This window comes from Pongo pygmaeus, chromosome 8, assembly GCF_028885625.2.
Source record: "Pongo pygmaeus isolate AG05252 chromosome 8, NHGRI_mPonPyg2-v2.0_pri, whole genome shotgun sequence".
NCBI classification, from domain to species: Eukaryota; Metazoa; Chordata; class Mammalia; order Primates; family Hominidae; genus Pongo; species Pongo pygmaeus.
This window is the reverse complement of record NC_072381.2, coordinates 124045861-124190039: the sequence shown is the minus strand read 5'-3', so window position 1 is coordinate 124190039 and position 144179 is coordinate 124045861. Positions and strand designations below refer to the sequence as shown.

Genomic DNA, 144179 nt, shown 5'->3' with positions numbered 1-144179 from the left:
GCCTGTAATCCCAGCACTTTGGGAGGCCGAGGCAGGTGGATCACCTGAGGTCAGGAGTTCAAGACCAACCTGACCAACATGGTGAAACCCTGTCTCTTCTAAAAATACAAAAACTTAGCTGGGCGTGGTGGTGGGCATCTATAATCCCAGCTATTGGGAGGCTGAGGCAGGAGAATCACTTGAACCTGGGAGGTGGAGTTTGCAGTGAGCCGAGATCACGCCACTGCACTCCAGCCTGGGCAACAAGAGGGAAACTCCATCTCAAAAAATAAATAATAAATAAAAAATAAAAATAAAAAAATAAAATTAAGTGTAACTTTAAATATCCTTTTTTTTTTTTTTTAAAAAAACTGTACTTTAAAGATTTAAAATCTTTCTTTAGAGTACAAAAGAATTAGAGGATGTTCAGGTGTATATAAACATTAAAAAATTCTGTGTGGGTATGTGTGTATAGATAGCAAAGGGTCTCAAAAGCAGATTTTTCTAGCTCTGAATGCCACCACTATCTATTGTTCTATTAGCACTATATATTAGGGTATCAGTTTCACAGAGCTAACTACTCCCATTGCTCCCTCTTCCCCTCTTCAAAAGCAATCTGTACAGTCTATATTGAGGAAATAAATGAAAACCACTGAAATGAGAACAAACAAGGCTGTTTATTTAGAACGGAAACTCAAAGGCAGGCAGGGGAATGGGGAAGCTTTATGGTGAAGAAAAAGGAAGATTTTGCGTGTACTTTGATTGGAGGTTGTTGGCCTAGGGAAGCTGGAGGCAGACTAATTAGAAACAGGGCGTTTTATGTGATTGGTCCTGAGTTGGTTGGAAGCAGGGGCAAAAAATAGGGAAGCTGGCAGTTGTTGCCCAAGGCCTGACTTTTCTGGCTGATTGCTGCAGAGGCTGTGGTTTGGCTTCTGGGCAAGTGACTGCTAAGTTTGTGGATCAGAGGTCTACAGTCATCTAAGGTCTGGCCCCTGGCCATTTGTATATTCAGTCTCTCAAGACACATCAGAGAAAGCTCCAACTCCTCAGCATGGAATAAAGAGCCCTTCACACTTGACTCCAAGCAAGGCGGAGTTTCTGATCCCCTCTCCCGACATCAGAGCCACCTCTATCCACAGACACATCCAGATCCCACCTCACCAAACCAACCGTGGCAGATCTTCCATGTCCCCCGTACAGAGTGTGTCCTTCTCATGCCATACCTTTTCCTGAACTTGCCTTTGGCCTGAATACCTCTCCATTGCTTTACACCTGTCCATCAAGAATGGGCCAAGAGCCTGCACCCTGCACCTTTTCTCAATCTCTTTTCCTCCACCCTACCCAGTTCTACCCCAAACAGAATTAATTGCTTTTTTCTCTGTGGTCCCTGAACTACTTATATGTACATTTATTGGAGTAGAGGAATCGCATTGTGCTAAAGGCATTTGCTACCGCTTTTTCCCTTCCCCTATGCTGTGAATACCCTGAAGAAGAACATTATGCTTTATTTGTTTCTAGTATAGGACTCTGCAGATAGTAGTCTCACAACAAAGGCTTTTTTGAAGGAAGAACAGAGGAAGGAAAGAAGGAAGCAAAGAAGAGGGAAGGAAAGGAAGGTCATAGGTAGGGTTGACAGATAAAATACGGGATACGCAGTTAAACTTGAATTTCAGATGAATAACGAATAATTTTTAGTATAAATATGTTTCATATATTGCATTTGTAGTTTTTTTTTTTTTTTGAGACGGAGTCTCGCTCCGTTGCCCAGGCTGGAGTGCAGTGGCGTAATCTCAGCTCACTGCAAGCTCCACCTCCCGGGTTTTCGCCATTCTCCTGCCTCAGCCTCCTGAGTAGCTGGGACTATAGGCGCCCACCACCACGCCCAGCTAATTTTTTTTTTTTTTTGTATTTTTATAGAGATGGAGTTTCACCATGTTAGCCAGGATGGTCTCGATCTCCTGACCTCGTGATCTGCCCGCCTTGGCCTTCTAAAGTGCTGGGATTACAGGCGTAAGCCACCGTGCCCGGCTACATTTGTAAATTTTTAAATATTCCATGGGACATACTCATACTAAAATACCACTTGTCCCCTATACAAAACAAATTCAACTGGGCCTCCTGCATTCTTATTTGCTAAATACGGCAACTCTGGTCAAAGGGCAAACACCTAATTAAACATTATTATTACTATTATTTGGGGGATTGTTTTCTTTTTTTAAATGTCAGTCGTTTTTGGGAAACAGGTGGTTTTCTGTTACATGGACAAATACTTCAGTGGCAATTTCTGAGATTTTGGTTCACCCATCACACAAGCAATGTACACTGTACCCAGTGCACAGTCTTTTGTTCCTCACTCCCCTCCCACCCTTCTTCTTGAGTCCCCAAAGTCCATTATGTCATCTTTTTTTTTTTGAGACGGGGTCTTGCTCTGCCGCCCAGGCTGGAGTGCAGTGGCGTGATCTCGGCTCATGGCAAGCTCTGCTTCCTGGGTTCACGCGCCCGCCACCATGCCTGGCTAATTTTTTTGTATTTTTAGTAGAGACGGGGTTTTACCGTGTTAGCCAGGATGGTCTTGATCTCCTGACCTCGTGATCCGCCCGCCTCGGCCTCCCAAAGTGCTGGGATTACAGGTGCGAGCTACCATGCCCGGCCCCCCATTATGTCATTCTTATGCCTTTGCGTCCTCATAGCTTAGCTCCCACTTGTAAGTGAGAACATAAGATATTTGGTTTTCCATTCCTGAGTTACTTCACTTAGAATAATGGCCTCCAACTCCATCCAGGTTGCTATGAATGTTATTCACATGAGTAGTATTCCATGGTGTACATATAACACATTTTCTTTATCCACTCATTGGTCAATAGGCATTTAGGCTGGTTCCATATTTTTGCAATTGTGAATTGTGCTGCTATAAACATGTGGGTGCAAATGTCTTTTTCATATAAAGACTTATTTTCCTCTGGGTAGATACCCAGTAGTGGGATTATTGGATCAAATGGTAGATCTACTTTCAGTTCTTTAAGGAATCTCCATTCTGTTTTACATATTTGTTGTACAAGTTTACATTCCCACCAGCAGTGTAAAAGTGTTCTTTTGTCACCAAATCCATGCCAACATCTATTATTTTTTAATTTTTGATTTATGACCATTCTTGCAGAGTAAGGTGGTTTCTCATTGTGGTTTTAATTTGCATTTCCCTGATAATTAGTGATGTTTAACATTTTTTCATGTTTGTTGGGCATTTGTATATCTTATTTTGAAGAACTGTCTATCCATGTCCTTTGGCCACTTTTTGATGAGGTTATTTGTTTTCTCTTGCTGATTTGTTTCAGTTCCTTGTAGATTCTGGATATTAGTCCTTTGTCAGATGCATAGTTTGCGGATCTTTCCTCCCATTCTGTGGGTTTTCTGTTTGCTCTTCTGGTTATTTGTTTTGCTCTGCAGAAGCTTTTTAGCTTAATTAGGCCCCATCTATTTATTTTGTTTTGTTGCATTTGCTTTCGGGTTCTTGGTCATGCATTCTTTGCCTAAGCCAACCTCTAGAAGAGTTTTACCAAAGTTATCTTCTACAATGTTTATGATTTCATGTCTTAGATTTAGGTCTTTGATCCATCTTGAGTTGATTTTTGTATAAGGTGAGAGATGAGGATCCAGTTTCATTCTCCTACATGTGACTTGCCAATTATCCCAGCACCATTTGTTGAATAGGATGTCCTTTCCCCACTTTATGTTTTTGTTTGCTCGGTCGAAGATCAGTTGGCTGTAAGTATTTGGCTTTATTTCTGGGTTCTCTATTCTGTTCCATTGGTCTACATGCCTATTTTTATGCCAGTACCATGCTGTTTTGGTGACTATGGCCTTATAGTATAGCTTGAAGTCAGGTAATGTGATGCCTCCAGATTTGTTCTTTTTGCTGAGTCTTGCTTTGGCTATGTGTGCTCCTTTTTGGTTCCATATGAATTTTAGGATTGTTTTTTCTAGTTCTTTGAAGAATGATGGTGGTATTTTGATGGGAGTTACACTGAATTTGTAGATTGCCTTTGGCAGTATGGTCATTTTCACAATATTGATTCTACCCATCCATGAGCATGGGACGTGTTTCCATTTGTTTGTGTTGTCTATGATTTCTTTCAGCAGTGTTTTGTAGCTTTCCTTGTAGAAGTCTTTCACCTCCTTGGTTGTGTATGTTTCTAAGTATTTTATTTTATTTTATTTTTTGCAGCTGTTGTAAAATGGATTGAGTTCTTGATTTATTTCTCAGCTTGGTCGCTGTTAGTGTATAGCAATGCTACTGATTTGTGTACATTGATTTTGCCTCCTGAATTGATTTTGAAACTACTGAATTCATTTATCAGATCTAGGAGCTTTTAGGATGAGTCTTTAGGGTTTTATAGGTATATGATCATATCATCGGCAAACAGCGACAGTTTGACTTCCTCTTTACCGATTTGGATGCCCTTTATTTCTTTCTCTTGTCTGATTGCTCTGGCTAGTGAGAGGTGACAGCGTGCTGGCAGTCCTCATAGCCCTAGCTCTCTCTCGGGGCCTCCTCTGCCTGGACTCCCACTTTGGCAGCACTTGAGGAGCCCTTCAGCCCACCGCTGCACTGTGGGAGCCCCTTCCTGGGCTGGCCCAGGCGGGAGCCGGCTCCCTCAGCTTGAGGGGAGGTGTGGAGGGAGAGGCACGGGCGGGAACCCGGGCTGCTCCCAGTGCTTGCAGGCCAGCATGAGTTCCGGGTGAGTGTGGGCTCCGCAGTCCCCGCACTAGGAGCGGCTGGCCGGCCCTGCCACCCCGGGCAATGAGGGGCTTAGCACCTGGGCCAGTGGCTGCGGAGGGTGTGCTGGGTCCCCCAGCAGTGCAAGCCCACCGGCGCTTTGCTCCATTTCTCACCAGGCCTTAGCTGCCTTCCTGTGGGGCAGGGCTCGGGACCTGCAGCCCGCCATGCCTGAGCCTCCCCCTCCGCCTCCGTGGGCTCCTGTGCAGCCCGAGCCTCCCCAACAAGCACCGCCCCCTGCTCCACAGTGCCCAGTCCCATCGACCACCCAGGGGCTGAGGAGTGTGGGCGCACCGCGCGGGACTGGTAGGCAGCTCCACCTGCAGCCCCAGTGCGAGATCCACTGGGTGAAGCCAGCTGGGCTCCTGAGCCTAGTGGGAACTTGGAGAACCTTTATGTCTAACTCAGGGATTGTAAATACACCAATCGGCACTCTGTATCTAGCTCAAGGTTTGTAAACACACCAGTCAGCACCCTGTGTCTAGCTCAGAGTTTGTGAATGCACCAATGGACACTCTGTATCTAGTTACTCTGGTGGGGACTTGGAGAACCTTTATGTCTGGCTAGGGGATTGTAAATACACCAATGGACACTGTATCTAGCTCAAGGTTTGTAAACACACCAGTCAGCACCCTGTGTCTAGCTCAGGGTTTGTGAATGCACCAATCGACACTCTGTATCTAGCTACTCTGGTAGGGACTTGGAGAACCTTTGTGTCAGCACTCTGTATCTAACTAATCTAGTGGGGATGTGGAGAACCTTTGTGTCTAGCTCAGGGATTGTAAACACACCAATCAGCGCCCTGTCAAAACAGACCACTTGGCTCTCTGTAAAATGGACCAATCAGCAGGATGTGGGTGGGGCCAGATAAGAGAATAAAAGCAGGCTGCCGGAGCCAGCAGTGGCAACCTGCTCGGGTCCCCTTCCACACTGTGGAAGCTTGGTTCTTTCACTCTTTGCAATAAATCTTGCTGCTACTCACTTTTGGGTCCACACTGCCTTTATGAGCTGTAACACTGCGAAGGTCTGCAGCTTCACTCTTGAAGCCAGCGAGACCGCGAACCCACCGGGAGGAACAAACAACTCCAGATGCACCGCCTTAAGAGCTGTAACACTCACCGCGAAGGTCCACAGCTTCCCTCCTGAGCCGGCGAGACCACGAACCCACCAGAAGGAAGAAACTCCGAACACATCCGAACATCAGAAGGAACAAACTCCAGATGCACCACCTTAAGAACTGTAACACTCACCGCAAGGGTCCGTGGCTTCATTCTTGAAGTCAGTGAGACCAAGAACCCACCAATTCCGGACACACTAGGACTTCCAGTCTATATTGAATAGAGGTGGTGAAAGTGGGCCTTCTTGTCTTCCAGTTTTCAGGGGCAATGCTTTCAACTTTTCCCCATTCAGTATAAAGTTGGCTGAGGGTTTGTCATAGATGGCTTTTATTACCTTGAGGCATATCCCTTCTATACCAATTTTGCTGAGAGTTTTAATCATAAAGGGATGCTAGATTTTGCCAAATGCCTTTTCTGCATTTATTGAGATAATCATTTAATTTTTGTTTTTAATTCTGTTTATGTGAAGTATCACATTTATTGACTTATGTATGTTGAACTATCCCTGCTATGAAATCCACTTGATTATGGGTGTGTTATCTTTTTGATATGCTGTTGGATTCAGTTAGCTAGTATTTTTTTGAAGATTTTTGTGTCTATGTTCACCAGGGATGTTGGTCTGTAGTTTTCTTTTTTTGTTATGTCTTTTCCCCGTTTTAGAATTAGGATGATACTTGCTCCATAGAATGATTTAGGGAGGATTTCCTCTCTATCTTTTGGAAGAGTTTCAATAAGATTGGTACCAATTCTTTGAATGCCTGTGAATCCGTCTGGTCCTGGGCTTTATTTTGTTGGCATTTTTTTTTTTTTTTTTACTGTCTTAATCTTGTTGTTGGTCTGTTTAGAGTTTCTATTTCTTACTGATTTAATCTGGGAGGGTTGTATATTTCCAGGAATTTATCCATCTCTAGATTTTCTAGTTTGTGTGCATAAAGGTGTCCACAGTAGCCTTTTGTATTTCAGTGGTATCGGTTGTAGTATCTCCCATTTCATTTTTAATTGAGCTTATTTGGCTCTTCTCTTGTCTTTTCATGGTGAATCTCGCTAATGATCTATCAATTTTGTTTATCTTTTCAAAGAACCAGCTTTTTGTTTCATTTATCTTTTGTATAGGTTTTGTTAGTTTGATTGTTTCAATTTCATTTAGTTCTGCTGTGATCTTGATTGTTTCTTTTCTTCTGCTGGGTTTGGGTTTGGTTTGTTCTTGTTTCTCTAGTTCCTTGAAGTGTGACCTCAAAGCTGGGGCATGTTAGCCCTACCACCACACCCAGCTATTTTTCTGTCTCCTTGTCTGATGTTTTCTCACCCCAAGCCAGCACCACTGCCCTGCCAACTGCCAGGGTATCCTCAGATTCTAGGAGCACTGCCTATTATTATTATTTTTGATTACTATTATTTTTTGAGACTGGGTGTCACTCTGTTGCCCAGACTGGAGTGCAGTGGTGTGATCTTGGCTCACTGCAATCTCTGCCTCCTCAAGCAATCCTCCTGCCTCAGCCTACCAAGTAGTTGGGACTGCAGGTGCACACCACAATCCCTAGCTAATTTTTGTATTTTTTGTAGACATGGAGTTTTGCCATGTTGTCCAGGCTGGTCTTGAACTATTAGACTCAAGCAACCTTCCTGCCTTGGCCTCTCAAAGTGCTTGGATTACAGGCATGAGCCACCACACCCGGCCCCTGATTAGACTTGAAAATAGTCTGACTCTGAGGCCCAGAGAAAGTCTCTTGGGTCCACTTTTCCCTTCCCCATTTGCAAGAACTCTGCCATGGGGCTGGCCAGGCTTTACTGCTGTTGGGCTGACATGATAAACCCACCAAAAGGGTGGCTCCTTTTTTGGAGATCAGAAACTAGGCTGGTGGTTGCCCGGAGAGTGCTTTGAAGCATCACAGAGGAGAAGAAATGCATGGAATGGTTGAGGGAAGAGAGGGAGAAGGAACCATAGGGCCCCTTTTCTAAGTCTCAGGCATCTCCTCCTCATGGAAGATGTGAATTAACTGTAGAGTACAAGGAGGAAGCCTTCCATGATAAAGCATGGTGTTCAGAGGAGCCCTGCAGAGTCAGGAAGGAGGGAAAGACAGAGGCTGGTCCACACAGTGCCCCAACTCTCATTCTGGACCCCAATTCCTCCATTGACATTTCAGGGAGAATGTGTGCAGTGGGTTGAATGATGACCCTAAAAACCTGCGAACGCGACCTTATTTGGAAACGGGGTCTTTGCAGACGTAATTAAAGATTCTGAGATGAAGTGGTCATCCTGATTATCCAAGTGGGCCTGAAATCCAATGACACATGTCCTGATAAAGGACACACAGAGGAAAAGACAGACACATGGATGAAAAGGCAAAGTGAAGACACAGCAAAGCCATCCAAGCCAAGGAATGCTGATGGCACTAGAAGATGGAAGAGGCCAGACAGGAGCCTCTCCTGGGGCCTTCAGAGGGAGCGTGGCCCTGCCGACACCACCGACACCTGGATTTCGACTTCTGGCCTCCAGAACTGTAAGAGAACAAATTTCTGTTGTTTTAAGCCGCTGAATTTGTCGTAATTTGTTATGACAGTTGTAGAAAACTAATGGGATGCAGGACTAGAATCCTAAAGCCCAGTCCGTGGTCAGGGAGGTGGAGCGGGAGCTGAGGATATCCTCCCCAAGGGCCACAAACCCATGTGAATATAAAGCCTGTTTTGGTTTCTTTTGAGTAAATCACTCACAATCCCATAGATTTCTGATTTTTTTTTTTTTTGAGAGAGTCTTGATCTGTTGCAGGCTGGAGCGTAGTGGCCTGATCTCAGCTCTCTGCAACCTCTGCCCCTGGGTTCAAGCAATTCGAGTTCAAGCGATTCTCATGCCTCAGCCTCCTGAGTAGCTGGGACTAGAGGCATACACCACCATGCCCAGCTAATTTTGTATTTTTAGTAGAGACGGGGTTTCACCATGTTGGCCAGGCCGGTGTTGAACTCCTGGCTGCAAGTGACCCACCTGCCTCAACCTCCCAAAGTGTTGGGATTACAGGCATGAGCCACTGTACCCAGCCAGATTTCCAATTTTATATAAGACCAAGCCTTACGTACCAGATACTTTTATATAAACTATTCAGTTGCTACTAACATTGGGCATAAGGCATTGTTTTACATTTTAATATCATGTACAAAATCACATTTTTTTTGATAAAGCAAATCAGTGGTTTCCAAGTGGGGAGCTCAGCACTAGCTGCTGGGTTGTGTGAAAAAATATTGGAACTTTGGGGCTAAAAAAATAAGAAATCAATTATATTTTCCTAATCTTTTAATGTTCAGAAGATGATACTTTCAAGGATCATTTCTATCATTTGTTACTAGAAAAGTTTCTCTGAATGTGTAGAACACCAAAAAGTATTAAACAAAAATGAAAAAACCCCACAAAACACAAAACGGACTCAGCTTGACAGTCATAGCTTTCCTCAGAGGCTCCTTTGTCACCCATGGCACAGGTGCACCCTTGAAGGCTCTGTGATGTGGGGGCTGGTGCTGGTAACCTCACCACCTGCACACCAACACTCAGGGGAATCTGAGATAGTTTGGTCTATTTGCAAGTGGGTAGATGGATTTATAAACTACACAACCTTGGCCATTTTTTGTTTTTGTTTTTAAAGAGACAGGATCTGGCCCTGTCCCCCACACTGGAGTACAGTGGTGCGATCTTAGCTCACTGCAGCCTTGAACTCCTGGGCTCAAGCAGTCCTCCTGTCTCAGCCTCCTGAGTAGCTGTGACTACAGGTGCATGCCACCACATCCAGGTTTTTTTTCCCCCCCCGTAGAGATGAGGTCTCTTTGTGTTGCCTAGGCTGGTCTCAAACCCCTGGCCTCAAAAGATCCACCTGCTTCAGCCTCCCAAATTGCTAGGATTTATAGATGTGAGGCACTGCACCCAGCCCATGATCTAGTTTTACTTAAATTTATCTTTACAAAATTAAAATGTGGTTTTAATAGATTATTATAGATCGAAGATTAAAGATAATACTAATAGTACAAGTCCCAGAAAACCATAAGAAATTGGCAGAGCTTATGTGGCTAGTATCGGCTTTATATCAGCACATTATGAGGTAAAATGAAATCTGCCAAGAAGTCAGCCTCTTTGCCCCCCAAACTAAAATGATCAAGACGGTCCCTTGAAAGATGGATTTATGTCCACTGTCATTCATAATGAGCTCACCCTTAGTGTGTATTGTGCCTTGCAATATTATTTATTAATAAAAATGCCATCAAAATTAACACTAAAATATTACATCTTTAACTCATCTTTAAAAAATTTATATTTAATGAAATGTGTATGTACTGTATACATAAATATGCATGTATTGGAGCTGCAAATGTTTTAAAAAATAGAGATTTCTATGGACTGAACTGTGTTCCAGCAAATACATATGCTGAAGCCCTAATCCCCAATGTGGCTGTATTTGGACATGGGGCTTTTAGGAGGTAATTAAGGTTAAATAAGGTCATAAGGGTGGGGTCCTAATCAATTGAATTGGTGACCTTGTAAGAGGGGGATGAGAGAGATATTGTGCTCTCTCTCCACGTGCATGCACCCAGGAAAGACCATGTAAGAACATAGCCAGAAGACAGCCATCTGCAGGCCAGGAAGAGAGACCTCATCACAACCCAACCATGCCGGCACCCTGATCTTGGGTTTCCATAACTATGAGAAAATAAATTTCTGTTGTTTAAGCTATTCTGTCTGTGTTATTTTGTGATGGCAGCCCGAACAGACTAATACAGGGATATATGATCAAAAACATTTGGAGACCACTGAGGAATGGGTCAGTGTGGTTGGTTGTGGCAGTAACAGCTCCCACTTGTTCCTGGTTCCCTGGTTCCGTGCCCTTGGGTGGTCCCTTCCCATGGACTCTGGCCTTGTGACTTGCTTTGGACAATGTAAAAATAGCTAATGTGTCACAAGCAGAGGAAAGTGCTTGTGAGTTGGTGTTTGTCTTCTTTCTTACTATGGGGCCTTCTGGCACCTACTGAACAAGCCCGTTGTACCCTCCTTGTAGGTTAAGAAACCATGGGGAAGGTGGCTGCAAACATCTCAGCTGGGGCCCAGGACCCATGTATCATCCTGGACCACCCACCTCTGGCTAACCTGGTCCAGAACACAAGAATTGCTCGGATCACCCATAGAGTCATGAGAAAGCAGAAACGTCTGTTGCTTGAAGCCACTAAGTTTCTGGGTGGTTATGGAGAAAAAGCCAAGTCATACAGCAGGGCAGGTACATCACAAGCTCTTTTGCCTGGTTTAAATGACTTGTAGCCTAACAAATGGATGTTCATCAGATATGTGACATTTCCAGAGCCTAGAATAGGGCCTAGCACATATTAGATGCTAAAAAACATTTATTGAGTGAGTGAATGAAGAAGATAAATCATAGCAAACACACACGGAACAGTTCCTAAATATGTTTACATGGATTCTTGCACTTAATCCTTTGCCCAAAATATAAGGTAGGTACTATGATTTTCATGCCCATTTTAAGACGGGGCAACCAAAGCTTAGGGAAGTTAGGTCCCTTGCCTGAGATTAGATCATTGGAAACAGCTGTGTAGGGACTGGGTCTCTCCCATCCTGCCTGTCTGCCCTTATAGTAGCTGCTTAGGTGCTGTGCAATACCACCAATTCTAGACTGCCTGTCCCTCTATATGGAATGAAATTCTGAGAATAAAATCCAGTACCAGAATTTTTAGAGTCCGTCTGTTGCTTAAGTTGTCCTTAGTTCATCGGGCCCCTCGACGCATACAGTGGTGGTTGGAGTCTGATCACTTAGCTCTGAGAACCAGGTTTCTCATCATGGTGGCAGCTGTGTGCCTAGTGGGCCCTGCTTGATTGGGAAGAGGTCACCAATGGAGGTCGTTAGGAGTAAAAGACGCAGACCAGGAGCTGGCTGCTTCCAGCGCCAGTACCTAGGAGGAGAGCCAGGCTGTGCTCCAGCTTGGGCTCAATGAGAACTAATTGATGCCAGTTGCATTCCCTGGGACCCAGGTGGTGCCCATTATGCAAAGGAACAAAGCCAGCTCAGTATAGAGTCTGTGCTAGGCAGGGCTTCTGCAGCCAATAGCTTTCCCTGGTAGCATTCTGTGTGCGGTCTTCTGTCTGTCCGTCCTGACCTGCATCCATCTTCAGATGGACAGAAGCAGCACAGATTGTATTGGCTGCGTAGGGTCTACGCACAGGGTGCATGCTGGGCCACTTGGGCTTTGTTTACGGCAGGCCCCAGTCTGAAGGGAGCAGCAGGTCTGGCAGCTTCTAGAAGAGGACTGTCATGTAACTGGCTAGTGTGCTCAGAGCTTTACATAAGGTTATTCTTTCAGTCCTTGAAGGGAATGAGCTCCCAGTTCTAAGTGTTCCCATGCTCTTATTCTCCATTACAGTATACTATTTGCTGTGATGATTTTGTGTATTTATTTGCTTTCTTTCTCATCTCTTCCCCATTGGGCTTCAAGCTCCATGAAGGTCAAAGTCTTACCTGTCTTTTTCTCCGTATCTTCAGCATAATATCATGCAAATAGCAGATGTATAATAAAAATTTGTTAGGTGTTTTTTGAGATGGAGTCTCATTTTGTCACCCATGCTTGAGTGCAGTGGTACAATCTTGGCTCACTGCAAACTCCACCTCCCAGTTTCAAGTGATTCTTCTGCCTCAGCTCCCAGAGTAGCTGGGATTACAGGCACGTGCCACCAAGCCCCACTAATTTTTGTATTTTTAGTAGAGATGGGGTTTCACCATGTTGGCCAGGCTGGACTCGAACTTCTGTCCTCAAGTGATCTGCCTGCCTCGGTCTCCCAAAGTGCTGAGATTATAGGCTTGAGCCATCATGCCTGGCCTTGTTTGATAAATTCTTGAAGAAAGACATTTTAATTTTTATTTAATAAAGCAAAACTAAAGTTTAGGAATGTTGGGTAACTTACTCATGGCTACACAGCAGTAAATCTTAGAAACTAAATTCTAACTTGGGTTCAACTGACTTTGAAACCTGTGAGGTTTTTCTAAAGCGTGAGGTAGGTACCACCTGTGGTAGGAGAGATAATTTAAGTCATGCACAAGCACATTTAAAAAATATTAAATTATAATGCAAAAGTCATTTCCTTTCCATTTATCTTTCAGCTCTGATTATTTCAAGAAAATAATTTTTCCAAAAAGGAGCAGGCCTCAAGCTCAAGAGCCAGGCTAGCAGATGAGGTTTGGCTGTGAGAGGCAGAAAGCTTGAAAAGAGTGGTATAACAAGGTAAAGTATGTTTCTTTCTTGTGTAAATGAACCAGAGGCAGGCAGCCTAGGGTTGGAAAAGCAGTTCTATGATTGTCAGAAACTCCTTCTACTGCACTGCTCTGGCACCCATATTAGAGTCTACTTTATAGCCCAAGATAGTTGCTGCAGCTCCTGCCATCATGTCTACCTTGTAGCCATAAGGAAGAAGGGGAAATTCCTGCCTTCTTCTTTCAGGACCACTTCCTGGAAGTCATATGCAACAATTCAGTTTATAGTCCTTTAGCCACTAGGAGAATTGAAAAAAGAAGGAATGGAGGGAGGAGGAAGGAATGGAGGGAGGAGGAAACAATAATTATGTTCCTATTGCTGTATTAGGAGCCTGGCTTTCACAAGGCCCATGGGCTCGTTGTACTTGGCAGAGTCTCTAAGCTGGAAGCTTTGATCAGAGGATCAAGAAGTGCTTGGTTGTTGGACCACTTGTACACTGGGACTTGCCCTGTGGTTCTGGGTCCAAGACTGATGAAGAGAGGAAGTCACTGTACTGGGCCTTGTGGGAGAGGGGCAATTTCCTTTTCTCCCCAGGGTGTATATGTGGGAGGAGGGGCTGTTCCCCTCATTATGCCTCTAAGCCCAATGAAGGGGGAAGATTGCAAAAGAATCCCTATAGGGCTCAGGTGTACCCTCAGGAAGCAGAGCCTGGTACTGCATCCCAGTCAGATAATGCCCAGGCCCTGGACGTGCTGATCTCTGGATGCGCCAATCTCTGGATGGGCCTCATTGAGCAGGGGAGAAGAGGGCAGAGAGCAGGCTGGGACAGGCACCTGTCCACCCATGTGTGGCCCTGAACATCCATATGTGTGAGTTTCCGAGGCGTCCAAGGTACATGGTGGAAGGTGGCTGCCTCCAGGCAAGAGGACCCCCCAGCAGCAAGAGGTTGTGGGTGTAACTGCCACTGAAGATAGCTCAGGTGTGTGGTGGAGTGGAGCCAGATTGCTCATGTTAGGGAATTAGGCAATGGAAGGCTCGCCTTGGATCTAGCTGAGCTCATGTCTGCATCCCGCAAGGCACCAGCCTCTGGAAGCTGCCCCCAGTAAGGGTTAGCCCTGCAAGCAGCAGCCACCAACCCCGAGAAGACTGCAATGTGACAGCTACACTAGGAGACTGCTGTGCTTTATCCTGAATTTCTAGCTCCCAGCTCCTACTTCTAAGAAGCTGGAGAAGAGAAGGGGAGGGTTGTCCCAGAGACAGACCAAGCTTCCCTCCACCCCTAGGTCAGAGAGGAGGAAGATGGGAAGGCAGATTGCTTGACCTCATGCAAAACCCTGTAGCTGCAAGCCCAACTGTGGTGGGGAGGGGGTCACCTTGGAGTCAGATAAGAGATTAGAGTTCTAAACCAGATGGAGCTTCAATAAGGAAGGGGATCCGAAAGCTCTGAAATCTGCCCAAGATCTTGTGAAGTGATGGGAAAGCAAGGGTTAACAGAAGCTGGTTCATTCTTTTATTTGCCAAATGTACTTGCCACATACTCTGTGTTAGGCACTGCCAGGGGCACAGATCTCTGCCCTCATCGAGCAGTGGGAGAGACAGATGATGAAAAATAAACACACACTCCAGGGTCGGGGAGTGAAAAGTGCAATGAGGGACTAGGAAGGGCATGGAGGGAGACAGCCACCTTCCCAGGAAGCGATAGTGAACAAGGACTTGAGTGAGGGGGGAATTCCTGTGACTGCTTGTGGAAAGACCCAACTGAGGTGGACATCGGCACTTTCTCTCTATTTCCCACTGGCGGTGGCCCACCCAGCCTGGTAGAGTCTCCCTGAGTGTGTCAAAACGGGCTGGTAATGAGGATCTCAGATTCCCAAACCCAACCCTGGGATTCTGACCCAGTTGCAGGTGTCAAAGCTGGCTGATAATTAGAATCTCAGATTCCCAAACCCAACTCTGGGATTCTGACCCAGTTGCATGGGGAAGAGGAAGGAATATTTCCCCAAACTCCTCATCTGAGTCTGATCATCTGAAAGTCTAAGAACCACTGACTGACTCAATCATCACATCTGCTACTCACTAAGCCCCTGCTAGACCGAGGAGGGAGTTGGAACCACTGGCACTGGGAGCTCTTACTGTGTATCAGGTACTCTATAAAGCACTTTACCTGCATTACCTTTAAAAAAAAAAAATCCTTGTGAGAACAGTGAGTACCATTATTCTACCCATTTTATTTTTATTTTTTAAAAACACAATTAGTATATTGATTATTCTATGCATTTTATAGATGAGGAAACCAAGGCTCAGAGATATTAAATAACTTGTTTGAGATCACAAGGTCACATATGGTGGAGCCAGGTTCTGACCTGGGAATCAAACTGTGGCCCTGCCCTGTGCCCTGAGATGAGACAGACATGCACTAAGGAAGGAACCAGCCACACAAGGCAATAAATTCCAGGTGACAAATAGGAGTGGAGCATGCACAACTTAAGATTTCAGAGGACAGAAAGAAGCCGGTGAGGTCTGGATGTTCAGATGTAAGGGCTGGGCCATCTCCAGTGGGGAGCAGAGTGCAGGAAAGGAGAAGCAGGCAGAAGATGATGGTCTAGATCCGGAGTGTGGAACAGTTGCAGGACAGAAGCAGAGACCAGAGACCACATGGGCCCTGGATGGGGAGGTGGAGATAGTGAAACCAACCCAATGTCCCATAGATCATTTTAAAAAAATAAATATATATATACACACATATAAATGGACCCTTCTGGTCTTAAAGCTTGAAACTTACATTTGTTTTATCTGAGTTCCTTCCTCAGGAAATGACCTTCAGGCCTCTCAAAAAAAGTATCAGGCCAGGCGCGGTGGCTCACGCCTATAATCCCCGCCCTTTGGGAGGCCGAGGCAGGTGGATCACTTGAGGTCAGGAATTCAAGACCAGCCTGGCCAACATGGTGAAACCCCGACTCTACTAAAAATACAAAAAAATTAGCCAGGTGTGGTGGCGGGCGCCTGTAATCCAAACTACTCGGGAGGCTGAGGCAGAGGAATAGCTTAAACCCAGAAGGTGGAGGTTGCAGTGAGCCGAGATTGTGCCACTGCACTCCAGCCTGGGAAACAGAGTAAGACTCTGTCTCCAAAAAAAAAAAAAAAGTATCAAAGAACTGAAACTCACCAGATCACCCCACCCAGACAAAAAGACTCCAGGCCCTTCATTCATCATGATTGCTTCCTTCCCCACCTAGTTCCTGTTTTCTTACACATTGTTACATTTATTCCTTGCTGTATAAACCACTAGTTTTGGTTGGTCTGGGAGATGGATTTGAGCCTGAGTTCTTATCTCCTTGGCTGCAGCACCCGATTAAAGCCTTCTTCTGTCATCTCAATGATTGGCTTTCTGTGTGGCAAGCAGCAGGACCTAGACCGAGCCCCTGATGTTTCTGTAACAGTAGTACTTGCTTTGGCTCCCTATGGTAAGAGATAAGGATCCTTGTCCTAGGGTGGAGAGATAAATGGAGTCCAGGGAACAGAATTTTCCTGGAAGCTAATACAAAACACCTAACAAACCAGAGGTTTCATGTTCAACATAGCTAAAGATAGGAACTCAATGCAAAAACCAAAATGGTGAAAGTTTGCTGCCTCTATCTTTGTGGCATCCCCATTGACTGGCACTCAGGGACATGCATCTTCTCTGCCCGTCACCTCCCTTTGCTATGCCTCTGATAGTTTGCAGAAGGCTTGGAGATATTTTATTTTTCTATCTCCAGCATTCATGAGATCTCGGTAGTCTTATAATAAACCCTGCCTTCTGCTTCAATTAGTTTGAATAGTTTCTGATCCTTGCAATCAACATATCCCTGCCTAGAATAGAAATAATGGGGAAGAAAAGAATAGAAATGACAAATATCGTTTCTGATACAGGCAAGTTGAGATGCAGGAATGGACCATATATGTGGAACTCTACCAGGAAGCTGGGAATTGAGTGATGGCACTTGAGTGATGCATTAGTTAAGATAACACGAGGTGCTGTGTCAGAGAAAGCCTGAAAACCTCAGTGGCTTAACACGTTTATTTCTTGTTTGTACCACAAATGTGGCTGTTTGTGTTCAGGAAGCCTTCATCCAGGAAGTACATCCTTCCTTCTTGTGGCTCCTCCCTCCTGTATAACCTTGGAGTCCTCTGCAGTCAACTATGCCTAGGCCAGGCCTGTGGGAAGCATCGTGCCCCAATGTGACAAAGATCCCCTCCGCTCACTCGCTATTGGCAAGAACAGATTTTCAGTCACATGATCCCACCAAAATCCAAGGGAGCTGATGCTGTGGAAAATAGTATGGCTGTTCCTCAAAAAGTTCAACAGAATTACCATCTTGACCCAACAATTCTATTTCTAGGTTTCCATCCTCAAAGAATTGAAGACAGGTGTTCAAACAAGTACTTGTACACAAATATGTGTAACATTATTCACAACAGCTCAAAGATGAAAAGAGCTCAAGTATCAGTCAGTGGATGACTGGATAGACAAATTGTGGTCTAGCCATGCAATGGAATATTATTTAGCCATAAAAAGGAATGAAGTACTGATATATGCTACAACGTGGATAAACCTGGAAAATATGTTAAATGAAAGAAATCAGGCACAAAAGGCCACATATTGAATGATTCCTTTTATAAGAAATATCCAGAATAGGTCAATCCATACAGACAAAGCAGTTTGGTGGTTGTTAGGGGCTGCGGGGAGGGAGGAATAGGGAGTGATTACTTAATAGGTCCAGGCTTTTCAAATCTTGGAATGATGAAAGTGTTTTGGAAGTTGATATAGGGAGTGACTGCACAACACTGTGAATATACTACATGCCACTGGATGGCCCACTTTAAAATGGCTAATTTCATGTTATGTGAGTTTCATCTCAATTTTTTATTTTTTTTTAGTTTTTGAGACGGAGTCTCACTCTGTTGCCAGGCTGCAGTGCAGTGGCGTGATCTCGGCTCACTGCAACCTCTGCCTCCCAGGTTCAAGTGATTCTCCTGCCTCAGTCTCCTGAGTAGCTGGGACTACAAGCGTGTGCCACCACGCCCAGCTAATTTTTGCATTTTTAGGGATGGGGTTTCACCATGTTGGCCAGGATGGTCTTGATCTCTTGATCTCATGATCCCCCCCGCCTCGGCCTCCCAAAGTGCTGGGATTACAGACGTGAGCCATCCACACCCAGCCTTTTTTTTGTTGTTTCTTTTTGAGGTGGAGTTTCACTCTTGTCGTCCAGGCTGGAGTGCAACGGCACGATCTCGGTTCACTGCAACCTCCACCTCCTACGTTCAGGCGATTCTCCTGCCTCAGCCTCCCAAGTGGCTGGGATTACAGGTGCCCGCCACCATGCCTGGCTAATTTGTTGTATTTTTTTTTTCTTTTGAGGCAGAGTTTCACTCTTGTTGCCCAGGCTGGAGTGCAACAGTGCAGTCTCGGCTTACCACAACCTCCGCCTCCCAGGTTCAGGCGATTCTCCTACATTAGCCTCCTGAGTAGCTGGGAATACAGGCATGTGCCACCATGCTTGGCTAATTTTGCATTTTTAGAAGAGACGGGGTTTCTCCATGTTGGTCAGGCTGGTCTCGCACTCCCGACCTCAGGTGATCTGCCCTCCTCAGCCTCCCAAAGTGCTAGGATTACAGGTGTGAGCCACCACGCCTGGCAATTTTTTGTATTTTTAGTGGAGACGGGGTTCTGCCATGTTGGCCGGGCTGGTCTCGAACTCCTGACCTCAGGTGATCCACCTGCCTTGGCATCCCAAAGTGCTGGGATTACAGGCATGAGCCACTGTGCCCGGCCAATCTGAATTTTTAAAAAGGTAGCAAGGGGGCTGGAAAATGTTATCCGTGGCTGGACAGCTGCTGCTTCCTAATGATAACCCCACAATCCAGAAGGGGGTCATGTATCTTTGGTGACCAGCTAAATATCTGTGTGCACATATCTGCCTCACACTGTCTCCAGAATACAAACCTCCCCAAAGGAAATATCTCAAAGACCTCTTAGGTCATATCCAGCTCAAAGCTGAGGATATGCAGTCCTCTGTTGAGTTTGGATGCGGCTTCTCTTGCTTTGGTGACACATAAACTAAAAGCACAAGTTATCCAAATGACTCCCCACTGCCCCCACCTCCACACCCAGCATACAGTGGCAGAGTAGAAACAGCATGATGGCCCGGCACGGTGGCTCACGCCTGTAATCCCTAAACTTTGGGAGGCCGAGGCAGGCGGGTCACCTGAGGTCAGGAGTTTGAGACCAACCTGGCCAACATGAGGAAACACTGTCTCTACTAAAAATTCCAAAAATTAGTTGGGCGTGGTGGTGGGCACCTGTAATCCCAGCTACTCGGAAGGCTGAGGCAGAAGAGTTGCTTGAACCTGGGAGGCAGAAGTTGCAGTGAGCCGAGACCATGCCACTGCACTCCAGCCTGGGCAACATGAGCAAAACTCTGTCTCAAAAAAAAAAAAAAAAAAAAAAAAGGAAAGGAAGGAAGGAAGGAACAACGTGACTACAGGATGGACGCAGTGGCTCACGCCTGTAATCCCAACACTTGGGGAGGCTGAGGCAGATGGATCACTTGAAGTCAGGAGTTCAAGACCAGCCTGGCCAACATGAAGAAACCCTGTCTCTACTAAAAATACAAAAATTAGCTGGGTATGGTGGTGCACACCTGTAGTCCCAGCTACTCGGGAGGCTGAGGCACAAGAATCACTTGAATGGGAGATGGAGTTTGCAGTGAGCCAAGATCGTGCCACTGCACTCCAACTTCAGCCTGGGGGACAGAGTGAGACTCCATCTCAAAAAAAAAAAAAAAAAGGAAGAGCATGACTACAATAATACACACTTGAATTCAGAAAGAGAAGAATGGCAGACTGACAGCAGCCCCTGGCTATGGCAATTGTGAGATCCTGCAAGGGCAGGCACTGGGGAGGTGAGACCACTGATGGAGTCCCTCCATTAGACCCCATTCTGATTCCTAGGAGGAGCACCCTGATCCATTGTTCTTGGTGGCACTGACCCCACCCTTTGGGAGATTCCTCCTTGATCATTATTTCTTGGGCCACATCTAAAGTGAGTGCTGGGGAGTTTGCCCCACTTAGAGAGAGCCAACTTCAAGCCTGTGAAATCCATGGAGCCCAAAGATTGTTTAATGCTTGAACAGTCAAAACCTTTCCTAGTTTTGGCTTGTCTTTTCTTTGGCAATGAAATGCCCTAAAAAATGTAGTGGGCTTCTTATCACACACAAAAAGTACATACTGTATTATTTTAGTTATGTTCAAGAATGAGCAAAATTAATCAATGGTGACATTTTGTGCAATGCCAAGCACTTTCCCAGAAAGAATCCCTTTGATAGGAATCTTATAGATAAGAAGAGAGAGGCCGGGCATGGTGGCTTATGCCTGTAATCTCAGCACTTCGGGAGGCCAAGGTGGGTGGATCACCTGAGGTCAGGAGTTCGAGACCAGCCTCACCAAAATGGTGAAATCCCATCTCTACTAAAAAATACAAAAGATTAGCCTGGCGTGGTGGTGGGTGCCTGTAATCCTAGCTACTCAGGAGGCTGAGGCAGGAGAATTGCTTGAACCTGGGAGGTGGATGTTGCAGTGAACCGAGGTTGCACCATTGCACTCCAGCCTGGGCAACAAGAGTAAAACTCTGTCTCAAAAAAAAAAAAAGAGATTCAGAGGGACTAAGTGACTTGCCTGAAGTCACATAGCCAGTTTGAGCAGAGGCAGAACTGGAACTTACATCTCCACATTTACAGCCCAGGGAGTTCTTTCACTCTTGACTGTAGCAGGGAGTGTATAGACACAGGAGTCACCAAATGCAGCTTTTTCTTTTGGTGCTTTTAATTAGCACATATGAAATACACTGCCAATCTAATTTAATTATAATTAGGTAACCAGAAGGCTGATTATGTTGTAAATTTAGATTAAAGAGCTGTTGTTTTCAATTAGGCTTGATTGTAAAGTGCTTTGACACTTTTCCCAGCCTCAAGGAAAGTTCATAATTTCCCACTTATTCACTTTGATTTTGCCCAGGTCTGGGGTGGTAATAACGGGACTCAAGTTCCCAGGGCATCCCTAGTGTGGTACAGATTGAGACCTGGTACATATCTTGGTGGCAGGGGTCCCCAGATGCTGCTGGGCTGTTTGGTCAGGTGTTTTCAGCTGCCTGTAATGGAGGATCCAACTGAAAATGGCTCAGTCCTCAAGAGGACTTAACATCTAACATAATAAGAAGCATGGAGATAAGGGAGTTCCAGGGTTGGTTAATCTGCATTCATAATGTCCTTAAGGACCTGGACTCATTCCATCTTCCTGCTCTGCCAACTTCGGCATGTTGGCTTCTATCCTCACGCTAGTCGCTGACTGGTTGTATGATGGTTCTTGCAGCTCCAAGCTTTCCCGTCCCCCCAAGAAGAGAACATTCCTTCTTGTATCCCTTCAGCTTCTGGTAGACTTCTCATGACTCTTTGGCCACGATTGCAGCACAGACCTGTTCTTAAGTCAATCACTCTGCCTAAGGAATCACCATGATTGGCTTCAGCAAATCAAGATTCATCTTGTAGAGTCTTTCCTGGAGATCATGGTTGCCTGATGCCTGCCAACAAATCCACAGAGGCCATAGGGACAGGGAGTAGCTGTTGCTAGGCTGCCAACTGTCCACACCTGGAACTAGTGTGGCCACATCCTCAGCAGGTCTGGGTGAACCAAGCCCAAGTCTGCAATATAATCAGAGAAATCCAGCTGCAAATAATTGCTTCTTGACTCTCCATCGGATATCTGCCATCTCTATGTTTCATAGGGCTATTGGCAAAGAAGCCAAACTCTGTAAAATATTTGAAGAGATTTATTCTGAGCCAGGTGTAAGGCCCATGACTCATAACACAGTCTTACAGGTCCTGAGAACATGTGTCCAAAGCGGTTAGGTTATAGCTTGGTTTTATACCTTTTAGGGAGACATAAGACATCATCAATCAATACATGTAAGATATACATTGGTTCTGCCCAGAAAGGTGGGACAACTCAAAGTTGGGGGCTTACAGGTGGATTCAAAGATTTTCTGATTGGCTTGAGAGAGCTATGCTATTATCTAAAGACTTGGAATCAGTAGAAAGTAGTGTCTGGGTTAAGATAAAGGGTTGTGGAGACCAAGGTTCTTATTATGTAGATGAAGTCTCATAGGTGGCAGCCCTTAGAGGGAATAGATGGCAAGTGTTTTCTATTCAGACCCTTAAAAGGTGCTGGCCTCTCAGCCAGTCTCTTCGGGATCAGAAGAAGACCTGAAAAGGGAAAGAGATTCTCTATAGAAAGTAAATTTTTCTCACAAGAGAGATATTTGCCAGGCCATATCAGATTATGTCAAATAAATATGTTTCGGGGTAAAATACTTTGAGTTTTCTCAGGGCCTGCTATCTGTCATGTGATGCTGTACTAGAGTCAGGTGGGGATTCGGTATCTTGTTGCTACAGTCTGTTCTGACTGTCTTCAGATCTCTGTTTTAATGTTAATGCTGGTCAGTTGTGCCTGATATGCCAAGGGGAGGAGAGTGTAATGTGGCATGTTCAACGCCCTCTTCCCATCATGGCCTGAACTAGTTTTTCAGGTTTCTTTGAAATTCTCTTGGCTGAGAGGAGGGGTCCATTCAATTTGGTTGTGGGGCTTAGAATTTTATTTTTGGTTTACAGGGATAAGCTTTAGCATTGCTTTTAGGTAGTGTTGGCAGTATAAGCCATAGTTAGGTGGGGAAAAATGATGGTAAAAGAGGAGAAAGAGAGGACCTTCTAAAGATAAAGAAGGAGGTTAGCTGATGGGAAGAAGAGAGAAGTACAAATGGCTAGGGAGTGGCCAAGCCCTCCCACACCCACCTCCATTGTCTCTGGGGAATATTGAGAGAGGTGCCTCTTGGAAAGAGGGTATCAGGAAGAAGGAGACTGGCCCTCAGCACCTCAGGGAACTCTCCCAGCAGTTCTCAGAGGTAAGTGTTATCTGTCTGACCTAAATGCTATTGTCCTATTGCCCCAGGCTGGCTCTGGAACTGACCATCCTCCTGCTGGCCAGCCATCTTCATTTCTCCAGGGCATGTGCATCCCTCTGGGCCATCTGTGGACACCTCCAGAATGCAGTGTGGGGGACACCTACTTACATTCCAGCTCCTCCTACCTCTCACTGTGGGACTTTCCTTATGCTGTCTTAGCCTCAGCTTCCTCAGCTGTAAAAACTCTACCTCATAGGGTTCTAGTGAGGATTAAATAAGATAATCCATAGAAAATGCTTAGCGCAGTGTCTCCCATGCAGTTGTTAGAAATAAATTTTTGGTGCCACCAAAGAAATAGTGCTCAAAAATAAATTTAATTTTCTTAGCAAGGCAATTTTTACTTCTATAGAAAGGTGCGACTTGTGGATGGAGCAATGGCGAGAGCATGCCTGAACAAGGGAGGGGAAGGGGTTCTTATTCCTAATGCAGGTAGCCCTTACTGCTGTGTTGTTCCCCTCTTGGCTAGGGTTGGACCACACAGTCTAAGCTAATTCTGATTGGCTATTTTAAAGAGAGTAGGGGTACAAGTCTGAGTGATGGGGTGAGTAGCTTTGGTGGGAAAGACAGTTAGGGAACAGGTAACTAAAGGTGACTTAGGTCAGAGCTGGTGACCAGGGGTGACTCAGGTGAAAGCAGGTGACCAGGCTGGGCGCAGTGGCTCACGCCTGTAATCCCAGCACTTTGGGAGGCCAAGGCAGGCAGATAGTGAGGTCAGGAGATGGAGACCATCCTGGCTAACATGGTGAAACCCCGTCTCTACTAAAAATACAAAAAATTAGCTGGGCGTGGTAGCGGGTGCCTGTAGTCCCAGCTACCTAGGAGGCTGAGGCAGGAGAATGCTGTGAACCCAGGAGTCGGAGCTTGCAGTGAGCTGAGATGGGGCCACTGCACTCCAGCCTGGGTGACAGAGTGAGACTCTGTCTCAAAAAAAAAAAAAAAAAAAAAAAAGCAGGTGACCAGGATGAGTCAGGACGGAGCAGGTGACCAGGGGAACAGATGTGAACTACTGATTAAAACTGGTGGAAAAGATTGTTTACTGAAACTATGAGGAAGTTAAACTTTAAAATGAAGGACAAAGAACAGGGGAGCTGAACATACTGATACATTAGTTCCTTGGAGAGGATCTCAGAACTCATTGTACTTAACAATTTACAGGCTAAACCCTTTGAAGAGGAATTTATTATATCCTACACAGTTAACATGCAGTGAATGTTTGCCACTATTATCACTGTTAGTAATAGCGTTAATATTACTGATACAGTCATGCACCACATAAAGGATGTTTTGGTCCGCGATGGACCACATGCGTGATGCGAGTCCCAAAAGATTATAATGGAGCTGAAAAATTCCTGTCACCTAGTGATGTCTTAATGATCCTGACCCTGTGTAGGCCCAGCTAATGTGTGTTTGTGTCTTAGTTTTTAACAAAAAAGTTTAAAAAGTAAAAAATAAATAATTTTCAAAATAGAAAAAAGCTTTCTTATAGGATATAAGGAAAGAAAATATTTTTGTATAGCTGGACAACGTGTGTTTTAAGCTGAGTGTTATTACAAAACAGTCAAAAAGTTAAAAAATTAAAAAGCTTAGAAAGTAGAAAAGTTAAAGTAAGCTAAGGTTAACTTATTGGAGAAAGAAATGTTTAAAAATGAATTTAGTGTAAGTGTACTGTGTTTGTAAAGTCTACAGTAGTGCACAGCAGTGTCCTAGGCCTTCACAGTCAGTCACCACTCACTCACCGACTCACCCAGAGCAACTTCCAGCCCTGTAAGCTCCATTCATGGTAAGTGCCCTATGCAAGTATACCATTTTTATCTTTTATACCATATTTTTTTTGCTGTACCTTTTCAATGTTTAGGTATGTTTAGATCCACAACATGTTCCAGTTGCCTACAGTACTCAGTACAGTCACGTGCTGTACAGGTTTGTTGGCTGGGAGCAACAGGCTATGCCATATAGCCTAGGTGTGTAGTAGGCTGTGCCATTGAGGTTTGTATAAATATACTCTATGATGTTCCCACAACAACAAAATTGCCTAACAACCCGTTTCTCAGAATGCATTACCATCATTAAGCAACGCATGACTGTGTTATTAGGCATGGTGCTCTTTTCCACATGGAAAAGCTGTATAACGCTGTGGCCGTCCTCACCCTCAGGCCCCTCAGCACTGGTTTTAAGGGGAGTTCTAGTCTAGAGGAAAGGCAGCCCAGGCTGGAAAAGCCCCTGGTATGGGCCAGGCACCCAGTAGCTTTACAACAGCTATCAGATGCCTTCCCTGACTTAGAATTATACAACCACGTCAATGACCTTCCCATTTTCAAACTTTGAGGATGATGCTTAAACTCTCACCTCAGAGATATTGAATCTCTGATGACTGCACAGGAAGGCCTCTGTTTCCTTACAAAACACGCCTCTCAAAATGTTGGGACAACTGAACAGTTCTCATAAAGCTAAAAATATTATAAAATCCTCAATTACAATTGTCCTTTCCAACAGTCCTTGATAGTACTTTGTTGCCTTTTGAACTTAATTTTGTTCTTTACTTTGCAATTAAACACATGAATGACTGGCTGAAGTCCCATGAATGACGGATAGAGATTTGAATGCCTGCTTGCCTCCTCCTAATGGTTTCTATCTCTGTCTAAATTGGATTAACTTTACAGCTTTTTTTCTTAATCACTGGTATCAGATCATCCAGTTTTCCATTTTCTACTCATTTTTATAAAGTAATGAGGCAAAACATGCAATTTTTATAAACATATAATATTGACCAGATACATAGAGGGTTGCTGCCAAAACTGATATGTGGACTAGCAGGAGGCACCCCCGTGCCAAAGCTGATGTTTTGGTTTAGAGTATGAAAGGCAATTTGAGGTATGATGTATGAAAGAGCTGATTGTGTGTGAAACAAGTGGAGACTCATTTGTATCTGCTGCCTCTTAAATATGACAAGATAGATGCCAACTCCTCCTGGATGATTATTGTGGCCTTCAAAAGGCACCCTGACCTCTACCCAGGGTTAATCCATTGAGAGTGCTGGTGCCAAGATCGAAGAACCAGGTGTCTTGTTGCTCACAGCTGCCAACCTCAGATCTGCCTATGGTACCTGGCAGTGATGGCTGACAGTGGAGAGCTAGTCCTATATTTCAGTGCCAGGAAGGGCCTCCCTTGCAGGCCACAGCTAAACTGTGTTAGGCCCAGGTACCCTCTTCGTCTAAGACTCCATTGGGATTGGACACCCTGGACCACTCAATGTTGTTTCATCACCCAAAGTACAAGCAATGACTTTTAATACATTTCTGAGTTTTTTTTTTTTTTTTTTTTTTCTGAGATGAACTTTCCCTCTTGTTGCCCAGCCTAGAGTGCAATGGCGCGATCTCGGCTCATTGCAACCTCTGCCTCCCGGGTTCAAGCATTCTCCTGCCTCAGCTTCCCGAGTAGCTGGGATTACAGGCATTTGCCACCACACCCAGCTAATTTTTGTATGTTTGGTAGAGACAGGGTTTCACCATGTTGGTCAGGCTGGTCTTGAACTCCTGACCTCAGGTGATCCACCTGCCTCGGCCTCGCAAAGTGCTGGAATTACAGGCATGAGCCACTGCGCCCGGCAGCACATTCTTTGATGTATTTTTTGCTTGAAATATTCCCTGCAGGTTCTTGCCTTAACCTGAGCTATTCTCTGAGCACTGCGTCCCTTTTGACCTCTGAAGGGCACATTGTTTTCTCATGTCCCATATTCCTCTGATAGGGAGGTGGTGTTGGTGTCTTCCTTGTTCCCACACTGCTTCCATTTCAATCCTTCCTTTCCCTTTCCGTTGAGGCTCCCACCATTGAAGTTTTCCACCTCACCTCCTCATAGAAACAATCTCCTGGTCATTATCAACTCCCCCCCCTCTTTTTTTTTCAGATAGAGTCCCACTCCGTCTCCTGGGCTAGAGTGCAGTGGTGCGATGTCAGCCCACTGCAACCTCTGCCTCCAGGATTCAAACAATTCTCCTGCTTCAGCCTCACGAGTAGCTGGGATTACAGGCGCGTGCCATTGCGCCCGGCTAGTTTTTGTATTTTTTGGTAGGCATGGGGTTTTGCCATCTTGGCCAGGCTGGTCTTGAACTCCTGATCTCAAGTAATCTGCTCACCTTGGCCTCCCAAAGTGCGGGATTACAGGCATGAGCCACCACGCCCAGCCAACCTCCTCTTTTTTTGTTCCTGGATGGCCTTAATCTCCATGCCAACTCCTGCCATCATTCATTCTCTTGAGGGAAACATTAACATCCCCACGGATGGCCCTTCCAGTCCTCTGGCCTCTTACCTCCCTGGCCTCCTCACCAGGCCTAATTCTAACATTTGCAGCAAGAGTGCAAAATGACTCATTTGTATGTCTAAATATTTAAATGTTATACAAACAGCTAACTGCTAAGTAACACACTTCCTATCCTCCTTCCTTGACAAACATACCTTCAGATGATAACAAAATAAAAAATGTATGTACAGCTATGGTAAAATAACAAGGATGACTGAATGGAACTATTATTGTGTATGTCTGGGTGTTCTTTTGATGGACTGGCAACATGTGGATGAGTAATAAAAAACATACATAATTCATAAATTATATGTATTTTATGAAAGTTAATTTTCTTGCCTTCTTTTAAGTAAATTACCAATTATGTTGTTATAATGAAGACTTTTACATAATTTGTGTTCTATTGAGAGTAATGACAAATTAGGCAACCTTTCTGGGGACATTATGGTTCTTAGGGTGTTTTTCATTAATTTGAAAATGCAGAAACTATGTTTTGCTGAGGTCAGAGCAACTGGAATTGTCAATTAAGTTCTTAAAGCCATACTTAGATGGGAAATGAACTATATATTTAATATATCATGCTCAAACATTTTAATGGGGTTAGGCTGTATATAATCAATCACGGTCACAGAAAATAGTACAAAATATTTTAATTTCATTATATAAATTTCTTCTTTTTTTTTTTTTTTTTGAGACGAAGTCTCACTCTGTTGCCCAGGCTGGAGTGCAGTGGTGCAATCTTGGCTCACTGCAAGCTCCGCCTCCCGGGTTCACGCCATTCTCCTGCCTCAGCCTCCCAAGTAGCTGGGACTACAGGTGCCCGCCACCACGCCCAGCTAATTTTTTGTATTTTTAGTAGAGACGGGGTTTCACTGTGTTAGCCAGGATGGTCTCGATCTCCTGACCTTGTGATCCACCCGCCTTGGCCTCCCAAAGTGCTGGGATTACAGGCATGAGCCACCGTGCCCGGCCTCATTATATAAATTTCTATCACTAACATGAGTTTCACTATCTCCAAGCAACATCAATATCAATACGGTACTTTTAAGTATTTTCCTTTCAAATTCTTTAATGCTGGGATGTAATAAGAAAATTGACAACAGCAGCATGTTATTCAATTTATTAAAGTCTTTTTCCAGATTGTATCCTGATCTGAAATGGCCAAAAATAATTTCCAAAGAAATTAAAGGAAATTTTTGGAAAATCATACATTAATTTTCTTCATGATCATACAAACATGTTTGTTTCCTTTTAAATTTTCTTTAAAAATTAAAAAAATTAATCATTCAAAAAATAAAATAGACAAACTTAACTCTAGTTTTCTCTAGTAAGTGACAGTTCACACCAAGTAACTGTGGATAGTGCAAATACGAAAGTAATTTCATTTTCCACTAAAGACCACAATTCACTCATATTTGAACATCATTTATTGTTTCACTGAACTCTTTCAGTACGTCTCATCTATCTCGTCTAAATTAAATTGCTTTAACGCAGCAAGTAGCTCCAGGACCCTGCATGAGAACACAAAAATGGTCACTTGGTGCAACTGGGAAATGATATTTTGCTGTGTAAGAATCTATTGCATCAAGGCCAACTGGAAAGGATTTGGGAAGTTAATTAGTTCTGTCTCTCAGTTAAGTGCTTCTGTTGTTCAGATCCTCTCTGCACTCTGAAGCAGTTTCTCTCATTTGTATGACACCACCCAGAAACCTTCATGGCCTCCAGATGTTGTTGCTTTCTGATCTGAGGACCAAGAGTGCAGAGAAGCACTTAATGGGAGTTGCGTGTTGTGAGGCACAAGAGTGAATGTGCAGGGTGTGGTTATGCTGCGCCAGCTCTGAGCACAGAATACCAATGCCTGTATGCCCTTGGTAAATTTACTGTGTGTAGCATACAAAGAGGACATACAGAGCCCTTTAAAATGTGGGGCCCATGGCAGTGGCCCCTTTTGAGGTGAGGTCTCCTCCTACCCAGGGACTTTAGCTTCCACTGCATCTTGGCCAACCACTCCCGAGGTCCCACTATACCTGTCTATGTTTCTGGTTGCAAACAACAGAAACCAATGCCAGTTAACTAAAGTAGGAGAGGAATTTATTGGAAGGATGTCGACTAGCTCACAGAATGAACAAGAAGTTTGAGGAAACTGGCCTAGAACACAGACAGAAAGCAAGGAAAGCTGGGCAGTTGAGAATACAGCTGAGGTCACGCCAGAGGGGCAGCTTGGTTAACACATTGCCTCTAGTCCTGCCGTTACTGTGAAACCTGAACTCTGCAGATGTCATGAATCATTTCCAGTGATTCCCATCGTTTTGTATTACTCTCTTCAGACTCAAATACCTTGGCAGAAAGATCTGGTTGGCTGAGCACAGCATGTGTGCCCTTTCTCTTGATGGTGGCGTATGGGGAGAGGGAATGTCTGGCACCCTTTGGCTTCCTGCACCATAGTAGGTGGGGACTTGCCTCTCACCAAAGCAAACAAATGTGAATGTGTACAAATAGGAAGGAAATTAGGCACTTGACAGCCAAACAAAAACAAAGGTCAATGTCTGCTATTCCCACTGTAGGTCTTGTCACCAGCAGCAACTGCAATACCTTTGAAATCATGAATTCAGCCTACCGTTGGGTTATGACCCATCCTGCTAGTTTCTTGCTTAAGGACAGATGTCCCTTGCAATAGCTCTTCAACCCCCATGGACACCTCTCATCCATGAAAAACTCTACCTTCTCTCTACCCATCTGCTCCATCTGTCTTTACTTTCTTATTCAGCTTGGAGTCCATGGCTGATTCATCATTTCCATTGCTCACTGAACTTTCCTTCCCTTACATGCATCTGATAAATTCCCAGCTTTGAATAGAATGTGATGCTCTATCCCGGTGTATACCAGAGTGAGGCATCTTTGAAACCTTTCTTTCCCTGGTCCTCAATGTCGAATCCACCATCAAGAACTGTCCATTCTAATGTCAAAATCTGTAGCCTACCGGTTCTCTCTATATCCACTGCCATCCTTCTAGTCCAAGCCACCATCATCTCTTGCCTGAAGTATTGCCACAATTCCCCAGTTAGTCTCTGTTTTCACTCTTTCCTTTCCTACAGGCCACTCCCCTCAAGGCAGTTAGATGTCCTTATCAAATGTAAGTCACATCCTATGCCACTTCTCTACCTCTTTTCCATTCAAACAGAAACACTAAATTCTCAACAGGCCTTACGGGGACCTGCATAACCCAGCTGTGTCCTGCCTTTCTGCGTATGCCATTCCCATTCACTCCCCTTCACGCTACTGCGGTCTCATTGCCTTTCTTTCAGTTTAGAGATGATGTCAAACATCTTCTTTGTGTCCTCCCTTCTGCCTGGAATGTTCTCTTCCTAACTTGTCTGGCTTTCTTCTACCCATCCTTTCATCTTAGCAGAAATATTCTTTTTCGGAGAGGTTCTCTTTGATCCCCCAAAGTAAAAGAATTCTCTCTGTAATGCCCAGTCATGGCATTCTTTCCTAGTGCTTGTCATGCTTTGGCTCATGTGGTTGTTTAGTGCTTGATACCCCCATGGAATGGAAACTCCATGAGGAGCAGAGTGCTTTTTGTCTGTTTACATTTTTTTTTTTGAGACAGGTCTCACTCTGTCACCCAGGCTGGAGTGTAGTGGTGTGATTTTGGCTCACTGCAGCCTCCCCCTCTGAACTCAACTGATCCTCCAACCTCAGTCTCCTGAGTAGCTGGGACTACAGGAGCACTCCACCATGCCCAGCTAATTTTTGTATTTTTCACAGAGGCAGGGTTTCACCATGTTGCCCAAGCTGGTCTTGAACTCCTGGGCTCAAGTGATCCTCCTGCCTCAGGCTCTCAAAGTGTTGGGTTTACAGGCATGAGCCATGCACCCAGCTATCTGTTTACTCTTATAGCCCCTGCACAGTACCTGAACACAGAAATATTGGTGAATGACTGAGTGAAAGGGACAGGCCTGCAATGAGGTGTCGACATAACTCCCCGTCTCTTGCCTGCTTGTTTTCCCCTAACCTCCTTCAGCCTCAAATCATTTCCTTCAGCTCCTAAATTCATCAGGTTTATGAGAGAATTTGCATCGTTTCTTCTGTTTCCCTGCTAGAATGGAATTTAGAATTCAGATATTAAGACGTAAAAGGAAGGAATAAAATCGAACATGGAAAGAAATACTGAATACAGAATACTCCCCCGAGTGGCTACCCATCTTCACTGTAATCAGTAATCTCAGTGTGCAGCTGTTGAGGCTTGAGTTTACACGGCAATAATCCTCTTACCTTCTAATCAAGATCATTCCAATAGCTTTGCAGTTAGACTTCCAACTGCATTATGCATTCACAAATTATTTGTCAATGCTGTATTGGTACAATTCTAATCTCTTAGGGATTAAACACAAGTATTCATTCTTCTTTATCCTAATATAGTTTATCTCCATCAAAGTTGAGTTTTTATGTTTTCCATGCTAATTCCTTTGTGTAATTAAGTCCATTTAAAATGAATAGCAATTAAGAGAAAACACCTATATGTCTGTATGTTGTCTACTACAGTCTTTTCTGATTCAATGAGTTCTTGACTACTTAGAAGAGGCATGTATAATTTTTGGATTTTTCTCATATATTTTTTTCTCCTCTTCTTTCCTCTTATTCACTTCTGAGCAATTTCATCCTTCACTAACAATGCCACAAATGCCAGGTTGGTATGATAGATGAAAAGATGTAAAAACTGCAATAATACTTTCTCTTAGGGACAAATGTATCGCATAGTACATGCTATGCTGTCAGAGTTGACTAAAGAAAAAAAGTCTTTTCAGCCAGGCACCATGGGCCACACCTGTAATACCAGCACTTTGAGAGGACAAGATGAGCCGAGGAGTTTGAGACCAGCCTGGGCAACGTGGTGAAACTTCATCTCTACAAAAATTACAAAACTCAGCTGGGCATGGTGGTGCACACCTGTAGTCCCAGCTACTAGAGAGGATGAGGTGGGAGGATCGCTTGAGCCTGGTGGGGGGTCAAAACTGCAGTGAGCCATGATCATGCCACTGCACTCCAGCCTGGGCAACAGAGCAAGACGTTATCTCAAAAAGAAAAACGTCTTTTGATATAAAATAGGATTTCAAGTAGATTTAAACTAGTCATACACTTATTCATTAAAAAGTATTGAACAATTACCAATAAATACTGTTTGGGAAAGTGACAATGTATTTAAAGCCATACAAAGACTAAGTGATCAAGTCTCTGTAGCCCCCACCCATGTTTTAACTATTTTAGACAATTGGCCACATGGCATTTCATAATTAAACATATGTTTTTCCTTTTTATTTTTATTTTTTTTAAGATGGAGTGTCACTCTGTCTCCCAGGCTGGAGTGCAGCAGCACGATCTCGGCTTACTGCAACCTCCCTCTCCCAGGTTCAAGTGATTCTTCTGCCTCAACCTCCCAAGTAGCTGGTGAGAGGTGACAGCGTGCTGGCAGTCCTCACAGCCCTCGCTCGCTCTGGGCGCATCCTCTGCCTGGGCTCCCACTTTGGTGGCACTTGAGGAGCCCTTTAGCCGGCCGCTGCACTGTGGGAGCCCCTTCCTGGACTGGCCGAGGCCGGAGCCAGCGTCGTCAGCTTGCGGGAGGTGTGGAGGGAAAGGCGCGGGCGGGAACCGGGGCAGCCCGCGGTGCTTGTGGGCCAGCGCGAGTTCCGGGTAGGCCTGGGCTTGGCGGGCCGCACTTGGAGCGGCCAGCCGGCCCCGCCGGCCCCAGGCAGTGAGGGGCTTAGCACCTGGGCTAGCGGTGGCGGAGGGTGTGCTGGGTCCCCCAGCAGTGCCCGCCCATCGGCGCTGTGCTGGATTTCTCGCCGGGCCTTAGCTGCCTTCTCGCGTGGCAGGGCTCAGGACCTGCAGCCCATCATGCCTGAGCCTCCCCCGGCTTCCATAGGCTCCTATGCAGCCCCAGCCTCCCCGACGAGCGCCGCCCCCTGCTCCACGGCGCCCAGTCCCATCGACCACCCAAGGGCTGAGGAGTGTGGGCACAGGGCACGAGACTGGCAGGCAGCTCCACCTGCAGCCCCCTTGCGGGATCCACTGGGTGAAGCCAGCTGGGCTCCTGAGTCTGGTGGGGAGGTGGAGAACCTTTATGTCTAGCTAAGGGATTGTAAATACACCAATCAGCACCATGTGTCTAGCTCAGGGTTTGTGAATGCACCAATCCACACTCTGTATCTAGCTAGTCTGGTGGGGACTGGGAGAACCTTTATGTCTAGCTAAGGGATTGTAAATACAGCAATCAGCACCCTGTGTCTAGCTCAAGGTTTGTAAACACACCAATCAGCACCCTGTGTCTAGCTCAGGGTTTGTGAATGCACCAATTGACACTCTGTATTTAGCTAATCTAGTGGGGACATGGAGAACCTTTGTGTCTAGCTCAGGGATTGAAAATGCACCAATCAGCACCCTGACAAAACAGACCACTCTGATCTCTGTAAAATGGACCAATCAGCAAGATGTGGGGGCCGGGGGGAGGGGGGCAGCTAAGAGAATAAAAGCAGGCTGCTGGAGCCAGTAGTGGCAACCCGCTCCGGTCACTTTCCACACTGTGGAAGCTTTGTTCTTTCACTCTTTGCAATATATCTTGCTGCTGCTCACTCTTTGGCTCCACACTGCCTTTATGAGCTGTAACACTCACTGCGAAGGTCTGCAGCTTCACTCCTGAGCCAGTGAGACCACGAACCCACTAGAAGGAAGAAACTCTGAACACATCCGAACATCAGAAGGAACAAACTCCAGATGCGCCACCTTAAGAGCTGCAACACTCACTGCGAGGGTCTGCGGCTTCATTCTTGAAGTCAGTGAGACCAAGAACCCACCAATTCTGGACACACTGGGATTACAGGTGCGTGCTGCCACGTCCAGCTAATTTTTGTATTTTTAGTAAAGACAGGGTTTCACCATGTTGGCCAGGCTGGTTTTGAACTCCTGACCTCAGGTGATCCACCCGCCTCGGCCTCCCAAAGTGCTGGGATTACAGATATGAGACACTGTGCCTGGCTGGTTATGTCTTTCTTGATTCTAATCAGTACATACATAATTTTGTATAGCTATATTGATTAGGGAGGCATTTATGAAGGGCAGGTAGTGGAGAGGCTCGGGTAAGGTTAGGTAATAGGAGTTCTAGGGGATTCCATACTTCAGCCTATAATGGAATTGTAGCCTACCCAGCACTTATTTAAACCTTCCCGATTGACTCCAATATTTGTTCTTCTATCCACTCCTTCCCCTCTAAGCCAATGTACTTAGGGAGAAGCTGATCCCATGCTGAGTTCCAGGAATGGGCCTTATTTTCCAGGAATGAATCCATACCCTTTCCAGTAAAGGGCTCTGGAATCCAGGTCTAAGTGCCATGTGATTGGTTTAGGAATGGACCAATGAGACACTGTGAGGAAGTTTCCTGAGGGCTTCTGGGAATTTTCTCATAATAGAAAGCTACCAGAATTCACAGGCCCTTTTCATCTCGACTTTCTTGTCCATAGACATGAGGCCAGGGTCTGTGACAGGCATTTTGTAGGCAGCCTAAGGGTGAAACATGCACAAGAGAGAACAGGACAAAGAACACCACAGAGAAGCAGAGCTCAGTAATGGCTGAGCCCTGCCTCACCTCCACCATTCCTAGACCTTCTCAGTCTCTTAGCCAATGAACAGCCTTGATTTTAAAGCAATTTTTGAGTTTTTGCTTCTGGAAGCCAAAACAAACATTTTAACCTATGGAATCCCAATGTACACTTCCTTAACGTTTTTGTTTGTTAATCTTTAAGTTTCAGAATTCTTTTCTGATTATAAAAATAATACATACTTATTGTAGAGAACCAAGAAAACATTGAAAGATATAAAGAAGAACATTAAGACCATCCATAATCTCTATCCCTAGATAACTGCTATTGAGTTTGGAGTTAGTTTCCTCTTTATGTATCCAAACTTACACAGAAATTTTACCCATATATTTATCCTGCTTTAATGAAATTCACAGCCTAGTGGGAAATAGAAACAAACAAAAACCGAACAAATAGATGAATATCTGCGACTATGGAAGGTCATAGTAACTACTAACCTGTGTTCACTGTTTTTGGGTAAGTGTTGCTAATAATGTCATACCCCATCTCCACAACCCAGAACAAATCAAAAACTTTATGTTAATAACTGTTAAAATATAATATGCTCTAAAATATAACAATGTCTCATAATGCCACAAAATCAACCAGTTACCAATATGTTCATTTGGTTTCCCTTCAGTAGGATTTCTTATAGAAAATTGTCCCGTCAGTGACTGGTTTCGCTCAACTGTCATTAGGTCTTGTCACAGTAGTTTAATTACGGCAAAAATGAGTGTCTTATATTGATCATTTTGACAACACACACACAAAAGGTTCAGTAGTGTGCTGGGTAAAAACCCTTGGAGCAGGGCCCTCAAGAGGATGGAAGTTATATTGCTATGATAGTACCAAGCCCATCAGTTCTAAATGTTTTCTAATTTCTATTATGATTTTATGACCCATGAGTTAATTGGAATGGTGGAAATAGGGGGCTTACCAGTTACCTTTTGGTTATTGATTTTTAACTTACTTATATAGTGACCAGAAAATGTGGTTACTATGATATAAATCCTTAGATATGTGGAGACTTGCTTTATGACACAGTATGTTCAATTTTTGTAAATGTTTAGCGTATTCTTGAAAGGAATGTGTATTCTATGGTCATTAAGGCAGTATTCTACACGTATATATTAGATTAAGCTTGGTAATTGTGTTATTCAACTCTTCCAGTCCCTTAAAGATTTTTTTGGTCCCCTCGGTCTATGTATTAGTTTCCTGTAATCAGCTGCTTAACAAATTATCACAATAGGTGGCTTAGAAAAACCGACGTGAATTCTGAGTTCTGGAATCTAGAAGTCTGAAATCAAGGTGTTGGCAGGGTCACACTCCCTCCAGAGGCTCAAGAGGAAAATTTGTCTCTTCCAGCTTTGGGTGCTGTCAGCATTCCTTGACTTGTGAATGCCATCACTCCAATCTCTGCTTCTGTGGTTACATTACCTCCTCTTCTTCTCCTCTTCTACCTCTCTTTTATAAGGACATCTGTCATTGGATTGATGGCCCACCTGGATAATCCAGGATGATCTTCTCATCTCAAGAACTTTAATTACATCTGCAAATGCCCTTTTTCCAAATAAGGTCATACTCGCAAGTTCTAGGAATTAGGATATGGACATATTTTGTGGGAGGCCGTATTCAACTCACTGCAATTAGAGAGGGAGTGAAAAATCACCTACTCTGATGGTAGATTTCTCTGTCTTCTTATACTTCTGTTCATTTTTGCTTCATATATTTTGTGGCCATATAGTCGCTATGATATAAATCCTTAGATCTATGTAAAGACTTGCTTTATGACACAGTATGTTAGAGACACTTTTTTGACTCTATCTTCCCTGTATATTGGACTTTTTTTTTTTTTTAATGTAAAGACCCTTCTTTATCTCATCACACTCACCCAGCCATCTACCTAGAGTCTGTTGATGATAAAACAATTAGTTATTTGTCTGAAACAGAATTTGCCTTCCTTCTGCCTCTCTTTTGCCACACATGTAATTCTAAGGTATTATGTTTTCCCCTTCAGCATACCACTTAATTCTCTTTTCCTTTTTTTTTTTGGAGACAGTCTCACTCTGTCACCCAGTCTAGAGTGCAGTGGCGCGATCTTGGCTCACTGCAGCCTTGACCTCCAGGGCTCAAGTGATCCACCTCAGCCTCCAGAGTAGCTGGGACCACAGGCACACACCACCATGCCAGGCTAATTTTGTTTATAGAGGCGTGGTCTTATTATGTTGGTCTGGCTGGTCTCGAATTCCTGGGCCCAAGCGGGCCTCCCGTCTCGGTCTCCTCAAGTGGTTGAATTACAGGCATTAGCCATTGCGCCCAGCTCGCATTTTTTTTTTTTTTTTTTTTTGGGATAGAATCTCGCTCTGTTGACCAGGCTGGAGTGCAGTGGCGCGATTTCGGCTCACTGCAACCTCTGCCTCCCGAGTTCAAGCAATTCTCCTGCCTCAGCCTCCCGAGTAGCTAGCTGGGACAACAGGCACGTGCCACCACGCCCGCCTAACTTTTTTGTATTTTTAGTAGAAACGGGGTTTCCCCTGTTAGCCAGGATAGTGTCGATTTCCTGACCTCGTGATCCGCCCGCCTCGGCCTCCCAAAGTGCTGGGATTACAGGCGTGAGCCACCGCGCCCGGCCTGAGCCGGCATTTTTAAAAGTTGGGTTGCTGGCCTTAGTGCATACAAGCGTAAAGGAATTTTAAAAACACATGAATAACTCACGCATTTCTTTTTTGCGCTATCCTGCTATGTGTGATTCGGTTTTTATTCTCGGTTTTGTGCGTTTGTGTCGCGACGGCTGGGGACCCACCCAAGAGCAGTCGGACCACGGGCCGCCCAGGGCGGTCTCATCCGTTTATAACCTGCGACCCCGGGGCCTCTTGTGGTCCCGTATCTCCGTCCCAAGCAAAAGCCGGGGCTCTCAGGCACTCAGAGATGCGAAGGCCCGGTAGACTTGGAGGACGCGAGGAAAACACCTTCAATGACTCTGGCCAGTCCACAGCTACTGCCAACACTGCTCCGCGCGCGTCCTCAGGAGCCGGCGAGCTCCTCGTTGTCATGGTAACCAGATTGCGAACGCGCGTGCGCAAGACGAACACCTTTGTCACGTGAGACCGGCCGGGGGCGGGGCCGGCGAATGCCCGTCCGGACCCGTCGCGCCTCCCTTGTCGGCTCCCTGCCAGCCGAGGCGGGGCGAACCGCTGCCCTGTTGCGTGGGAGTGACTCACAGCTCCCGCCCCTTTTGGCTCCACTTTCTCGCGGCCAGTCCCTCGCACCACGTGCCCTCCTGGCCGCACCCCCAGCTGCCCTTTCCAACTGCCTGTTGGAAGCCGCTGTAAAATGTCGTGAGGAGCGCCGCTGCTTTACGGCTGCCTCTCCCAGACTAGAGCCCCGGAGCGCCCACCGCCGTCAGCCGCGTCTCCAAGCTAGTCGGCCCCGCGGAGAGCGAGAGACCCTGCGCACCGCAGTCCTCTCCGCTGCGCCCATTGCTGCCCCCGGCGATGTAAGCTCGGGGAGGCAGCGGTGCCCGCTGGCCTGGGGTTGAGACAGGCGGCAGGTGCCTGTGAGGCGGGCGGGTGCCGGGGGCCAGCAGGATGGAGGAAAGCATGGAAGAGGAGGAGGGGGGCAGCTACGAGGCGATGATGGACGACCAGAACCACAACAACTGGGAGGCTGCGGTGGACGGCTTCCGGCAGCCCCTGCCACCTCCCCCGCCCCCCTCGTCGATCCCGGCCCCTGCCCGAGAGCCTCCGGGGGGGCAGCTGCTGGCGGTGCCCGCGGTCTCCGTGGACAGGAAAGTCCCCAAGGAGGGGCTCCCGATGGGGCCGCCGCCACCGCCGGAGGCTAATGGGGTGATCATGATGTTGAAGAGCTGCGACGCGGCCGCCGCCGTGGCCAAGGCGGCCCCCGCCCCCACCGCCAGCTCCACCATCAACATCAACACCTCCACCTCCAAGTTCTGTGAGTCCAGCCTTTCCCTGCAGCCTTGGCTTTTCTCCACCTCACTCGGACGCCGAATCCACCCCCTCTTGGAGAAAGCTCCGCTTCCTTTGTTTCAGGCCTCGGTCTTTCCTCTTCTCCCCGTCCGCCTTCGCCTCCCTGCCTCCCTCCCCCTCACCGTCCCCTCCCCCTCATTTGGTGTCTGCGGCCAGCGCCTGAGCGGCCCTGGCTTCTTGTATTACCTGGCCTAGAGAGGCAGCCTGGGTACACATGGAGCCCCAAGTTCTGTCAAGGCGATTCCTATCACAACTGGCAGTCTCTCAACATTGGGAAGCTCTTTTCGCACCCGTCTTCTCTTGAAGTTTCACCCTCAAAGTGAGGGGAAACTAAGGCTGCCTGAGTCTCCTTAGGGGAAAGGCCTTCAGTCTTTTGCAGCCAGAGAGAGAAAAGAAATCTGGCAACTTGTGTTCTTGTGCTTTTGGCCAGGCTGTGTTAAACAAGTAAGGAATTTGAAAGTTGACCTATATCTACACCTTGTTCCTTCTCTTCTGTGTTACACTTTTGCATCTTGCTAGGGAAATGATGAGTTGCTTTTCGATGCAGTGGCAGCTCCGACATCGTCTTGAAGCTAATAATGCATAAAATCACTTTTCAGAGCTTACATTCATAAGAATAAGCCTTTCAGGATGAGTTATGTCTTGTGTCCAAACCCAAGATTGGGTTGCAAGTTGAACTTTATGTTAGCGGTCTGTCTTAACGCTCAATTGCACGCATTAAGATTTAAGACCAAAATCTGTTTTGCAATCCGAAACTGCTTCTGACCAGGACGTATGTATGCTTCCATAGCTAGGAAAAGAATGTGCTTTTACTTTGGTTTGTGTGTGTGTGGTGGTGGTGGTGGTGATAGGATGTTGAAAATGAACGTGACCATCACAGCCAGGTTTTTCTCTCCTATTATTAACTGCAAGTTTTGAATGGCATCTGGTAAAGCAACTGGAGAGTTCATTTCTAGCTACTAATTTTATCAAGCTGTACTTGTCCAGTTAGCTGTGCAGAGAAAATATTTGCCTTGATGCAGATAGTCGGAATCTTACACACTGTGTGTGGGAACAGCGCGTAATTTTATTTGCCTCAAGATACTGCCTTAGTCAGACATTGATATGTAGGTTTGGTAAGATTATATACGCTTTTTCCCCTTACTCATGATAATCGTGTTTGTATTGGATAGTTTGTGTGTTGAAGGCTGCGTTGTGGAACCAGATCTTCTGTAGAGGGGCAGAATGACTCCATCTGAGTCACGAAGGAAGATTGCCTTAGTGAAGTTCATTCGAAGAGTCCAAAAAAAAGCAGAAAGTTAGGAACAGAAATCAGTAAAATTGAGAACAAAAGGATTTGTCACACCAAAAGATTATTTTTGTGAAAAGATGAGTAAGCTAGGCAGTCCTCTGGTAAAATCGACAAGAAAAAAAGATGCAAATAAATGAAAAATGGAAAATAACTGCAAATATCAGATTGAAAAAAGAACGTTATGAACTTAGGCTGATGAATTTGAAAGCTAAATGAAAAATATAGTTTTTAGAAAACTAGTAAATGTGAAAATTGGTATCAGAAGAAATATCTTGAACTAATAAACTGAAATGGTAAAGATCTCCCTTTTTAGAAGCTCTGGATCCAGATACGCTGATAAGTTCCACCGTACTTTAACACTTAATTCTTTTTGCAAGTTGCCCTGGAAAATAGTGAGAAAAAATACCAAGTTCATTTTATGAGGCTTGTGAAATCTTGATTCTAAAACAGATAAGGACGTGTAAGAAGAGAAAATTATAGGTCTGTTTTACTTAGCATAGAAATGAAAATACTGCAGAAAAAATACTCGCTCATCAAATCCAACAGTGTGTTACAGAGTCCCGATCCATAGAGTTAGTCCTAGAGATGTAAGCATGGTTTAACATCTACTTATCTAATTTAGCTCGTTAATAGACTAAAGGAAAAAAATTAACGATTATCTCAATTGGTGCCATGAAATCATTCAACTAGATCCAGCAGCTATTTATGATAAAAACTCTTAGTAACCTAGGAGTACAAGATAACTAGATAAAGGTCATTACCAAAAACCTTCAGTAGATAATAATACTTAATGGAGAAATTTTAGATACATATACTTTAAGATCCATAACAAGTTAAGGATGCTCCTGTCATCACTACTTTTTAGCATTGTAGGAAGGTCCTGGCTAAAATAAGGAGCAAAAAAATAAGGTATAAAGATTGTAAGGGAAGCAATAAAGGTTATTATTTGCAGATAATATGATCACCTACCTAGATGAACCATTAGAATCCAGAGAAAACTTAGAACTAGTAAGAGTTTAGCAGGATTGCTGGATTTGAGATAAACTTACAAAAATTTGGTAGCATTTACTAAGCTAGTGATAACTAGTAAAGATAATCAAAAGTAAATACTATATGCAATAATAGCAACAAAACTCTAAAGTCTCTAGGAATATGCAAGACCTTTAAAAAGGAAACTTTAAAACTTGAAAAAGAAACTAGAGGATAATCTAAATAAATGGTACAATTTTCCTTGCTCTTGGATCAAATTACTTACAAGAATACTAATTTTCTCCATTTTATAAATTCAGTTTAAATGACGTCAAAATTACATTTGGTCTGACAAACTCAATAGCCTAAGTCTAAAATTTATATGGTGGGTGGGATAAAGTTTGTGAATAACTAAATCAATCTTAAAGATTTGTTTGGGGATGGGAGGCTTGCCTTATTAGAAGTTAAGATGTCAAGGCTGCAGTAAAGTGGTGTAAGTGCAAGAACAGAAAAATAGACCAAGGAAACAAATTGGAGGGCAGAGACTTACCTGGATACGTGTATAAAAGTTGGGAACTTTTTAAGTGGCATCATAAACCACTGGAGAAAGGAGTCATATGTTGTTAGGGAGAGTGACTCACTATATAGAGAAAAAATAAATTTAATATCATAAATAGATAGACTCTAAATGAATTAAAGACCTAAATGTGAAAAGAAAAACCAAAGTTAATATTATTGAAAATGTTAAGCTCTTTCCCTAGGGACAGGGAAGTACTTTTTAAAGCTTCAAAAGCTTGTAAAGGTGAAAAATTAATTATTTTGATTATATGAAAATTATTCATTTGGCAAAAGATGAAAGAATGAGAGAAGATATTTACAGTGCCTAAAATTAACAAGGGATGATGATCTGACTAGACAAGGGACTACTTACTATACATCAACAACAAGAGGACAGCAACTTCTGTAGAAAAATAGGCAAAGGATATTAATAAGTAGCTTATAGAAAGAATAGGAAACCCTAACAAGCATAAGAAGAGATGAATTTATTAATATTCAGAGACATGCATATTAAAATAGTAATGGAAAAGAGTATAATTGGATTGTTTGTAAAACAAAGGATAAATGCTTGAGGTGATGGTACCGCATTTACCCTGATGGGATTATTACACATTGTGTGCCTGTGTCAAAATATCCCATATACCTCATAAAAATATATGCCTACTATATACCCACAAAAATTAAAGAATAAAATAGTAACGGAACGTCTTTTTCCACCTGTTAGGTTGACAAAAATTAGAAAGCTGAATAAATAGTGCCAAGTGCAATGGGGATATGGTAATACAGGAAAACGTATACTTGCTTGTGGGAATAACAGTGTAGTGGACTTGTGAGATGTTGAGATGCCCGAAGTCTCTGTGGACCAGATAATGAAAGCTAGCTGCTGTGTTAATGTATCCCTCAGCTATGGCAGTGAAGGTATACTTAAGACTGTAAGGTGAAAACAGCTTCTGTTGGTTTCTAGTTTTGGGACAGAGATAAAAAGCATTTGTTATCTTGATGGATACATGGTAGGTGCCAGGGATGGTGTTGATTTGTCGCAGTGAGGAGACCATGTCTGGAACAGCAACTAAAATTGGAGTCACTGTGGATTTGATTGATGATAATCCACAGTCATGCTCCAAGACTCATCTCTTTTGCTGTGGCCGAACAGACCCATGAAATCAGAATGTCATAATTACCACCATTCCTTTTTTTTTTTTTTTTCTGAGACAGAGTCTCACTCTGTTGCCAGGCTGGAGTGCCGTGGCACGGTCTCAGCTCACTGCAACCTCCGCCTCCCAGATTCAAGCAATTCTCCTGCCTCAGCCTCCTGAGTAGCTGGGATTACAGGGGCGCGCCACCACACCTGGCTAATTTTTGTATTTTTAGTAGAGATGGGTTTCACCATGTTGGTCAGGCTGGTCTCAAACTCCTGACCTCAGGTCATCCACCCGCCTTGGCCTCCCAAAGTGCTGGGATTACAGGCGTGAGCCACCACGCCCGGCCCTCCATTCTTATTTTTAAAGTCTTTGACATTGATAGTGTTTTCTGTAGTTCCCACAGAGATGTGTTGTTTGTTGCTTCGAGTTTATTACTTTGGTAGGAAAGGGTACATCTAGCCCTTCCTATGTTGATATTTCTGACTTCACAGGTTAGGGAACCATGAACTAGTGTTCAGAACTGGGGGAGTTACAGTGTTACTACGGGTCCACCAGCCCTACTGTGAGATGGATTGAGGCCAAAACACCATTTATGTGACGTCCATAAGCCCCTGATCTGCCTGGTTTACCATAGTGACATTCCTGTCTCTTAGGGTTCGTATTGGCTTAGAGCCAGTGTTTATTAATCTTTGAAAAGTCTCAGTGATTTCCATTTCCCAAATGTACTATCTCTCTAATGAATACCTGCATGTTCTATTGGAAAAGGCTAGGAGAAGACTTTAATTATGTGGGGTTCTTCCTCAGTGGAACTCATCCTCTTCTTTATTCCAGCATTTCTGTGTCTGTGAATAGGCTCATTGTGGGTTTTAGGTGAGGTTACATGGCTTTCCATTATGCCACTTAAGTGAGTCCTCTGTTTAATATACCTAGAGTTTTTCTTTTCTGTCCATTATAACAGATCAAGTAATACTCTAGTATATTGCCTTTGTTTTCCTAAGGATATCATGGTTAGCCACCATGAGGGAGATCCAAGCCACGAGAAATCCAAGCCATTCTGCTTCTCACTCTGGCCCTGCTGCCTCTTTAAATAATCATGCCCATTTTATATCTGGAAGTTATTTCCACTTTGTCACTCTGGAAGTAGAACTATTCCACTGAAATCAGGGAACCTCTTTTAATGGCAATATTGCCCATCTTTAACCCAGAATGACAAGGGACAACCACCACAGCATTTTTTTCAGTAATTATATTTAATTATTTATATATTTCTCAGTTGGTGAAGGACCTTCTCAGAGCACAGTTTAGGGAGTAAGAGTGAGTTAGAACATGACAAATTTATATTCCTTTCTTCATATGTCTGGACTCATTTCTCCACGTACTAAGGAATTTCTGTTCTGACCGCCTCCTCCCTCCTCCTAACTCTTCTTCCTTTTCCTTTCCTCTTTTTCCTCTGTGTCCATTTTCTTCCTCCACACCTCTTCTTCTTCTCCTCCATTCAATATAGTGTACCCATTTTAGGTGTGCAGTTTGATGCATTTTAACCCATGTCACTGTCTGGTGTGGAATTTGATTTTACCCTACTAATAGCTAAAAGGTAGCCTATTACTATTACAGGTTGACTATCCCTCATCCAAAATGCTTGGGACCACACGAGTTCTGGATTTCAGATTTTTTTCGGATTTTGGAATATTTGCATTATACCAAATGATTGAGCATCCCAAATCCAAAAATTCAAAATCCAAAATTTTCCAGTGAACATTTCCTTTAAGCATCATATTGGTGCTCAAAAAGTTTCAGATTTTGGATTTTTGGATTTAGGATTCTCAACTTGTATTACTGGGTGCTGACATAAGCTGGGGGACTCCTGGGTGAGAGATGAAGGAATTTATTTTTCTTGTCATAGCACACAGCATGAGAATTGGTATATTTGCATAGTTTCCCCTTCCCCCAAGTCCCAAGAGGGTGATATACTATGGCCAAGATGGATGCTCTCTCAGTGGTTCTGTGTTGCAGCTGAAGAACATCAAACTTGGGGAATCCACTACTTTTATAGAAAGCAGTGAGCAAGCCTGCTCTTTGTCTAGAGGGAGATGTTATCTCGTCTTTCAAGGTTACCAGGTACAGAATGGCCCAGGTTCAAGAGTGATTGCATTCCTGGCATACTCAGTAAGACATGTTGGAGTGCGTGAGGCCCACGGAGGACTGTCTGTCCAGCAGTAACCACCACAGCAACCAAGAGAACGTTTCTGTCACCCTGAAATACTTCCCTATGTCTCTCTCTCTCTCTCTCTCTTTTTTTTTTGGAGATGGGCTATTACTCTGTCGCCCAGGCTGGAGTGCAGTAGCACGATGTCGGGTCATTGCAACCTCTGGCTCCCAGGTTCAGGTGATTCTCCCACCTCAGCCTCCCGAGCAGCTGGGATTACAGGCACACACCACCACACCTAGCTAATTTTTGTGTTTTTAGTAGGGATGGGGTTTCACCATGTTGGCCAGGCTGGTCTTGAACTCCTGGCCTCAAGTGATCTACCTGCCTCGGACTCCAGAGTGCTGCTATTACAGTTGTAAACTACCATACTCTGCCTTCCCTGTGTCTCTTTGCAGTCAGTTAACCCCGCCTACTTCCCCCAGCCCCAAGCATTCCTACTGATCTGCTTTCTGTCACTGTAGGATTTCATATAAATGAAATCATACAATGTGTATTGTTTTGTGCTTGGCTTGTTTCTTATTCTGTTCTTGAGATTCTTCCATGTTCTCGTGTATGTCAGTTACTTATTCATTTTGCTGGCTGAGTATTTTTTTTTTTTTTCTGGACATCCCAAAGTCTTTTTTTTGTTTTTTTGTTTTTTGATTTACCAAAAAATCATTAATTTGTTGGTCATTAGGTTGATCATTTAGGTGGTCTCCGGTTTTGGCTGTCACGAACACAGCTGCTGTAAACAGCCATGTACAAGGTTTGGTGTGGGTAAAGGTTTCATACAAGTGGAATTCCTTGCTTATATATTATTGATATGTTTAACTTTATGAGAAACTGCCAAACAATTCTTTAGGGTGGTTGCACCATTTTACACTCCCATCAGCTGTATATGACAGCTCCAGTTGCTCCACTTACTTAATTGGCACTTGTACTGGTTAGGCTCTGCATTCTTGGTATTGTCAGTCTTTTAAAGTTTAGCCTTTCTAGAGCATCGGTCCCCACCAGGGACCAGTTGCGTGGAAGAGACAATTTTTCTGTGGACTGGGGGATGGTTTTGGGATGAAATTGTTCCACCTCGGATCATCAGGTCTTAGAGTCTCGTAAGGAGTGCGCAACCTAGATCCCTTGCGTTATAGGGTTGGCGCTCCTTTGAGAATCTAATTCCTGTGCTGATCTGACAGGAGGTGGAGCTCAGGTGGTAATGCTCGCCGGCCCACAGCTCACCTCCTGATGTGTGGCCTGGTTCCTTACAGGCCACTGACCGGTTCCTGTGGCCTGGGGTTGGGGACCCCTGTTCTAGAGGATAAGTAGTAGTAGCTCTTTGTATATTTATTTTGCATTTCTCTTTTACATGTGCCGTTGGCTTTTTCATGTGATCATTTGCTTGCCTTATAATTTTGTTTGTGATAATCTGCTCACATCTTTTGCTAATTTCTTTTGTTGTTTGTCTTAATGTGTTTAAAGAATTCACTATAAATTTTGGATACAAGTTTTGTCAGACAACTATTATTACTGTTTTCTCCCTCTGGCTTGTCTTTTTTTTCCTTAACGGTGTCTTCTGAAGAGTAGATGTTTTTCAGTTTTGATGATGTCTAAATTGTCAATTTTTTCTTCTCTGGCTGTTGTTTTTTATATCCTAAGAAATATTTGCCTATCTCAAAGTCAAGATATTATCTGTATTTTTTTGTAGGAGTTTTATGGTTTTAGCTTTTACGTTTAGGTCTGTGATCTGAATTATGAGTTGATGTCTGTATAGTGGGAGATAAGAATCGAGGCTCCTTTTATTCTATATGGATATCCAATTGTGTTGGCACTGTTTGTTGAAAAGACTATCCTTTTATTACGGAGTTACTTTGGCAACTTTGTCAGAAATAACTGACCATGTATGTATGGGCATCAGTTCTATTTCATTAATCTTATTTAGTCCATCAGATTTAGGATTGTTGCATATCTTCTTGATGAATTGACTGTTTATCATGATGGAATGTCTGTCTTTATCCTTGTTAATATTCCTTACCCTAAAGACTCCTTTTTTTTTTTTTTTCTGAGACAGTGTCTTGCTCTGTTGCCCAGGCTGGAATGCAGTGGCACGATCTTGGCTCACTGCAAGCTCCGCCTCCTGGGTTCACGCCATTCTCTTGCCTCAGCCTCCCAAGTAGCTAGGACTACAGGTGCCCGCCACCACGCCCAGCTAATTTTTTATTTATTTTTTATTTTTTTAGTAGATATGGGGTTTCACCGTATTAGCCAGGATGGTCTCGATCTCCTGACCTTGTGATCCACCCACCTTGGCTTCCCAAAGTGCTGGGATTACAGGCGTGTGCCACCATTCCCAGCCAAGACTACTTTTACTTGTAGGCATTCCAGGTTTTTTTTTTTTTAAGGATTATTGTTTGCATAATGTATCTTTTACCATCATTTTACTTTTAATTTATTTGTGTAAAGTACATTTCTTATAGATAGTATATGGTTGGATCTTGCCTTTTTAAAATCCAGTCTGACAACCTCTGCTACCATTGTATTTAATGTAGTTACCAATATGGTAGGGTTTAAATCATATTGTCTTGCGCTTTTGTTTACTCTTTGTCCGTCTGTTATTTAAAAAATGTTCCTCTTTTCCTGTCTTCTTTTTTTTTTGAGACAGAGTCTTGCTCTGTCGCCCAGGCTGGAGTGCAGTGGCATGATCTCGGCTCACTGCAACCTCCACCTCCCAGGTTCAAGCGATTCCCTTCCTCAGCCTCCCGAGTAGCTGGGATTACGGTCATGTGCCACCACACCCAGCTAATTTTTGTATTTTTAGTAGAGATGAGGTTTCTCCATGTTGGCCAGGCTGGTCTTGAACTCCTGACCTCAGGTGATCTGCCTACCTCGGCCTCCCAAAGTGCTAGGATTACAGGCGTGAGCCACTGGGCCCAGCCGTTTTCCTGTCTTCTTCTTTGTTATTTTTATGATTCAGTTTTGTCTCCAGTTTGGCTTATTAGCATGGTTGTTTTGCTCTTTGGGGGTTACTCTAGGATTTATGATAATGAAAGTTTAACTTATAACAGTCTACCTTCAAATAGTATTAGACTACTTATAATGTAAGAATCTAATAGCAGTATACTTCCATTTATCCACTCCTGTCCTTTATGCTATTGTTTTACATTTTACTTTAACATATGTCATAATTCCCCAAATACACTGTCATTAATTTTGCTCAAAACAGTCACTTATCTTTTTTTAAAAGTTGGAATGAGCCAGGCGTGGTGGCTCATGCCTGTAATCCCAGCACTTTGGGAGGCTGAGGTGGGTGAATCACAAGGTCAGGAGTTTGAGACCAGCCTGGCCAACGTGTTGAAACCCTGTACATACTAAAATACAAAAATTAGCCAGGTGTAGTGGTGTGCACCTATAATCCCAGCTACTCAGGAAGCTGAGGCAGGAGAATTGCTTGAACCCAGGAGGTGGTGGTTGCAGTGAGCTGAGATTGCACCATTGCACTCCAAGCTGGGCGACATGACGAGAATCTGTTCTTGCCCCGGCCCCCCAAAAAAACTTGGAATGAAATTTATGTAACACACAATTAACTATTTTAAAGTGAATAATTCAGTGGCATTGAGTACATGCCCAGTGTTGTGCAACTACCTCTCTCTATCTAGTTCCAAAACATTTTCATCAATCCAAAATAACATTCCATACCCATTAAGCAATTAGTCCCATTTCCTCACTTCTCCCTGCCCCTGGCATCCACCAATTTGCTTTCTGTCTCTATGGGTTTACCTATTCCAGATCTTTGTTTGTTTGTTTGTTTTTGTTTTTGTTTTGAGACGGAGTTTCGCTCTTGTTGCCCAGGCTGGAGTGCAATGGCATAATCTCAGCTCACCGCAACCTCCACCTCCCGGGCTCAAGCGATTCTCCTGCCCCAGCCTCCTGAGTAGCTGGGACTACAAGCATGCGCCACCATGCCCAGCTAACTTTGTATTTTTAGTAGAGACGGGGTTTCTGCCATGTTGGCCAGGGTGGTCTCGAACTCCTGACCTCGGGTGATCCACCCTCCTCCGCCTCCCATAGTGCTAGGATTACAGGCGTGAGCCACCGCGCCCGGCCTCCAGATCTTTCATATGAATGGAATCATACTGAGATTTCTTTGAAATAATAATAAACTGGAATGTAAGTCTTTTGTATTTACCCAGATAGTTACCATTTCTGTCCCTCTTCTTTCCTTTGTGTAAATGGAAGTTTCCACCTCTTGTTTTTCTTCCCTCTTTAGAACTTCCTTTGATATTTCTTATAATGTAGTTCTGTTGGCCTTCAATTTGTTCAGCTTTTGTTTGCAGAAATCTTTATTTTATCTTCACTTTCTAAGGATATTTGCTTGATATAGAATTCTAGATATACAGCCTTTTTTTTCTTCTGTAAACACTTTAAGAGTCTTTCCATTGTCTTCTGACCTGCATTGTTTCTTTTTTCTTTTTTTTGGAGATGGAGTTTCTGTCTTGTTGCCCAGGCTGGAGTGCAGTGGCGCTATCTCAGCTCACTGCAACCTCCACCTCCTGGGTTCAAGCGATTCTCCTGCCTCAGCCTCCCAAATAGCTAGGACTACAGGCACACGCCACCATGGCTGGCTAATTTTTGTATTTTTAGTAGCGACAGGGTTTCACCATGTTGGCCAGGCTGGTCTCGAACTCCTGACCTTAGGTGGGCCACTGCACCTGGCCTCATTGTTTCTTTAATAAATGTCTGTATAGTCTCATCTTTGTTTCCCTCTATATAATAAGTCCCTTTTTTTTCTGGATACTTTAAAAATTTTTACTTTATCTGAAATTTTCAGCAATTTTTTATGTTCTTTTTTAGTGTTTATTTTTTGGATTTGTGGGGTTTTAGAATTTGTCAAATTTGGAAAATTATTCATTATTTTTTGTCAGAATCCCCCGCCACTAGTTACACGTATGTTATAACACTTGTTATTGTACCATGAGTCACTGAGGTTCTGTTCATTTTTTTAAAGTTTTTTTTTTTTTTTTTTAACTCTCTGTGCTTTAGTTTGGGTAAGTTTTAATGCTATGTCTTTACGCTCACTAATGTTTTCTTTTTTAGTATCTAATCTGCTGTTAATCCTGCTCTTAAATCAGTGAGAGTTCCAACTGTTTTTAATGCAGGCTGACAGTCCAGGTTTCAGTTAACCAAGCAAACTGTTAGAACTGTATCCAGTTTCTTGAAGTAGTATAGTGAATAAAGAATCTTTAGTAAGTGCATTCCTTTTAATGACTTGTTGCATCTAAAGTTCTTTCTTCATTATTCAGCACCCTCACAATCCATTCCCACATGTATTCCCAAGTTTCTGTTAGTATAATGTATTAAAGTCTTATAGTTCTTTTGGAATGTAAGCTGTCTCCTATTTATTTAGGTTTGGTACTTGTTCCCTTGAGAAATCTGATTCTAGTTAGAGATCTAGAGACAGTGAGTTCTGCTTAGAATCTTTTTTGTGAGGTTTCAGGTAATATCATGCCAGGGTCTTTAATCAAGTAAAGTTAGTCTCATGTTGGGAGGAGGGGTGTGTCAGCAGGGTTTTGTGAGGTCAGGGTTTTCAGATTGATCATACTCCACCAAACTGGCCCCATTTGTGCTGGGATTACAGGAGTGAGCCACTGTTCCCGGCTGAACTTCAGGATCTTATTGGGGATCTTGTCTTGCTATTTTTTGACCTGCATCATATAAAATGACGTTGATGAAACTGTAAGGGAACAGCATTTTAATGTTTACTTAAGGCCCAGTCCCAAATCTCTAAAGAAAATGAATACTGTTTATTTACTGCAAACTCTGTAAACCGTAGACCATATGTGTTCACACTGTAAACTGTTAAGCACTATATAAAAGTTGATTGTTAATATCCTTTTATGGTATGTCTTGACAGGGCAAACTGGCTTTCCATTTTTCTTCTTGCTTTTGTGGACATTTGGTTATTAACCTCTATAGATAAAGTTGAATAGATCTGTAATATGTAGTTGCAGGTGTGCTGATTCATCATCTGAATGGCATTTTATTAAGTGTTTATTGTATGCCAAAGTAATATTTTAGCCTCTGGTAATGAAGAGACACAGTTGAATGTGGGAGATGATAGAAAGATAATTATGATACATTATGATTAAATGCTATAATAAAGTTATGTATTTGGTAGCATTCAGGAAAGAGAGTCTTTATAAAAATGAATAGAAGTTGGCCAGGAGGATAGGGGGTGGGGATGGGGAAGCTGGACTGGAAGAGACTTCTTGCAGAGGGGCAGCCTGTGCCAAAGACCCAGAATTGAAATTATTTTTGGAATACAGAGTGTGAGGAGAGAGTGGCTCCCATTAAACATGGATGGATAGAAAAGGCTGGATAGTGAAGGACCACGTTAGTGAGGAGAGAGTGGCTCCCATTAAACATGGATGGATAGAAAAGGCTGGATAGTGAAGGACCACGTTAGTGAGGAGAGAGTGGCTCCAATTAAACATGGATGGATAGAAAAGGCTGGATAGTGAAGGACCACGTTAGTGAGGAGAGAGTGGAAAAGGCTGGATAGTGAAGGACCATGTTAGTGAGGAGAGAGTGACTGAAATTAAACATGGATGGATAGAAAAGGCTGGATAGTGAAGGACCACGTTAGTGAGGAGAGAGTGGCTGAAATTAAACATGGATGGATGGAAAAGGCTGGATAGTGAAGGATCACGTTAGTGAGGAGAGAGTGGCTGAAATTAAACATGGATGGATGGAAAAGGCTGGATAGTGAAGGACCACGTTAGTGAGGAGAGAGTGGCTGAAATGAAACATGGATGGATAGAAAAGGCTAGATAGTGAAGGACCACGTTAGTGAGGAGAGAGTGGCTCCAATTAAACATGGATGGATAGAAAAGGCTGGATAGTGAAGGACCACGTTAGTGAGGAGAGAGTGGAAAAGGCTGGATAGTGAAGGACCACGTTAGTGGAAGGATTTTCTTCTGTAGTAATTGGAGGTTTTAAGGGAGACATTTGTCTTAGTGTGTTAATTTAGAGCGGAGAGAGAATGGAGGCCTAGAGGCTAGTTAGGGTGTTACAATTTCTGTAGTCTAGACAAGAGATGGAGACTTGAACAAATAACATTTTAAAAGACAGGGGTTTTCAATTTGGAGATATTTAGGGACTAGAATCTACAAAATTTGGGGGGTGAGGGAAGGAAGATGAAGATTAAAGATTGCTGGTTTGGATGACGGGTAGCTGTCAGTGCCTTTGACCCACATGTGGAAGGAGTAAAGGTGTGAAGTGAGGGGGTGTGTGTGTGTCTCTCTGTCTCTTTTAAGGTGTCTATGGAACAGTCAGGTAGCGAGGTCCAGAGGCAGTTGGTAAATTCTGAATTTTCTCATTTCCTGTGCCTTAGAATATTGGAGATAATTCTGAAACAAAATTTTACCCTGAAACAAAAATTTAATTTCAATAGATTTGCTTTTCCATTTCTGAGGATTTGAGATTCACCAAACTGTACTTAAAAAACAAAAACAGTACTTTGCTCTTATTAAAATAATACAGGTTTATAATTTTAAAACTCTAATTATGCAAAAAGACGCATAATGAAAATCAGTGGTTCCTTTCCCTACCCCTTCTCATTCCTGGACCCATTACTCAAAGTCAGTCATTTAATTACGATTCATTTAGCTGTTTCTTCTGGTATTAGCCACACATTTCAATGTGGTGATATTGTTACTGCTTAATTTATCATTTTCATATTACCTATTGACTTCCAGGATTTAATTCTCTTATACCGCTAACATACCTTACATTTGTAATTCTTTTACTATCACAGTTTTTTTTTTTTTTTTTTTTTTGAGATGGAATCTTGCACTGTCGCCCAGGCTGGAGTGCAGTGGCGTGATCTCGGCTCACTGCAAGCTCTGTCTCCCGGGTTCACGCCATTCTCCTGCCTCAGCCTCCTGAGTAGCTGGGACTACAGGTGCCCGCCACCATGCCTGGCTAATTTTTTGTATTTTTAGTAGAGACGGGGTTTCACCGTGTTAGCCAGGATGGTCTCGATCTCCTGACCTTGTGATCTGCCCGCCTCAGCCTCCCAAAGTGCTGGGATTACAGGCGTGAGCCGCCATGCCTGGCCACTATCACAGTTTTAAAAAATTTTTTAATTTATTTTGAGACAGAGATTCACTCCATCTCCCAGGCTGGAGTGCAGTGGCGCGATCTCGGCTCACTGTAGTCTCTGCCTCCTGGGTTCAAGAAATTCTTGTGGCTCAGCTTCCTAAGTAGCTGGGATTACAGTCATGTGCCACCATGCCCGGCTAATTTTTGTATTTTTAGTAGAGATGGGGTTTTGCCATATTGACCAGGCTGGTCTTGAACTCCTGGCCTCAAGCCATCTGCCTGCGTTGGCCTTCCAAAGTGCTGGGATTACAGGTGTGAGCCACTGCACACGGCCACAATTTGTGGTTTAATCATTAAGCCATATTTACATTATAGCTATGTAAATATTCACTGAAGGGCCTAAAGTGTACTCAGATTACATTTTATTTTACATAGAATGTTGTTGTTAGTTGCCTTGTTTGTATTGGCAGAATTTTTGTTGAACTTACTCTTTTTTTTTGAGACGGAGTCCCGTTCCGTCGCCCAGGCTGGAGTGCAGTGGTGTGATCTCAGATCACTGCAACCTCCACCTCCTGAGTTCAAGCGATCCTCCTACCTCAGTCTCCTGAGTAGCTGGGATTATAGGCACATGCCACCACACCCAGCTAATTTTTTTGTATTTTTAGTAGATAGGGGTTTCACCATGTTGGCCAGGCTGGTCTCTCTGACCTCAGGTGATCCACCTGCCTGGGCTTTCCAAAGCGCTGGGATTATAGGCATGAGCCACCGCACCCAGCCGAACTTATTCTTAAAACTTTTCAACAGCTTTGTTAGATTCGCCATGTACCTGTCACTGGTGTTTTTGAAATGCTCAAACAAATCAGCTTTTGTTTTTGTCTGTCTGTGAAGCTGTTAGTCCTCTTGTTTCTGTTTATTGCTTAGGGCCAGTGCATAGTTGCCACTCAGGGACTTCCCACATACTTGGAATGATTGCTTCTTTGTCTTCCTTTCTAATGATGAATTTCCGAGTATGTATATAGAGCATATCTTCTAGTCATTTCCTGAGAGTGTGTGGATAAAGTTTCAGGTCTTGGCATATCTAAAAATGCTGCTTCCACACTTGATTGATAGTTTGGGTATAGAATTCTTAACGGAAAATGACTTTTCCTTGGCATTTTAAAAGTATTGCTTCATTAACTTTAAGCACGCATATTACAGTGGATAATGTCAGGTACCATTCGTTTTTTCCCCTTGAGAAAATTTCTTAGTTTTTTTTTATATTAATGTGTTAATATTTCTCTCCCTTTACATTTTCTTTATTCTGTTTTCTCTGGAATTATGGTAGTCAAATGTTGAATTTCTGTTTTGATCTTCTAAGTCTGTTAACTGCATTTTGCTACATCCCCTTTCTCATACAGCTCTGGGAGATTTCTTTGATGTTGTATTTTTAACACTGACCTTTTTTTTTTTTTTGAGACGGAGGCTCTGTCACCCAGGCTGGAGTGCAGTGGCGTGATCTCGGCTCACTGCAAGCTCCACCTCCCGGGTTCACACCATTCTCTTGCCTCAGCCTCTCGAGTAACTGGGAATACAGGCGCCCGCCACCATGCCCAGCTAATTTTTTTTTGTATTTTTAGTAAGACCGGGTTTCACCGTGTTATCCAGGATGGTCTCGATCTCCTGACCTCGTGATCCGCCCGCCTTGGCCTCCAAAAGTGCTGGGATTACAGGCATATGAGCCACAGCGCCCAGCCTTTTTTTTTTTTTTTTTTTAGAGCAGTTGGATTGCTTCTTTTTTATGACACTTTTTAATTTTTATCTTACCTTTCTGAAGATAGTAATTATAGTTTTTAAACAAGTTCTATTCTCTGGATTATCTTTGTTTTTAGCTTTTCAAATTTTGTTTTGATCTCTCTTGTCTGAGACTTTCTACAAATCTTTGGTGATTCTTAGTTGTCTATCCATATTTAAAAGTGAAAAAAGGTAATTGCTAGCTCTGTGTTTATAATGGGCCTTGTCAGATTTAAGTATTGGGCTTCATGTTAGGTTGATTGAATGCAGAGCTGCTATTTTGTTGAGGAACTGCCGAATATTAGTATGTGAATGTCTTTTCTCTGGGACTGTTTAGTTTCTCTAGAGAAGGATCTTCCATTCTGAGAGAATGGCAGAATGGATAGGTGGAGGAGGGGGAAGTAAAGCATATTTTTCCTGGCGCATAGCATTCTGGAATGAAAGGAGTGGGGCTAGATGTTTGAGCATTTCTTACGCTGACTTCTGCTTAATCTGCCAGTTCTGTGCTTCTCACTCCCTCACAGTCCTGCCCTGCATGTTTCTAGGTCTCAGAGTCCTAAGCCTTTGTCTCTCAGTTTCTCCACAGAATAATCCTTCTCTTTTCTTTTTACTGTTGAGTCTGCAGACTTTTCTATTGCATCTCCCACCCATTTCCAAAAATGCCTGTTCATAGTATTATGTCCTCAAGTCCTGACCTTCTCAGGGGCCTACAGGGCAAGGTTTGTTTACCCACTATTGGTATCCATCTCAGCACCTGCCTCAAGCTACTGCTTCAAGGTTCAGACTCGACTGGGCATAATGCCAAGGAGAGATTGACTTATTTAAATCTTGGAAGACACCATAAAATTTTAAAACTGTGGTAGACCTGCAATTAGCATAGTTTATACCTGTGTAATCTCAGTTGAGCAAATACTTTTCTGTTTTGAATTTTGAGTACTTCGAATTTTATGAGATTTTGGATTAGGTGGAGTTGGAGCTAAAATGGATGTCTTGATAGCTCTTGAACTTTTTGTATATGTATGTATGTCGTAACATGTCCATTTAGGAACTGAATTTCACAGGCTCCTATGTGATGTTGTAATGGTAGAACAGTATTGTATAGTAACTATTCTAAAGGAACATAGATCTCAATCTGCTGGTAGGCCACTACAGCTAGGTTTTCTTTTTTTTTAAGATAGTGATGAAGGAAGTTTCTACTATTTTATTACATTTCCTCTAATTGAAAAATGTGTAGATTTCTAAGCAGTAAAACAGTAACTGTGTGTTTGCTCTACAGGTTTTACAGTGTTTTGGGGGACGAGGCACTTCATTTGAAGCAAGGCAAAGGAGGTTTTTTTTTTTTTTTTTTTTTGAGACGGAGTCTCGCTCTGTTGCCCAGAGACTGGAGTGCAGTGGTGCGATCTCGGCTCACTGCAAGCTCTGCCTCCCGGGTTCACACCATTCTCCTGCCTCAGCCTCCCGAGTAGCTGGGACTACAGGCGCCCGCCACCACGCCTGGCTATTTTTTTGTATTTTTAGTAGAGATGGGGTTTCAGCGTGTTATCCAGGATGGTCTTGATCTCCTGACCTCGTGATCTGCCTGCCTTGGCCTCCCAAAGTGCTGGGATTACAGGCGTGAGCCACTGCGCCCGGCCTGGCAAAGGAGGTTTTATACAGCTGCTATGTTATAAGGCTTTTCTGGACCAAAATGTTGTCTTGTTATGGGGTGGGGAGCATAGAACCCTTAAAGAGTGTGTTAATGAGAACTTAGATAAAATAAAAATAAGACATCAGTGTCATCTTGTTGTTGTCATCTGAATGTAATGATATACTGAGGAATGACTAATTCATGAATCACAGTAGACATTTTAAATTGTCCTTAGTGTTTAAATTGAATTATGCAAACCATAAACCCTAAAATTTAGAAACTTCCCGAATACCTAAAGCACACAACTTTTAAAAGACTTTAACCTACTTTAGAAATAATTGCTGCCCTCTTTTACTGGCAAATCAAAATATGCCTGAGTAGATGGTACAGGTTTTTTTTTTCCCCTCCTAATAAGGAACAGGATATGTTAAAGTACCATCATACTTTGCTTAACAACAGGGATACATTCTGAGAATTGTTTTGTTAGGCGATTTTGTACACTGTGGGAACATCATAGGGTATACTTACACAAACCTAGGTGGTATAGCCCACTACACACGTAGGCTACATAGGATATAGCCTATTGCTTTTAGGCTACAAACCTGTATGATATGTACAACATGCTACTATACTGAATACTGTATGCATCTGTAACATAATGGTATTTGTATATTTAAACATAGAAAAGGTACAGTAAAAGCATGGTATAAAAGATAAAAAAATGGTATGCTTGTATAGGGCACCTGTCATGATTGGAACTTGCAAGACTGGAAGTTGTGTGGGTGAATGGCATGAGTGAATGTGAAGGCCTTTCTGTATATTGCTCTAGACTTTTAAAAACACTGTACACTTAGGTTTTACTAAATTTATTTAAAAATTGCTTCTGGCCAGATGCTGTGGCTCACGTATGTAATCCCAGCACTTTGGGAGGCCGAGACAGGCAGATCACTTGAGCCCAGGAGTTTAAGACCAGCCTGGGGAACATGGCAAAACCTCATCTGTAGTCCCAGCTACTCTGGAGGTTGAGTTGGGAGGATCACTTGAGCCCAGAGGCAGAGTTTGCAGTGAGCTGAGATTGCGCCACTGTACTCCAGCCTGGGTGACAGAGGGAGAGCCCCTGTCTCAAAAAAAAAAAAAAAAAAAAAAAAAATTATTAAATAATAAATCAACCTTAGCTTCCTGTAACTTTTTTACTTTATAAACTTTTTAAGTTTTAAAAAACTTTTTGGCTTCTCTGTAATAACTCAGCTTAAAACGTAAACACAGTACAACTATACAAAAATATTTTCTTATCCTGATAAAATTTTTTCTGTTTAAAAAAATTTCTGTATGGTTTTTACTTCTTATACTTTCTATGACCATTCCTCCTCTTTATCTACAAGGGCTTCCCTTCCATTCCTCAGGTTATGTTCTTGGCCTTCAGCTGCTCTGAGTCCAACACTTGGAAGAGTTCAGTCGTCCCCCTGTGCTGGAGGGAGCAGAACATTTTGCTGGAACATTCAGCCAGATTTATTAGATTGTTATTGACAGATGACCATACTCTAGTGACAAAAAGTCATAATTTTTCTTTTAGATAGCATACATTAACTAGCTCGAGTTAAATAGGTAACAAAGGGCTCTTTTCTCCTTGTCTGTTCTGATTATCTAGTTGCAATTAATTAAAAAGTCATTCATAATTTAGCCTTTTAAATTTGGCTTAATTATTTATTTTATAATTGCCATTACTACATTCTTAAAGAGTCTATTCTAAATGAAGGTGGCTTTTTTGTTGGGGAGAAGGGATGTGGAAGAGAAGAATTTTAGTGAATCTTTGGTAGGAAGACAGTTCCTAGCTACCTTTTTAACATTTTGTTTGATGTATTCTCACCTTTATTTGACTCTCCAATTGAAGTTGTTGAGAACAGACAAACCACATATTAGCAATTGAGGAAAGAGGAACACCTAAGTGAACCCTGGCTGTCCAGGGCTGCTGAAGCATTAGAGTGGTTTTCAAACTTTTAACAGGCGTAAGAATTATCTGGAGGGCTTGTTAAACGCTTCCTGGGTTCCACCCACCCCCAGAATTTCTGATTCAGCAGATCTGTGTTGGGACCTGATAGTTTGCTTTTGCAACAAGTTTCCAGGTGATGCTGATGCTGCTGCTCTGGATCTCACACTTTTGAAGCACCGATAGAAAGTAATGATCAGTCTCTGCAGTAGAGCAAGTATGAATTCATAATGCTTACTATAATTCCTTAATTTATTCTTCCCTTATAAAACAAAAAAAAACCCTTAAAAGGATTATGTAGTAGGGCTAACCTGGTTTGCTTTAGCCTGTGTGAAATCAAATGTGATTTAAGCTTTAATTCCAAAACAGCTAATAAGTAGTATATCTTTCACTGTTTTTCTGTTCAGCATTTATTTTGACTCACTAAATTAATTCGCTTTACAGATGTTACTGAGTACCTACCATGTGTCATATACTGTTTAGGGTTGAGGCTCTAGCAGTGAATTCCTTCTCCATGGGGCTTACGTCTAGTTTGAGGGAGACTGACAATAAACAAATAATATGTCAAGTTATTTGGATTAAAAAAGTGTGAGAGTTGAACATATTTATTCTTGCCTGGTATGAATTATAGACCTCTAATGGTTTCCTGTTTATCACCAACCTGATATTTCCTGAATGAAGATTCCAGCTATTCCATGTGTTTCAGACTTTGTTTCATTTTATCTTAGTAAAGGTCAGTTAAACTACTTTCTCAGTGGGATTTAGACTGTGTGAGCTTATTATCTTATAAATACGTGTTTCTAGGTTTAAGCCTTGTGGCATGATGTTTTTACATTTTTTTAGTAAGTGCTTTAAAATTTCTTGAACCTCTATGCCTCTAGAGGGCAACACACATTCTGCTGTTCAATAAAGCCCTCACCACTTTTCTTATTCTTGCACCAGGCCTGCTTTACTTAACGTATGTTATTAGCATGGCTCCTGTAGGTATTTGTGCCTGTAGTGCCTTCTTTAAATAGCATAAAAAGTAGTTCATTATTTTCAAGCTGAAAATCTAACCTAGATGAAATTTAGTAATTTAATGGTAACTTAATTTTGTTTAGGTTTCATACTTTAATTTTGGCTCTTACTTGCTGATATTTCTCATTACCTACAGAAAAGGAATTTAGTTAATTATCTAAAAAGTAAAATTCAAGGAATTCTTTGGCTCATTGGAAGTCTGTATATACTTTTTAGCCACATATAATATACATTGAAAAGACTGGCACAGTATACTGGCACAGCCGCAATATACTGGTGGTGAAATTATGAGTGATTTTTATTTCCTCCTTTTGCTTATGCATTTTCTAATGCAGGCTTAATACTGAACTGTAGAAATCAAGAAATAAAAAGTTGAAAAGTACTGTCTAAATAGGCAGCCCTGCAGATCTCCTAAGATCCCATCATGCTGCTCTGATCTTAGCATTCCCATTTTAAAGTAGTAAATCAGCTATCTTCCACACATAGCATGAATTTTGGCTACTCTTTTGTGTTTTGTTTTGTTTTTGAGACAGTCTTGCTTTGTTGTCCAGACTGGAGTACAGGGGTATGAACATGGCTCACTGCAACCTTGACCTTTGGGCTTGAAAGATCCTCCTGCCTCAGCCTCCCGAGTAGCTGAGACCACAGGTGTGCATCACCACACTCGGCTAATTTTTTTTTTAATTAAGTTTTTGTAGAGGTAAGGTCTTACCATGTTGCCCAGTGTAGTCTTGAACTTCTGGGCTCAGGCGGTGCTCTCGCCTCAGTCTCCCAAAGTGCTGGGATTACAGGCATGAGCCAGCGCACCTGGCCTACTCTTTCTTTTGGTGAGTGTAAGCTTTTCTATGGGCAAAGTTGAAAGTGATTACCTATCTTTTAACAGGAGGATCTAGTTTTTAAGTTCAAGATTACACACACACTCTGAGGCTATATGTGTCAGATGTTAAACTGAAAAAATAGCTAGGAGTTTTTGTTTTTTAAACCAAGGATTGCATTGAGATAAGCAAGTAAATAACAAATATCTTAAAGTTTCCTGGATTGTCATTTTAAGTGTTGACTGCAGATGGTTATGAAGAACCTTCCTGGGAAGAAAGTTATGTTAGCTAGCATGTAAGGTTACTGAATTGGCTTTCTATTTACTATTTAGGTAACATAGATGTATATTGTATATAATAAATAATATGTGTGGAAATAGAAACAGCTTTTTTTTCGTATGTGGAAATAGGGTTTAAGATTCTCTACTGTGAACATGCCTTTTTCAATTTGGTTTTTAAGTCTCTTTTCAAAGATATTGAAAAGCATCAGCAGTCACTGTTTCTGTAGTGAGTCCCCATTCTGTACTTAGAACTGCAGGACTTTACATTTTGGTTTCTTTTTCCCCTTCTTCATATCTTTGACTTGGTGATTTGCTAAAGTGCGAAACTTGTGCTTGAGAAGTAGGAGTGCTCCCAGCTGAAGCCATAGCATGTGGTTTATTGAACTAAGCATTTTAGGAGCCCAGAAGATAGGTATGTTAATTACCGGCATTACTACTTGCAGTTTTCTTTTTGAGCGTGTTATCTAACCTTCAACTCTCAACTTTTGGTGTAGAGAGGTATTTCATGTGGTTCAGGTGGTACACTGATAAGGGATTCTATAACTCAGAATAATCACATAGTGAGAATGTAATTTCTTTTTCAGTTTTCTTTGAATCCTAAGGATTACATAAATACAAAGGTCGTATTCTGGAGCTGGTGTGTAACACTTTTCAGTATCAAGTGCAAGAGGGTGACCCTGGGAAGCAGCTGTAGGGGGATTGGGGAAGTGAGGCAGGGAAGATAAGGAAGCCAGTAAGGTAAAGTCACCACTGTAGGCAGCTGGAGCTTAGTACCAGTGGGGAGCTCTGGGAGTCAGTATAGCACAGGGGCCTTAGAGTCATCTCACCCAAAAGGAGAGGGAGCTACTGGTGGTAATGACACTGAATCCTCAGTAGTCATTGGTTGAAGGCTGCTCTGGGGTTGTTAATTCTCCCACAGTTTCTTACCTGCTCCTCCTGCAAGCAGAGCAAGCTCTGGCAGCTGGACAGAACACTGAGAGAAGTAGTCGTAGGGTGTGGATGGGGTAAATGGGTGGGGCACCGACAGTATCTGCTATGCCCGCTGGACAGCTAAGCTTTTTGTGCAGTCTTCCTCATTTTAGTAAACGACAACTCCATCCTTCAGTGCTGAAGCCAAAAACTTTGGAGCCACTCTTGACCTTTCTTTCACATCTCACATCTAATCTATCGGCAAATCTTGTTGACTCTGTTTTTAAAACATCTTCAAAATCTGATCTCTCCTTATTGTCCTCAGTGCCACCATCTGGCCCAACCCCATATCAGCTCACAGCCTCCAAACTTAGTTTACTCTCAGCACAGCTGCTGGAATGATCCATATAAAACCTAAGCCAGATCATGTCACTCCTCTGCTCAAAACCCTCCAGAGAGGCCTCCACCTTAGAGTAAAAGTCAAAGTCTTTACAGTGGCCCATAAGGACCTACATGGTCTGGCCTCTTCCTACTGTTAGTTTGCGCACGTGCATGTACAGTTCTTTTTGTCTTTAGCTTTACATTAGTCAAAACACTCTTTTATTCCCCATTCCCTTCAGTGTGGGTTATGTGATTCATTTGTAATTAGGTTCATTTTTTGTGTTTTGCATTCCATCTTTACCACCACAGCCTTGTTGATTTTTTTAAATTTACAAGTAATTTGATGTACAGTTCTTTTGGTTTTGACAAATGCGTGAAGTGGTGTATCCCCCACCACAGTTTGATGCAAAACAGTTAATTGCCATAAAAATTCCTCCATGCTACTGCTTTATAGATAATCCTTCTCCCCACCTTCCAGCCCCTGTCGACCACTGATCTGTTTTCCTCCCTATAGTTTTGCCTTTATTAGTATCATGTAAATGGGACTCTTAGAATATGTAGCCCTTTGGGTCTGGCTTCTTTCACTTAGCAAAATGCATTTAAGATTATGCCATATTGTTTTGTGAACATTCCTCAGTAGTTCATTCCTCAGATGTCCTGTAAAATAAAATTAAATAACAGAAGTGAATTGATTTAAAGACAGTATTGAACAAAAATGATATAGATGGTACATAGAAAAAAATCTTGAACCTGGATGACTAAGGTATGGAAATCGATAATGTGATAAAAAGATGCTGGGAAGGCTTTGCTTTACCTGGTATCTCTGAAAGTAATGAGCCTTGAGTTCTTGAGGAAGTCACTTAACCACTCTGCTTCCTAGTCTGGTAAAATAAACAGTGAAATCAATGAGATACCATCTCACACCAGTTAGAATGGCAATCATTAAAAAGTCAGGAAACAACAGGTGCTGGAGAGGATGTGGAGAAATAGGAACACTTTTACACTGTTGGTGGGACTGTAAACTAGTTCAACCCTTGTGAAAGTCAGTGTGGCGATTCCTCAGGGATCTAGAACTAGAAATTCCATTCGACCCAGCCATCCCATTACTGGGTATATACCCAAAGGATTATAAATCATGCTGCTATAAAGACACATGCACACGTATGTTTATTGCGGCATTATTCACAATAGCAAAGACTTGGAACCAACCCAAATGTCCAACAGTGATAGACTGGATTAAGAAAATGTGGCACATATACACCATGGAATACTATGCAGCCATAAAAAATGATGAGTTCATGTCCTTTGTAGGGACATGGATGAAATTGGAAATCATCATTCTCAGTAAACTATCGCAAGAACAAAAAACCAAACACCGCATATTCTCACTTATAGGTGGGAATTGAACAATGAGAACACATGGACACAGGAAGGGGAACATCACACTTCGGGGACTGTTGTGGGGTGGGGGGAGGGGGGAGGGATAGCATTGGGAGATATACCTAATGCTAGATAACGAGTTGGTGGGTGCAGCACACCAGCATGGCACATGTATACATATGTAACTTACCTGCACATTGCGCACATGTACCATAAAACCTAAAGTATAATAATAATAATAATAATAATTAAAACAAACAAACAAACAAAATAAACAGTGAAATACCTGGTCTCGTTGTTGTTACTCCTGAGGTAACTGTGGTTCATGACACAGAATATAGGCGGGTTCTTCTGGTAGCTCTTTTCTTAATATTAACATTTCAGTGCCATGAAGCAACTGTTACCTGGATTTCAAAGCTGTTAGGATCCACTGTACAAATGCTTTGTGGAAACCTGTAGTGTGGGAGTAAGAGCCTGTCTGTAGGAATGAAGTAAGCCTCAGTGCAGGGTGCCAGTTCACTGACTTCTTTTCTGTTGGGCTTATCCAGTTTAAGATAGTAGCAGCCTGAGTTGGAACTGTAGTAATGATGAAGAGGTAGGTGCTGGTGGTATTGTAAATCTTGGCAAGTTTTACAGCAACCTCTTTGTGACTGCAGCATTTGGACCTTAATCCTCATAGTCCTGTCCTTAGGTACATTTCCTTGAGGATGTCTACAAAGATTGATTGTTGGTGTTCATGATTTCTCCGAATTTTCCTGTGGTTCATTGATAGGCCATTTTGTCACATAATTTGGCGGTGTGTATTTGAGGGTCAGAGCATGTTTGAGACTGCTCCATTGATGACAGAAGCTTACAGGAAACCCAGAAGGAAGCCAGTGATGATTGCTTGTTGGGTTGTTATTTTTAAAGATGGGCAGGTTCATACTAACTCCTCTTAAACTCATGATTAATGGCTGCTTAACATCCTTGACTAGGTTGCCTTTTTTGTTTTTAATTGAAATAGGATAGTTAGGTGATAGAGTGTCAGTGTAAAATCAGAAGAGTAAGTGAGAGGAATTTGAGAGTGCAAAATGGCTGTGATTTGTGTTTGCTCCACATGTGGCACGTAGTAATATTTATTTTACTTTTTACTTTTAGTAATGAATGTTATAACTATTGAAGATTATAAGAGCACATACTGGCCAAAATTGGATGGTGCCATAGATCAACTTTTAACTCAGAGTCCTGGTGACTATATCCCCATATCCTATGAACAGATATACAGGTAAGTTAAGATTTAATTTGCTTGGGTTTGAAAGGGTATACCGAGGTTCAAGGCACTTGAATTATGCCTTACACAAACATGTAATGTAGAATGCATAAGATGAGGCTCTGTAAGTGTTTTATGTATTCCACACTTACGGATTGGAGGGTTTGGTTTATACTTTTTGATTGAAAAGTGGTTTTCAAATCATGACAACAGAGTAAGCCTGCTACCTCCACCATACATAATGCAGACACTGTGGAAGTCAGCAATAAAAGCAAGAATGACTGAAGTATCTGGTGTAAAAATCATATTTTTAGTCTCAGAGGGAGACCTTAATCTGTTGGTGTTTATTGACACACAATTCTAACTCTCTTCGGTTATTTTGTTTCTCAGCTCCTGTTAATGGAAGCAGCAAATTAGGAAGTGGGGTGGGATATGAGATCAGCACAGTGAATGAGGAAGTGACAAGTATGTTGTTCCACACAGCTGATGTGCAAAGAGGTTGTATTGCAAACACTTCCGTGAGTTAGAAACCTCTCTCTACTGATTATCAATCACTCTCTCTTCCTTATTTTGACGTTCATTTAAAAAGAGAAAGAGAGAGAACCTGGTTTATAAATAGTTATCATATTCAGACCTTAGATTCTCACCTACTGTTAGATTATCTAGTACTGATTAAATGTGTAATACACTACTTAGAAGAGCATATTTACAGCAGATGGTACTATCTTTTCCATCCGAACACCGATGGGGGAGGAGAAATTTTTTATTTAAAAGTTGTGATTGGTTACTTTTTGAAGGTATGAATTATTGGATCAGTGGCTATATATCAAAAGTGTGCTTTAACCTTGGACTGAGTTAAGTGCTTTATGATTAACTTGGTTTGTGGGGGTTTTTGTTTGTTTGTTTTACAGTTGTGTGTATAAATGTGTATGCCAGCAGCACTCGGAACAGATGTATAGTGATCTGATTAAAAAGATAACTAATCACTTAGAGAGAGTCTCGAAGGAGCTGCAGGTAAAGAACTGATTGTATTGATTCTTGCTTCCTTGGGTTTTCCTGACTGGTTGCAGTTAGCTTTTCTAGTACACATTTGGAAGCTTGTTAATTTGATTATGATATAAATCTATAAATGTTTTCCAGGTGAATGTTGATCAAATCACGTAATTTTGGAATAGATTATTAATTTGAAAATTTGGTATAAATTGTGGAATTTTTGGATTAAATATATTTCAGACCTTAACTGATTCCATTGATTACCATGTCAACATTTCTTTTATTTAAAACCTTATTTTTTTCTGTCAATGTCAATATTTGGTGACTTTTATGATACAAAAATATGTGTATATTTTAACTTGTTTTGGAACTTGTATTATCATCTTTGAAGAGTGGTTTGCCTACTAATTTATAATACCTTTCAATATAAACAACTGAAGTAAACACTTTATTGATAAACCTCCTGTAAATAGGCATCATCTCAGCTCTAAAGTCTGGGGCAGGTTGCAGAAAACCTGCTGTTTAAGGGAGCACTTAGCTTGATCCTCCACCTGCCCACTTCAGTAAACCTTCAGTGTTTGAAGATCAGGTGTTGTATTAAGTTGGTGCAAAAGGAATTGTGGTTTTTGCCATTGAAAATAATGACAGAAACCTCCGTTACTTTTGCACCAACCAAATAATGTTTATACCAGGGCTTGATCCCACTTTGCTTTTGGTATAGAAGTAGAACAATGTCTAGAAAAATCACTCAGCAATCCCAGCACTTTGAGAGGCCGAGACAGGCGGATCACGAAGTCAGGAGATCTAGACCATCCTGGCCAACATGGTGAAACCCCATCTCTACTAAAATACAAAAAAATTAGCCGGGCGTGGTTGCACACTCCTGTAGTCTCAGCTACTCAGGAGACTGAGGCAGGGAAATCGCTTGAACCTGGGAGGCGGAGGTTGCAGTTAGCTGAGATTGCGTCGCTGCACTCCAGCCTGGCGACAGAGTGAGGCTCTGTCTCAAAAAAAAAAAAAAAAAAAGAAAAGTCACTCCGCGATAGATTACCAAGGTCTATACCACAATTAGGAAGCATCCCAGCAGTTTTGAAATAACCGCAGTTTATAGCGCATGCTGGGGTGTGCTTTGGGCTTGGATATTGTTCTTCACAACTTGTGGTCTGAGATAGCTTAGTTTTTTTTGTCTTTTTTTCCCCAAACAGTTGTTGTACTAAGTAGCATTTTGTTTTGTTTTTCAAATGATGGAGCTGTTTTGTCATAGTCAAATATATACTTTTCTTGTTGTTAGTATAAATTTCTTTCTTCATCTTTTTGCCGCTAACTATAAAATCTTTATTCATTTAACACGTATATTTAGTGCTTAGGCATTGTGTATAAATTGTTGATGAAACCCTAGATCTATGCTTTATAGCTTTTGAGTGATTTGCTTTCTAATTCTTCACTCCACCATCTACCTGAATTCCTACCTGAATCCAGTTTATGGACTTCGGGTCTCGCTGTGGACCCTGTCACACACTTCTGTTCATTTGCCAGTACCCTAGTCAGGTTCATCATCATTTCCCAACTGTTTTACTGAAATGCTTATCTCAACTGCCTTACTTTATTGATATACCTTAATTTAACCAGTTTTTGATTGATGAATATTTAGGTTACTTCCAGTCTTTGGCTATTACTAACAGTGCTGAAGTGAATAGTCAGTCTTGTAAGTAATGTCGTTTACTAAGTCCATATTGTGGTTCACAGAAGTTGTATCAAGTTGCATTCCCATCAGTTCTGTATATATCACAGTGTCTATTTTCCCTCACCCTACAAATACAGCCTATTATGAAACCAAATAATTTTTCGTTTTATATTAATATTGTAATGATTCTTATTAATGATGAAAACATACATCAGAGTGATATTTCTTTTGATGTTAGTTTTTTTTTTTTTTTAATTTTTTTAAGATGGGGGTGTCGCTCTGTCTCCCAGGCTGGAGTGCAGTGGTACAATCATGGCTTACTGCAGCTTTGACCTCCCTGGGCTCAGGTGATCCTCCCACCCCAGCCTCCCCAGTTGCTGGTGCTACAGGTGCATGCCACCATGCCTGGCAAATGTTTTATGTTTTTTGCTTTAGAGATGGGGTTTTGCCGTGTTGCTCATGCTGGTCTCAAACTCCTGGACTCAAGCGATCTGCCAGCCTCGGCCTCCCAAAGTGCTAGGATTACAGGTGTGAACCACTGTGCCCAGCCTGATGTTAGTATTTTTAAAAGGGGTGATATATGATATAAAACCAGGGAATTTAGTTTGTTTTTAGAATCAATACATGTCCCACTTTGAGTTCAGCAATATGGTCTTATGAAAAGTCTAGCTTCAAAATGATTCCTTTTATAAGATTATAAAGATTGTAACCATTATTAAATAGCAGTGGGGAGTGGTTTAAAACATGGGGATCCAGGGCTCTGTTTTCAGCTCTGTCACTCGGCATTTGTGTGTTTGCCTCTTTATTAAACATGCTAATATATATCATCTTACAAATTTTCTTGACATTAAAATGAAGTAGATTTACTAAAATATCTTGTTGCTTCACACTAAGGTGTAAGGTATTTTCTTGACATTAAAAAGAAGTAGATTTACTAAAATATCTGTAGTTCTTTACACTAAGGTGTAAGGTATTTTTTCTTCTGCTTCCTGCCTGGCAGATGCTTCTTCGTTCTTTTCTTGGGCTTAAACTCATTTGTGTCCATCTGTGTAAAGCCTTCCTGGAACTCCTGCACTCCTCTCAAAACAGAACAGACTATTGGCATTTCTTCTGTGGATCCATAGCATCTCAGCAATAAGAACTCTGTTAGGGCAGTGATTGTGTTATTGTTTCTGCTACTTCACAGGCCCTCCCTTGATGGGGAGGGACTCTGTCGTGTTTGTCTTTTTATCCTTAGTGTCTGCCACAATTACAACTCAGCAAATGTGTTTTGGCTGAATGCTGAGTAACTAAATGTGACCTGTACTAATGGAAAGAGTAGCATAATTAGCTTCAGATGACCACTACTCCTGTGCTCTCTAGATTTGTAGGCATTTTATTTATTTGTTCAGTGTGATGTGTGTGGCCTGATGTAATCTTTATTTTATAGAGACCTTAAGGCAGTTTTCATGGGGACAGATCAAGAGAAGGTGCCAGGCATTATGAGCCAGAAACATTTTATTTGGATGGAGCATTTTGTTTGCAGCTCTGGTTTTCGTAATGAAATATTGTTGTTATGAGCCAAAATAAGAGCGTGGGAGGAGTTGCATTTGGCAGATGATCAGAAATTTAGTGCTGGAGTTGATAAATCAATGATTTGGACCTACAGGGCGTCAGCCTCAGTCAAGGGCATCTTAAAATAGCTGTGGGTTTGTATAGTTTATATGTCAGAGGGACTTACTTATTTTTATCCCAAGGCATATCCTGTTAGGGAGATTAAAGAGTATATAAAATAATGTTCCCATATTCTTCAGTTATTTTTGGTGTTGACTTAAAAACTAGAGAACATGGTTTTTAGAGATTTTAGAATAATTTGTTGAATGTAAATATTTTTTACATGACAGCATAATCTAACTTGCTGCCTCTTTTTTTTTTTTTTAAACACATTTCTTTCATTTTGGAAATAATGACTGTTTTACTTCAGGCATTTTAAAGTTTTTTTTGTTGTGTTGTTAAACTAATAAAACAAATAGCTAAGTCCCCTTAGTGTTCTCCTTACTATTATATTTCACTGCATGTGTATCTATACATTTTTACTTACTGCTGGATTGTTCAAAATTGTGACAGTATATTTTGCCTTGATTTTTTTAAACCAGGCTCTTCTCTCGTCCTTATTAACTCCCCCCTTCTTGTTTATTTATGAGACAGTGTCTCAGTCTGTTACCTAGACTGGAGTGCAGTGGTGTGATCCTGGCTCACTGCAGCCTTGACCTCCTGGGCTCAAATGATCCTCCGGCCTCAGCACCCCCGAGTAGCTGGGACTACAGGTGTGCACCACCATGCCTAGCTAATTTTTGTATTTCTTGTAGAGGTGGGGTTTTTACCATGTTGCCCAGGCTGGTGTTGAACTTCTGGACTCAAGTGATCTTCCTGCCTTGGCCTCCCAAAGTGCTGGTATTACAGACATGGGACACCACCACTCCCTGCTGTTCTTTCTTTAAATGTAATAATGAAATTCTATTTATTTTTATTTTTCTGTATCTCCCAGAGCCTCAAAATGTACATTTCCAATTCTGGTATTTTCCTGTACCAATGAATGGAAATAGATGACTATAGAGAGTAAATTGGTTTACCAGTTCAGTAAATAATATTCTGAATAGTTTTGGAAAATTCTATGGAAACATTTAGAAATTACCATATTTTTTGTGAGAGACCAGGACCCTCAGATTAGGACCTACACTTGCCTGTTGGATTTGAATTTCATCTTATAGATACCTCATACTGAGGTCTAAATCTAAATTCCTCTTCATTCAAATTAGTTTCTTTCTGAGGCTTGGTATTTCATATTCCTTTTAGCTTTTTCTCTCCTATTTCTGGGTGCTAGTTAAGGTGGATGGAATACTGTAATATCTCTTGCTCTGTCCTCTTTGATTCCCATTGTTGTCTTCCTCTTCCATGTCATCATTGGTTCATGCCTGCACTAGTGGAGTATTCTTTTAATTGGTTTGTCTTCCTGCAGTCTCTTCTTTTGGCTGAACAACCTAAAAACCCTAATTTGATGGACATACTTTCTTGTTCAAAAATCTAAAATATTATTTACTGCTTTCCTTAATTAATCACAGCTGATTTTTTGGTCAGTGTAAAAAAAACTGAGTGGTTTTATTGGTTGCAGGGGTTCCTAGTGGGAACCCTAATGTATCCTATTTAAGTATGACTCTATTGGGTCTGGTAGTGGACATATAATTGATAAGACTAGATAGTGTGGACCGCCCCCCCTGCTGAGAGCAATTACAAAAATTAGACCACAGAACTAACAAAGTGAATTATAGGGCCAGGATCTAAGAGAAGAAGGAAACTCAGATAGAGGAACCTAACATTTGAGCCATTTGTCTACTGGGGTCACCTATTTATTCTGGAAAAGGAGGGTAATGAGCTGAGAAATTTAATAGAGCTTTGACACACTTGTGGGGGTTGGGTAGTAAATTGGAGTATAAGGCCCATTAAACCGAAGTACCACATCTCAGGACTAGCAAGAATAAAAAAATAAAGACTAGCCTTCTCAGTTGCTAAAGCCTGATTCCTGATTTGGATTAAGATGGTCTTGATTTGGCCGGGTGCGGTGGCTCATGCCTGTAATCCCAGCACTTTGGGAGGCTGAGGAGGGCGGATCACAAGGTCAGGAGTTCAAGACCAGCCTGGCCAAGATGGTGAAACCCTGTCTCTACTAAAAATACAAAAAAATTAGCTGGGTGTGGTGGTGGGCGCCTGTAATCCCAGCTGCTTAGGAGGCTGAGACAGATAATTGCTTGAACCCGGGAGGTGGAAGTTGCAGTGGTGCCACTGCACTCCAGCCTGGGCGACAGAGCCAGATTCCGTCTCCCAAAAAGAAAAAAAAGGTGGTCTTGATTTGCTAGAGCCTCGATTAAGCTTACTAGTAGCAAAAGTAAATTCTAGAGAGATACCATTATCCTAGGCATCAGATTGTTTGCATAGTTTTTCATGAGCAGTATCTGGCACTTAATCAGAAATAACTAGTCATAGTAGGAAATGAGGCATCAAACCAGGTGAAATTGTGAAGTACATTTTTAGGCAAGAATTGGGAGAATTCATCACCAGTAGTTTCTTAAACAAATAAAAGTGTTTTTCAGATAGAAAGAAAATGTTCCCAGATGAAAACTTGAAGATTCACTTAGGAATGAAGAAGGGAAAAGATAAATATGCAAGTGTGGGTCAATAATAATGATAATGTCTTCTAGGGTATAAGAATATATATATATATATATATATAAAATCAAAACTCGTGACAATAATGTGTAAGGTTGAAGGGGGGAGTGAAGGTTTGAAATGTTCTGAAGCCCTTGCATTGTCCAGGAAATGGTAAAGCACTACTTTATTTTAGACTATGATGTGACAAGGATATAGTCTGTAGTAAAAAAACATAGTTAACAAGACATAGAGGAGAAAAAAATGGAATAATTTTAAAATAAATCAAGAAAGGATTTTTTAAAAGTACAGAGAACAGATGAGATAAATAGAAAAATAGTAGGATAATAAACTTCAACATGTCTGTTATTATATGAAATGTTAAAGACTAAGTGCTACATTAAAAAAAGGAAGACAATTTCAGACTGGTACTGTTCCTTGTGGAGCAGGGCTACCCCATGGGCAGTGTGTCTAGAGTAGCAGCTCAGAGGCAGTTCTGCACTCATACCTACTTTTAATTATATGCAAATTAAGGGCAGTATGCAGAAATTTCTAGAATGAGGGAGAGGATGGTAACTTCTGGGTTATTGGGTTGTTGCCATGGAAAGGGGCAGTAACTTCTGGGTGTTGCCATGGCAATGGTCAACTGACATGGCACACTGGTGGGCATGTCTTATGGGGAGGTGCTTTTGCCCTAACCTGTTTTTAGCTAGTCCTCCATTTGGTTCTGATGTCCAAGCCCCACCTTTGGAGTAGATTTCTTCCTCCTATTATTAAGTTGAGAACTTTCACCTTTTCAATTAAAGGAAGCATTTACGGCTTCTCTTTGGCATATCTGAATTGCCAACATCATTTCTCTTGCTCTTTGGAGCCATTATTAAGTAAAGTAAGGGTTGTTTGAACATGTGCTGTGATGATCGTGACAGTTGAACTGATAACCGAGATGGCTAAGTGACTGACAGATGGATAGTGTCAACAGTGTGCATATGCTGGACAAAGTGCTGATAGATATCTCAGGCGGGATGGAGCTGGATGGTGTTAAGATTTCATCACGTTACTCAGAAGGGCATACAGTTTAAAACTTAAGAATTGTGGCTGGGCGCGGTGGCTCACGCCTGTAATCCCAGCACTTTGGGAGGCTGAGGTGGGCAGATCACCTGAGGTCGGGAGATTGAGACCAGCCTGACCAACATGGAGAGACCCCATCTCTACTAAAAAAAAATACAAAATTAGCCAGGCATGGTGGCATGTCTGTAGTCCCAGCTACTTAGGAGGCTGAGGCAGGAGAATCGCTTGAACCTGTGAGGTGGAGGTTGCAGTGAGCCGAGATCGCGCCATTGCACTCTACCCTGGGTGACAAGAGCGAAACTCCGTCTCAAGAAAAAAAAAAAAGTTTGTTTCTGGAGTTTTCTGTTTAATATTTTCAGACTGTGGTTGACTGGGTAACTTAAATCTCAGGGAAACTGGATAAGGTGGGGGACCACTATAATGGATAGATGGATATAAAATCTTTTAAAACTGTCTTAAATGACACTTCCTCATTTCATTTTTTCTATGTGTATTTCTGAATCCAGAATCCATTGAAACAATTGTGAGGCATTTTCTCCCCAAGTAATGTCGATACATTTATTGTATATGCTAATGCGTTATCTAAAAGAGAGTATATTTTCACCAAATAAAAATATTCTGACGTTTTGATATAGTAGTTTTATAGTCAAGTGACCCATTCACAGTTCTTTTGTCAGTGCTTTGGAACTCACACTGTACGTTAGCCCCAGTAAACAGTGTTGACACAGAGATTTGGTTCCTCGGCCAGGACAGTAACATTTCAAGTGGGAGGATGAGCGCCGGTATTGCTAGCCTGCATTCAGGGTCCTGTTGAGGAGACACCACAGAGACAAAGGTGCTGGAAATGTTGCAATTTTATCTCAAATCAGGCTGAATTTACAGTAGTTTAATTAAAAGGAAGTTAACTGATTACATTTAAACCATATTAATAAAATTAGAGTAATATTGATGTTTAACTGTATCTTGGTTTTAAGCAAAATAAGTTGACTGTCAAATAAATTAATAATGGAAATTAATAGAAACTAAACCGTAATCAGCCAACAGTACTTAACTTTGATTCACTATTTATAGACTCCAATTTGCATATAAAATCTTTACTGCCAGATTGCCAATAAAGTGAGCTAGTCCCTTGGTGGTTAAAATCAGACCAAGGATTGCGTTGCTGTTTATTTTTTGTCCAGTGGGTGGCAGCATAACTCAACTGGTTATCTTGTGTATGGTCATTTGAAATTTTTTATGCGTTTTAAAGGTTTTAATTTCTAATTCTCTTGTACTACAAAGTGTATTCTAAGAAAACTTTCCTCCTCCAAATACTCTGTTTATTCCTTGCTAAAGTGAATAAGATTTTAGATAATAAGAAAATTGCTTGATATCCTTTCTTCATAGGTTTCAAATAAAATAAATATCATTGCAACTGGTAAATAGCCCTTTATATGTGTGTTCTACTGAAAATGTTTCTAAGTTATATGGAGATCTGCTTTTTTCCTCTCTACTAGAACTTAAAGCAGTTGTCATGGCAAATCCAAGAATTTGCCGGGGAGACACCCTAACCCTCGATCATTCAATAGGCTCTCATTCAGACCGTGATTCTAATAAGTTTACTATCTTCCTTTGAAAGAAAGGATTTTGTTTGCATTTTCATGTGCCTTCATAGGACTTAACATAATACCAGGCCCAAAAATAGAGATCCAGTAAAAAGTACTTGGTATAAATTGATTACAAAAACATATGCTGGCTTTACCACTGACATTACCAGAGGCATGTATTTGTTCCAGGTAAAACATCATCCAGAACTTGGGAAATGAGCAGGAGAGTAAAATCACATAAATAATAGCTATTTGCATTTGTACAGAGTACATTTGCATGGTGTACAGATTACAGTTATGAATTGTATTCTTTTTAAGATATACTTTGTTTGAGACCAAACTGTGTAACTTAAGTTAGAAAAGATAGGGAAAAAGGTTTCCTTTCCAAAATAATAGCAAATAGGTATAAGTAGTGTAAGTAAGTTAGTGTTTGCTGTGTTACATAGAGATAAAGTATGTGGGGAAGTGAGAAGTCAGCCTAGCCTATCTGGCTTCTTTGGATATTTCTCCATTTAGTAATCCTTGAACCTTTTATAGCTGCTCAGTGGCACCTAGCTAGTTACTTTAAAAGCTAGTATTAGATTACAGATTATTTCATGTAGATAAGCTAAATGAACCCAGGAACACAGAAGCCAGATTTAACTCAGTTTATTAAGTCCAAATAGTATTTGGAAAATGAAGGAAGTCCTATTTTAGAAATAAATCAAGAAAAAAATTTCATATAATAATAGTAGCTTAAGAAGTAAAAGATCTAAGTGAAAAGAGAAATATCTTCTATCTTAGACTCAATTGACTTTATTGTAGTTTTCAATTGAAAACCATGCTTACAGTTTATATGAGAAGTTTCTAATATGTATGTTATAGCTCTTAAATAGCTCCTGAAGATCAGTTACCTTCTATATCACTATTTTTTTGGATATTATTCTAATATGGAAATAATATCTGCACAGCAAGAATGGGAATGGAATGTCAGATGTATTTGTCTATTTGGAAAGAAATTCCTTTTTTTTTTTTTTTGAGACGGAGTTTAGCTTTTGTTGCCCAGGCTGGAGTGCAATGGTGCCATCTCAGCTCACTGCAACCTCCGCCTCCCGGATTCAAGCGATTCTCCTGCCTTGGCCCCCTGAGTAGCTGGGATTACAGGCATGTGCCACCACACCCGGCTAATTTTATATTTTTAGTAGAGACGGGATTTCTCCATGTTGGTCAGGCTGGTCTTGAACTCCTGACCTCAGGTGATCTGCCCGCCTTGGCTTCCCAAAGTGCTGGGATTACAGGTGTGAGCCACCATGCCCGGCCGAGAAATTCCATTTTTATGAAGCGTCTTTGTCAGCTTCCAGTGCGTAATGGGTGTTGTTTCTAGAGCCTTGACACATCTGTCCGTGGCAGTATGGTATTGCTCTGGAACGTCATGGAATAAGCTGGACTAAAAGCATATTACCCATTAGTAGTTTTTGCTATAGTTAGTCATCTAAAGGCAGATTTTTAGAAAAAGAAATTCCCAATTTGATTGAGAAAATAGTATTAAGGATCCTTGAGATGGTATCCAGGTGCATTTGTATGGGATACAAAAATGCCAACGTTGTACTTATTGTAGGAATAAATGTTAAAGGACTTGGAATAAACTATTTGAGAATTTTTAACATTTCCATTTGACTCTTTTAAAAATAGTTTCCATTTTTCTGCTGAAATTCTCCCATCTTTTTGTGCATATTATCTGCCTTTTCTAGTAGGCTATTGCATATATTAGTCATAGTTATTTTAAAGTGTCTATGATAGCTCCTTCATGTGGGACATCTCTGTGCATGCTGAATGTTTAATTCTTGACATAATTCTTGACAGTGGGCTGTGTTTTTGTTTTTTTGGTCTTAGTTTTTTATTGAGTGTTGGACATTGTATGTAAAAAGAACAGTTTAGCTTAAAAAGAACAGTTTCTGCTTAGAAATGGGCATGCCTCGGCTGGGCGCAGTGGCTCACGCCTGTAATCCCAGCACTTTGGGAGGCTGAGGCAGGTGGATCACAAAGTCAGGAGATCGAGACCATCCTGGCTAACACGGTGAAAACCCGTGTCTACTAAAAATACAAAAAATTAGCCGGGCGTGGTGGTGGGCGCCTATAGGCCCAGGTACTTGGGAGGCTGAGGCAGGAGTAAGGCGTGAACCTGGGAGGTGGAGCTTGCAGTGAGCCGAGATCGCGCCACTGTACTCCAGCCTGGGCGACAGAGCGAGACTCCGTCTCAAAAAAATAATAATAATAAATAAAATAAAAGTAAATATCTTCACGGGCTGTGTGGTCTTTGTCTAGCTCCTGTGCTCAACTCTGCTGGTGCAGGTGAAAGCAGCCACACAGATTACATAAAGAATGGGCATTGCTGTGTTCCAAAACAACTGTACTTAATCAAAACAGGGTGTAGACAAGATTTGGCCCACAGCCTCTAGTTTGCTGATCTCTGGTCTGGTGTGCAGGTGAGTTCCCTCCCCCACTCTCCCCTCCCCTGTCCTGCCCCGCACACACCCTGTGGCAACCAAATTTTACCTTGTATCTTTGGGGAACTTTGGGAGTAAGCAAGTTTCCTGTGCTTCCATCAGCAGCAGTATATTTTTGCTTCATAATAGTGTGGAAACCTGGGCGTGAGTGGATTTTCTACCATCCTGAAAATGGTTGCTGATCTTTGCTTGTCAGGAGGGCGGGAGGATCACCTGCCTGTCTTCCAGTGGTAGACAGTTTTTGCCTAAGGTCAAAGAAGGGTCACCAGGGTGCAGGGTTTCTTACCCCTTCCTTTCAGCAAATGGCTTTTGCTTTGAATCTGGGTAGGTTCTGGGGCACAGGCAGTTTTTGTTCATGTCTTCCATTGGCAGTTAATCCCCACCTTTTTTGTCATGGAGGACCCCATGATGTGTTCATCGGCTTCTTTAGGTATTCCTGCTTCATCCTCAGGTCTTACTAAGCCCGGCACATCTTGCTATGGAGGATGGCCTCTCAGATTTCTTTCACTGCCCCCAGTCCTTCTCTTGATGACCCAGTGGAAACCCACGGAAAATAGTTGGAGAGGAGGCGCTGGCACTGACTGCCCTTGTGTTGAAGCTCCGAGGGATTCTACACTGTTAGTTCACACTTGGCCTTTAATGATTCATTACAGTTTCTGTTGTTTGCTTACCTGCTTTTATGACTACCATCACCAACAGAGAAATAGTCCATGTGTCCTTTATTTTTTTTAGAGGAGCTTGTCGCTCTGAAATTCTTCTCACCTAGTTGGACATTGCAAATGTAAGTTAAAGAAACCTTAGGTGTCTGATGAGCTCAAAAAATTATGATTATTTTGGTTAACCAGCTTTTCCTTACCATAAGAGTGGGAGTGATGTTCTTTCACAGCTTTCCGCATTCTAAGCTGAGGTGGAACTTGAGTTATATTTTGATAACTTTATACTCCCTGAATTTGATACTAGTCAAGAAGCCGTTAACTTTTAAGAGAAAAATTCACCTATGTTAATGTTAAAATGTTAGTGCATCATATTTTTACTGATTTCAGTGCAGTTTGCAGCTAAATTGTCCTGCAGTAAATGCCTGTGTTACATGGGTGATTACTGCTCAGTTTTCTCTTGAATCCTGCAGACTTCCTTACTGTAGAGCTCCTCTCATTTCTTGGAAGAGGCTTAAGGTGTAGGGTTCCTAAATGCTTAACAGGTGGGCCAGCTGTTTACAGACTTCCCTGAAGTTCTCACTAGAAATACACACCTCTGGAAAGTTTCCGAATCAAGACTTTGGAGTGTGGCAAAGGAATCTGTGTCATTACCAGTCGCTTCAGGTGACTGGTATGCTTCAGTCCTAATGCTTCAGGAGAGAAGCATTCTTTGAGGTCCACTGGCCTATGGAAATGTACCATTGTTCCTGAACCTAGTCTCTCTCTTAAGCAGGGAGCGCAGTATAGCTTACGTTTAAGAATAAGATTGTGGGCCGGGCGCGGTAGTTCACGCCTGTAATCCCAGCACTTTGGGAGGCCGAGGCGGATAGATCACGAAGTCAGGAGATCGAGACCATCCTGGCTAACACGGTGAAACCCTGTCTCTACCAAAAATACAAAAATTAGCCAGGCGTGGTGGCGGGCACCTGTAGTCCCAGCTACTCAGGAGGCTGAGGCAGGAGAATGGCGTGAACCTGGGAGGTGGAGCTTGCAGTGAGCCGAGATCGCGCCACTGCACTCCAACCTGGGCGACAGAGGGAGACTGTGTCTCAAAAAAAAAAAAAAAAAGAATAAGGTTGTGTTATTGCTGATGCCACTCAACACATTTGCACAGCTAGAGTGCTAGTCTGAATTAGAAGTATCCGTGCAGACCTGGATAACATAAACAGCAAAGCATAGCCTAAGTATCCAGTGACAAGGGACTGATGATATAGACAATGATGTGTCCAAACGGTTGTTAAAATTAGGTTATGGAAAGAAATTTGACCTGGAAGAGATGGTGATGATCTATAGCTGGGCGATAAAATCAGGTTACAAAATAAGCCATATTTGTTTAGAAACAGACACACGCACACAGAGAAAAAAAAAAAAAGAACAAAAATACCAAAATGGTAATAATTTTCTACCAATGTTGGTAGTGGTTATTTTTTTCTTTTTTTTTTTTTTGAGACGGAGTCTCGCTCTGTTGCCCAGGCTGGAGTGCAGTGGCGCGATCTCGGCTTACTGCAAGCTCCACCTCCCAGGTTCATGCCATTCTCGTGCCTCAGTCTCCCGAGTAGCTGGGACTACAGGCGCCTGCCACCACGCCCGGCTAATTTTTTATATTTTTAGTAGAGACGGGGTTTCACCGTGTTAGGATGGTCTCGACCTCCTGACCTCGTGATCCGCCTGCCTCGGCCTCCCAAAGTGCTGGGATTACAGGGTGTGAGCCACTGCGCCCGGCCGGTAGTGGTTATTTTTCTATAGTTGCATTTTAAATTTTTAAAAATTTCAATGAAGATATATTACTTTTACAAAGATACATGTTTTGTCATGTTTATTAGGTCCTTCTCTTCCATCCCTTCTTCCTGTCTACTTCATTCTAGCATGCAAAAGTCACTTACTTATTTGAAGACAACCAGAATGCTTTTGTGAAGATAAAAGCACATATTCTTAATTTTTTTCGTGTTTCATTTTGGTTGGATGGGGACGAGGATGGGGATTGTTGGAGGAGGGATATAAATATGAAATTGTAGAACTCGTTTGTATTTTACATCTGCATTGTCCAGTTAGTTATGTGTAACCATTACAATTAAAATGAGGTAAATATTTGGTTCCTTAGTTTAATTAATCACATTCCAAGGCTCAATAGCCACACGTGGCCATTGGTTACCACATTGGACAGTGCAGATATAGAGCATTCCCATCACTACAGAAAGTTCCTTTGGGCAGTACTGACCCACATGATAGTATATTTAAGTCTGTTGACTAGTAAAATTATTTGAACAAATAATCCTCTTCTAAAATTATTAATATACATCAAATTAGGGTGACTGACCAATCAACCTTCCTTGTTTAGCTTTGAAAATTAAAGATGACAAGCTTTCTTTCCCCTTCCCTTCTGTGAACGTGTGGTATGTATATCAAATCTCTCTTTTCCTTTCTTGCTGTAAGGCATTTCTCACACTAGGACCATGTATGTATATGTATATATTTTTAGTGATATTTCGCAGATTTCGCTATTTAAACTGGACAACTGAAATTATTTTTTATATAATTATGCATAAGACTATTATTTAGTTCTACCTTTTTTAATTTAAAAGTTGTTTTGAAATTATTGTCTATAACATCTGTATGAAGTTACTCAGTGCAACAGTCTGGTAACAAAGGATTAGCACGAAGCTATCAATATGACATCTGATTAAATAAATAGTACATTCAAGCATCTTACAGAAATAGATATTCTTAAAGTGTGTGTGTTTTGAGGACTTCAGAGGGTATCCAAAAGCCTTTCAGGGCGGGTCTATAAGTAATGATGGTTAGACGCTGGTGCCTTAGCATGAATCTTCGTTTCCATGTGCTTGCGGGGTGAGGAAGCCATTTTCATTAAGAATGTCCCAGATGAAACAGAGAAAATTATTAATTTTATTAAATTGTGACTTTATACTTTAAAAAATATTTTATGTAAAGAAATGGGATACTGCATACCAGAGTACAGTGGCGGTTTTGAGAAAAGGTGCTTATGTGGTTGTATGAATTGAACTAACCCTGCTTTTCCGCATAGAACACTATTTTCACTTGAAAAAATGACTGACAAACTGTGGTTAGACTTTGGTATTTGACAGACATTTTCTCAGAAATTAGTGAACTAAGATTGTCACTTCAAGGAAAATGACTGACAGTATTTATTGCCAATAATGAAACTTCAGCTTTGAAGTGAAAATTAAAATTTTGGAAAATTTGTATCTACCACTGTGACCTTGATAGCTTCCCAATACTTAAAAAGATTTCTGATGAGATAGGTGTTGATACTGTCTCATCAGAGATGTATTTTTTTGATATTGTCTAATGAAATCAACATTGGGAAGCTCTACATAACTCAGAGAATCAGTATTTTCCAAATGACCAATATGTGATGTAATAAAATGTATATGGAAAAGATCCATTCAAAGTAGAAGATAGACCAGTGGTTTTTAATGGAATAGAGTACAAAAAATTCATTGATCCTTTCAGAAAATAACACATCACAACTGATTTCATTGCAGAAGCAGATATGAGAATCCAGCTGTCTTCTATTAAGCTAGGCTCTAAAGAGACTTGCAAAAATGTAAAAACAGTGATACTCCTCTTACTAAATTTTGTTTTGGTAAATAGTTATTTTTCATAAAAATAAGATGGTGATGAGTTTGTTATTGTCATTTTAGAATGAATTAATAAGTATTTTTAGAACCTAGTTTTAATTTTTATTATGGTAAATACTCATAGATACAACCTGCATATAAACAAAAAGCTTTTTGGAATCTTGAGTTGTTTTTAGGAATGTGAAGGTTTCCAGAGACCAAAATGTTAGCGAGAACCACTGGAATAAAACTGACTACAAGATACATTGTTAGGGAAAGTGCAGATGTGTGTGATTATACCTTAGCATTTGTGTATAAAGAGCTATAAATGGGACATTTATTTTCTAGTATAGGCATAAAGTTCTTCTGGAAGGATATAAAAAATATTGGTTGGTTCAGGGAGGAAGGAATGAAAGGAAAACTTACTCTAAACCCATTTGAACTCATTTGAATTTTAAACCAGACGAATGCATTACTCATTATTTAAAAAATGTTGTCACACAGCTATATTACAAAACTCAGGGAATCTAGATCTGTTAAGAAAAATTGGAGCAAGTTTGGAGTAATGGTGACGGCAGTGGCAGCCCATCTGGTGTGGCTACTGCCATCACGCTGCTGTAGCAGGGAGGCATCACGGGTGGGGCTGCATGCTCCATGGAGCCGGCAGGAGCCTCTTCTGAGTTGGGGAGGGAGCACACTGGGTGCTGCTGCAGCCACCCAATCCACTGGAGCTGTGGACTCAGGCATCCCCGCATTCTTGGGGGCCCAGGAAGGACCCCCTGCCCTTGAAGGCTCAGAAGTGTCTGTTCCTACTGCCTGGCTTTTCCAAGCTGTTGGCACCCACTCTGATCTTGGAGCAAAGTTGGGGGCGAGCCCAGGTGCTGTCACAGCCTGGCCAGCTGTGCACACGCTCAGGGCAGTGCTAACACACTAGCCCTCTGCTGCCTCGGCCCCCTCCAGACTTTGGACACCAACAAGCACAGAAAGGAAGCCGAGGGGTGCTGAGGGCAGCTTGGCGCTGGCCTGCAGGTGCCCTTTGGCACCTACAGCCTGGGCACCATGAATGGCAGCAGGAGGCAGACAGGTTCCTGGGTGGAAGAGGGCGGGTCCCCAGTGAGGCCTCCACCTTCAAGCTAAGGAGGGCCTGAAGGCTAGGGGCCAGGCTGCCGGTCCTACAGACTGGAGTGGGAACTTGTGGTGCCTTTTCCAGGCTTGCCTATGGCTGGCTATGGACCAGTGGGCACGTACTTCCTCCCCTCTGGGCTCATAAAAGCCCTGGGCTTACCCAGAGCTGAACAGTTGTTGAGATGACCAGCTGCAGAGAGGAGCCACTCACTTTAGGGCCTGTTTTCTGCTGAGAGCTGTGCAAACAGTGGGACGACCAGCTGCAGAGAGGAGCTACCCTTTCTGCTAGGAGCTGAACACTTGTCCGGACACCTTGGCTGTGGAAAGGAGCTGCTCCCTGTAGGTTTCCTCTGAGCTGTTCTGTGCTCAATGAAGCTCCTCTTCGTCTTGCTCCTCCACTTGTCTGCGTACCTTTCTTCTGGTCACAGGACAAGAACTCAGGACCCACTGAATGGCGAGGCTAAAAGAGTTGTAACACAAACAGAGCTGAGACATGCCACTTGCTCGCCACATTGCGGGCGAAGAGAAGGAAAGAAGAGCTGTGGCCCTTCGGGAAGCCCCGACCTGGGAGCTCCCTGAGCCAGGGCTGTGACTCCCTCTTTGGGGCCCTTTGGTTCTTGGAGTTTCCAGCTTCCAGGCACCACCATATTTCCCAGTGCCATCTGTGGAAGCTGCTTGTGGTGTGCCTGGTCCGACCACAGCCTCTTGGAGAGCCGACACCTGTGCCAGCACCTGGAGCTGCCTGCCCTGCTGCAGCAGCCGGCATGTCTGACTGTGTGCAGTGCCCGGACCCCATGCTCGCTCACACACCCCTTGCCATTCCACACCTGACTTGCCCTTGGCAGGTGTGAGATCTAGGCCAGTAGCGTTGAGCCGAGCGCAGCCTGCCAGGTCGAGTGGGCAAAATGAGCCCAGTGGGCCTGAGCAAAACTCAGGTAAAGGTGCCGCTGGCCACAGGTGTTTCTGGCCAGAAAAACAACACCCCAAAGATCCTGTAACAATGGTTATTATTTTTCTGGCAGTTTTTTTCTTGTTTTCTTTGGGGAAAAAGCAAAGCTTGCTTGTTTAGGGGTAAAAAACTTGAATGTCCAAGCCAAATACTGTCATGTTGAAATAAGGTAAATCAAATAGGTAACAGTTTCCCCAATGGGGCCTAGAGTGTATTGAACTTAAATTTTAAGGAGAAACAATTTGATTAGGTTTTTTTTTTTTTAAATGACATTTATTTCTAGGTTCCTAGGAAGGAGTTTAGGTTTATTTTAGAAGACTGCTAAAATTTATAGTCCTGTCATTTAAAAGGTTTTGAATAAGGGCTACATGAAATGTACTTTTTTACTCTGTAGAAAAAGCTGTGTTCTGACATTTGATTCAGTATAGAAAGCACTTTTTAATACTCATAGTCTTTGAGACTGGGAGTTCTTGAACAAGGAATTCAATTTTATTTATTCTGTCTGCTGTAAATGTACTTTTTGATCAATGTTTATACTTTTAACTTTTGGATAAAGTGATCTTTTGTAAAAAGAGAACATTATTTTAATGCAACAGCTTTTAAGATTTTTTTTTCACGTAATACTTCTAAAATTTATTTCTTTGAATGCCGAAAAACCATTTTTAGAGTTCTTCGAAGCAGTTTAGAAAAAGATGTTACATATGATTCTGTTCATTAGTTATAGTTAAAAGTTTGCCTATAACATGGAACCATTTTCCCTAAGTTCTTTAGTTAACAAAGAATGCTTTTAAAAATGTTATTAGGCCAGGTGCGGTGGCTCACAGCTGTAATCCCAGCACTTTGGGAGGCCAAAGTGGGTGGATCACTTGAGGTCAGGAGTTCTAGACCAGCCTGGCCAACATGGCGAAACCCTGTCTCTCCTAAAAATACAAAAAAATTAGCTGGGTGTGGTTGCCCACACCTGTAATCCCAGCTACTCAGGAGGCTGAGACAGAGCAATCCTTTGAACCTGGGAGATGGAGGTTGCAGTGAGCCGAGATGATGCCATTGCACTCCAGCCTGGGTGACAGAGTAAGACTCCATCTCAAAAACAAAAATGTTGGATTTTTTTTGAAGCATTAGACAAATGGGTAGTTAATTCAGAAAGGAGTTTACTTACTAGTTGCATATACATGTGTAATACTTGACGTTTTCAAAACACACACTATTTTCTTTGATTTCCTTCATGTCTTAGAAGTACCACAGCTAGTATTTTTCCTATTTTGGATATATGGAAATTGAAATTCAGAGGGCAAAATGAATTTCCTAATGTCATACAGCCTTGTTAAGTAGGAATTTAGATTTAAATAATGCTAAATTAGATTTAGAGTCAAAGTTTAGATTTAAACAAGACCCTTTCCTTGCAAAACAATGCATTCTTTATCTACTGTGTTCTAGGCACTGTGGTCAGCACTGGAGATACACAGATAAGACATAAATATTGCCCTCCAGGAGCTTGAAGATAGTGGCAGAGACTACCCAGTGAGGGAAGTGAGTGCAGTGGGGCCCCACTGAAGGGCCATGTAGTTCAGATATTTTTGAAGGAATGACTAGGAGAAGTTAGCCAGCTTAGTGGGTACAGAGAGAGATGGTCAGGTAGAAAGAACAGTCAGGGAGGCCTTATGTCTTTTGGGGAGTGCTAGTATTCCTTTGTCAGTCCTGTTCTTTGCTGTGCAACCAGAGGTAGACAGTTGTGCCCTACATTGAGAAGTTTGTAAAAAGGTTTCAGGGTGCCAAAAGAGAGTGTAAGTAGATGTAGAAGGCCTTGGATTGATCATGCTTTGAGTTGTATGTCTTGGGTTTATTCACTGTAGAATTGTAGACAGGTGACGATTTCTGAGCCCCAATCACCTCATCTGTAAAATGGAAATAACATTCAATTTATAGGCAGTTAGAAGGACTAAGAAAAAGAAATGGGCTGGGTGTGGTGGCTCACACCTATAATCCCAGCCCTTTGGGAGGCTGAGGCAGGAGGGTTGCTTGAGCCCAGGAATTTAAGACCAGTCTGGGCAATATAGCAAGACCCCATCTCTACCAAAAAAAAAAAAAAAATCCCAAACAAATTAGGCAGGCCTAGTGCTGCGTACCTGTAGTCCCAGCTAGTCGGGAGGTGGCTGAGTTGGGAGGATCGATCAATTGAGCCTGGGAGGTGGAGGCCGCAGTGAGCTGTAATCATGGTACTGCACTCCAGCCTGGAAGACAGAGCAAGACCTGTCTCAAAATGTACAAAAAAAATAATAATAATTAAAAAAAAGAAATGTAAATAAAAGCACCTAGCGTGCACCAGACCTGTAAGTACTCAGTAATGGAAGATGAATTAGAAGAAGTAAAGACAATTCTTTACACATATATAAGCTTCTAAGTAGAACTGAAATATGAGTTGAATCTTATTTGAAAATAGTATCAAAATATTTGGACATTTCTGAAAAAGCTTAGCTGAAGTGGTCTTATAATTTCATGTTTTAAAATTTAATATTTAGGAATCCTTCCATATGGCATTTCTTAATATCCTTATTTGAAAGCAAGACTTTATGTGTAAGATGTGATTGATAAGCTGTGGGGCTGCCACAAGTTAGTTATTGTGTAGAATCAGTTTTGTTTGCATTGTGTTTTGTACCATGCTCATCCCCCAACACTCTGACCCAGAAATGAATTTTTAATTGGAAGACCTGGATCTATCATTTGGCTAACGGTCTAATCTTAGACAAATTACTGGCCATTTAGGTGTTTCTTTAGTGTTAAAATGGGACCTAATTAATTTAGATTTAGAGAATAGAATGAAATCATGCATGGATGCACTTCTCTAAAACACAGTGTCTTCGACTGGGCTGCCACAACAAAATACAGTTGACCCTTGAACAACACGGGTTTGACCTGCGTGGGTCCACTTATCCACGGATTTTCTCCCACCCCTGACACAGCAAGGCCAACCCTTTTCCCATTGTTGGAGATAAGGATGAAAATCTTTATGATGATGTACTTCCACTTAATGAATAGATATATTTTTTCTTCTTGATGATTTTAATATTTATTCTCCAGCTTACTTTATTGTAAGAATACAGTATAAATGATACATATAATATACAAAATATGTGTTAATTGATGGTTTATGTTATCAGTGAGACTTCTGGTCAACAGTAGGCGATATTGGTAGTTAAATTTGGGGGGACGTGAAAAGTTATACACAGATTTTTTACTGTGTTTTGGGTGTTGGCTCCCCTAACTCTCTGGTTTTTCAAGGGTCAGCTGTACTATAGACTGGATGACTTAAACAAAGAAATTTGTTTCTCATGGTTCCGGAGGCTAGGAAGTCCAAGACAAAGGTGCTTCCTATTCGGCTCCGTGTGAGGGCCCTCTTCCTGGCTTGTAAATGGCTGTCTTCTCACTGCAGTCCTCACATGGCCTTTTTTCTGAGCCCTGCGGGAGGAGCGAGAACCTGAGCATTCTGGTGTTTCTTCATCTAGGGACACTAATCCTATAGGATCAGGGCTCTGCCATCGTGACTTCATGTAGCCTTAATTGCTTCCTTATTCCTAGTATGGCAGTACTAGGAGTTTAGGGCTTCAACATAGGAATTTTCGAGGAACACAGTCTATATTCAGTCTATAACATATAAAAAAGTTGTAAGTGTTTTTTTTTGATGGTTTTATGATTTGGTATTATGTAAGAGTGAGTTAATAGAGGAATGTATTGTATTTTACTACTCTACAGAGCTGAAGGTGTATATGGGTCATTTGTGTCCATGCTTTCTAACTAATATTTATAATTAGCTACAGAAGTGGTTTACAACCAAGTTAGCATAGAAATCAGAATATTTTTGTGCTTAAGGTAATTATAAATTTCATTAGCCATTCTAATAGTACATTAAGCCTATACCACTTAGTTGAATATCCTCCCAACTCATTCCAGGTTCAAATATAGTTTGGTTCTATATAGAATATCCATGTAATTCAGTAATTTTTAAAAATCATTTATCGTTGAGTGCATCTTTTTTTTTTTTTTGAGACAAAGTTTCGCTCTGTCACCCAGGCTGGAGTACAGTGGTGTGATCTCGGCTCACTGCAACCTCTGCCTCCAGGTTCAAGTGATTCTCCTGCCTGAGTTTCCCAAGTGGCTAGGATTACAGGCACCTGCCACCCCACCTGGCTAATTTTTGTATTTTTAGTAGAGATGGGGTTTCACCATGTTGACTAGGCTGGTCTTGAACTCCTCCTGACCTCAAGTGATCCGCACACCTTGGCCTCCCAAAATGCTGGGATTATAGGTGTTAGCCATCACGCCCAGCCTGAGTGCGCCTTTTTATGCAGTAAAGAAGAAGCCTTTTAATTAACGTGTTGAGGTTACACAGCTTCTAAAGATGGCTAAACCTCAGTTTTACATAGCAGATTTTGGAACAGAGTTAGAAGTCTTACCTTCAGAGTGTACGTGTTTTCCTTTTTTTTTTTTTTTATTGTGAATCTCAGTATGAATTTTGAATTCCTTCTATTTGTGTTTCAAATTGTGGTGGAAGGTCTTTCCCTGGTTTCCCAGATTGATCACACTTCTGTTCTTTCTCACAGGCCAGCCCTCCAGATCTCTATATTGAAAGATTTAATATAGCTCTTGGACAATATATGGGAGCATTGCAGAGCATTGTGCCTCTTTTCATATATATGGTAAGTTAGACCTCCTTCCTCCTTCTCAAATACCTAGGTGTATTGTTCAGAGCACAAATAGATGCAGAGAGTTAAGCATGTTCTGTTTTTCTTTTACTACGTTTGTGTTAGAAATGGAAATTAAATTATTTGAGGAATGTGTGAAATGTGTGATCGTTGTTGACATAGAAGAACTTTAATTATTTCCCCCTTTTCTGCTTTGAAATTCTGTTAACAATTGCTGAATAGACAAGTAGGCATTAAGATTAGCAATCACCCACATGAGTACTTATTTTATTTCTGCTATGTGGAAGGCACTGTTTGGTTCTAGAAATATAAAGACATATAAGATTACTTGTCCTCAAACAGTAAAATGCCAGGTAAGTCATTCCATAAAAAATAGAACAGTAAAACATTGCTGCCATTCTGATGATCTGTTTTATTTGGAGAGTTATGCTATGAGTATAATCTGTAGACTGTGACTTCGTTGATCAGCTTCCTCCCTGTTTTAAATATTGAGAGTCATAGAATCTTAATGTTAGTGCTCCTGTTGAATGGAGGAGCCCTTAGAAACCGTGATCCCCATTCTTCTTTATTAGACTAGTGAATGAGATGTTCAGGTTGATCCTACCTTCTGTAGCATGTAGCTTGCTGTATGTGGATAGCAATCTTAAGAATGTTACTTATTCTCCATAAAATGCACTTAACAAAAACAAAACAAAACTACCCCATCTCTAATTCAGAAGGCACTTTCCAAAAGACCATGTAGTACTTCATGATTTTCATTTACACTTATTTCTTGGTTACTAACAACAATTTTAATGGTACGAGTTTTCTAGTTAATATGCCAATGAAACTGGTTTTTGCCTTTTACCAAGAAAGAAATGTATAAAAAGGCTTTTCTTTTGGTTTAAGTGCCAAAACTCCTTTATGAATCATGAAACTAAGGAAAAATATTGTTGATGACATTAGGAATAAGTGCATCTAGGATAGCAGAATTAACTTATTGGGAAGAGTGTAAGCCTGGGAGGTAGCTATGTTGTATCGTTTTGGTGAAATCCTATCATGGGCTATTGATCAGGAGTGTGTGTTAACTAAATGTCCTGTACTGATAGAGTAAACATTTTATTTCCGTGCTAGCAGACTCCTTATTCTTGCTGTTTTAAAGTTTTCAGTAGAGACCAGGTATGGAAGCAGAGCTGAAAGACAGGGCCTATTTGTGGATAAAGGAGTTAAGGGTGGGTGAATAGGTTTCTTGACTTGCATGTCTGCCATTTTAATGGCATTTACCAGTTAAGCATGTTGGCTAGGTGCATTAGTAATAAAAACAAAAGTCTAATTTATCATAATTTTGAATCAAAAGGTAAATGGCTAGTTTATTATAACAAAAATAGATAAGACAGGAAGGTGATTCACACTTTTCTGTATTGCCATTGTTGCTTTCTTAAACTTTATGGTAGGATCCTGGGGTTTAAGAAGTCTGTGTCAATTAAGAATAAATGAACTTCAAACTTACTCTTTCAGCTGGCAGGATTCAAATAAGGGATCTTAGATTGTAAAGCTTAACTACAGCTTTTCTTATAGATTAGGAGCTTGAATTTGCTTTGTAGTTTTGATATGTAAATAGTTTTTATTGTCCAGAAGATAGAAATTCTTTGAAGTTTGGTACTGCTTTGTTGGAAAAGTATATTAAAGAAAATAGTTTGAAATGTTAACCTACTAGTGCCATAATAAGCAAAGTTTCTTTTGATATCACAGAAACAAATTTTTTAAAACATTTGTCAAAATTAGTGTCTTTGTTAGAAGTCTGTCTATATGAATATTAAGAAATTGTCATTAAACTAGAAAATAAATTGTAACTAAGGTCTTGTTGAAAGTTACAGAGGTCAAATAAAGACATTTATTTTTGCTTACAATTTTGGAATTTAACATTACTGTACCTGAGACAATGTTGAAAAGAGGTGGACTAACTTGAGTTTCTAAGTACTTGTGAAGTTTTCATACTATTTATTTTTAATGGTTTCTAGTTACTTACAAAGAGTAGAAAGGGTACATTAAAATGCTGTGCATTCAGGTCTTAAATGTCAATAGGACAATATACCAGGAGAGAAAAGCAGTATAAATGCAGAAAAATTTATTTTGGGAGTTAAACAGTTATATTATTTTTTATTCTTGAATATAAACTACAGAGTCTCAAAGAGATGGCTAATTTATTTCAAAGACTTTAAGGTATACTGCCAAATCAACTTCTGCTCTAAATTTTGATTTAAAAATTCCAGTTGTGAAAATAGCTTGAAATTTTTATTAATTTAAAAGGGAAAATACTTAGAAATGAAATGTGGAAGACAGCTAACTTAATCTCTTCTGATAAAATTTATGTAGGAAAAAAATAATAACCAGTAAAACTTATAAAAGATAAATAAGAATGAACTTAAGACTTACTCTGAATTTCAACTGTCAGAATTCACGTATGAGGCCCTACTGATGTAGGATTTTTTCTTCTTGGTCACTTTGCAATCTGGGGACCCCTGGCTGGCAATGCCCCACCCGGGCCTTGCTCAGCCACGCTGATGTGCCCCAGCTCACCTGTGTTATAGCTTGTAGCCGCATTTGGCAGTTCCCAAGCTCTTGTACTATGCCCAAGAAGAATGAGGATGTACTGAATATTGGAGGGCGAGGAGGGTGGAGAAGAATTTTATTGAGCAATGAAACAGCTTTCAGCGGAGAGGGGTTGTGGGGGTGGTCCCCCCACCCCCGCCTTGTGGCTGGCTGGGTCTGAGGCCTTTTATGGACTCAGAATGGGGAGTGCATGCTGATTGGTTTGTGAATATGCAAAAAAGGTTAAAGCGAGGACACCACTCAAAGGTGGCCACAACAGTGTAGGAAACCAATTAGGAAAGGGTAGATATATGTAAAATAGGTGAAGGGTCGGGGTCGATCAGAGGGAAGTGTGCCAAACAGGAAGACAAGTTCTCAGTCCCGCCCAAGGATTTAACTTGTAGCTTGGCTTTCAGGCTTTAAACTGTCTTCGGCCTGGAGGTGGGCTTTCACTGTAGAACCACCCGTGTCTGCCTAGGCATTTGACTGCCTCCTGTCTCTATCACTACCTGATACTAAATGAATGAGAAGGCTATGGTAATTAATAATGATTGTCATTGGTGGCAGGGATAGACAGATCAAGGGAACAGAGCCCAGAAATAAGCTGAAGTAAATGTAGAAGTTTAGTAGAAAGGTGACATTTCAGATCAGTAAGGAAGGAGTAGATTTTTCCATACCTAATGTTAGGAATTTTTTTTTTTTTCCCTGTAGAAATGGGATCTTGGTATGTTATCCAGGCTGGTCTCTAACATCCATCCACCTTGGCCTCCTGAAGTGCTGGAATTACAGGCATGAGCCTAAACAGGCATGACCACCTAGCCACTACCTTATTTTTTATTTTTTATATTTTGAGACAGAGTCTTGCTCTGTCACCCAGGCTGGAATGCAGTGGCCCCATCTCAACTCACTGCAAGCCCTACCTCCCAGGTTCACGCCATTCTCCTGCCTCAGCCTCCCGAGTAGCTGGGACTACAGGCACCCGCCACCACGCCCGGCTAAGTTTTGTATTTTTAGTAGAGACGGTTTCACCGTGTTAGCCAGGATGATCTCGATCTCCTGACCTCGTGATAAGCCTGCCTTGGCCTTCCAAAGTGCTGGGATTACAGGCGTGAGCCACCGCTCCCAGCCTACCTTATTCTTTATAAAAAATTCTAAATGGAATACATTTTTAAAAATGAAATGTTAGAGAACTATTATCGAAGAAATCATGCATAGTGTTGAATGAAAAAAGGCCTTTCTAAATGAGACCCAAACCTAGAAGTCATGAAAGAAAATATTAGACTATGACAATACAAAATTTGGAAACCTTTGTATAGTAAAATATCATAAGCCAAAAGTAAGTGGGAAAAAAATGCAAAATTTGAAAAATGTAAGACAAAAGTTTGCTTTCCTTGATAATCAGCTTTCATGAATTGGAAAAAGATAACCCTAAATTTCTGTTGAAAAATGGACAAAGCATATGAACAGATAGTTCACAGAAAAAAAAGATTATAAACATGAAAATATACCCAATATCACAATTTAAGAAATAAAATAACTTTTTTTTCGCTAACTTACTTTAGTTAGTGAAATTGGAAAGGTTTGATCAATATTCACTTCTGGTGAATCTATAAAGAAACAAGCTCCTCACACTTTTCATGGAAATATAAATTGGTAAAGCCTCTTTGGAAGACTATTTAGCATTATTGTTAAGAGTTTAATATGACTCAAGAATTGTACCTCTAGGAATTTATTATACAAATAAACTCATAAATACGTATAAATATATAGAAGAATTACACAGGTTTTAAAAATAGCAGAACATTGAGGAACATTCGTATTATCAGTAGGGACTATTATTTAAATAATTTATAGAAGACAGAAAAATACGCAATTAAAAGTAACACAACTGTGTTTTTTTAGAGAAAAATCTTCCAAGATGCAACATCAAATGAAAAAGCAGTGTTTAATATTTTCACACTAGTATTTTTTTTTTAGGGGGAAAAAAGCATATCCACGTATATGCAAGGAACATCCTAGAAAGAATATACAGAAGTTTTCCCAGTGTAGAATGGGACCTTTTGGGAATGGGTCAGAAGGTCTGCATTGAGAGACTTCTTTTTATTGCATACTCTTTTGTATGTTTTCTATTTTTTAACCATGTGCATCTTATTTTTATATATTTTTTTAAAGAGAGAAAACGTGTGTTAAGAATTCAATGGCTGGGCATAGTGGCTCACATCTGTGATCCCAGCTACTCAGGTGGCTGAAGTGGGAGGCCAGGTGTTTGAGACCAGCCTGGACAATTGAGTGAAACCCTATCTCCAAAAAAATTTTTTTAAATTAAATTAAGAGAGAATCAGCAACTTAACATTCCTCTATGTGTTTTCTACTCTTCTGCATTAACACTTAAATATGAAAAAACTTTTTTTGCCGGGTGTGGTGGCTCACGCCTGTAATCCCAGCACTTTGGGAGGCAGAGGCTGGCGGATCACCTGAGGTCAGGAGTTTGAGATCAGCCTAACCAATATCATGAAACCCCATCTCTACTAAAAATACAAAAATTAGCTGGGTGTGGTGGCATATGCCTGTAATCCAAGCTCGGGAGGCTGAGACAGGAGAATCACTTGAACCCGGGAAGCAGAGGTTGCAGTGAGCGGAGATCGCGCCATTGCACTCCAGCCTGGGCAACAAGAACAAAACTCTGTCTCAAAAAAAAAAAAAGAAAAAAAAAAACTTTGACTTGCCAGTAATTCTAGTCAGGATTTCAGCTGCAAGAAACAGAAAACATGATTTAAAGTGATTTAAGTAAATAATGAAGAGTATTATCTCTTATAATAAAACTCCAGAAATAAAGCTGTGTCCAGGGTTGGTTGAATCTGTGGTTCAATAGTATTACTAAGGACTTGATTTTTGGTCTCTCTGCTGTCCGTGACATCTGTTTTATCCTGTTCCCTGTCACGGGCGTCTTTGTGAAGAGACCACCAATAGGCTTTTGTGTGAGCAATAAAGCTTTTTAATCACCTGGGTGCAGGTGGGCTGACTCCGAAAAGAGTCAGCAAAGGGAGATGAGCTGGGGCAGTTTTATAGGATTTGTGTAGATAGTGGAAAATTACAGTCAAAGGGGTTGTTCTGTGGTGGGCAGGGGTCACAAGGTGCTCGGACCAGGAGCTCCGCAGGGAGCTTCTGAGACTCATTGTCCAGGAGAAGGAATTTCACAAGATAATGTCTTCAGTTAAGGCAGAAACCGGCCATTTTCACTTCTTTTGTGATTCTTCAGTTGCGTCAGGCCATCTGGATGTATACGTGCAGGCTTGGGCTCAGAGGCCTGACATTCCCCTCATGGTAATAAGATGACTGCGGGAGATTTTTCCCTCACGCCACAATTTCTCTAAGTCTGCTTGGGCTGCCTTGAGTGTCTGCTTCTGAACCAAAGGTGGTCCCCAGGGAATGCTAGAAGCTGAATGACTTAATCAGTGAAATTGAGTGTGTGCTGGGGAGTCAGCCAGTACATGTCCACAGCCTGCTTTCAACCCAGATCATTGATAAATGGGATACTTTTCATTAGTGTTTCTCCATGTTGTCTTTTGGTGATGTATTTTTAAAGGGTGTTCCACACAGTGTGGTTCTACAGTGTTTGTACATCCCTGTCTAGTTAATGTTGGATATCTGCCATTGTTCTTTTGGAGATGTATGGTTCAAAACTTTTTTTTATGCTTTCAACCCCGTGCCAGAAAGACAAGTAACTAATAGTTGCATGGCGTTTGTTGTTGGATGTTGAGTTTTTCTCCTTTAATTGATGCCTTTATGCATTATTTCTAAAATATTTAGTGTTCCAGTTCATTAGACTAATCATTTCCCCAATTAATACACAAAAAAGATTTTATTTTATTTTTCAGAATAAGTTTTACATCGAAACCAAGCTTAACAGAGACTTAAAAGATGACCTTATAAAGCTGTTTACGGAACATGTTGCAGAAAAGCACATTTACAGCCTAATGCGTAAGTAATTCAGCTTATAGGGGTGAGATAACACTAGCAATGATCTTTCCTTTTTCTTTTTTTTTTTGGTCTGAGAGCATTGTCATGTAAACCCCCATGTTAACATCTTCTGAACCAGATAGCAGGAAGTGTTGAAGCCTACCTGAGACACTGCGGAATTAAAAATGGGACTTGAAGGTCACCCGTTGAGCTGTGAGCACCTTGACCAGGTCATTGGACAGTGCCCTTGTGTCTGCCCTGAGACCTTGTTGCCACCCCCCCACCCCCCGCCCCTTTTTCCTGACAATAGGGAAAGTATTATTAGGAAGTTCACTTCCAACTTTACTACCAGTAACTCTAGAAGGAATACAGTGTTATTTCTTTGAAATGGTAGTACAGAATCCTCTGATTTTTACTCTAGTGCAGAAACTCTTCTCTAGTCTGGTTCTGTCATTTATTCTCTATTTTAGGCAAACTTCTTTGCCTCTTGTGGCCCTGAGTTTTCTCTCCTGTGAATTAGGATTTGTAAAATATTTCATGTGCCTGTGTAGATTATTAAGAACATTAAGCTCAGTTCGTTTCTCCTCTTACCATGCATTTTTTTTTTCTTTTTTTTTTTGAGATGGAGTCTCGCTCTGTCACCCAGACTGGAGTGCAGTGGTGCGATCTTGGCTCACTACAAGCTCGCCAGGTTCACGCCATTCTCCTGCCTCAGCCTCCCGAGTAGCTGGGACTACAGGCGCCCGCAGCCATGCCCGGCTAATTTTTTTTATTTTTAATAGAGACGGGGTTTCACCATGTTAGCCAGGATGGTCTCAATCTTTTGACCTTGTGATCCACCCGCCTCGGCCTCCCAAAGTGCTGAGATTAACAGGCGTGAGCCACCGCACCTGGCCTCTCCTCTTCCCATTCTTGAGTCCTCTTCACCCTCGCAGTAGGTAGCATCTCATTCTACCTTTCCTGAAAGAATATACTTCTCCAGGTGGAGTTAGGAAGTCCCTGTAACCTAATGTCTCAGTGTCCTCAGCGTCCTTTTAAAGCTCATATCTTATGTGACACATCAAGTCATTTTTTTCGAATGTGGCACATATTTGGGTTGGCAGTATGTATTTTTGCTTTCCTTTGAGCCATAATTAGCGTCCACCACAATGAACTTTTACCAGAATTTACAAAAGAATTGTTCGAAGCTTGACCATAAACTTTTTTTTTTTCATTTTTGATGTTAAATTAAGTGAAGGAATTATCAAGCATGGGGCTAGTTTAGAAGGGCAGGGTTTTTTTTTCAAAGAATAGTGTAGTTGAAGATAATATACGTTTCATTATTATGTTCCCATTTTTTTTTGTAAGGCTGGGAGATGTTTATAAACATCTTTAAACATTGTCTTGGCTGGGCGCAGTGGCTCATGTCTGTAATCCCAGCACTTTGGGAGACTGAGGCCGGCGGATCACGAGGTCAGGAGATCGAGACCATCCTGGCTAACACAGTGAAACCCCGTCTCTACTGAAAATACAAAAAAAAATTAGCTGGGCGTGGTGGCGGGCGCCTGTAGTCCCAGCTACTTGGGAGGCTGAGGCAGGAGAATGGCGTGAACCCGGGATGCGGAGCTTGCAGTGAGCCGAGATTGCGTCACTGCACTCCAGCCTGGGCGACAGAGCAAGACTCCGTCTCAAAAAAAAAAAAAAAAAATTGTTTCATGAGGTATTCCAGATATTATAACCACTTAAGTATTTCCTGATACTGACATTGTCTTTTTGCTTTCATGACAAGATAGAGCATTTTGAAATCTTGGTAAAATTCTGTAGAGAAATGCTGCCATTTGGTAGAAAAAGCCGGTCTAGTGTGTAAATATATTTTTATATTTGCCAGTAATTTGTAAACTAATTTTATTGGACGTATGCAAAGAGAATATTCAAGAGAGAATATAGTAGTCCAGAGCTGGTGAGAGAAAACATAATCATAATCATGTTGTACGGTTTTCAATAAAAATTACACTTAAAGGTGGATATATGTTTTTTATTTCCAAGTAAACAGAAAAGGTCCTTAAGCTTTGGTAAATTGGAAAAAACTGAGTTTATCAGATACTTATTGAGCAGTTGTTAGGCATTGTATTTAGAGAAGTGATGACTGGCCTCATTGGTTTGGGCTTCAGAACAACAAGGGACAATGTTTAACTGTATTATGTGGGTGATCATCAAAAGGTTTTTAAACACACATGCACTGCTTGTATGTGGTAGGACCTATATTTTACAAATATTTAATTCTCCTAACCCTATAAGATAGGTATAGTCATTACCTCCATTTTATAGATGGAGAAACGGAGACAAGGAAAGGTTAAAGTTTAAACCAGAATAGCACAGCTATTAATGCCATTTCTACTTACACATTTTTATATTACTTACCCCTTTACTGCAGCAAAACAAATAACTACATTCAATTTCTGTAACTTTCTACAATCTGATCAGTAATTTCCTTCCCGTGGCTTCAGATAGATCTGGAAAGCCAGTGTTCCGTTTATTATTGGTGTATAACAAATCATCCAAGAATACAGTGGCTTAAAACAGCAGTCTTTTATTTTGCTCTGCAGTTTGGGAGGGCTTGGGGTGGGGTAGCTTATCTCTGCTCTGCTCAGCATTGTCTGATGTGGCTCAGCTGGGGGCTGGGGCTTTCAGTGTGACTCATTCACATGGCTGGTAAGTTGGTGCCAGCTTTTGGTTCCTCTGTGTTTCCTTCATGAGTGAGTATCTCAAGATACAGGAAATGGAAACTGCTGGTATCTTAGGTCCTCGGCTCAGAAACTGGCACAGTGCCACTTTTGCTGTATTCTGTTGGGCGAGGGTCACAGAGCCCAAATTCCAGGAGAGAGGAATGTATCCCACCTCTTGATAAAAGGCATGTCGGCTGGGCACGATGGCTCACACCTGTAATCCCAGCATTTTGGGAGGCCGAGGCAGGCAGATCACTTGAGGTCAGGAGATCAAGACCAGCCTGGTCAACATGGTGAAACCCCGTCTCTACTAAAAATACAAAAATTAGCCGGGTGTGGTGGCATGCGCCTGTAATCCCAGCTACTTGGGAGGCTGAGGCAGGAGAATTGCTTGAACCCAGGAGTCAGAGGTTGCAGTGAGCTGAGATCGCCACTGCGCTCCAGCCTGGCTACAGAGCGAGACTCCGTCTCAAAAAAAAAAAAAAAGGCTTGTCAGAAGAATTTGGAGCCATGTCTTAAAAACACCACAAAAATGTGAAATGAATACTGTCTGTTAATAAAGAATCAGTTCTTGATTGCCCGTATTATTCATTATTAGTATGTTTCATGAATGAAGACAGTGACTTCTTACTGGGAATAAAACTAGTTTTCTATTGGCTCCATGGTATAATCATTTTTATACATATTTGCTTATAAAATAAGGTGGCTTTTATTTTTGGCTGAAAGTAAACTACTAGGATCTATTTGTTAATCAAGGTATTTACGTCGTATGTTGGTGATTCTGAGCAAATGTAACAATAAATGTGTAGCATCGGGTTAATTAATGGTAGAAAATTTCCTGGGAAAATATAGTGTGTTGACTTTTGCAGCAGCAGATTTATAGTTCAGTTTGCACAGTGTTCTAAACGTTTTAGTTAATTTTGTTAGGCAGTTCTGCCTTTTAGATCAAACCATTGTAGTTTGAAATTTTTTGAAGCCAAGAGTATTTTCAGTTTTATGCATTGCTTTTCAAATTAATAAAGGAGAGAGTCTCCTGAGCAAGTGTGTAGCACTGAGGAATACTTGAAAGGGCAGAGGAGCTTGGTTCTGGTCCCAATTCAGGTATCAAAAGGTGTGTGACTCTTAGCAAGACACTTAACCTGTCTAGATTTTAGGATTAGAAGTTATCTATTCTAGTGTTTAAACTGTATGGCTTATTGATATCTGTGGGATGACTGTTGTGTATAAGCAAGCATTTCGGTGTTGGTATGGTGAAGAAGAGTACAGAATTTAGAGTGAAACACAAGTTCTCAAACTTCTTCCACCTCTAGCTAGCTCTGTGACTTCAGATGAATTATTCAGTGATGAGTTTTTATTTTGGCCTCAGTTTCCTCACTTGTTAAAAAGGTAGATGATAAAGCTTGTGATAATTAAATATATGTGAAGTACCTAGCACTTGCTAAATGCTCAGTACTCTTTCCTTTCTCAAGTTACCACCCCCAAATTCCCATTTCTTTTTCCTTAAAAGGGGAGATTAACTAGAAAATCTTTTAAATTTTAAACAGTTTTCCTAAAATCATTTTAAATTTATTTCAAATTAATTTATGTACATTTTATGTATATATCCTTGTATTATATTTATCATTTCTTTATAGCTATCAAATTTGACATAGGTGATTTCAGTTACGGTAGGAGTTGTTTGCAAATGTATATACTTGACCACATAATGAACATGTGGTTGAATATGAAGAGTTAGTGGGAGCAAGGCTAATTGGAGGCCAAAATGGTGAAAAGGTTAGGAAGATGGATTAATAAAGAGAGAGAGAACTTTGAAAACCTAACACTTAGAATTTGAATTTTTAAACACTGCATTTTAAAGCAACATGATTTTCTGAAATGCTTAGCATTTGTCTATGCCAAGCTTGTTCAACCCATGGCCTGTGGGCCACATGCGGCCCAGTACGGCTTTGAGCGCTGCCCAACACAAATTCGTAAACTTTTTTTTTTTTTAGACGGTGTATTGCTGTGTTACCCAAGCTAGAGTGCAGTAGTGCGATCTCGGCTCACTGCAGCCTCCGCCTCCCAGGGTCAAGCAATTCTCTGCCTCAGCCTCCTGAGTAGCTGGGATTACAGGCGCCTGCTGCCACGCCCAGCCAATTTTTTTTGTATTTTTAATAGAGATGGGGGTTTCACCAAGTTGGCCAGGCTGGTCTTGAACTCCTGACCTTGTGTTCCACCTGCCTCAGCCTCCCAAAGTGTTGGGATTACAGGCGTGAGCCACCGTGCCCAGCCTGTAAATTTTCTTAAAACGAATTTTTTTGCAATTTTTTTTAAGCTCATCAGCTGTCGTTAGTGTATTTTATGTGTGGCCCAAGACAGTTGTTCTTCTAGTGTGGGCCAGGGGAGCCAAAAGATTGGACACCCTTGGTGGTCTATGCCATTCAAAATTGTAACTATCTACTGATGATAAAATTGGAAGGATAGACTTGAACAGTGCTTCTCTGATGGCCTTCATCATATATATTCAAACATAACTCAAATTGTACGTTTGAGACTGTAAAATCCTTATTGGCCTAGTAAGATGGCATTTCTCTTTTTAGAAAGGCATGAACAGAACAAAATCAGTTTATATGTGATGTTACAAGCCTGGCTGAGGGTAAAATCCTACTAAGTTTTTTGTTGTTATTAGCAAATGCAGGTCTTTGAGAAATTAAAATCGAATCATTTTAGGTCAGTGGTATCTGTTGTGTTCACTCATCAATGGAATTCACTTGTATGTGTTAGTGATCTAATCTAGAGGAATTATTCTTACTCATTAAAAACTTTTTAAAAATGTTTGTGTGGCAGCAGATAACCTAAAAGAAAACTGTCCCTGTTGTCATGTTCAGAGTCAGGGTCACCAAAGACATGAAAATGAGAAAGATGAGCCATTATCATCCCTTGCCCTTAGCTCTTGTAAGAAAATAGTAGATGTAGCTATAGCATTTGGGGAAATGAATTTCTGTCTCTGATCACAGTTACCAAATAATTACTAATGGTGTTTTGGGGGAAGGAGAAATGATTGAGGGAGATTATCATATGATACTTTATTCTCCAAATGTAATGGAAGCACTTTCAACTCACGTATAATGTATCATTCATGATACATTATACTAGTGCTTTTAGAAAGCTTTACTTACTTTTCAGAACCTTCATGAATTGATTCATTTCCATTAGTGGCCAGCAGACCTTCATGTATTTTAGCTACTGCAGTGGATTAAAAAAATAAAATCCTTAGTATATAAACGTTTGATTGGCTTATTGGACTGTTCCTTTCTTACAGTAGTTTATGTTTTGGGAGTCTTTGGGAGAAACAGTAATAGAGAAATCTTGACAGTCAATATGTGTTACATTCTTTTTAACCTGTTTTCTTATTTCAGCTTTACTTTTAGAAGCCCAGTCAACACCATTTCAGGTCACACCTTCAACTATGGCAAATATTGTGAAAGGCCTGTATACCCTCAGACCAGGTAAACATTTCTCATTTCTGTTGGGATTGGAACTGTTTGTTACAGCCTTTTCCAAGAGGGCAGTGGTTCTGTATGTGTTTTGTGAGGCTTAATGGTACTTGGATTTGCTGGAGCAAAAAAATTGAGTAGATACTCATCATTGTGAAATGTAAACTCAGAGCTCAGTTGGAATGTTCTCTGCTAGTGGAAACCAACTAGTTTGGTTTTTGCAGAACCTGTGAGGGAAATACGAAAAATAAATTGTAGGATACACTTTGGATAAAATTGAATCTCATGTTTGGTCTTAGTTTCTCCTTTACTTCCTGCTTCACGCTGCACATACTCACAGACATCCACATTCACAACCCCATCTTCTTAGGCCTGTTAAGTAACTTGCAAAGACTCTAGAAGTGTTGGTAAAGTTACAGTCATTTTGTAAGGATGTTCTGGGGAGAGATACAATCACAAGAACCAAAGCAAATACCAAAGATCACTGTAGTCAAAAGCATGGTTTTTAAATTATCTTAATGTGTCTATCTTAGAATAAAACATTATAAATTTAAAGGAATCCCAAGGAGCTTTTGTATATATCTTTCTATAAGCCAGAACCTCAAACTTGTCATAGAGTTGTCTAGCAACTTATAAATGTCCATGGGAGAGAGATTACAAAAGTTATCAGGGTAGAACGTTGTTCTACAATCTATAAATACAAGGGATGCTTTTTAGATAGTAATTACCTTTTTGTGAAATTCTTTTGTTGTTTGAGGATTAAACGAAATAAAATATGATATAAAGAGCTTAACGTACAGTACCTGATAACATAATAAGCATGCAAACATTCACTGCTGTTACTACTATCCATTTGAGTTTAATGGTTATTTTAATTAACTGATAGCTTGTTTGCTTAATTAATTTAAACGACCTGTCAGAATTTAGCAAGCTAAAATGGAAACCAAGTGAAAACTGGTACTGGTAGACTAATTTTAGAAATAGCTTCTTAGGCCGGGTGCGGTGGCTCACACCTGTAATCCCCAGCACTTTGGGAGGCCGAGGCGGGCAGATCATGAGGTCAGGAGATCCAGACCATCCTGGCTAACACGGTGAAACCTCGTCTCTACTAAAAATACAAAAAAATTAGCCTGGCATGGTGGCGGGCACCTGTAGTCCCAGCTACTCCCCGAGCTGATCGTACCACTGCACTCCAGCCTGGGCGATAGAGTGAGATTCCGTCCAAAAAAAAAAAAACCCTTAGGCAACTTTAAATGATGAATGACATCTAGAGTATTCAAATTTATTGTTAAATTTGGATCTAGGTTTTGAGCTTTACTTTCTGTGATTTTTAACAGAAATTACTTGTATAAAGTAGTAAAGATATTTTATTGCATATGTCCAATAAACTGATACTTTTCTGTATCTAGTTTCTCAGAATTTTACAGCAGTGTGATGAAGATGGCTCCTGAAATAGTGTGTGTGTGTACCAGGTTATGAATGATTTTTTTTTCCTCTGAAAGCATCTAAGTGCAGTATGACAAATTCTGCCTCCCAAGTAGGCAGCTTTATAAGCACTGGCTTTTATCATATGTAACAAAATTGCAAAATAAAGTTTATCACTAAAGGTAGAAAAGTATTGTGGGTACATGTTTATCTAAATGCTATTTTATCCAGGTTCAAGCTCTTGTAATAGGATTTATACTACTTGTAAGGAGAATTCTATATTTGAGAATTGTCCTTTTGAAAAGGTAAATTTTATCACATACTAACCTTTTGCTACCCTGCGCATTTTCTGAGATACTTGAAAACATATTTTGACATTTACATGTTTTGCCAGTACCCATTATGTTCCTGCTTTATTAAAGCCATTTTATTCACCTGACAGATTAAGATTAGAATATTTTAAAAGTTGAATTTTTGAAAGCAAAAGTTTGTTCCACTGCAGTAGTTCTCAAGTGCTGGTCTTTGTATGACTGCATCTGAGTCACTTAAGAAGGCTTTTTAAACTCTAGATTCCTGGGCTGTAATCTGTGGAGATTCTGATGACTTACCATTTTTGGCATCCATTCTTTAGAAATAGTTCCAGCAATCCTATTCTGCCCGTTTTCATTTAATACACACACTTTGTTTCTTCATCTTTATTTTGTGGTAGATGGGTTTGACTTTGCCAGCTCTGACTGATTAGTGGTTCTCTGTAGCACTGTATTGAGACTGTTAGTGAAGCCATATTTGAGCTGGACTGGAAGGAGGGAAACATTTTGCCACGAGTTTCTCCCAAGGGGTGACTGAATGGATTGGTCCTTGTATCATTTGCAGTGCTTATTTGCCAACTTTAATTAGCTATTCTCCTGTTAGACGTTTTATTAACTTCTACTTTTTTAGTTACCACAGACCAAATGTTCCACAGCATCAAGCGTGGCATTTTCTGATTTATAATCATTTACTCAGATTATCGTTTTTAAAGTGATTCAAGAGCATTAATATTTTTGTAGTTTTTGACATGTATAGCCAAAATGTTTTCCAAGAGGAAAAATGTGAAAGGGCTAGATTAAAACAATTCAAAATGAATAATAGTGTTAATTGAGGAGCACCACCAAGGAAGGGAAATACTGGTTTCCCCATGCCCTTGATACAGGTGGGTGTTAATTCTCTTTAATGTTCACTGAATAAAAAGGAGAGAGTATATTTATTTTAGCTTGAATTTTTTTTAATATTAACAGGACTATTCTGTTTCTATTATTATAGGTTCTTTCACTCATTTATCTGGTCTTACTGATCTATACATATTCGTTATAATAAAGATACTAATTCATCTTTGTCATATCTGGTGCAAGTGTTTTCTGGTGATTTCTTTGCCTCATTTTCTGTAGTCTCCTGAGCTTTTGAAAAATGATTTGATAACCACTTTTTTTTTTTTTAACTGTTGTTTATATATATTTGCTGTAATTGAACATGGCTCAAAAAATATTTTCAAAGTACTAACCAGTTACCTCCAGCCCACTTATTAAACGTTCAGTCCCTCCTACCTTTTGTGCTGCCTCTTTTTTTAAATATGTCTACTTATTATTTGTACTGTTCTATTCTTGGGCTATATATTGTTTTAATTAATGGCTAATAAGGCTGTTATTTCCACCAAGTCCCCTCCCACTCAGAATTGTTTGGTAATCACATTCATGTTTTCCTCCATACTTACAATTTTCTGTAAGATTTGGTCAAAAATTCCCTAGGGATTTTCACTAAATTCTGTTAAATCAGTAAAATAAAAATGGCTTTCTTCATACTATAAAATTCTTTTTTTTTTTTTTTTTGAGATGGAGTCTTGCTCTGTTGCCCAGGCTGGAGTACAGTGGCGCGATCTCAGCTCACTGCAAGCTCTGCCTCCTGGGTTCACGCCATTCTCCTGCCTCAGCCTCCTGAGTAGCTGGGACTACAGGTGCCCGCCACCGTGTCCGGCTAATTTTTTGTATTTTTAGTAGAGATGGGGTTTCACCATGTTAGCCAGGATGGTCTCGATCTCCTGACCTCGTGATCCACCTGCCTCGGCCTCCCAAAGTGCTGGGATTACAGGTGTGAGCCACCGCACCTGGCCTGTAAAATTCTTTTTAGAAGGGAAATTTAACTTTGTATGTTCTTTACCAGAATGGGATTGCACTGATTTTTTCCCTTGCTTTAAATTTGGCTTACTCTATATTTTAAAAGAAAACTTTCCCTTTTCCATTTAATTTGATATGTTTATATGATTTCCTTAATGAATTCTTTCCTTTCCTCACAGAGTGGGTTCAGATGGCTCCAACTCTATTTTCTAAATTTATTCCAAACATTCTTCCTCCGGCGGTGGAATCTGAACTTTCTGAATATGCTGCTCAAGATCAGAAATTTCAAAGAGAACTTATACAGAATGGTTTTACAAGGCAAGTTGTCTTTTCCTTTAGTGGTCGAATATGTCCATTTACCTATAGGCTAGTTTGGCTTGACATGGGACAAATGGTAAGGTTCTGAGAAAGGGAGGCAACTGGCCAAGAGTCTGGCCGCTGCAAGAAGATATTAGCTCCTTGTCTGTAGAAATGTTGAAGCTAGGTTTTGATTTTGTGGAAGCTGCTCTTCATTACATACGTTTTGTTTTTGAGATGGAGTCTTGCTCTGTTGTCCAGGCTGGAATGCAGTGGCACAATCTCGGCTTACCACAACCTCCACCTCCTGGGTTCAAGCAGTTCTCCTGCCTTAGCCTCCCAAGTAGCCGGGATTACAGGTGTGTGCCACCACCATGCCTGGCTAATTGTTTTGTATTTTTAGTAGAGATGGGGTTTCACCATGTTGGCCAGGCTGGTTTCAAACTCCTGACCTCAAGTGATCCACCTGCCTAGGCCTCCCAAAGTGCTGGGATTATAGGCATGAGCCACCATGCCCGGCCCATACATTTTGAAGAAGGGATTTCTCACTGGGTGAGCAGTTAGGTGGGCAAGCGCCAGGAGCTCTTTTAACTTTGATTTTCTTGTATTAGTCCTGTGCATATGGAAAAACGTTATAGAACTTTTATGACTAACCTAGCATAGAGGCTTTAAATTCTGTATTTCATACTTTCCCTTTTGCCCTAAATTCTAGTGGTTTCTTCATAAGTAGGGCATCTCTTTATTTACCTTTCTTGGTTTTGATAATTTTTCTAAAGTTTTTGCGCTTAATTATCGTGGTCATATCCCAGAAAATCTTGCAGAGTGCATTTTTCAACTAAAATACATTTTTATAAAATTTTTGTGATTCCCCATGAGAAAATAGCCGATATCAGCAAATCATTTAAGGGCACAGTAATATCTTGCATTTTTATAATCCTTACTCTTAGCACTTCTATGTATCTTCTCTCATTTGGCTTCCTGACAGGAAGAAAGTTGTGGAAAGGAACACGCTTGAGGTATCTTAGGCATAGTCATATCTACAAATAGTAGGTTGAGTGTTGACTCACTTATCTGGCTAGAGCTGGGGCTGGGCATTTTTTCAAAGGGTCTGAGGCCAAACTGAATTTCAGAAAAACAAGCCTTAACTAAGGTCACTGTTATGAAGTCTCAGATTAGGGACAAAAGCAGGTAATTTGTTGGTTCCTGGACTGGTATTTCCTTTTTCTGTCCTGGTGACATCTGTACTGTTGTGGTAGTGGGGGCAGTGAGTAATCCACTGGTCATTTACCCCATCACTGACAGCTTAACACTGGAAGGGATCAGTGAAGCTGTGGAGATGGGCCTGGGAGACCTGGGGCTTTCTGTGGCTAGGGGAAGGAAGGGCCAGTGGGAAATGCTGGAATGTAAATAGTTTTTCTCTTTGGTGTCAAGGGATCAGGTATTTCCTCACATTAATTGTAATAAGTTCCAGCAAAAAGAGAGTGGTATTATTTTCATACACAGAATGAGGCCATTTATAAAAAGTACATATTGAGAAGTTTTGCTCCCAGCTGTCTCCCTACGTATCCCACCCCATCAAGTAACTATTTTTGTGATTCCTTCATTTTTTTAATATAAATACAAGCAAACACAATATATGTCCATATTTGTGTTTCTTATACATTTCATCATGTGTATAGACTAAAACTTAACCAGTCCCCAGTAGATGGCCACGTGAGTTATTTCTAGTCTTTCGTTATAATGGACAGTGCTACAGCGAATCACCTTGTATATGCCTGTACTTGTTACAGGTATTATTTGGAGGGTGAATTCTCAGAAGTGGGATGGCTAGGTTAAGAATAAATGCAGTTGTAATTTTGATTAATATTGCCAAATTGCCCTCCACAGGGAATTTATGTCATTTTGCATATCCACCAGCAAAGGTGGAAAGTTCCTATTCTTCATGGCCTTGCATGTACAGTATATTGTTATGCATTTGTATTTTTGCCAACCTAGTAGGTGAAAAATAATTACTCAAAATTGGTTTAATTTGCATTTCTCTTATATGAGTAAGGTTGAGCATATTTTCATATGTTTGCATTTCTTTTTCTGCAAACTACCTGTCTAAAGTCCTTTGCTTTTCTCTTAGTCTTCTTGATTTCTAGGAAATCTCTATAGTGAAGATTCTTTGTCCAAGATATGACATATATTTCTCAGTTTGCTTTTGCTTATGGTGGTTTTGTTGTTGTTGTTTTGCTATGCAGAAGTCATGCAGAAGTATTTGATTTTCAGGAGTTTTTTTGGCCATATATGTATTTTGAATTATAGCTAATAGTTTTTCCTTAAAATTTTTTGAGTAGCTAGGTCTACAGGCACACCACCCCCCTTGGCTAACTGTTTTAATTTTTTGTAGAGACAGGATCTTCCTGTGTTGCCCAGGCTAATCTCGAACTCCTCGGCTCAAGGGTTCCTCTCGCCTCAGCCTCCGAAAGCACTGGGATTACAGGCATGAGCCACCGTGCCTGGCCAATTTTTTTTCAGTTTGTTTGTTTTGAGGTGGTGTCTCACTGTGTTGCCCAGGCTGGAGTGCAATGGCGTGATCTCGGCTTACTGCAACCTCTGCTTCCTGGGTTCAAGTGATTCTCCTGCCTCAGCCTCCCGAGTAGCTGGGATTACAGGTATGCACCACCACACCCAGCTAATTTTTGTATTTTTAGTAGAGACGGGGTTTCACCATAATGGCCAGGCTGGTCTCAAACTCCTGACCTCAAGTGATACACTTGGCCTCCCAAAGTGCTGGGGTTACAGGTGTGAGTCACTGCACCCGGCCCAATATTCTTAAATAAATGCAAAATAATCTGAGTATGATGTTTAGGTTTTTTTCTAGGCTTACCATAATTCTGAAGTCTTTATACTTTCATACATTCATGTTTTATTTAAACATTTGCTCTTAATTTAGGATGAGTTTATACCTTTAAAAAGACAGCCTTCTGAAAACTTTTTTGTGAAGCAGTATAGGAATATAGCGCTTGTGAGTTTTGAGCATATTGAGTTTGCCTTCCAGAGCAATGCGTGGAATTGCTTAAATGTGCCCATTTTTCTAATCCTAATTTCGGTACTGGAATAAGAGAACAGGGTGCAGGACTGCTTGGTTTATAGTAGCTCTTATGTCAGATTTGCTTGGGATGAGATGAGTAACTGCCTCTGTAAATAACCTCAGGTTGCGTTGCGTCTGCACATGAAGGACTAACATGGCACTATTCAGCCACTGGCCAGTTTGGTTATATTCAGGGAAATGTCTTGGATTTTTGGTATAAATAGGAATTTTTGTTTCTCAGTGGAATTATTTTATAAAACTTCTGGCTGAATTTAAATACTAGGCAGTATTCCAAGGGATGATAAAATGTTTTTACAAACTTAATTGGACCATTTTTATAATTAAACTTTATTATACATGTGCTATGAGGATTAAACTTTGCCTCATAAAATTATTCTGACAGGTGCTTTGCACAGAGTAAGCCCGCCAAAGTGGACGTTCTCATATCTAATTCTGAGCTTACTCATACTGGCCAGGAAGGACGTGCACATGCCACCTTTGGCAGCTCTGCTGGAGAGCCTGCCTCTGCTCTTGTGCATGGATCTTCCACATTCTGTCCTGTCCAACTTAATGCCTTAATTAGGAATAATATTTTGGAAGAAGTGGTGTCCACTGAAGCCCCCAGAAAAGGAGAACATAGTACAGCCTGTCTTAAGAATTCTGTTTCTGCCACTTCTTATCTGAGCAGTCATTTTATGGTTTATGCCTAACCAACCACGTGATTCCTGTTCATTGTTATGGGCACTTTTTCATGTAAGATGAACTTAAGTGATGTAGTGATCCTGAGTAGGCAACAAACAGCTTTAATGTGGATGGCACAGAGTAAGTCTTTGAATTGTTTTAAAATAACGTGAATGTTGTCAGATACATCCTTTTTTGCAGTTAGTGGATTCTCATTTGAGCTGGAATTTTTGTGTATTGTAATTGTTAGGTGCATGGAAATATAGGGTAGGCTAGAATTAACATAAAAGCTAAAAGCAACAGCTTTTTATCTGTTACCTACATAATTGAATTGATTGGCGAGGGGTGGAAGTTTGGTATCTGTTGTCAAAGGTAACACTACAGAAGATAACTACTAGATCTAAGTAACCAAGGTAAGAACATAGGTCTTTTAGCTGAGCAGGTGACGCCGAAATTTGGGCTTTTTTATTTTGTAGTAAGGGTTTTGAGACAGCGTTCCGGACTTAATCTCTTCAGCAGCCTCTTGCATAAATCACATTGATACTCCTTTTCCTGCCTCCAGTTGTTTTCACGTCTGTATTTTTCTCCTGTTATATTTACATGTTCAGTTTTCATTTAACCTTTGAGGAATGGAAATGAAGGTTGTGTCTAAAAGTCGAGGTTCCAGATATAAAATTCTGTCTTCCTTTTTGATCATTAACTTGTTTCAGAATATTTGGTGAATGCAGCTGTGATGATACTAGCGTGAATAACAACAGAAGACACTCACTCGGCTTTGGCTAGGTGTAGTATTAACTACAGAGGTGTTTAAAAAGTGGCCTGAGGGCCGGCCTGTTAGAGCTCGTTTGGCTGTGGAAGCTAATTTGTGCTGAATGTGGTGCCTACAGAAAAACCCTTTAGAGGTCATACGGTGTGTACTCTTTCTGCCAGTCAGTTGAGGCTCCTTACCCAGCTTAGCAAGAGGTTTCTGCCCTGGTCCTAAACATAACCAGAGAAAGTAAATGGGAAACTTTATCTGGAAAATTACTCAAAAGCAGGAAATAAATCACCTTGGTTAGCATTTTAATAATTTATCCATGAGACTATTTACAAGTTACTACTTTGTCAATTCAACAAATATTTATTGTCTATACTCTTCCAGGCAGTGGGGTAAACAACACAGGCCAAGTTCTTGTTTTCATGGAACTTATGTTCTGATGTTGGGAGGCAAATAAAAAACATGTAAAAAAAAAAAAAATATTGAGTAATAAGTCCTATGAGTGGACAGTAAGTAGTAAAGTGCTGACGTGCAAGGGACAGCCAGTGAGCCAGGATGGCTGACATATGGTGAACAGAAGCCGAGAGTGGAGGAAAGTGAGGTGGGGGAGAGTAGGCTGGAGAATGAGTTGGAATTAATTTTTAACTGTAGTGGAAAACCACTGAAGGGCTTTCAGGAGAGGCGTGAACTAATCTGTCTTCTACATGAGATCACTCTGGCTCTCGTCTAGGTTGATAAAAAAGGCTCGTGTACTTGTGTAGGGAAGAGAAGACTGTGGCTTGGCTTGGGATCGTAGCAATGGAGTTGAGGAGTGATTGGTTTTGGGACAGAATGCCCTAGAGTGAGGGAAAGAGAGGATGACCAAGGATTTTGGGTTGAGTGATCAAGCTGGAAGATTGAAGAAGGAATGGGGTTGGATTGGAGTCAGCATTGTATTCTGGTCATGGTAAACTTGCCAGTGTATATAAATCATCCAAATGGACATGGTGATGAGGCATTTGGACCTGTAGATCTGAAGGGTAGAGAGGAAGGCAGAGTTGGAGATGTAGATATGGGAGCCTCTGGCCTGTGGAGGGAGTGTGTGATCACCATCCTGGACTACATGTGGAGAAGAAAAGATGATCAGTGACAGAGTGCTGGGCAGAGCCAGCAAAGGAGACCTGAAAAGGATGGCAGACAGGGTAAAGTAAGGTCAGGAATGTGTGCTGTGGCATTACTGAAACCTAAAGAGAAAAAAATCGTGTTTCAGGAAGAAATCAACTTACAAATGCTGAGGAAGAAAGGCTAATAGTGATTATTATTACTCATTACCTAAGCATTTGGGTCATTTCTGTTATTGTCTGAGAAGCTGGAGACACAAAAATAGGATTTGTGGGTAGCTTAGGGCCTAGTCAGAACCTCTATTTTAACTCTAAAGTGGAATTAGAACTTTCATAGGTGTTTGAGGATGAGCTGGTTAATACAGGTAAAGGCTCATGTTCTTCCATCTGCAGAAAGCATAGTGAGGTACATCAGGATTCTAAGATGTTTAATATGTATTTTTAAATAGGTTTAGTTAGAACTGAAATGTCTGCTATACTTTTATTATCAAATATGTTGATCCTTTCCTCCTGTTTTGATGTGAAGTCAGTTTTGTTGACTGCCTCTTCTTTTCTTATCCCCAGGGGTGACCAGTCCCGGAAGAGAGCTGGGGATGAGTTGGCTTATAGTAAGTAATGATGTTCCTTCCCATCTTGATGGTTCTGTGATGTAAAGCAGCCATATTAGTGCACTGTGATAACAGTGCATTGAATTTGATAATACCCATGTTGTTCTCATAAGTCACTGCTTGTAATCAAGGTCAGGATGCTTTGCATGCTGTGGCAGCTCCAGCTGGTAGTGATGGTTCTCAGGGAGTTGGAAAGAGGCCACCAGGTTCTTTAGTTTCTACTGGGATGACATCATAGCCCAGTCCCAGTTCCCTAGGATCTCAGTCCCCTTTTACTTCCCTCCACCCCACATGGTTTTGAGGATTTTTTTTTAAGCCTTTTTTGGGGAGTTGGGAGAGGAGTGAGAAATGTGTGTTGAATAAACAGATTCCTGCCATTATCAAATGCTGTCTGCTCTTCACACTTTTTCCTGTTCTGATGTTTTTTTCAGACAGCTCGTCAGCATGTGCAAGTTCCAGGGGGTACAGATAGTGAATGTATAGCTTTCCTTCCTGAAAAGAGGACACACTGGAGCTGCAGAGACTGTATTCAGAGCACAGTGGGGGCTGCACACACTCAGGAGCTCTGTCACAAAGCTGTTCGTGGAAGAGGATGTTGGACTTCTTACTTGGTTTGTAATTTAAAACAAAAACTAAAAAAAAATACAAAAACAAAAAAAACGTTGCTGCTAGACTTGGGGGTGATTTTGAAATGGGACAATCTTTTAATGAGTTTATCTACAGATTCTGTGAGGAAAAAGCATCTCAGAAAGTGACCATTTCTAAGTGAAATCTGACAGCCAAAATCAGCAGCTTCCTCCAAAAATATAAGAGCAGAAGAATTTTTTTTTTTTTTAAGCACTTGTTTTGTTCATTTGTGGACTTGGCATTTTGGTGTATTGGTTTCACATGTCAGGATCTCTTTTGCTTTAAAACCAAGCAGATCGTTACAATACAGTACTTTTCACCCACAACCAAAACAACCCCTTTTAAAAGAGTTGGTCTTTGTTTAGCATTAGAAAGTCTTGTTAAAGGAAAATGCTAACTCTGCTTTTGCTAGAACTTTCGCCCATCAGTTCACAACTTTTTTCTACTCTGTGCCTTGAGCTTTGTGCACTTTGCAACTGTGTGACCATGTTGTCAAACTCCTCGTGGAGAAGTGTATCGTATCTAAACTCACCCACCAAGATGGCAGGTGTGGCCCTGTAGCAGGATGCTAATTAGGTGGGAAAATAGAAACCTGTTGCACATTGGTCAGATTTTCCCCTGGTTCACCAGAGCATATTCATGTTAATGTTGGGGACCAACTCTCATAGAGCATTTCCATTCCCTGTGCCACTTAACACGATGTCTGTCACCACCTGCTATAGTATTGGCAGTACTCTAGTTTAGGGATGGGCGGTACTTTAGCACTGAAGCTTCCCTTAGTATTATTGAGAGCTACTTCCTGTGATGCTCTAGGAAGCAGATACAGTTATTAAGTCCAAATACACTCAGTGGTGTGGGGTTCCTGATCATTTTAAATGAATGAGATAATTACTTAAAAAAGTCTGTCATTTGAACATTATATTTGAGTGTGATAGGGAAGAAGTAGTACTGCTGTCTTAAGGCTCCCTTCCAGCTGTGGCAAAGCTATATTTCTGTTTCTCCACATCCACAGTGCTTTTTAGTCCTTCATAAAAGTCTCTGAAGCTTATTCTAGCTGTAGTTGAAAGCCCAAGAAAAATAGATGTGGCAAGAGAAAAATACTTTTCTTCTCAATTTTGCTTGAATCTTAATTGAGCATAGGCTTCTCTACTAGGCGACATCAGACTAATAGTAGTTACCTCTTCAGAGAACTTGAGGGGAAAAGAAACATCCCAGGGTTGCTGTCGCATGTCTGCTCTGCAGGTTTTTCATACAGCTGCCTCTGCCAATTCAGTTTGTTATTTTTTGGGGGGAGTGGTATGGGTGGGAGAGTTAGAAGTGGGATATTGGGAGCAAAAGTAAGTCACCCAATAATTAAAGTCCTTGATTTGTAAAACTGTTATACAGAGAAGTAAAGATAAAGGTTGTCAGATTTATTTTTTAAAGTACTTTAATTGGACTCAGTTCACTCTGTGAGCATCCTGGATTGCATCGATGAACACTGAATTACTGTAAGAACATAGACAGGCTCTCACTATGACCTGGACAGTTTAAGTTGCTACACTGGTAACATTCTAGTATCAAGGAGAATTCCATTCATCATGACATTCACATTTTACTTTTCTCAATGGAATGCTTGCTTCAGGCTTACAAATCACAGCTAGAACTGAAGTCTGAGTGGTATTAATAATTTTTCTGAAAGGAATAAAATTGGAATGTTTCTTTAAATGTGGACAAATTCTTCAGTATCCTAATAATATACCCAAATGCTTTTTCTGGGAGAGAGCATTCTTTTTTTTTACAAAAGAACTTTCCCTATAAAAGCATCACAGTATAATGTGAATTGGCATTAAAATCTTTGGATGCTTTTGCATTATTAAGTTCATGGAGAAATATTTTATATTCTTTTTACTATGTATGTATTAATAAAAAGTCGGCAAAGTAAAGTTTGCAAAATTTAGTTTCTCTAAATTTTTGCACAGTGACTGCAGCTGGCTATGGGTCAGGGCTTAATACAACAAAACCTTGACTGGAAGGCACTATAGAAAGGTTGTACAGTCTCCCAGTCTACATGTCCTGGCTGTTAATCATCTTGGCCCCTTGAGGCACATCACAGTATGAAGGACCTGTTTAAGTTGAAATAGACTTTGCTTACTTATTGGGATTCTAAAAAATTCTGAGTTTCCAATATGAGAGGAAATAAGATTTCCTCCACCTTCCTCTCATTTTATATTGACTCTTTGCCAGAAACTAAACTATTTTCTTCTGTTTTCTTGTATTTTGTTTTTGAGATGGAGTCTCACTCTGTCACCCAGGCTGGAGTGCAGTGGTGCGATCTCAGCTCACTGCAACCTCTGCCTCCTGGGTTCAAGTGATTCTCCTTCCTTGGCCTCCTGAGTAGCTGGGATTACAGGCACGTGCCACTACGCCCGGCTACTTTTTGTATTTTGTTTTTAGTAGAGACGGGGTTTCACCATGTTGGTCAGGCTGGTCTTGAACTCCTGACCTCAAGTGATCCACCTGCCTCGGCCTCCCAAAGTGCTGGGATTACAGGTGTGAGCCACTGCACCTGGCCTTTTTTTTTTTTTTTTTGTATTCTTAGTATACGGTTTTTCTACCCCAGTTACATACTGCCTTTTGTACCACATCACTAAAGGCCCAAATCATTGAAGACAGAAAACTGTACATGCAAGCTGATTGGTTAGTCAATGGCTGATTTGCTTAAACTGTCTAGTATGTATGTGCAGCCTGAAACTGGCTCCTTAAAAGGAAAGCCGGGTCAGTCATCTTGAAAAAATGACATGTAAAAGTAAATAGATAATTGTTTTGAGAGACGGTACATGTTTTAAAGGTTGGCCTTAAGCTTCAGTAACATTGTCATTTTGTGACCTTTTGTTGTCACACCTGTACCCTAACCTGACAGGAATTAACTACTGTTTTTTTTGTGGGGCAGAAAGCAAAACCTGGTATTGTGACTTTTATCCTAATAGTTCTTAGGCAAGGTTAGTGAGAAGAAACACAAACCCAGATGCAAGCATTGTGCATTATTTTGTAGACAAGCTACTTTTCTTCTGTCCCTTTAATAAATTTGCAGCAATTACCCTCCCTTTGGGTTCTAGAGTGAAAGCTAATTTGTGGGTAGATGAGATTGCAGAAGAATGGATGTCCATGGCTGTGAACACTGCACACTGCACATCCATCTCCAGTGCTCACACCTGTGCAGCTACCACTCCCTGGCTGCGTGCCATGCTGTCGGGTTGCAGATTTGCACACATAAATTCCTCAGGAAGAGTTTGCATGAACATCACCTTGCAATATTCTGTACTGACCAAACAAGGGATTTGAACGTTTTTCAGCACAAAAGGATAACTTCCAAGTGGTGGTCTGTACTCATACTAGCAAAGGTAATGGTGATCTAGCAAACAAAATTGATTTCTGCAGTTGGAAGTGAGCAGGAGCACTTGTATTATAGTATTTAAATAATCCTGGTTAATCTCTTTTTAAGCCGAGTAACCCTTCCAGATTTTGTCTTTTTATTATTGAGGCTGGCTTTATTTTCTTGTACTTTTTTCCCGTTTTATAGCAGTTAATTATTTCTGTGATTATTATGCAAGAAGCATTGCCCTTGAGTTAAAATGTTATTGTTTCATAAGTAGCTATTAAAATAACTGAGCATTGTTTTATGAACATACACTAATTTGAGATACTGAAAAGCTTTGCAACTAAAAAGCAAAACAACCTACATTAGTCATCTAGCCATTGTTTGGATGTTTTGAGTTGATTTTTTATGGTGCCTCTTTTAGCTTGGAATATTATGTTTACTTTAATCCAAGTCTAGGCCTTTTAAAGGGTCCTTAAAATTAAAGTTCAGAATGTGAATCCCTTTGACACCTATTACAGGTTTATAGGCCCTTTTTGTGGTTGTGATTACTGTTTTCAATATGATTGTATAAATGAAGTTAACTTTTCGTATTGAAAACAGTAAACTTTTGTCAGAAGTTAAAATGGAGGTCATAGGAGTTCCTGGAGAAATGGCTCTCCTGTTTCTTTCATTTACCCCATTGAAGTTCACCCTAGTTTCTGGCCACAAGAATATAAGAAAGGAACCCTGTTCTTTTCCAAGGGAAATTATTCCTCTCTGTCCCCACTGTTGATTAACTAAAGTCCCAGACACCTTCCTTCCTCCACTGGCCAAGACCCACCTTGACCCACCTGGAACCTCTTTTCAGAGCCGAGTGGCATGAATACGTGTACTGTTTCTGCTTCTGTTGATGGAGTGGCTGTGGGAGAATTAAAGGAAATGCTAATTTGAGCTTCATTCATAGGGGAACCTACTATATATTGCATCCCTGCTGGTTGGAAATTATCTTCATCTCTGGACTGCATTGTTTAGAAAAATGTTAATGGCTTACAATTCTGAGAACTTTATCGTGTGGCTCTGGGGTTAAGAATTCTGTGGTTTGAAAAAAAATAAATATTTTGTATTGATTCTCACGTCATTTCAATGTTGTGACTATGTACTAAATGCAGTAAGACTGGGTATTCTCTTAGAAGAGTGCGTTTTGTTAAACAGATGGCAGTTCTCTCTCATTAGTTCTATTTGTCAATATTACAGCCACGCACTTCAGGATAACTTACTCAAATATGAAGTCATGGGAAGCTATGGCTAGTAACAGGAATGCTTATGAAAAATTTGGAGGGCAAGCACAGGCAAGAGGCTTTTGCCACTCACTAGCACAGCCAGAGCAAGGATGAAGCAGTGAAGTCTTGTTCCTAGTGGTGCTTGTTTGTCAGAAGCCATAGTGAGCTCGGCACAGGGCGTTCTGTACATCATCTCTTTAATCCAAGAAAAAAACAAAATGGCGGATGAAACTCCTATTGACCTGGGATGCAAAGCCACTGACTTTGGCTCTTGATCTTTTGGTGGGTTCTGAATCACTCCTTCTGTATTAGGGCATATACTATCACTCTAAAACATTGTGGTAAATGAAATAAATCTTGTACAGATGTCCTTGGCCTTGTTATGTTATAAATCCTGTACAGATGTCCTTGGCCTTAATACCTGGTTCACTGGAACTTTGTTATAATGTAGAACATTTGATTTTGCTTATAGCATATTAATATTGCCTCCTATGTGACAGCCACACTGAGCACACGTCTGTTACCACAGTTACTTAGCCTGCAGGGTGAGTGTTGATCTTGACTTCTGTAACCAGTGCTAAAAAAACAGTGTGTAACAATAGACATATGGTCATATCTATTCTATATTCATATATGGTATGGATACGGATATCAGTATATTTGTAGTTTTTGTTTTTTAAACACTGTACAGTTTCTTCTGTGGACCTTTAATCAACTTTTGGACTTCGGTTTTTTTTTGTTTGCATTTATTGGTACTATGCTTTTTTATAACCCTTTGTGTTTTCTTGCTATGAAATTAGTGTCATCCCCTAGGTTATTTGTAACCTTACTTTAAGGTTTTAGTTTCTCTTGCTATCTCTGTAGAGGTGTCCTTTCCTACAGTATTGTCAGAATGCCAGTTCTCATCCCTCCCATTTTTTTGACCTTAGCTCTTTTGTGATGTTATCTACTTTTTGGTTATCACATATGGCAGAATTCAGTGACTCTGACAATTTCCATTTTCACTCCCCTGCCCCACAGTTAAGTAGGGTGTCATTTAAACTCTCTCCCTTTTAGCAGGTTTTTTACTAAGTACAAACCTTTTCTACTAGAACCAGCTGTGTGTGTGTGTGTGTGTGTGTGTGTGTGTGTGTATGTGTGTGGATTTTATTTCTCCGATTGGCCTGTTTCTCAATTATCTAAAATTCTAAAATACCTTGAATGTCAAAAAGCATGCTAGTAGAATGAATATCACACATATTAATAGAATCTGAGAGCAACTAGTTTAACTAGTTGTAGTGTTGAGTAGGTTTTTTTAAAATCTGTTTTCCTTTATTAAGCCCTCTCCCTCCCTAAATTGTTAAGCCAGAAGGGCATAACAATTTAAAACTTTCTAGTAATGTACCTACATGTCTAATAGTATACCTCAAAATATGTAAAGAAAAAGTGTCTCACACCTGTAATCCCAACACTTGGAGAGGCTGAGGTGGGAAGATTGCTTGAAGCCAGGATTTGAGACCAGCCTGGACAACACAGACCCCATCTCTACAAAAAAATTTTTTAAATTAGGGCCAGGTATGGTGGCTCATGCCTGTAATCCCAGCACTTTGGGAGGCTGAAGTGGGCATATCATTTGAGGTTAGGAGTTCAAGACCAGCCTGGCCAACATGGTGAAACTCCGTGTGTACTGAAAATACAAAAATTAGCTGGGTGTGGGGGTGCACGACTGTAATCCCAGCTACTTGGGAGGCTGAGGCAGGAAAATCGCCTGAACCCAGGAGGCAGAGGTTTCAGTGAACCGAGATCGCGCCATTGCACTCCAGCCTGGGCGACAAGAGTGAAACTATCTCAAGCAAAAAAAAAAAAAAAAAAAAAAAAAAGTTGGGCCTGGCACAGTGGCTCTCGCCTGTAATCTCAATACTTTGGGAGGCTGAGGCAGGTGGATCACTTGAGGCCAGGAGCTCGAGACCAGCCTGGCTAACATGGTGAAACCCTGTCTCTACAAAAAATAAAAAATAAAAATAAATTAAAAAATTAGGCGTGGTGGCATACACCTGTAATCCCAGCTGCTCGAGTGGCTCAGGCACAAGAATCACTTGAACCCAGGAAGTGGAGGTTACAATGGGCTAAGATCACACCACTGGACTCCAGCCTGGGAAACAGAGTGAGACTCTGTCTCAAAAAAAAAAAAAAAGTTGGGCGTGGTGGTACCTGCTTTTAGTCCTAGCTACTTGGGAGGCTAAGGTGTGAGGCAGGAGGATTGCTTGAGCCCAGGAGTTTGAGGCTGCATTGAGCTATGATGATACCACTGCATTTCAGCTAGGATAACAGGTGAGACCCTGTCGAGAAAAAAATTTAAAAAGTTAAAACTACAAAAAGGAAAAATGAACACACTACAAAGAGAAATAGGTCAGTCTACCAACATAATGGGCATTTTCAACATACCCCTCTCAGTAATTAATAGATCTTGCAGAGACTAAATTATGAAGATTATTAAGGACAGATTTAAAAATAGTACAGCTAATCAATTTGATCTGACAGATACATACACACACATACATAGAACACATTGTACCCTTCAGTAGGAAAATAAGTTTTTGCAAACCTAACAGTGTATTCAAAATGTAACAAATGATGACCGAAATGGATTGGTCTCAGGAATACATGATTGGTTTTTTAATGTAATTAAGAAATGCTGTTTACAATAGGAACAAGAAAAAGTACCTAAGAATAAATTTTAAAATGAGAAAGTGATTAAAAAAAAAAAACTTAATGGACCTAAATAAATGTAGAGAATATAAGGGATAACACTCAATATTATCTAAATCTCAACTTTTTCTCCAAATTGCAATTCAAAAAAAATTCCCAATGATTTTCACTGTGGAACCTGACAAGCTAATTCTTCGATATAAATGGAAGAGCAAAGGGCCAAGGATATCCAAGACCTTTCTGAATGGATTGTGAGGGGAACTAGCACTACAAGATTCTAACACTGCCAAAGGTAGTGATTAAAACAATGACTTTGGAGTAGGGAAGAATTTCATCAACAAGATAGAAAATGCAGACTATCAATTAATAGATAAGTAATTTGGCTACATTGATCATAAGTACTTATTACCAAACATGCTGTAGAGTGAAAAGAGAAGCCAAATCTGGAATAAGATACAAATATTCATAATATATACATAACTGCTAAAGAGCACCTGAATGCAAGTCAACAATGAAAACAACTCAGGAGAGACGGACTCCAAACACTAGCAGGCATTTCACAGAAGAAACAGAAATGGCCCATAAATGTAAAGAGATGTTCAGCCTCATTAGTCATCAGGTAATGCACATTAAAAGCATAGATACCATTTCCTTGCTGACAACTTGGCAGAAATTATGAGAAGTCTGAAAATAACAATCTGAGAGATTATGACAACAAACCTTCACCTGTTGGCATGTAAATCTGTACTTCTACTTTGGAGAACAGTATTATCTAATGAAATTGAACATAGGCACCTCTTATGGCCCACTATTTATACTTAGAAAAACTCATGTGCATGTGTACCAAGAAACGTATACAGGGATGTTTATAACAGCATTATGTGTGATTACTACAAAGAATGAAGGAGGGAGCCAAATGCCCATCTAGCGTACAGTGAATAAATGAAGTGTATGCTGTGGAATTCTCTAGAGTGGTCAAGGCATCATACCACTGTGGGCTTCAACATGGATGCATCTCAGAAATCATCGAGTGAAAGAGGTCAGAATAGAGCCAGCATGGGTACCTTTATGTAAAGTTCAAAATCAGGAAAAACTAAGTATATTGTTTAGGGACTCATACACAAGTAGTAAAGCTATAAAGTAAAGACAGTTTTTAACATTCAGGAACATAGTTTCCTCAGGAGAGGGTGGTGGAGGGGAATGAGAACAGAGGGGAGAACAGGGACTTGGAAGCACTTCATAATATGAACATTTGGACCATTCTAAACATGCCAGTTCTCTGAGTTAATGTATATTCAGTGTAAAGCCAATTCAGATAACCAACAGTATTTATTTGTATAATCTAAAAAACTCATGGAAGTATAAACAGATGAAAATAGGAAAATCCCCATTGAAAGTGAAAAAAATGGAACTTGCTGTACCAAAAAATATATCACTTTCTAAGTGCAATTAAATTTAAGAGTTATGCCAGTGTAAACAGACAAGTCAATGGAAAGTAATTTAGAAAATAGAAAACAACTCAAATTTAGAATTTAGAGTACACTAAAGGCGGCTTTTTGAAATCATGCTGTCCATGGTCAATTATTTAATGAAAGGTGCTGGTATAATTAGAGAACATTAAACTGATTCCTATCATACCTTCACCAAGAGAAATTCCAGATCGTGAACTAAAACAAAAAAATGTAAAAACTAGAAACCAATATTTTTTCTTGGGATTGGAGAAGTTTTTTCTAAGGATACAAGCAATGAAATAGAAAACCCTATGTAAACTCACTCACCTGCCTTTAATGCCGTAGTGTGCACACCCCAGCGTGTGTGTTTGTGTGTGTGTATACATAGACGTATATATTTTAAAATGTTTAAATTTGAACATATGTTACTAATACATATAAAGCAAAAGTAGAAAATCAAAAAGATGAAGTAAAAATGTTTTAAAATATTGTTTGTGGTTTTTGTGGTTAATAAACCTTTGCTCTTTCTAAAAAAAATTTTCTTTTAGAGAGAGTCATGATTAAAAATGCTTGTTATTTTTGAAACTCCTAGTTTTAACACTTTATAAAAACAACTTAATGTTCTTAAATTTATTTTCATGCTTGGTTTTAATGACTGTTGTAGCTGAATAAGTCACTTCATTAATTAAGATCTGTGGATCCAATATGGCTGTGCTTACTGAAAACATTTTTGAGTTCCATCCACCAATTTTGCGAAAGTGTTTGTTGAAATTTTTATAATAAATTTTCATCTTTTCCAATGTCAGTAACTTGTTTTTGCTGAATAATTAGGAGCATTGCATTTTTATTTTTGCTAACAGATGGGTTCAAAACCTGCTGCAACTTATTTTTGAATTTCATTTCCCAAGTTTAAGTGTACACTTTGAAGAGTTTTTATAGGTGATAATTTTTGGCAACACATTTTCATGAATTCTTGCTTGGTCATCGTTAGTATTAAATGTTTGCTTTACCTTGAAGGGTCAGGTTAAATCTGTCCATTTAAAAAAATACTTCCTAGATTGCATATTGATTACAGACACTTGTCACCACAGGAAAGATTGGCACATTCAAGCCTTTTTATCAATTAAAAAAAATACCATATTTAAGTTAAGAATTTTGCTATGAGATAACCGGCGAATTTGAGGATTTAATTTCCTCATCTCATTATAAACTGTTGTCAAGATGCTCTTGTGTAAGATAATAAAAATCTAAGTCCAGTTGGCTTATGGGGCACACAGACGACAATATTCTGGAAGAGAGTGGTGCCGCTGTTGCTCTCTCTGCAATATGGAGCTCAGCACTCCTTGAGGATTTCTCAGACTGGCATGTGCTGCCTGACCACTTACCATGCAGCCTGTGTGTCTGTTACGTATTGGTAAGGCTTCTTTACTCTTAAAAACATAACTTATGTTTTCTACCTGTACCTCAGTGGATCACCTTGTTCACTTTGGAGATCACTGGCTTAAACAATGAGGGAGACTTACCACTTCACAGAAGTCTCAAGGTTGGGCAGTTCCAGGGGGCTGATGAATACAACAGCTAATTGATGTCCAGGACCTGGATTTCTTCCTGCTTTCTGCTCTGCCAGCCTCATTATGTTCACTTTGTCCTCAGTGTTGCTTCCTTCAAGGTCTTTACTTGACTGCTGCAGTTGTCAGAATGAGAACAACCAGTTGAAGCAGAGGGCCTCTGTTCCCCAGCATGTCTCTTTTAAGAGCAGTGAAACTTCCCTGAAGCTACACCAGCCCAGTTCCCTTCAGTTTTCATTGAGGGGCATTGGGATAACTGAGGAGGAGAATGGGACCACCATGGTAGACTTAGACCAAACAGATCTACCCCTCCTGGGGCTGGGACCTGGCTCAAGCTCACATTGGGTGAAGGAGGTGGGGCTGTCTGGAAAAAGCTGGGTCTCAGGACAGTGAAAGGCTGCTAGTGACTCTTGGTTACATGAGTCCACTACATGGGTCTATGACAGCTGCCCATTGGGAGCCTTTGGGAGATGGGAAAACCAAACTTTGACTCCACATCAACTTTGTTTTTACACAACACCAGTCTTTCCATCTGCTCTTCAGGATGAACCAATGTGCTTTGCTTTGACAGTCATGGTAGACGATTTCTCCTAGAATCTATAAACAACACAGAATAGTCACCCTCCTGACTAGAATAGCCAGGGAGCTATGATTAAAGAAGACAAAGAGCTTATGTTAGCATAGGCAAAAGAAAAAGTCCCTGTCTGAAAAGGAAAATTTTTTCTTGGGTATGTCCAGATTCACCCATAACAAAGCTAAGCAGGATGGTGGTATGTAACAAGGTGTTAGGAAGGAAAAATAGGGCCTTGCTTGTTGAGATAGTGTTTGGTGAACAATCTTGTCCCTAAGACAGCTCAGACAGCATTGGGGAAAGGAAATAGATGTCATCTGAGCACATGTGACACAGTGACAACTGCTCTTCACTGGATACCTGTCTGCATGGGACGTGCTTCACGCACATCTTAGGAGCAATCCAGTGAGGCAGTGACTCGCACCACTCTACAGATGTATGGTGAGCAGTTCTGACACGACCCCAGTGACTGTCACTCCCGAATTCACACCCTTAATGTAATCCCCTCACCTTGAGTGTGGCCTGGACCCAGCAACTTGCTTCTAATGAAAAGAATATGGCCCAAGTGATGGGCTGTCAATTCTGTGATTAGGTTACAGAAGACTCGTCATTTTCCCAGTGTTCTCTACTCAGCTTTCACTTGACAGGGCTGCTGGGCAAGGAACTGAGGGTGGCATCCAGCCAACAGCTACCAAGGAACTGAGGCCTTCAATCTAACAGCCCGAGGGGATCTACATCCTGCTGACAGTCTGAGTGAACTTGGAATGGATGTTGGTCCAGTTGAGTCTTAAGATGATTGTGACCCTGGCTGACACCTTGATCATAGCCTAGCAGCAAACCCTGAAACAGAGAATTTAGCTAAGCTGTGCCCAGATTCCTGACCCAGGGAAACTCTGAAATAATTGTGTGGTGTTTTAAGCCACTAAATTTTGTGGGTAATTTGTTACACAGCAATATAACTACTACAAGATGAAACAGCCCAGATGTCAGATTTAAATAACCTGCCCCCCAAATCATACAATGGAAGATTTGAACCCCCATCTACAAGGTGATTTGTTTTACTGCTCAGTCCTCTTGGCAGCCTCCAGTACAGGTGAACACTGGACCGTGGGCCTCTGTCAGACCTAGCAGGGCTGTTCTTAAGACCCCACTAATCATACCTCCCCTGGCAGTGGTGGTGAAGCCATCCATGACCATAGTAACCTCAGAGAGAGCCTTTTCAGCTGGGGCTCCATAAAGAAAGCTCTGCAGAAAAGGGTGTTTGAATAATTTTTGTCACTTTTCCCAAGGATGGTAAACAGCTTTTAGATGCACAGGAGCGGAATTACATATAATGGATGCCTTAGGGTACCAGGGCCGTTTAACTGGGCAGGGCACCTCAGGCCAGGGCCCAGGAGAGTCCTCATGGGCAGGAGACATGAAGGTACGTGGAGATGCAGAGGTGAAGGGAACAAGCAAGTGGCGGAGCTGGGATATTGATCAGGACTTTGGAGGTAGCACAGTGCAATTGAAAGAACAGATGCTTCAGACCTGATACCTTTGGGGCCAGCTGGCTCCAGGCCCTGTTGAGCTGTCTGGCCCTGGGCAGGTCACTCAGCTCTCTGAGCTTCAGTTTACTCCGCTGTGAAACCGTAGTACTCACGCTTTCACGTGTGCTTTCAGTTTTTCCCTGGCTAGATGTTTCCCAGCCTTCAGATCTCAGAATAACAGTAGCTACCACTACTGTAACTACTCCCACAGAGTAGTTACCAAGTGCTTACTGTGCACCTGGCACTGTACAAAGCACTCTATGCCTATCGTCTCAACTCACAACAGCCTCATTTTCCATTGAGAAAGCTGGAACTCACAGATATGAACAATCACTGGTCCTGAACAATTGCTCACTGTCAGTAGTTGATGTAAGGGCTTCAAGATGTAACCATGACACATGGCCTGGCACAGAGCATGTGCCCAGTGAGTGCCCAATTCCTCCCTATGGCAGCAGATCACAGTCTGCTACACTGTGGCTCAGCTCCCTGGATGGCAGAAGAGTCCAAGGGCCATAACTTGGCCTCCTTATGCCCAAACAGGGTCATTCTCAACAGAGCTTGAGGACTGTATGAGGGTCTCTGCTGAGGGTGGCTGTGGGCTGTTAGCAGCATTATCTGTTGGACAGGGCTCCCTAAGCTCTGGGTAGCCTCTGGGCCTGCAGACAGAGCCCAGTCTAGTGCCCCAGCATTTGGGAAGTGCAAGGCCAGGCTTTTGGGACACACTGTGGGGAGAGGGACCCAACAGGGCTGTCAAGAGCAAGATCTCTCAGCAGGACCACTGACTCCCTAAGCTAAAATAATGATCCAGAAGACACAGTTGAGTGGTGCATTAGTCCATTTTCACACTGCGGCCCAAGACTGGGCAATTTACAAAAGAAAGAAGTTTAATTGGACTACAGTTCCATGTGGCTGGGGAAGTCTCACAATCATGGTGGAAGGCAAGGAGGAGCACGTCAACGTCTTACATGGATGGCAGCAGGCAAAGAGTTTGTGCAGGGAAACTCCCATTTTTAAAACCATCAGATCTCGGGAGACTCATTCACTATCAGAAGAACAGTGCAGGAAAGACCCACTCCCCTAATTCAGTCACCTTCCACTGGTCCCTCCCAAAACACGGGGGGATTCAAGATTAGATTTGGGTGGGGACACAGCCAGACCATATCAAGTGACTAATCATCATATGCTGTTCAGAGAGAAGGAGACTCAGGCCAAGGTCAAATATACTCGAGGAGGCCGAATGCTATTGCAGGGAGAGCTCATCCTGGAATCGGATCACACAGAATTTTGGCTCCACCATTATTAAGTCACTGAGCCACTCTGACTTCCAGTCTCATCTATAAAACAAACAAACTGGCCCATGTTAGTGAACACTGTTGCTTTGGCCTGCTCAGCTGCCATTTGCACTTCTTTATATAATTTTCTTGGGGGAACTGCTTCTGTCTGTTCAACATAGTCCTGGGGCAGAGGTAGGTGGGGGGACTGCTGGTGAAGGCTTCCTGCCTTCCTCAGCTAGCAGATGGGAATGTACCTGAGCCAATCAGCCCCCTTTCCTGGAGCTGGAATTATGTATGGGGCAATTTGAAGTCCTCAAAAGGCAGGAGCTGGCCGTTCCCAAGAGCAGAGACACCCGGAGCTGGTGCTGGGGCTGTCTGATCCTTGCCCTCCCAAAGGCTGCAGCACCTCAGTGGCCTTTGCTTTTCACTCTAAGGGGTGAGGGTCAGTGTTTGCTGCTTGCAGCCCCCATGCCCTAAGACCCCCAGAGGATCCCCTGTGTGTTCTTGCTTACCATGTAATCCCTTCCTCATAAGTGAAGTCTTCGTTAGCTGCTTTGAGCATTTCTTTCTTTTTTTTATTTATGAAGTATTTATTGATCATTCTTGGGTGTTTCTTGGAGAGGGGGATGTGGCAGGGTCATAGGATAATAGTGGAGAGAAGGTCAGGAGATAAACACATGAACAAAGGTCTCTGGTTTTCCTAGGCAGAGGTCCCTGCGGCCTTCTGCAGTGTTTGTGCCCCTGGGTACTTGAGATTAGGGAGTGGTGATGACTCTTAAAGAGCATGCTGCCTTCAAACATCTGTTTAACAAAGCACATCTTGCACCGCCCTTAATCCATTTAACCCTGAGTTGACACAGCACATGTTTCAGAGAGCACGGGGCTGGGGGAAAGGCCATAGATCAACAGCATCCCAGGGCAGAGGAATTTCTCCTAGTCAGAACAAAATGGAGTCTCCTATGCCCACCTCTTTCTACACAGACACAGCAACAATCTGATCTCTCCTTCCTTTTCCCACACGTCCCCCTCTTCTTTTCAACAAAACCGCCATCGTCCTCATGGCCCGCTCCCGATGGTCGCTGTCTCTTCGGAGCTGTTGGGTACACCTCCCAGACAGGGCGGCCAGGCAGAGGCGCTCCTCACCTCCCAGACAGGGCGGCCGGGCAGAGGCGCTCCTCACTTCCCAGACGGGGCCACCGGGCAGAGGCGCTCCTCACTTCCCAGAGGGGGCAGCCGGGCAGAGGCGCTCCTCACCTCCCAGACGGGGCAGCCGGGCAGAGGCGCTCCTCACCTCCCAGACTGGGCGGCCAGGCAGAAGCGCTCCTCACCTCCCACACGGGGCAGCCAGGCAGAGGCGCTCCTCACTTCCTCCCAGACGGGGTGGCAGCCAGGCAGAGGCGCTCCTCACTTCCCAGAGGGGGCGGCCAGGCAGAGGCGCTCCTCACCTCCCAGACTGGGCAGCCAGGCAGAAGCGCTCCTCACCTCCCACACGGGGCAGCCAGGCAGAGGCGCTCCTCACTTCCTCCCAGACGGGGTGGCAGCCAGGCAGAGGCGCTCCTCACTTCCCAGAGGGGGCGGCCGGGCAGAGGCGCTCCTCACTTCCCAGAGGGGGCGGCCGGGCAGAGGCGCTCCTCACTTCCCAGACTGGGCGGCTGGGCAGAGGCGCTCCTCACCTCCCGGACGGGGTGTCCAGGCAGAGGCGCTCCTCAATTCCCAGACGGTGTGGCGGCTGGGCAGAGGAGCTCCTCACTTCCCAGATGGGGCAGCCAGGCAGAGAGGCTCCTCACTTCCTCCCAGACGGGGTGGCGGCCAGGCAGAGGCGCTCCTCACTTCCCAGATGGGGCAGCCAGGCAGAGACGCTCCTCGCTTCCTCCCAGATGGGGTGGCGGCTAGGCAGAGGCACTCCTCACCTCCCAGACTGGGCGGCCGGGCAGAGGCGCTCCTTAACTCCCAGACGGGGTGTCCAGGCAGAGGCGCTCCTCACTTCCCAGACGGTGTGGCGGCTGGGCAGAGGCGCTCCTCACTTCCCAGATGGGGCAGCCAGGCAGAGGCGCTCCTCATTTCCTCCCAGACGGGGTGGCGGCCAGGCAGAGGCACTCCTCACTTCCCAGACAGGGTGGCCGGGCAGAGGCGCTCCTCATCTCCCTGACAGGGCGACCGGGCAGAGGTGCTCCTCACTTCCTTCCAGACGGGGTGGCGGCCGGGCAGAGGCGCTCCTCACCTCCCAGACGGGGTGGCCAGGCAGAGGCGCTCCTCACTTCCCATATGGGGTGGCGGCCGGGCAGAGGCGCTCCTCACTTCCCAGATGGGGCAGCCGGGCAAAGGCGCTCCTCACTTCCTCCCAGACGGGGTGGCGGCCAGGCAGACGCGCTCCTCACCTCCCAGACGGGGCGGCCGGGCAGAGATGCTCATCTCCCAGACGGGGCAGACGGGCAGAGGTGCTCCTCATCTCCCAGACGGGGCAGCCGGGCAGAGGTGCTCCTCACTTCCTCCCAGACGGGGTGGCGGCCGGGCAGAGGCACTCCTCACCTCCCAGACGGGGCGGCCGGGCAGAGGCGCTCCTCACCTCCCAGAGGGGGTGGCCAGGCAGAGGCGCTCCTCACTTCCCATATGGGGTGGCGGCCAGGCAGAGGCGCTCCTCACTTCCCAGACGGGATGGCCGGGCAGAGGCGCTCTTCACCTCCCAGACGGGGCGGCCGGGCAGAGGCGCTCCTCACTTCCCAGACGTTGGGCGACTGGGCAGAGGCGCTCCTCACTTCCCAGACGGGGCGGCCGGGCAGAGGCGCTTCTCACATCCCAGACGATGGGACGCCAGGCAGAGACGCTCCTCACTTCCTAGACGGGGTGGCGGCGGGGCAGAGGCTGTAATCTTAGCACTTTAAGAGGCCAAGGCAGGAGGCTGGTAGGTGGAGGTTGCAGTGAGCCGAGATCACGCCACTGCACTCCAGCCTGTGCACCATTGAGCATTGACTGAGCGAGACTCCGTCTGCAATCCCAGCACCTCGGGAGGCCGAGGCAGGCAGATCACTCGAGGCCAGGAGCTGGAGACCAGCCCGGTCAACACGGCGAAACCCCGTCTCCACCAAAAAGACAAAAACCATTCAGGCGTGGCGGCGCATGCCTGCAATCCCAGGCACTCAGCAGGCCAAGGCAGGAGAGTCACAGGAGCCCAAGGCAGGGAGGTTGCAGCGAGCCGAGATCACGGCAGTACAGTCCAGCTTTGGCAACAGAGGGAGACCGAAAAAAAAGAGGGGAGAGGGAGAGGGAGAGGGAGAGGGAGAGGGACAGGGAGAGGGACAGGGAGAGGGAGAGGGACAGGGACAGGGACAGGGAGAGGGACAGGGAGAGGGAGAGGGAGAGGGAGAGGGAGAGGGAGAGGGAGAGGGACTATATTTGCTTTGAGCATTTCTAAAACAGTGGTAAACAAATGAATACATTTATGAGATGGTGGCTTGCTGGTTTCTTCCCTCCACATTTTCTCTTTGGGAAAAAAAGGGGGAGACTGTCTAGGCTGATCCCCAGTCTAGAGTTCCTGGGGTGGAGTGCCCAGGGACACAGTCCCTAAGAGCCTGTGATGGTTAATATTGTCAACTTGATTGGAATGAAGGTTGAAACTATTGTTCCTGCGGGTGTCTGTGGGGGTGTTGCCAAAGGAGATTAACATTTGAGTTAGTGAACTGGGAGAGGCAGACCCACCCTCAGTCTGGGTGGGCACCATCTAATCAGCTGTCAGCACGGCTAGAATAAAAGCAGGCAGAAAATGTGGGAGGACTAGACTGGCTGAGTCTTCTGGCCTTCATCTTTCTCCTTTGCTGAATGCTGCCTTCCCTCAAACATCAGACTCCAAGTTCTTCAGTTCTTGGACTCTTGAACTTGTACCAGTGGTTTCCCAGGGGCTCTCAGGCCTTCAGCCACTGACTGAAGGCTGCACTGTCGGCTTCCCTACTTGTGAGGTTTTTAGGGCTCGGACTGGCTTCCTTGCTTCTCAGATTGCATGCAGACGGCCTATTGTGGGACTTCACCTTGTGATGGTGTAATCCAATACTCCTTAATAAACTCCCTTTCATATATACATCTATCCTATTAGTCCTGTCTCTCCAGAGAACCCTAACTAATACAGAGCCCTTGATCCCCGATGACCCACCAGCAGAGAAACCCAGGTGTCCTCTTAACACTGACTGGCATCCCGGGGGTCCTTGCCCAGCTCCAAAGTGAGCTGCATGAGCAGGCTCTGGTGAATGAATGCCTCTGCACAGTTGCTGGCACATCTCTGAAAGCCCTGGTCCAAACCTTTTAATGGACTGCAAAACACTGCTGGCTGCGTCTCTCCCCCAGCTGACCATTTGTAAATTGCTTTCACCCTGATGCCTGATGGGGTGAAAAATGCATTTCCCATATCCAGACTGCAGCAGGTGGATTTCTGCCGCCACCGCAGCAGGAGCTCACAGGGCCAGCCTGGCAGCTTTGGCCCTGGCCCTCAGCCTGTGAGAGGACTGGTGGCCTTCTGGGAGTGGGTGGGCAGGTGACGGGCCCTGTTTGGGGACCCTTGCCCACACACCACAGGTTCTAATGGCTGGAATGGGCAGGGGCGAGGGTAGTCCTCCGATCACTGGTCACAGGATCTGCTGGAAGGGAGCTTCCACTGCCACCCTGCTTCACTGGGTCCTGAGCAGGACACTGAATCTCAGGCCTCAGTTTTTGTTCTCTAAATGAGGCCCCCACTGAGCGGGTCCTTGCTTTGTGCCTGGCATCTTATTTCTCATGTCCCTGGGGGCAGTGCTGCTGCTCCCTCCATTCTCCATGCCAGGTTTGTTGCTGTGTCCTACTAGGGCTATCTGACTCCAGGGGGACATCAGGTTCACTGGTGGCACTGCTAGGTGCCCACCCAGATTGAGGGTGGGTCTGCCTTTCCCAGTTCACTAACTCAAATGTTAATCTCCTTTGGCAACACCCCCAAAGACACCCCCACCCTGAGGACCCCTATTGTCCTCAGGGCCATCCCCTCTGACACTGCTGCTCTGCCAGCCTGGGCCCATCCAGCAGCTGTTGGGCCAGCACCATGGCATCTGCCTTCTTGGAGGGCTGCCGCCTCTCTGTCCCCTTCCTCTGAGTGAGACGGAGAGGAGTGAGAGCTGGATGCTGTCACATCATCTTTCCGGGGTTCAGCGTGGGTGCTGGTTAGGAGCACAGGCCTCTAAAACTCTGCCTCTGCCTACAGAAGTCTCCATCCCCCACCCATAAGCTGGGGATGCCCTCTACTAGAAATGGGTTAGCACTAACGTTACAGAAAATAATAGTAGCTATGATTATTTAGATGACTTTTCTCTTTAAACGAAAACAGTTATCACTTAGTAAGCATTGAAAAAAACAGCAGTAATTATTATACTGTCTAGCCAAAGCCTGTTCAAGTTCCCTTTTAAGTTCTCTTCTTTGGGCCAAAATTAGATTTGTGTTTTCTTTTAACTCAATAAACAGTCACTGAGCAACCTCCACCTATTAGATTAGACGATCTCCATGGTAATCTGGAGCGCCTGCATCTGATTAAATCTGTACCCAGGCCTCCATCCAAGGCTGCGGTCCCTGAAAGGAAGTCCTTGTGGAAAAACAGTAGCTTTCAATTACCGAGGGTTTCTGTCGTCAGGCTTGTGCTAAGCACTTTATATACAAATTGGCATTTAATGACCAAAACAGTCCCATGGCGGGGCTACCAATCCTGTTTTACGAATGGGATAAGTGGAGTTCAGAGAAATCCAGTAACTTATCCAAAGTCCCTCAGGTACCAGGGGACAGAGCTGGGTCCAACTTGGGTCTGACCCCGAGGCTGTGCCTTTTTCTCCCAGGCCACACTGCAGACCCCAGGGAGTGGCACAGTGGGAATGAAACTCTGAGCCACTTCTGCGTTTTAGCCCGTTAACAGGAAGCGAACATCTACCCCCAAAATGCTGCTCAGACTGGCTCATTTGGCAGCTTCCTCTGATGAGCTGAAATGCTGCTGCTCTGCGGCCACCCTGGGAGTCACATTCTGGTCTAATGGGCTCTGATGGGCAGTTAAAGATGTGACAGATAAAGCAGAGAATGAGTTAGCACCTAACCACGATGGGGGCAGGCAGCCTCTTCCTAAGCAAAGAGTCTGGTGGGGACCGCGAGCTATGTGATGGAAGGGCTCTGTCCCCAGCCTGGGAGGGGTTGGGATGCCAGCAAAGAGTCCGGTGGGACCGGGAGCTATGTGATGGAAGGGCTCTGTCCCCCCTGGGAGGGGTTGGGATACTTAGGTCAGGGAGCAGAGTTGGAGCTAAAGTTCCACCCTCCTCTTCCTCATCTGCTCAGAAACAGACTGATGAGAACATAAATTCAACCCCAAGGAGTCAAGAAGGACCTGAGAGGCAAACACTGAACAGCCAGTGCCATCTCATGCCCCACCCCACAGCTACCCCAAGAAGTAGGTACCCTGATTATTCTATTTTCAGACGAGGAGTTGAGGCTCAGAGAGGTACCCGGGGTTACACAGCCAGTAAGTGGCAGAACCAAGATGGCCAGACCCCAATCACAGCCCCACCTGAAACTAGACTCCAGCCTAGGAGCCTTGCTTCCTCCTGAAGACCCCACTGGACTGAGACCCCACCACCTGGAGTGCATCTACTGTGCTGGCTAAAAGAGCTGCCTGCTGGAAGCCCAGGTTCCCCGATGGGTAGCTGATCTCCGTCTTGCTGCAGAAGTCCAGAGCCTCATGTCAGCTGCCTCCCACAAATCCAGGTCTGGCCAGTGCCCCTCGCGCCCACTCTCAGCAACAGCAGCATTTCCTAGAGCTGTGCCCCAGGTCCTGACATTCCCTGGCTGGGGGCCCTTGGCCAACAGACTGCCCTTCTCTTTTCTCATAGGCAAAAAGAGGGCATCCCTGAACATCAGCGTGCTGAACTGTCACTAAGGGAGCTAGTCAGTAATGCAGCTTTTACCCTCCCCACCCCTCCCTACCTCCCTGAGATCCTGAGTCTGCAGGTCTGGAGCAGGGCCCAGAAACCTGCATTTCAGCCTCATGCTCCAGGTGACTCGGCTGTGCATGGTGGGCCCACCACACCTGGGGACAGGTGGGCTAGATTAGGTCTCAGGTTCTAATTTCTATATTGTATGAAAGTTGTCAATCAAAATGGAATCTCTTGTGTTAAAAACACAAGAGAGCCAGGGAAGTTCATGAAGAAAGGGTTCTCACACTTGGATGCCTTGGATACAAAAAGTATCACAAAAGCCTGCAAACCCACAACCTTGCACAAAGGCTATCACAGCCTTACACAACAAATACTTCTGCAAGGACATCTGCCTAGCAACTGCCTGTCCAACCTTGGACGGCGTCGCCCTTGTTATTGATCTTAGTAGCCAAGGATAATTATTTCAAAACAATTATATAATCCTCATTTTACCTTTAAAAACCTTTGTCTTCCTTTGCCTGTCTGAATACACACATAGTTTATTATGGCATGTATATTCCCATTGCAGTGCTCTATTCCCAAATAACAATTTTCTTTCTTTCTTTTTTTTTTTGAGACAGAGTTTTGCTGTTGTTGCCCAGGCTGGAGTGCAATGGCACAATCTCGACTCACCACAATCTCCGCCTCCCGGGTTCAAGCGGTTCTCCTGCCTCAGCCTCCCGAGTAGCTGGGATTACAGGCATGCCCCACCACCCCGGCTAATTTTGTATTTTTAGCAGAGACAGGGTTTCTCCATGTTGGTCAAGCTGGTCTTGAACTCCCGACCTCAGGTGATCCGCCCGCCTCAGCCTCCCAAAGTGCTGGGATTACAGGCGTGAGCCACCACACCCGGCCCAAATAACCATTTTCTTTTGGAGAGCCTCTCTTTTATTTAGGTTGACAGTTGGCTAATTGGGGATAATTCTAAAGTCATCTTTCAACTTTTCTCATCTTAGGGCTAAAATTAAAATTCGAATTTAGTGGGGCCTTGTATTTAATTCTGCCGCTACTCCCTGAGCTCCCGTGATGGCATGTGACATGGAGTGGGAGCTGCTGGGACACACAGTCAGTGGTCCTTGTCCTCCTGGAGGTTCACATAATAGAGTCCTTGGTGGCAACTCAGAGCCCTCGATGGAGGTCCAGAGGTCAGGGACACAGTTCTTTTCTGGAATTCATGCTGCTTTTCCCCCTGAGTGCCTCAGCCTCCCGGAGGGATCCTGTCCAGGGCACCCTGTTCTCCGGCCGCAGCTCAGACAGGGACGTCACATCTCGGTGGCTGATTAGTCCTGGGGAACCTGCCATCTGCTGGCCCAGTCAGGGTGGAGAGATTACCTAGCTAGCTGGCCATGTGGTGGGGGGCTTTAGAATGGAGCCCCTAGAACCCTCTGCAATCGGGGTCTCAGATTAATGGACATAAACAAGATAATTGATTTCCTCAAATAAGTGGATTTTGAATGGCTCCTCTGGTAACCAGGCCTGGTCCCATTCATCATCAGGGGAGGAAGATTCAGCTTGGTGGGATCAGGGTCTTGCCCAGATATTTTATAAGCTGTGAGAATAGGATGTGGCATGAGGAGGGGTGTCATTTACAGGGCTCCACTGGCCCCTTGTATGAGGCTAGGCCCTAAGCAGAAGTAAGGCAGATCTAGGGTAGATACTTAGGCTATGAGTGGGCAACGCAGGCCCCGAATTTCCAGGGCAGTGGGCTAAACAGGAGGGCAGGGCTGATCACCAGGGGCCTTGAATGCCAGAAGCAGTGACTCCCACTCATTTGAGAACAACATGAGGATTGCCCGCGGACCACTGCCCAGGAAGTGTCCTGCTAAGGTGGTTTGAGGGCCTGCTGTGAAGGAGGGCCCTGGCTGGGAGTCAGGAGACTTTGGGCAGGACTCAGGGCCTTTCTGGGTGGGTACCCCACGTGCTACCCTCTACGCAGCCTACTCCTGGGCAAGAATGCTGTTGGGCTTGACAGCCTCTCTCTCATTGTCATTTACCTTTGACAAATGGTTCAGAGTCTCCTGGAGTGTAGGACCCTCCAGATGTCAGCTTTATTTTTTTATTTTTACTTATTTATTTTTTTGAGATGGAGTCTCGGAATGCATTGGTGCAATCTCAGCTCACTGCAACCTCCACCTCCTGGGTTCAAGCGATTCTCCTGCCTCAGCCTCCCGAGTAGCTGGGACTACAGGCGCCTGCCACCATGCCTGGTGAATTTTTGTATATGTAGTAGAGATGGGGTTTCAACCATGTTGTTCAGGCTGGTCTCGAACTCCTGACCTCGTGATCCGCCTGCCTGGGCCTCCCAACATGCTAGGATTACAGGCATGAGCCACCGCGCCCAGCCTATTTTTTTATTTTTTTATATTTGAGATGGAGTCTTGCTTTTGTTGCCCAGGCTGGAGTGCAGTAGCACGATCTCAGCTCACTGCAACCTTCGCCTCTTGGGTTCAAGCAATTCTCCTGCCTCAGCCTCCCGAGTAGCTAGGATTATAGGTGCCAGCCACCATGCCCAGCTAATTTTTGTATTTTTAGTAGAGATGAGGTTGCACCATGTTGGCCAGGCTGGTCTCGAACTCCTGACCTTGTGATCCACCTGCCTTGGCCTCCCAAAGTGCTGGGATTACAGGTATGAACCTCCACACCCGGCCAGCTTTATTGCCTCTAGAGCTGTGCTATCAAAATATGGTAGCCACATGTAGCTGTTTACAATTCATGAAAATTAAATAAAATTCAGTTCCTCAGTTGCATTAACTGCATTTCAAGATAATAGCTGTGTGTGGCCAGTGGCTACCATACTGGACAGTACAGCTCTAGAACATTCCCATTTCCACATCAATTTCTATTAGCACAGCTCTAGAGCCTTGATCCAATGATTCTCTCTACTTTTTCTGTATTAAGTTTTTTCAAATTAGAAGAAAAAGGGCTTTGATCCATTATCAGGCAGAAGGCAGGACAAATGCAGTGAACATAATGTCTCCTAAAAATGTCAAAAGGTCCTCAAACTCCATCAATATTAGAGAAATGCAAATTAACCATCCCAAGATCTATAGTTCACCTATATGATTGGGAAAAAAAGTTTGATGCACACTCTGTTGGAGGAGCTGTGGGTAGCCCACACCACCAGCTGCTCCGAGGTCTCTCCAGAGACACACCGCTGACCTAGTACACAGAATGAGGGCAGAGCAATGCCAAAGCAGCTGGGTGGGAACCAGTCTTCCCAAGTGGAATCCTCCTCATCCTCAAGACAGCAGCCACCCTCTCTTGAGCATGATGTGAAGCTCTCTCTTTGCAGGTATGGTCTCATTTCACCCTCCCAGTGGCTCTGTGAGGCTCGGCAAGGTTAGGCCCTGGTCCAATGTCACACAGCCAGCAAGCATAGATGCCAACCCATGTGCTCCCAACTCTAGAGCTCACAGCCATTGAGTTCGTTGTTCGTGCAACAATTATTTCTTCAGGGTCTATTTTGTGCCAGGTACCATCCTTGCAACCAGTGGGGGTCTCTAAAGCTTCCAAGTAGAGATCCAGGGCTCCAGCATCAGTCATACCCTACCCTTCTGGTGCCAGTCCCCTGGGAGGCTGACAGGGTTGGCAGAGAGGTAAATGCCACCACTTCAGCTTGTGGAACACGAGGGATGAACGATCTTCCAAAACCTCCCGTCAGGCCCAGGCAGGTGAAATTGCAAGGGAAGAGCTCATCACCACCTGCAGCTGTCCTCCGAGAAAGGCTGCCAGAGTCAGGAAGACCAGCAAGGGGGGCGGTGGTCTGGCTCCTGCAGATAGGAAGGCATGGCTTCTCAGCCATGCCTGGTGAAGATTCTAGGTCTCCCTGGCATGATTCAGGATCTTGCTAGTGGGGCTACCTAGTACTCACAGGGGTCTATTCTGATGCTTCCATCCTCCCCCCAGGAACCCCACAATCTGTTCTCTCTTGCTGAGCTCAAACGGAGATGCAGAACACCCTCCCTGGGGTGCCAGGAGATACGTGTTCCCCAGAGCAGGTTTTTCCAACTCAGCCTCCTCCCATCTCTCCCTTTCCATTGAAGGATTCTTAGCTGCCATTCAGAACAGAGACTATCATGAAGTCCGTAGCCACCAGACACATGGAAATATTTAATTAAAATTATATTAGACTTCATGAACCCCCACCCCATGCTCAGGACAGGTGAGCACAGGCAGTGTCTGGTCATTTCCATTTCCCCAACTCTTTTCTGGGAGACCTGTAGTCCAGAGAACAGGATCTCAAAGTGAGGTCTTTTCACATACAAATGGAGAAACTGAAGCTCAGAGCAGAAAAGTGACTAGCTCAGGATTACATAGCAGCCCAGTGAGAGAATCAGGCTTCCTGATTCCTTGTCTAGAATGATTCTCTGGAACTCAAGGTAGAGATGATCTGGGGCTTGAGTTACTGTCTGGACCAGGGAGAATTAGAGGTCTGCTGAGAAGTCTGCAGAACCCTAACATAGGAGAAAGTGGAGGAAATTGATCAATAGCAGTCAGTTTCTACTGCTCAGCAATCAAAGGATAAGAGAGATCTTATCAACTGTCGGAAGATGAGGCCCCTGCCTGCAAATCTGTGCATAGATGTTCACACTGCATCTCCAGGGTGATTTGCTACATTATTTTTTAATTTAATCTTTTGTATAGAAATCATTCACATAGTTTCAAATTTTAAAAGTATAAAAAAGTATATAGGGAAAATTCTCATCCTACCTCTGTCTCTCATCTGTTGAGAATCTTACCTTTCTTTTGCCCACAGGTAACCAATCACATTAAATAGCTTCTTGTATCCTTCCAGATTATACTTATGTAAATACAATGTGCAAATACGAATGTAAATCCTAACTTATCCCCCTCTATAGACTGTCCTTCACTTTGCTTGGACATTTCTTCCCTGCAGTGCAGAGAGCATGTCATTCTTTTTCTCAGCTGCATAGTAGTCCGTTGCACTGATGTATTCAACTAGTGCCCTATTAAAGACCATTTAGGTGGTTTCTAATCTTTGGCCAATGTAGGTATCCTGTAATGAAAATTCTGTGTGTACGCCATGTGGAACATGAGCCAGTTGATCTCTAGGATTAATTCCCAAAAGTGGAATCTTAGAGTAAAATAACATATGGATCTAAGAATTGGCTTGTGATTGCCAAATTGCCCTCCTTAGAAGCAATATCAATCAATTTAGACTCCCACTGCTATGTACAGGAGGGTCTGTCTACCCAAAACCCCACCAACAGTGTGTGTTATTAAACTTTCAGGTTGGAGGAAGGTGGTGGGGGGAAAATGGCAGATAGGAGGCGGGATTAACTTGCAGCTCCCAGCCAGCCAGACAGAGCAGTGTGTGGAGACTCACATCATGAACCTTTGCTCCAAGAACTACCACAGGTACATACCAGGAAAGCCGAGAGAATCCACAGTCTGCTTGCTTTCTCAGCTGACAGGTTTATGGCCTGGGGGAAGTTCTCAGCCCTGCTCATTGGCTGCCTGGAAATAAATTCATTCCTGGTGGGGGGACACAGTGGGAGTGAGACCAGCCTTTTGGGCTGCATGGGAGCTGGATGAGGCATGTGGCTGCTGGCTTTCCCCCCCTTCCCTGGCAACCTGTGTGATGCAGCAGAGGCAGCCATAATCACCCTGGAAACATCATTCCATTGGCCTAGGAACCACACCCTATCCCCCACAGCAGCCACAGCAAGCCCTGCCCAAGGAGGGTCTGAGCTCAGACACACCTAACCCTGCCCCAAGTAGAGAAAGACCCTGATGGTCTTTCTCTACTTGCCCTGGTAGCCAAAGATAAAGGACATAAATTCTTGGGAGCTCTATGGCCCTGCCTACCACCTGAGAAACCTGAATACTTATCCAAAGGTGACCTAGGGCAAGCTTGTATCCTCACCATAAACCACAGCTGATGAGCTCTTAAAGCACCACCTCCTGGCTGGAGGCCAACCAATATAAAACCAGCACACTAAACAAAAATAAAGCCAAGGATCTTCAGAGCCTACTTCGCTTCCTGAATACCTCCACTGGAGCAAGTGTTGGTATATCCATGGCTATATCCGACCTGAAGATGGATCACATCACAGGACTCTTTGCAGACACTCCCCAGTACCGGCCCAGAACCCAGTAGCTCTGCTGGGTGGCTAGATCCAGAAGAGAAATAACAATCACTGCAGCTTGACTCTCAGGAAGCCCCAACCCTAGGGGAAGGGGGAGAACACCACATCAAGTGAGCACCCTGTGGGACAAAAGAATCTGAACAGCAGCCCTTGAGTTCCAGATTTTCCCTCTGACACAGTCTTAACCAAAAGAGAAGGAACCAGAAAAACAATTCTGGTAATACAACAAAACAGTGTTCTTTAACACCCCCAAAAGATTACACTAGCTCACCAGCAATGGGTCCAAACCAAGAAGAAATCTCTGAATTGCCAGAAAAATAATTCAGAAGGTCAATTATTAAACTAATCAAGGAGGCACCAGAGAGGGGTGAAGTCCAACTTAAATTTGAAAAAAAAATGACACAGAATATGAATGGAAAAATCTCCAGTGAAATAGATAGTGTAAATAATCACAACTTCTGGAAATGGACTCCACTTAAAGAAATGCAAAATGCACTGGAAAGTCTCAGCAATAGAATCCAACAAGTAGAAGAAAGAACTTCAGAGCTCAAAGAAGACTTTCGAATTAACCCAATCAGACAAAGACAAAAAAGAATAATAATAATTAAAAAATGAACAAGGCCTCCAAGAAATTTGGGATTATGTTAAACATCCAAACCTAAGAATATGTGGTGTTCCTGAGGAAGAAGAGAAATCTAAAAGTTTGGAAATCATATTTGAGGGAATAATTGAGGAAAACTTCCCTGGCCTTGTTAGAGATCTAGACATCCAAATACAAGAAGCTTAAAGTACACCTGGGAAATTCATTGCAAAAAAGAACATCACCTAGGCACACAGTCATCAAGTTATCTAAAGTTGAGATGATGGAAAGAATCTTAAGAGCTGTGAGGCAAAAGCATCAGGTAATTTATAAAGGAAAACCTATCAGATTACAGCAGACTTCACAGCAAAAACCCTACAAGCTAGAACGGATTGGGGTCCTATCTTTAGCTTCCTGAAACAAAACAATTATCAGCCAAGATTTTTGTATCCAGTGAAACTAAGCTTCATAAAGGAAGGAAAGATACAAATGCTGACAGAATTTGCCACCACCAACCCAGCACTACAAGAACTGCTGAAAGGAGCTCTAAATTTTGAAAGAAATCCTCAAAATACACCAAAATAGAATCTCCTTAAAGCATAAATCTTACAGGCCCTATAAAACATAACATAATGAAAAAAAATCCAAAGTATTCAGGCAACAAATAGCATGATGAATAGAAAAGTACCTCACATCTCAATACTAACATTGAATGTAAATGGTGTAAATGCTCCACTTAAAAGATACAGAATGGCAGAATGGATGAGAATTCACCAAGTATCTGCTGTCTTCAAGAGACTCACCTGATACATAAGGATTCACATAAACTTAAGATAAAGGGGTGGAAAAAGATATTCCATGCAAATGAACACCAAAAGTGAGCACAGCTATTCTTAGATCAGACAAAACAAACTTTAAAGCAACAGTAGTTTAAAAAGACAAAGAAGAACATTGTATAATTATAAAAAGGACTAGTGCAACAGGATAATATCACATTCCTAAGTATGTATGCACCTAACCCTGGAGCTCCCAACTTTTAAATTTTTTTTTTTGAGACGAAGTCTTGCTGTCACCCATGCTGGAGTGCAGTGGCACTATCTCAGCTCACTACAACTTCCACCTCCCAGGTTCAAGTGATTCTCCTGTCTCAGCCTCCCGAGTAGCTGGGATTATAGGCGCCTGCCACCACACCCAGCTAATTTTTTGTATTTTTAGTAGAGATGGGGTTTCACTGTCTTAGCCAGGATGGTCTTGATCTCCCGAGCTTGTGATCCACCCGTCTCGGCCTCCCAAAGTGCTGGGATTAAAGACGTGAGCCACCGTGCCCGGCTGGAGCTCCCAAATTTTTAAAACCATTACTAATAGACCTAAGAAATGAGATAGACCAGCACTAGGCAAGTCATTAAGACAGAAAGTCAACAAAGAAACAATGCTCTTAAACTGTACCCTAGAACAAATGGAATTAACAGATATTTACGGAACATTCTACCCAACAACTATACATTGTTTTCTTCAGCACATGGAACATTCTCCCAGATAGACCATATGATAGACCAGAAAACAAGTCTCAGCAAATTTAAGAAAATTGGAATTATATCAAGTACTCTCTCATACCACAGTGGAATTGGGAATCAATTCCAAAAGGAACCCTCAAAACCATGCAAATACATGGAAATTAAATAACCTGCACGTGAATGAGCATTGTCAACAATGAAATGAAGATGGAAATTTAAAAATTCTTTGAACTGAACAGTAATAGTGACACAATCTATCAAAACTCTGGGATACAGCAAAAGCAGTGCTAAGAGGAAAGTTTATATCATTAAATGCCCGCATCAAAAAGTTACAAAAAGTTACATCAAAAAATAGACAATCTAAGGTCACACCTCAGGGAACTAGAGAAACAAAAACCAAACCCAAACCCAGCAGAAGAAAAGAAATAACTAAGATCAGAGCAGAACTAAATGAAATTAAAACAAACAGATATCGGGATCCTGGCAGATGGGAGGCAGGACTAGATTGCAGCTCTGGACAGAGCAGCATGCAGAGGCTTGCACTGAATTGTAGCTCCAGATTGACTGCAAGAACAAACCAGCAAGCCTGAGAGGACCCACAGACCTTCTGAAGGAAGCAGACTGCTCCTGCAGGACCCATGGAGACACCGCAAATACTGAGAGTGCCCCAACTGTGGAAGTGGGAAAGGGAGACCCTCCTCTCCCAAACACAACTCCTCCACTGGAGAAGCCGAAGATCTGTTGGCAGGAGAAGTTTCCAACTTTAACTGGAGCTAAATCAAGTTAGAGAACCAAGCCAAGTGAAATACAGGGGTAGAGGAAGCCACAGAAAGGCTCTGGGAGCTTGCTGGGTCCCCAAGCAGTTCATCCCTGCTGGCACCACAGGGATCCATCAGGAGGGTGGCCAGAGGAGCAGGGGGTAAAACTCCACAGGGTGAAGGAATTCTTTGGCTGAACTTTGTAACCATTTGAACCAGGCGAGAAGCCTCCTTACCAGAACTGGAGGAAGGGTATGAATCCTGCTTGTAGGGGCAGGGGCAGAACTAAAGTCCTTTTCTTTTGCAGCTGGGAGGCAGAAAGCCTTGGGCAAGTTTTCAAGGCCGTCTTGCCCTCGGCTTAGAAAGACTCAGGGCTATTGCTGGCGGAGGGGGTGGGGGGGCACAGTGGGAGTGAGACCGGCCCTTCAGTTTGCGTGGGAGCTGGGTGAGGCCTGTGACTGCTGGCTTTCCCCCCACTTCCCTGACAACCTGCATCACTCAGCAGAGGCAGCCATAATCCTCTGAGGTACACAACTCCAGTGACCTGGGAATCTCACTGCCATCTCCCACAGCAGCTGCAGCAAGACCTGCCCGAGGAGAGTCTGAGCTTAGACATGCCTATCCCCACCCCACCTGATGGTCCTTCCCTATCCACCTTGGTAGGGAAAGACAAAGGGCATACAGTTTTGGGAGTTCTAGGGCCTCACCCACTGCCAGTCCCTCTCCACACTACTACAGCTGATGCTTTCTGGAAAGCTGCACCTCCTGGCAGGAGGCCAACCAACACAAAAATAGAGCATTAAACCACCAAAGCTAAGGACCCTCATGGAGTCCATTGCACGCTCTGCCACCTCCACCAGAACAGGCACTGGTGGCTGAGACCCTTAGATAGTTCACATCACAGGATTCTGTGTAGACAACCCCCAGTACCAGCCCAGAGCCCAGTAGACTCACTGGGTGGCTAGACCCAGAAGAGAGATAACAATCACTGCAGTTCAGCTCACAGGAAGCCACATCCACAGGAAAAGGGGGAGAGTCGACAGCAAAGGAACACCCCATGGTACAAAAAAATCTGAACAGCAGCCTTCAGCCCTAGACCTTCCCTCTGACAGAGCCTACCCAAATGAGAAGGAACCAGAAAACCAACCCTGGTAATATGACAAAACAAGGCTTGTCAATGCTCCCTAAAAATCACATGAGTTCACCAGCAATGGGTCCAAACCAAGAAGAAATCCCTGATTTACCTGAAAAAGAATTCTGGAGGTTAGTTATTAAGCTAATTAGGGAGGGACCAGAGAAAGGCAAAGCCCAATGCAAGGAAATCCAAAAAATGATATAGGAAGTGAAGGGAGAAATATTCAAAGAAATAGATAGCTTAAAGAAAAAACAATAAAAAATTAAGGAAACTTTGGACACATTTTTAGAAATGCAAAATGCTCTGGAAAGTCTCAGCAATAGAATTGAACAAGTAGAAGAAAGAAATTTAGAGCTTGAAGACAAGGTCTTCAAATTAACCCAATCCAACAAAGACAAAGAAAAAAGAATAAGAAAATATGAACAAAGCCTCCAAGAAGTCTGAGATTATGTTAAATAACCAAACCTAAGAATAATCAACATCCCTGAGGAAAAAGAATTCTAAAAGCTTAGAAAACATATTTGGGAGAATAATCGAAGAAAACTTCCCCAGCCTTGCTAGAGACCTAGACATGCGATACAAGAAACACAAAGAACACCTGGGAAATTCATTGCACATTGTCATTGGGTTATCCAAAGTTAAGACGAAGGAAATAATCTTAAGAGCTGTGAGACAGAAGCACCAGGTAACCTATAAAGGAAAATCTATCAGATTAACAGCAGATTTCTCAGCAGACACCCAACAAGCTAGAAGGGATTGGGGCCCTATCTTTAGCCTCCTCAAACAAAACAATTATCAACCAAGAATTTTGTATCCAGCGAAACTAAACATCATATATGAAGGAAATATACAGTCATTTTTAGACAAACAAATGCTGAGAGATTTGCCATTACCAAGCCACCACTACAAGAACTGCTAAAAGGAGCTCTAAATCTTGAAACAAATCCTGGAAACACATCAAAACAGAGCCTCTTTAAAGCATAAATCATGCAGGAACTATAAAACAAAACACAAATTAAAAAGCAAAAACAAAAAAACCCAAAGTACACAGGCAATAAAGAGCATGATGAATGCAACAGTACCTCACATTTCAATACTAACATTGAATGTAAATGGCCTAAATACAGAACCTCAGAATGGATAAGAACTTATCAACAAACTGTCTGCTGCCTTCCGGAGACTCACCTAACACATAAGGACTCACATAAACTTAAAGTAAAGGGGTGAAAAAAGGCAATTCATGCAAATGGACACCAAAAGCAAGCAGGGGTAGCTATTCTTAGACAAAACAAACTAAAGCAACAGCAGTTAAAAGAGACAAAGAAGGACATTACATAATGGTAAAAGGCCTTGTCCAACAGGAAAATATCACAATCCTAAACATATATATGTACCTAACACTGGAGGTCCCAAATTTATAAAACAATTACTAACAGACCTAAGAACTGAGATTGCAACACAATGGTAGTGGGGGATTTCAATACTCCACTGACAGCACTAGACAGGTCATCAAGACAGAAAGTCAACAGAGAAACAATGGATTTAAACTATACCTTGGAACAAATGAACTTAACAGATATATACAGAACATTTCATCCAACAACTGCAGAATATACATTCTATTCTGCAGTTGTTGAATATACATTCTGCAGTTGTTGAATATACATTCTGCAGTTGTTGAATATACATTCTGCAGTTGTTGAATATACATTCAGCAGTTGTTGAATATACAACTGCAGAATATACATTCTATTCAACACCACATGGAACTTTCTCCAAGATAGACCATATGATAGGCCATAAAATGAGCTTTAATAAATTTAAGAAAATTGAAATTATATCAAGCACTCTTTCAGACCACAGTGGAATAAAACCAGAAACCAACTCCAAAAGGAACCTTCAAAACCACGCAAATATATGGAAATTAACCTGTTCCTGAATAAGCATTGGGTCAAAAACAAAATCAAGATGGAAATTAATTCTTCACTCTGAATTACAATAATGACACAACCTATCAAAACCTCTGGGATACAGCTAAGGCGGTGCTAAGAGGAAAGTTCATAGCCCTAAATGCCTACATCAAAAAGTCTGAAAGAGCACAAACAGACAATCCAAAGTCACACTTCAAGGAACTAGAGAAACAAGAACAAACCAAACCCAAACCCAAACCCAGCAGAAGAAAAGAAATAACC

The 144179-nt window shown here is 42.4% G+C and overlaps 1 protein-coding gene across 1 annotated transcript; it reads left to right on the top strand.

The window, feature by feature from the left end:
* The first annotated feature begins 37140 nt into the window (after positions 1 to 37140).
* CACUL1 (CDK2 associated cullin domain 1) lies at positions 37141 to 116575 on the top strand. The gene is made up of 9 exons (XM_054437112.2): positions 37141 to 39037; positions 64616 to 64742; positions 65639 to 65741; positions 87693 to 87788; positions 94244 to 94346; positions 100429 to 100518; positions 104261 to 104399; positions 110557 to 110600; positions 111032 to 116575. The coding sequence occupies exons 1-9, from the start codon at positions 38671 to 38673 to the stop codon at positions 111070 to 111072; spliced, it is 1110 nt and encodes a 369-aa protein (XP_054293087.1). The 5' UTR covers positions 37141 to 38670; the 3' UTR covers positions 111073 to 116575.
* Positions 116576 to 144179: the final 27604 nt, after the last annotated feature.

What these genes read in the sequence shown, in the direction of transcription:
- CACUL1 (XM_054437112.2), top strand. Translation starts at nt 38,671, where the DNA reads ATGGAGGAAAGCATGGAAGAGGAGGAGGGGGGCAGCTACGAGGCGATG. An exon ending in CACCTCCACCTCCAAGTTCT is followed by an intron (nt 39,038 to 64,615) that starts GTGAGTCCAGCC and finishes TTTTACTTTTAG; the next exon opens with TAATGAATGTTATAACTATT. An exon ending in GAGTCTCGAAGGAGCTGCAG is followed by an intron (nt 65,742 to 87,692) that starts GTAAAGAACTGA and finishes TCTTTCTCACAG; the next exon opens with GCCAGCCCTCCAGATCTCTA.